Genomic DNA, 121,896 nt, shown 5'->3' on the forward strand with positions numbered 1-121,896 from the left:
TTCATTTTATCTACACCAAAATTTTATGTAAATACACTTTGTTTGTCATCTATTTTACTTCAATTTATTTCTAATATTTTTGGTAGCGCTGTAACGATGATGTCTGATAGTTTAATAGAATAATAGTAAATGAATGTGTTATGTCAATAACTTCAGTCAATGGCATCACGATATTAACACCAGGAGTCCAAATATATATCAAAACTATGTCTGAAGACTTGTTAAGTCAACTGTTGACGCATTGTTTAGAAACAAGAATAATATAGAAAATTTCAGAATTCATTCACTTTCACTCCAAAAAATCATACCAATATTGTCGAATTCAAGGAATAACGACTCTGAATGTGATAAGAATCATCGAGTCAACTAAAACGGTACAAAAGTGTTGAACTGATTTTCTTTTCGCTACCAAAATAATCGCAAAAAATTGAAAATTTCAAAAACAAATTTATTATTGAATTTTTAATACTTTGGAATGGCACTAATTCATTGTCATCTTTTCATAGAATTATTCTTATAAATTCCGTTTGGTGTTTTAATTTATTTAAGCCATTATATCGGAGTCTTGTTGCAGTCGACAAAGTTTTCTCGAACTGAGCCTTTGAAGCAGTAAAACATTTGTTGTATATAAAAAGTGACTTGATAGCTGCAATAGTTAAGGTGACAGAACGGTCTTCCTCAACTTCATAACTTTTGCCCCCATTCGAGTCCAGTATCCAGTCGTGTGTTAACTCAAGCTCGCGAATCAAAAGTGAGTTTCACTATTTGTTTGTTCTTCGGGTCCTCGTGCCCAATAACGGGTGCCATATCCCCAAATTTAATGCAGTAGCAGTAGCGACCCACAGGGGTCAACTGTGAGGCGGTTTCGATTTAGTGTATTGGTAAGCCCAGGGGCAGTCCCACATAACCCGGTACAACTTGTCACTTCAGGGCAAGTCTCCGCGAACAGGTATACAGGTAATACATTTCACAGCCTAGTTTTAGGCTAGAAGAAAAAATCTTCCTCGATAGCCGCTGATTCGAATAATACTAATACATGACTTAGGCAACAGTGTAAGATGCAGCAAAGAGCAATAACACCTGTTTAAAATTAAGTAAGCAAACCATGTAAGACGTAGTGTCTTCAAGAACAGTCTCTAAGTTGACCACTAGTCAATCTTAATACCTTAATGCTCAGGACCGTGGTTCAGAATCAACTTTAATCTAAACTATCGTACTTTCTCTTGCTGTGATAGTTTTAAATTGTCTGGCCACAATCTTTTTTAATATTCATCGACATCAGTCAGTTGACTTTGGATTTAGCATACTGTTATTCTTCGCCAATGATGTTTTACTATTTTTTGGGTATGCTGCATTGCGACAATACTTTTCTATACTGTATGAAGTTATACAATTTTAATGTACAAACAATCCGGAGCAAATATCTCATATAACCGCCTTACGTAGACCTCTGACTGCCCCTACAAGAAACCGTAAAAGAACCACACGGAACAACTCCGACCAGAGGAAGAAAATACCATAAATACGACAGACGTCGGTTTATCTCGCTGTAGGAAATTGCTCTGAAAGTTACTGGCTCCACTTAATTACCTACCGCATTTAACTTCAGCAATTTGTAACAATTAAAAAGTTTGAGAGACAAAGTTTACACATGTTAATCGTGGGAGAGCGAGCTGCGGGAAGGGTGGGGGTGGTAGCGCGGGGGTAAGGAGGGACCACTCCCCTCGCGCCCCGCCGTCGCTTAATTGCGATTTAGGCCGCCACTAAATCAAGATACGTGGGCGGGTGTTTAACGGCTGCGATGTTCCTCCAGCGAGGATCTTATTATGATCTGATAGAAGACAGGCTGCGGTATCTGCGAAAATAGCTTCACTAACGCGACGTTTATTAGAAAACTTGCGGCACCGAAAAGCCGCGAGGCCGTGGCAGATTGCCTGAACACTGAAGAGTTTCCTGCACGCCCTGTTGAGGATATAATTATTGCGAGACTGGCGGAGAACGATGCTGAAACTGGCGATGAAACAATATTGTTTTTATTTGAGCTCTGTTAAGCTCCATAAACAAATTCTATATGTTAGGTTTAAGCATTAATAAATAGTAGTTACAACAACTATTTAAACTAAGAATAATGTGTGGTTCATTGATGTATACGCATTCAAGATAATGCATGTCTACCGCCTTCTAATATGTCACCCGTGACATTTTATGAACGGTTATGTTAAAAGCAAGAACTGACAGATTTTGTCTTTCACTCGATTCGAAATTTTATAAAACATCCTAGATTATATTTGTTTTTTTCTACTTTTGTGTTTAATTTTGAAGAATTTTGTTGTTATGGCACTATTTCTGTAGCATTAAAGGTAAATATCAACTTCATTCAACAAAAATTCAACCCCATTCAGAACAGAACCAAAGAGTATAACATATATATCGCAAGCAAGAATTGTTACATATATCTTTATGATTCTGCTTTATATTATATTTTGTATATTTATAATTTTTTTGTATTCATTTGTATTCTCTAGACTTTTTTATTTCGTGGCAAAAGATTGTTCTGAACCAAATTTATCTAAAATTCTCATTCTTTTTTAAAACGATTAATTATCCTGAGCAAGGCAATTTAATTAGAAAAAATAATAATTAGGAGTTGCTTGCTCTGATGGGTGAATAAAATTAATAAGATTGCAAAAGGCAAAAATGAAAAATTTTGCATGGCTACTTATAATATGGACAGTGTCCAATTACATTCACATAAAAACATAATATATCAAAAAGCAAGTTTTGTAATTTTAAATTCAAATATATAATTCTCATATTCAGTAAATATTAAAATTTAAATTTAAATTTATATGTTAATTAGAAAATAGATCAGTTGTTTTATACAAATGTTAAGTAGTACTTAAATAAAATATTTTATTAAAATAATATTTTTTAATTTCCACCTGTAATAAATATTTCTGCTTAGCGCATTCCCATATGTTGTGACGTAGAAGAAACGTTAACCTGTCAATATTTTGTCAACTGTCTTCGTCGACTTTTCTTCATATTATGAGATTTAAATGAAAAAAACATTTTTGAAAGTTTTTGAAATAATTTTTGTACAAACCTTGTCCTAATAATACTGAAGATAACAAAAAAATTACTATCTAATTTGACGCAGTGGTTCTGATATAGATTTTTCCATTGCGAATTAATTTAAAATTTTCATTTTAACATAATACAACTTAACATAATAAAACTTTTAGATAAGATTCAACTTCTTCCATCAAAACAACTTCTTCAACAGTCACAGGATGAGTAACAGCTCCCCTTACCGATTAATCTTTGCTTGCAAAATATGCTTCAACTTTGCCAATCTTCTGAGAAACTTCTTTCCCTGAAACATTTAATTTGAGTTCTGCAAATAACCAATAATTGAAACCACAATCTAATCATCGTTTTCATCATGTGACACTAAAAGACTGAGTCTTGAAGACTATTTCACTGACATTCGAATAGCTATATTTCGTGAGTAGTTAACAAAGCAAACATTTTCACTCTTCAGTTTCACTCTGATCTAAAAAGTCGTTAAAAAGTTAATTGTTATTTTAAGGAAGAGGTTAAATGAAGACATTTCATTATTTCTAACAAACTTATTCAAAAAGGTTTGGAAAACATACTGCGTGTGGAAAACATATCACAACAGTATCTAAAAAATAAAATGGTTATCATACCTTTATGTATTATGAATAAGAAATATTTTATAAAAAAAACATTTTGATTAGTTTTAATATGACCAAAATATAATTCCACCGGCATTTGTTAATTAACTATTTAATTCTTTAAATTTGCACTTCCATAAAGGCTTCAATAGGAAAGCCGGCGATATCGGGAAAGAAACAACGAACGAAATCGAATTAGACCCGTGTTCCGGCATCTCGAACTTTTTCCGAATTCGATCAGCGGCCCGAAAGGGCATAATCCTAACCGAATTTCGCGCACAAATTCGCTGTTTTCCACTGACAATTGGAAATAAAGCCACCCTTTGTTCGCGACTCACTCGCTCTCGAATAGACCGTATTTACATAGGAGATATGATATCAATGGGGAAGTGTTATACGTACAAAGCCGTAGTTACAGCAACAATTCGGATCACGTGCCCGCCCAATCAGGCGACAAAGAGACGAATTTGCACGTGATCTGCTTCTCGGTGGTTGTAGGCGAGGGGTCCTCGCCACCGACGTTCACGACAACTGGCTACGAAATCAGGAGACTTGACAACGTAGCATCAGTTGTTTTATCTTGCTTGCTCTATTCTTGCTTCTTTCTGAATATATAGCTATAAGTGATAGGATAGTTTCTAATTAAAATAAGTTTATAGCGTAGACCACATGCAATAATTTAGTAAGGCATAGTCATAGTACAAGTATTATATTCTATAAATTAGAAGGCTTAGAGAAAATTTTGCTTTCAATTTTAAGGAAAACGGAGACAACTGGAGGCGTGAATTTGGTAAAGCTAAAGCCTATATTGCGGAAGAATTTCTAAGCCTAAAATTTTTATGTAATATACGCTACAAAGAAGATACAAGATACAAGATATACAAGATATTTAAACAAATATTTTATTTTATATTTTTAACTGTTGGACTGTGAGCCTATTAAACATTATTAGACGAAGTTATTTAATTTTAAGCAACTCTTAGAAAACTATCGCGCAGGATACAGACTCAAAATAAACAAACTAGTCGGTCTTGCAGTGCAATGAAGTGTATTTAACAGAAAAATACAACAGTGAACGTTATAATTATAGAGACTAAATGAGGACCGATGGGTTCTCTTAGATGTATACCTAGTTTTTAAATTATTGTAAAACCAAATCGTAAAAGCAAACGTCTAATAAAAGTGTATTGATTGATCAGTTAAAATCTAGACATTGCTCTGATGAGAAATCTTATGCAAAATTTAAGTTAGTAGTTTTGTTGTTATTTTAGTAAGCATATCACATTAGACAAAAACGTAAAGTATAATATAACATTTAATTTAATTTAAAAAAATCCGTAAACATTTAGAATAAATAAGTTTCAATTATATTTACATATTATACATTAATGTACAGATTTTCGTCAATATCATAGCAATTAAATTAAACATAATTAGTAAGACAGTAAGATTTCATTTTTAAGTAATAATTACTGGTGGTTCTTTACGCATAAATTAGTCTTATATTCCAGTATCACATTTAGTTTGTAAAAAAAGGAATAATTCTATAATAATCCCAAATATTTTTATCATATATATATATATATATATATATATATATATATATATATATATATATATATACATATATATATTAAGTACTACTATATATATATATATATATATATATATATATATATATATATATATCATCCCATAAGACATCCGGCCTTACCCACCCTGGTTACTGACTGGTATCATTTTCCTTGTAGAATTTTTGGTAATTTTGTCTAATATTTGGGTCTTAAAAATATTATATTTGTCTTATACAATGTAAAATAGGGAGACGTATACACAACGTTTTAACTATCCTCACGGCATTAACAGCGACATTTTCACCTCGCAACGTATTTACAAAATAAATCAGTATAAAAAGTTATTTGCTCCCGTATATTTTCCGCCAATTTTCGCTAATTCTGATGACGTTGTGACGAGGTTTTTCTCTATTTTTCAGCCGGTGATTGTAATTTCTCACAGTCGAGCGGCTCTAACGCCGAGGCCCCATATTGCATTATCATTATTTCCACTTGGAATTTATCCAATTTTTCCGGGACCGCGGAAAATCGCCCGTAAACCTTGTTTAAAGCGGATGTTTTATTTTTCCTCATCTCCTTTTTTCCTTTCGTCCTTGTCTTCCGTCAGTTATCATTCACTTGGTTCCTAATGAAAGTTAATATAACTATTGGTAATATACAAAAAGAAATTGATTTTAAGAGTTTTTTAATAGATGTAAATATTTTGACATTATAACAATAAGTGAAAATCAGTGAGAGTCATATATGGTAAATATTGCGAGCGTATGGAATTTCCCTTTCACATGTGGTATTGGAGCACATGTTACAAAATTATTAATACTTCGCTCAAACATAAGTTGTAATCAATGGAGACCCCAGAATATGATTTGGCTGCCTTTGAACATCTAATTTTTTAAGTTTAATTTTTAAAATCACTATTTCTAAAAGCTCATAAATACATTCCCACATATTTTCATTTACAGTATATGACAATTGTATACTTACAAAGGTATTAGATAACTTCCAGTAGCAGTTTTACTTACTACAAACAAGAATATTAGTCACAAAATGTTGTCTTGTTACTTCGCTTTCTAATTTTTCATAGCCTTTTGTATAACTTTTACTCCATTTGGACAGTTGTCACAGGCTGATACCTTTAGCTACTGGCCATCATTTTCAATAGATCTATATACCAGCCATTGTAGCATTCGATGAGTTTTTTGTTTTTATCCAGTTATTATTTTATTTTGTTTGGTATCCAGCTCTGTTTTCCTTGGCTCCGTCGCCCATTTTGAACCTAACTTGTGCCTACTGAGAAGCTCTTTCTTACTTGAAAACATACTACTTTCTTCTATCTTTACTGTATCAACTCTCCAACTGTCAATCACTTTAAAAGTTTCCAAAGCTATTTTGTAAACTTTTTTTTTAGCTTTTGCTGTCCAATTTTAATAACATTTGCTTTTTCTAGTAGTTATACTGCGTAATGCTTATCATATTTTAATTCGACAGGAACTGAAAACACATAAAAAGATTAATCATAACAAACAGTGTTATGATACACTTTTTATAATTTATATCTAACATTTTTAAGAGCTCATGTTTTTATTATGTTATTGCTAATTATTTATTAATTAGCAATAATTATTTATTGCTAATTTACTTAAAAATTATCAGCTATACATTGTAATAGGTGTGGTTCTCAATGAAAAAGATTTCTTATTGATTTAATTAATTATTTAAATTATATCACGTATCATTACAAAATTAATACTATTCGTAAAGAATAGAGGTCTGTCTATTTTATATGATGTGTTAAAAAATGTATTGAATAGAAACTGTAAATAAAATAATAAGAATGGAGAATCATAACAAGCAGTGTTATGATACACGATTTATGTATTATACCTAATAGCTAATACATGCATATATTTTAAAGTAAATCAGTATTTTTAATAATACTTTCTTTAAAAATTATCAAACCGTAGCTATAAATTATATTAGATATGGTCTCCAATAAAAAAGGATATAGGGGTTTTATATGTATTAACAAAATTTATTAAACAGAAACTAAAAATACATGAATGAAAAGAGAATCATAACAAGCTATATTATGATAGACTTTTCATGTAGTTTGTCTATTATTCTAAGACCTATTATTTTTGTGTTGTGTACTTTCTCTTGTTTTGCAACAAATATATTAATTAATTCAGTTTTCTTCTAAAGTGTAAGGTGTAAATTATTTTATATATGGTACTCAATCAAAAAGGATATCTAATAGAGACATTGCATTGACTATTACAATTTTATCTCCTATGATTAGAACATTACTACCACGTGGAAATAATAGAGGTATCTTTTATATGATGTGTTGATTGTGACCAAATTTATTCGATAGAATACATGAAGAAAAAATTTATGTTGTGATACACTTTTTATATATTATATCTAATATATAGTAATAGTAATAGTAGTTAGAAGTATAGTAATAGGATTAGAATTAAAAGCCGATAATAATTCTTAATAATACTTTAGTAAATATAAGGATAAAGAATCATGGGTTATATTCTTATGAAAGCTGAAATATGATAACAAATTTTTAGTTTTTAGCAGGTGCATCAACTTTTTATCCGCATTATTTTAATCAATGAGCGTTTGTATTGAAAATACCTCTGATAACATATCTTATTATGAAAGGTTTTGAGTATATACCGTCTCTAAAGGGCATGTACTTCAATTCAATAGACCCCAACCCCAGTGATACCTTATCACAATATTTTATCTCATTGACAATCGGAGACAAACCGAAACCAAATCCTTAAAAACGCCCCTCTCGACTGAGCCGTCGTCAGGATCACGAAACTACTCCGCCCCCTCGTCTTTTCGTACGTCCGTCGATCCCTCCACCCCACATTCAAATCAAATTCAATTAATCGAAATAATTAAATCGATTTATTTTAGTCGCATCCACCTTTTTCAACGAAGCGCCTCCACCGATTCGCAAATAGTTCGCGTCCCCCGGGGTGGTCCGACAAACCTGATCTAATTTTTCGTCGGGACGGTTATAAAAGCGCGAACGGGCACCCCTCCGCCCTAATCCTCGTCCCGCAACAGTTTAATTTTAAAGTTTTAATTTGGCGGATCGCAAATTGCTTTTTTAATTTGTTGATTTTGGCGCCGGTATTTGTGTTTATTCTGTTCTTCATCGGTTTTGGTTTTTGTGCGTGTAGAGCGGTGCGATCCTGCGGCGGATTCTGTTTGCCGTGCTGGGCGGTGGCGGGAAGGGTCCGTTTAACGAAGATTAATGGGATAATGAGACTCGTTTTGTGAATGTTTTCGATTAAAATCGGTCTATCGGTCGTGTCTAGTCGTTCTGGGTGTCTTGTAAAAGCGCCAGGTACATATAGAGATTATAGTTTTAAAATATCAACTGCCGCCTTTTTACCAAACAATTAGAGAAGTACAAAATCTCATCACATCTCAGAAGACATCCGGACTTACCCAGCCTGCTTACTGGCGTGACAGCAAATCGCAACATACATTTACGACCATGGCACAGCAGATATTACTTTTGATGAAAAGCTACCCAGGATTTTTTAAATCCTTAAATTTCAATCCCTGAAATATCCGGTCTTACCCAACCTGGTTACTAGCGTAACTGAGATGATTTTCCTTGTAGGCTTTTACACTCTTTTCATAAGACCAATCACAGTTATAAACAATCACAAACATACATTTACAATCATGCTACAGCAGTTTTTTATTGCTTAAAAATTATAAGGAATTCCTTCGGTAATATCTGAAAATTGGGCCAGATGTGATTTTAAATTTGAGACATTTTGAATAACGCGTTTTCGATGAAAACATGAACAAATTCACTGGTGTCGATAGAATAGTCCATCACATCATATTGCACCGGCAATATGGTGTACATTTTCAAAAAAATTTGAAAAGTATTGGTTATTTGATTCTATACATCTTGACCATCTGTCATTCAATTTATGGATGCCAACCCCAACTGCCCCTAACCCCAACCTGTTGAAACGTAATTATATTATATATATATATATATATATATATATATATATATATATATATATATATATATATATATATATATATACTTTAAAGTCTCCTTTTACCAACTAAGGGTTTATCTGGACTAGACCCACAGTTTAACGTAGGCTTTGAACCACGGTCTTCGGCATTAATCCTACTAACTGGCGAGTGACTAACTTAGAAATCATCTCAGAAGACATCCGGACTTACCCAGCCTGCTTACTGGCGTGACAGCAAATCGCAACATAAATTTACGACCCTGGCTCAGCAGATATTACTTTTAATGAAAAGCTACCCAGGATTTTTAAATCCTTAAATTTCAATCCCAGAAATATCCGGTCTTACCCAGCCTGGTTACTAGCATAACTGAGATGATTTTTCTTGTCGGATTTTACACTCTTTTCATAAGACCAGTCACAGTTATAAACAATCACGAATATACATTTACAATCATGCTACAGCAGTTTTTTATTGCTTAAAAATTATAAGGAATTCCTTCTATAATATCTGAAAATTGGGCCAGATGTGATTTTAAATTTGAGACGACATTTTGAATAACGCGTTTTCGATGAAAACATGAACAAATTCACTGGTGTCGATAGAATAGTTCATCACATCACATTCTTCATGAATGGACTTGATTGCTAATTAAATGTCACTTGAAAGAAATTTAAGTAAATGAAAGTAACTTGCACATATAGCGTCTATCATATTTGGTACCGAATCGCAGTTTCTTCTTATAGCCAGGCCTATTTTTTATTTATTCATTATTTTTTAATCATTAATAGTCATTGCCCACTAAATGACATTTTGTTTTTGCAGTGACTTAAAACTAGGTACTTATCTAGGGAGGCCTATTGCCTTTACTTATGTCACTTTCTCAAGCGAAATTAATGTTAACAGTACTTTCAACTGTTACCACCATTTCACACAGTAAACTTAATCACGCAAGACCACCCAATTTGGTTCTCTTGAGCCTGACTAATTTAGTGTTGTTTAAGACCTGCAGAACTTCATGGGAGTATAGGAGTGAAGTCTTTCCTCATGTTGCGAATCTTTTAGTATCTGCTCGTACAGCTTAATTCAGTTGTCCTTCCAAATGTTTGGTATTTTAATTCGACTTCAGTTTTTTTTTTGATATGGCTTTTTGACACCCGGTGAATAGCTTGTACGAAGTCCAAGAATATTGCAGGGCTATAATTCCTTTCTTGGAATGCCTTGTCAAACTGGAAATCTGATATTTCTATAAATGGGTTAATATGTTTTAATAGCAGTTTTTAAATAATTTTGATATCGCAGATAACAACAAATTAGACCTCAAAAGATATAAATTGATCTCCCGGTTTGTTAGAGTTTTTAAGCATAATTATCCACCCTATATCGTACGAGATATTGTTATAAACATCACCACAAACATACATTTCTCGCAATCCGAGCCTGCATCGCAAGTCGTCGGGCCGCGATCCTTCGCACAACCAGCGGCAGGGTGACAAAAGCGAAACGACTTTGCCCAAATTGCCATTTTCTCCTCTCGCGTCGTTCCAGAAATGACCCGGCCCTCGCGTCCCAGTCAAAAGAAAAGGAAAGGCGCCGTCGCCGTAAATTTTGAAATATAAAGTCAGAGGGCCCCATCGGACCACTTTTACGTTATTAGGGAGGCAGTAAAGGAGGTGGCGGTGAGAGGGGCGGGGGAGACCCGGAAGATTGCCGCGGCGAACACGGGGCGTAACACGGACGGAATCAGCGACGAAACAACCGCCAGAGAGAGATAAGTATTAATCATCGGATGGCTCCATCTCTGTTCGCGAGATACGGACGTGAGACGCGGTACCTTGAAAGCGCCATAAAAGCTAACAATGTATCGGTGAACGCTCTTCTAACATATAATATAGCGAATAATGCGGCTTGACAGCTTGATAATTGGCAGATGCACCGGCAATATGGTGTACATTTTCAAAAAAAATTGAAAAGTATCGGTTGATTCTATACATCTTGCCCATCTTTCATTCAATTTATGGATGCCAACCCCAACTGCCCCTAACCTCAACCTGTTGAAACGTAATTATGTAGTATCTAATATATTTCTAACTATATATATATATATATATATATATATATATATATATATATATATATATATATATATATATATATATATATATATATATATACTTTAAAGTCTCCTTTTACCAACTAAGGGTTTATTTGGACTAGACCCACAGTTTAACGTGGGCTCTGAATCACGGTCTTCGGCATTAATCCTACCAAATGGCGAGTGACAAACTTAAAAATCATCTCAGAAGACGTCCGGACTTACCCAGCCTGCTTACTGGCGTGACTGCAAATCGCAACATACATTTACGACCATGGCTCAGCAGGATCCGAACCCGCGACTATCGCAACGGTAGCTGGATCATCCTGTTGCCTTTACCAATGCACCAACCAAGCCGGCAATTATATTTATTTATATTATTGAAAATTGTTCACTTTTAAGTTTACGAAAACTGTCATTTTTTTTTCTTTTTTTATAGTTTAGGGGTCTAAAATATTAGACCATAATAACTGCTTTTTGTACAACAGACTTGAGACAACATAAAATATTGCATTGTATTGAATGTTTGGTGAATCCAGACCAATGTAAGAAAGGTACTAAGCAACAAAAAAACACTTGTCTAGTCAAAAGGATGTCCCATCTGCTCGTTGTCGAATCTTTCGAATAATAAAGGTAGGTAATTTAGATGTTCTTCCAAATTTTTGGTATTTTAATTCGAGTGCTGTTTTTTTGATATGGCTTTTTGACACCCGGTAAAAAGTTTGTAAGAAGTACAAGAATATCGCAGAGCTATATTTCCTTTCTTCGAGTGCATTTTCAACAACCGCTGTTATTGACATAATGGTTTAATATGTTTTAACAGCAGTTTCTCAAATAATTTTAATATCGCAGGTAACAACAAAATAGGCCTCCTTGATCTGCCGATTTGTCAGGTTTTTTAAGCATAATTATTCGAGCAACTCCGGCCATAGTAAAACCTGTTGGTTTTCCGGGAAGGAAAGAGACCAGAGACCAGGATCAATTCGTTCGAACGAAAGAAAATTAGCGCGAGATCTTATTAGACGGTCAATTCGGCGTCGACAATGGCGGAGGCGGCCGTTAGGGAATTCGGTCGCGAGATCGGGAAAAGAAGTCGATCGGACGGGGACCGAAACTCAATTAACAATCAGGGACAATTGTGCGGAGACAAAGCGGGCGAGCGAGGAGCCGGTCGCCGGCACAAAAGCGGCAAAAACCCGACGACGCGATAACATTGTGAGGCGGCGGCGTGGTGGCGCTGTTATCGGGCCGATTCGTTCATTTCCGGTTGCCGAGCGCTGCGGCGACACTGATAACTAGATATCGCGCGTATTTCGCCACTTTATCTGCAGAAAGAATAAGAAAACGACGCAGAATGGACCATTATGTTAGGTATAGTAAATCCTATTATGCCGGAGAGCGTTATCTCGCGCGGCAAGCCCGTATACTTCATTGATATCGTGCGCACGTGCGCTCTCCGAATAAATCGGCGACGAGGAGGACGGCGTGGGGGCAGCGTCGTGGAAATTAGTACCGGTTCCTTCGGGGAGCGAATTAGGTTCGAATATTGAATCGTAACTTTATCCAAAGAAGCTAGTACAATCTATTTTTTTATCGTTATCGATTATTTGATATTCTTATGGCGAGTACAGACATGAACGAATCGAATGGTTCGGGTACTGCACGAGACCATGCGCGAACATTCGGGGAATATTCGACGAACAGCTCCCCATTCCCCAATACTGTCTGGTGATCGAAATCAACTTGTGGCGCGTTCGGTTCCTCTCGGAAAGTCTAGGTCCCCAAAAATCTTTTTTTTTTGTTGTTACTAATCGTTTCCGACTGACCTACAATTTGTGTTTATGATAACTTAAATCTAGGTATATAACTAAGAGGACACATCGGCCCTATCTCAGTCTCTGTTGAAATAATGTTTATACATGTCACTACTGTATTTTTTATTAAATGCAACTCCTTACACAATCCTACACAAGATCAGATGGCTTGATTGTTTTGAGTCTGCGTCCTGTTCTGGTGGTATCCAAAAGCTGCAATACTTCAATATTCTTATGAGAATGGAATCTTTCCTCATGCCCCCTTGCAATTCTCTTGATTTCTTGACTGACTGACGTGAGTATCTGAAGGTCTCGATGTAGGTAGTCAGTCCTGTAGTATTTGGGTGCGGCCACAATACATCTCAGTACTTTGTTCAGAAAAATGTATATTTTGTTTATGTTACTCCTTGCAGAACATCCCCATAATTGAACTCGGTATGTCCATATAGGTTTCAGTATTTGCTTATATAATAGCAATTTATTATGTACTGATAATTCTGATTTTCTTCCAATTACCCAATACACTTTCCTATATTTCCATTCCAGTTATTTTCATTTCTTCTATATATGTTCCTTCCAGCGATGTTTTGCACCAAGATTCATTCCGAGATGTTTAGCGTTGTTGCTATATGGAATGATAGTATTATTTAATGTTATAGGTGCTTGTATGGTCTGATTGTAAGTGAACTGCACATGCACAGATTTACTTTCGTTAATTTTTATTTTCCAAGCTTGTGTCCAATTATTTATATTGTCACTGGCCTGTTGTAATTTTCGTGTGGCTTCTTCGCTATTGGCTCCGACAGCTATAATGGCAGTATCATCAGCAAATGTAGCCATCGTAATATTCTCGATTTGTGGTATATCACAAGTGTAGAGTAGATAAAGCACGGGCCCAGTACACTTCTTTATGGTACACCTGCTTTAGCGTCTTTTACTGTAGAGTAAACTTCTTTTTGTTTAACTCTAAACATTCTGGCTGTAATGAACGATTTTAGTAGTTCGGTGTGTTGTTTTGGTTTTCTGTAGCTTAGGAGCAAGGCCCTCATGTCAAACCTTATCGAAGGTTTGTGCTCCATCTAAGAATATAGCTGAGCATACTTTTTTTACTTTCGTAAACTTTTTCAATAACACCTGTTATTCTGTGGACCTGGTCAATTGTTGAATGCTTGTTAATAAACCCAAACTGGTGTGTTGGTATTAGGTTTTCTCTATCTAAGATCGGTTTTATTCTTTTCAACAGGAGTTTTGAAAATCTTAGATATTACTGGCAGCAGTGATATATGTCTATAGACTTTTTTTTCGTTTAGTGACTTCCCTGGTTTTGGGATTATCACAATTTCCGCCAAATCCTCCAAATGCCTGGGACATGTTTTAATCTAAATGCTGTATTGATCAAGTTTGGTGGATTTTATTACTTTTTCTTAGGTTTATTACCCTTTATTGGTAGTTTTTGCAGTAATTCTCCTATTACTAAATCATAGCCTGGTGATTTACGGGGATTAATGTCAGTTTTAATAACTTTGGTTAGTTCTTTCAGCGTGATTAATTGAGTCATAGAATTTTCAGCTTCTATGTCCGGAAAATTATATTCAATATTACTTTCGATTGGTTTGAAAGTTTTTTCTAGATATTCAGCAAATGCTTCTTCTTTTTGGCGATTGTTACATGCCCAATTCCCACATAGGTCTCTTATAGGTGAACTGTGTAGATAGACATGAGCGCTTTAGATATTTCGTGGCTTCCCAGAGAGAATAATCAGTTTCTCTATCATATGTTAAATTTCTCAGATTATCATTTATGGACTTGTTTTTAATTTCCAGTATTTCCTTTTTCAGTATTTGGGTTATATTTCGTTCACTTGTTTTAGATAATTCATTCCTTTAATTGTACTCTTAATTTCTGGAATATTATTACAAGTAGCTTATAGATAGTCTATATGTGCAGTTAAAACATAACGATTATTGTCTAATTCTCTAAAAAGAGGATTAAAAATTATTGAACATAACCTAGCTTTTGAACAAACTAATGGAGGTAAATGATTTGACGTTTGTCGACGGCGATTGTTTATAATTTGACGTACGTCAAGCATAGTAGGAAGATCAATTCGCCAGGAAATACTCACATGGAGCAAATAATTTATTCATAATTTCGCGTCTTCAATCAATATTCTTCTTATGGGCGCGAGGTCGTAGGGGAGGCGCAGTGAGACGCCCGAGGCCGTTCGGCAAAATGCCGGCTTAAATTTCCATCATCGCCGACAATTTCCACCGTAACCGCGTTACGTCACGGTCGGTCGCCCTCTAATCGTTCTCGCCGAAACAATTTCGACGCAACGTTCCATTCGCACCTCTTACATTCGTAACTAACTTCCGACGACCAAATAATAACGATAATTTTAATTATACGGGCCGTGGGGAATGTTATCCGCCCTTTTTTAGAAGATTTTTTACGTAACAAAATAATTTACTACAAATAACTGTCAAACTATGTCAATCCGGTGACATTTCAAACACTGAACTATCATTATTTTTTAACCATCAAATAAAAGAGAATTTATCAATTTTTTGTCCATTTTATGATTTATTTATACAGAAATTTATTATTTATTTGTTATTTTTTTATTTATTATTTATTATTAATGTTTAGACATAATGTATATTTTCTATAATAAATTTAATCGAAATTATAGTTTTAAATAATTGAATTGTCATTCGTTAGTAATAGTGTATATGCAACGTACAATACATTTTTCTTCAAATAAAAGAAAGTTTATTAATTTTACCTTGTCCTTTTAATAATTTATATATAGAAAAATATATTTGTTAATGTTTGTACATTATGTATATTTTCAAATAATTAATACATTCGAAATTTGAGTGTCAAATAATTGAATTATCATTAGTTTGTATTAGTGTATATGCAACGCACAATACAGTATATTATTATATCTAGGTATAGACTATGAGAGAACTATTTCACGTAATGTCATGTTATGTTGATTCTGAAAAAAAACCTATGGGCCAAATAGATGACGCCATTTGCAAGTGACTCTACTAAATACTCGTTAAAAAGTTCGATAGTGCTAGTGTCAAGCATCAAAATTGGTGCAATGCTTCAAAAGTAGAGCACACTCTATTTCTTATTCCAGCTATTGCAGAATTCTCTCAACTGAATCAAGTTAATTCCAATTTTATTAAACAATACTAATTCCTAATACCATTCGTCTGATTGAAATCATAATCACATTATCTAAGAGTAATTTTTAGGTTTTTATTTGACGTCCCTAAAATAACATATTTTCTGTTGTCAGGGTGACCGTTACTATTTACCAAATATTTGGAAACATAATTAAAAACAAGGAAATATTTCATTAAACTTCACATAAACAATACCAAACATAATTAATTATTTGGAAACACTATTTACATTATGCTTATACTTGTTAACATTCAAATATATTTATAGAATGACAAATAAAACTAGATTCATATATTACCACCTAGTATTACAACAACCTGCAATACATTATTTTCATATCTAATAATATTCAAATACTTATAGTTGTCACAGTGACAAATAAAGTTAGATTCCTATATTACTACCTAGTATTACAATAACCAGGAATACATTATTTTTATACCTGATAATATTCAAATATATTTAGTTGTCAGAGTGACAAATAAAGTTAAATTCCTATATTACCGATTACGATATTATTATACGTGTTAATATTATAACATATTTATCGTTATCACACTGACAACTAAAGTTAGATTTCTACATTACCGATTTGTATCACAATGAGATTAATTACAATCGTTCTTACGGCAATTTAGGCCGCGATTTAAAAAGGAGGCACTAAAAGCCCCTTGTCTCTCGTCGGACAAATACGAACAAACCCCGACATCTACGAGATAATTCCTTTCTTGTCGCCGCTCATCATTATTCAGCTCCTTAGTTAAGGGCTCTTTCACGGCGCTCGCTATTTAAAGTTTTTAAATCAGATCTCATAAAGATGGGTATTTTTTCGCAAGAAAGAGGCGCAAGATTGGCAGCCGAATTAGCCGGTATTGAAAGCCGAGCGGTTACAGCGACAACTTCATAAAAGTGTCGCTTATCGCACTTTTCTTAAGGAAAATATTTGGCTTAATTGTTAATTTCGCGACAGCGGTAGTCAACATGTTATTTTTTTTGGACTTGATTTCGATAAAAAAAAAAGAAATTTCTTATAAAATTATATATATATAGTCAATTCAAAATAGCAGTGACACGAGTGTCAATATATGTCTGTTTAAAGTTGTAAATTCGTTCTACAGTCAGACAATATTATCCTTGTCATTTTATTATATTTAAAAAGAGATAGAAGTTCGAACATGTAACGGAATGAGTCTGCAAAAGTTGTCCGTTTGCCAAACTTCCGAAAATTCTTCAAAATATTATAATTATGGGTTATAAACCGGCAAACGTTGTTTTAATAAATTTGAAATCGCAGCGGTTTTTAATGAAAATATATTTTTTGCGCCTTGCAGCTGCACTGTATATTAGTACAGACACGGTCACTAAAATATCACAAAAAATAAAAACAATATAACTTTAAATTCGCCAATTCGCTTGGTGTTTCAGAGATCAAATATACGAAATTTATAAAACAGTAAGTAGTTTTTTCAATCGAAACATAATTTAATACAATTAGTTTTATTTTCATAATTATTTTCAAACTTCAATAAATTGTTTAAATATATTTTTTTTAACAAAAAAGACAATTAAAATGTCTAAATTTCTTTATAACTACGAATTTCACGAAAAATAATTACATCAAAAAGAAATAACTATGCTAAAATACAACTACAGGCCACAAACTGACATGTTATCTTAAAATCCTTAGAGATGAGAAAGAAATTTTGTCTGTGTATTACCTTTAACTATAACATTTAGGCCAATTGAGTAAAAAAACTCACAAAAATACCTGATATGTAAAAGAAAATATAACTTTCCATCAAAATAGTAATTAATACTTGCCTACGAAACCCAAAAATAACCTTAAAATATCGAAAACCCTATTTGGCTTCGTTCTAGCAAACTTCCCAATTATCAATGGAAAACTTTTGAGGACCGCCGACAAGACCGATTTTAAAATTCTCTGCCGTGAATAGCGGCATTTTTCTCCGAGCACAAAACTTTTTTGTTAATTTTCCTTCTAATTTTCTCGACGGTTACTTATTCGCCTAATCGAATTGGCGCGGAAAAACTTTGTAGGCGTCGCTATGCCCGCGTCTTCTCGAAAAAGTACCATTTGCATTCGTCGGCCGGTCGAGAAGGCGCTTGTTAACGTTTGTTGTTGGCTAAAATATGCTGGGGATGTGCAAAGAATGTCGGAATATTAAAATTAATCAAGACATTTTCAGCAGGACTCGTAAATGTATTTATATTAAAAAAAAACACCGAAGAAAAGCAACAAGTAAAAAATTTTCAATTTCAAATCAAACAATATGTCAAAATTGACAGTAGTGGACATTTAATGTCAACAACTAATGTCACTGTAATTCACATCAATTGTCACAACACACAAATTTTACTTTATTTCAAACATTTACACAATAAAATAATATTAACCACATAAATTTATTAATAATAATTTAAAAACAATTTAATAATCTACATTAGAAAACAAAATTCAACGAAAACCTTCCGGCATTTAATAAAAATATTGGAAAATTATTTGTCAGTCATCATACCATTACCTTACATAAAATTTTATAATATTATTACGCCTAAAATAAAGTATATTGATGTATTATATCCACGACCAATTTACCACAATCCAATAAAGGTATAATATAAATATAATATAAACAATAATCTAATTTTAGTGATGGAGAAATCGATATGGTAGGGTGTAATTTTAACGATACACAGACAGATCGTGATGACAAGTCAACACCGGTATTACTCACTGGTTGCCGAGTATTTATTTTGAAAATATACCTTTGTAATGAAAAGAAAGCATCTGAAAAGATGTGCGGTGAATTACGTACATAGCGAGAAAAATAAATATCGGATAATACGGTTTGGATTGTCATTCTTGCAAAACTTCAGAGGCGGTCACGGCTAAGTTGATGTAACTAGGAAATGTTTTTCGGGTATATAATAAAATTATCACAGTAAATTACCTCAGGTTTATTACGGCTTTTTGTGTAATTATTATTATTGATTCTACATTTTATTGCTGCGTCATAATCGAATAACAACTCGAAATTGCCGGTATTTAAAAGTAATAATTAAATTATGAAACAAGCGCGAATAGCGGCGAAAGACCCGCCACCAAAAACAGAAATTTAATTTATTTGACAAAGAATTACTTGAAAGGATTCTTAAAATGGAAACTACGTCTCAAAGCATTCGGAAAAGATCGCTTGAATTAACCCATGTTTTAAGATAGGGCTTTAATTAACCACAGGGGTCTTGTTTTAGTACAGGTCTGGCATTAGTTACAATTATTTTCTCTAATAATTCAGGTCTTAAAGACAGATATATAAAAAGTAGTAACAAACAAATCGACAAACTACTTTTGATAATCTCGTGACATTTTCTAATTCAAATTATACACCACCTAACGATGCGATTATAATTTCAATCCTAAGTACTACCCTGTGTCATTTATTATAACTAATTAAACGTTTCCAATTGAAAGAAAGCATTCGCCTTTCATCTACAATTACCACGTTAGGCAATATGAAAAGGCGGCTCATTCACCATAATAAGCAATTTCAACGCATATAACATCAAAAATGGAACGGTTTCCATTTCCTTGTCGTTATAAATATACCAAAATCGAGGTTGGGTATAGTTTACCAATATAAATTATTTTGTTTTGCAGTACTCCGAATTATTATTCATATAAATCATAATTATGTATTAATATATAGAATGGTGAAGGTGCATGTAATTACAACAATTTAATTAACAGAATAAAATCTATTAACCTAAATTTAAAAACGAATTTCTCGCTCGGTTTCAAAATAAACTTCATTTACTACATATTATTTTTATACTTTACTTATTTTAATGGTTAAAAAATCATCAAAAATAGCGAGGAGCTTACCAAAATTATTTTCTACGATATAATAATAATTCCCTTTAATATGACAGGTCAATTGAAAAGTCCCGGCCCTACCATAGCAAAACACTTTTTTTGGCAAAATTATTTTTTTTTATTCAACATAATTCCCTTCAAGGGTGATACACTGATTACAGCGACTCCTCAACTTTTCGATACAATTTTTGTGGTAAGATTTGTCCTTTGCTTCTTCATTCGACGAAAAGTTCTTTCGAGAAAACATTCTTTTGAGATCTGAGAACGGGAAATAGTCGCTGGGGGCCAGATCTAGAAAATACGGTGGATGAAGAAGCAATTCGAAGCCCAATTCATGGATTCTTGACACGGTGCATTGCCTTGGTGAAGCAGCACTTTCTTTTTCTTCAAATGCGTTTTCGACGATTTCGTCCTTCAAACGGTCCAATTAACGGTATGTAATAATCGCTGTTGATTGTCCGTCCTTTTTCAATGTAGTCAATGAAAATTATTCCATGCGCATCCCAAAATACAGACGCCATAACTTTGCCAGCCAACTGTTGCATTTTCCCACGCTTTGGAGCGGGTTCAACGTGTGCAGTCCACTCAGATGACTTGATTGGACTTCGGTGTGAAATGATGGAGCCATGTTTCATCCATTGTCACATATCGACGTAAAAACTCGGGTTTATTACGCTTGATCATCTTCAAACACTGTTCCGAATTATCAACTCGTAGTTGTTTTTTGTCAAAAGTGAGCTCGCGCGGCACCCACTTTACACAGAGCTTTCTCATACCCAAATATTCGTGACTATGATGTTCAAAACACGTTCAGTTGATATCTTTAGAATGTCTGCTATTTCATTCTGTTCCATTTTACGGTCATTCAAAATCATTTTGTGGATTTTTTTAATGTTTTCGTCAGTAACAACTTATTTTGGACGTCCACTGCATTCACCGTCTTCGGTGCTCATTTCACCACGTCTAAACTTAGCATACCAATCCTTGATGGTTGATTCTCCTGGGCAGTCTCCGGAAACTCGGCATCAAGCAAAGTTTTTGCTTTAACTGAATTTTTTCCTTTCAAAAAGCAACATTTTATCAACACGCGAAATTCCTTTTTATCCATTTTTCACAATAACAAAAGTTACTTCACTCAAAATGCTATAATTCACAAACTAATGACCCGAGAGCTGTCTAATTTATACACGCATCTTTTGAGGGTTAGGGCTAACTAAAAAACATATGGATGCGACCGCCACGACCCTTCAGGTTACCACGCATTCACGAACAACAAGTTCAAAGGTAATGACTACAAATTAACAATTATATTTAAATTGGCATTGGGAGTTATAAAAAAACAGTTATACATAAAAATGGTGAAGATGATCAATAAAATAACATAGTATATTCAATATAATAACTATATTTCCATTAATACAAAATTTAACAAAAAACCACTCGTCAGATGCCCTATATATACAAATCACCTGTCATCAACTCTCCAAGGAGGAACCTCCATATAAAAATATAAATTGACTTATTGTTACGCCAGAGTTACCTTGGATCCAGCTTTGAAATCATCTAAATTGCCTCCTTGAAATTTAGCATAGCTGCACGGAAACTATTTCAGTACAGTAGTCAGGTAACGAGAATATTACTTACATCTGTTCATATTTCCTCCTCTCACTTTTGGTCAACGAAGGCCTGGTTTTAGATAAGGCATCCAGTAGCAACGTCTGAGTAATCTGTGTAATACTAAGATCTAGGTCTTGCTAATAAAACAGATTAAATTTAAAAAGAAAGAAGGAAGAAAGTGAAACGGTCTTACATCATCCGTAAGTTTCATTGATGCCAACTGGGCACTGTACAAGAGTGACTGGAGGTCAGCTCCGGAGAAATCTTCCGTTTTCTCGGCAATTTCCTCCAAATTAACATCGTCACCGAAATCTAATTTCCTCGACAGAATCCTCAGGATATCCAATCGATCATTCTATGTAACAATTGAGATGATATTAATAAATCATGGCATATAGGACATATATTTTGAAAATGATAAAAAGTCGCTAATTTTTTTATCTCGAATAAAGGTGCAACTTTCAAATTATACATATTTTGGGGTGAAAGAAACAAAAATCCATATTATTTATTGCTGTAGAATTTGTCATTTTTTAAAATATATAACAAAAACAGATATCCATTCGTTCAAAAATTCACTTTTCATTCTGTAACTTAAAAAGCAAAATTTTTATTAAAATTATTTAAATACAATTAGATTCTGCGGAAAATTCTTTATCAACCCTTTCATTTTCGTTAACTTGTAATTATTTTAACGGAAATTACACCAAAAAAATTGAAAACGAAGAAAAATCGCCAATTTTCAGGACTACTTATATGGAAAGTGCCACAAATTTGTATCTTTTTCCGATAACTCATAGCCTGGGGAAGCAACACTTCAGTTCTCACAAAAACGCCTTGAATAAAATAAATTGTATCAATTTTTCTTCGATTAATGCATGAAATAAAATTACAAACTAAAAACTCATCTCACCATACATCCCACAATTATTATTAAAGTAATACAAAGTTTGTTATAGCTAGCAAACAAGATGCCATCTTTTCACTAATTCTCGGTCAGTTAGTTAAATAACTGGACTTGAGTTACGTTGTAACGTCAGCTATAAAACAAAAGACAAACAAATCGACCGACCCAAGCAAACAAAACCATGCCTCTTACAAACCGAGCTGGTACAGGTGATGATTGTTGGATTGATTTTAGCAACTCTATAAATTCTGGACAAGGTATCCATCTGAAGATATTAGAAGTTTTAGAATGTGGGCAAAAATGTATTATTTCCATTATATAATTATTTTGTTACTTAACAATGATTATGACGATTAGTGGTTCAACTTACGGTATCGGGCATCTGGCACAATATTTGTTTATCCAGTCGACCTGGTCTCAACAGTGCAGGATCCAAAAGATCGGGCCTTGAAGTCGCAGCTAAAACGCACACACCTGTCAACGATTCAACCCCGTCCAGTTGCGTTAAAAACTGATTCACCACACGATCGGTTACACCAGTATTGTCATGACCACGCCTAAAATATTAAGATCAAAATACCGACTATAACAACATTACAGTTAACAGTACCTTGGTGCTAAACTATCGAACTCATCGAAAAAAAGCACGCAAGGTTTGGCACGTTGAGCTCTGAAATCAAAAATGGCAGAAAAACCATCATACATCATACCACAATGTCCCAGTACTTATCAAACACATCTCTAACTGCTTGTTCGCTAGCTCCAATATATTTACTGAGCAGTTCTGGACCTTTAATTGATATCAGCCTCAAGTTACACTGTTTAGCTGCGGCCCCAGCCAAGAGAGTCTTCCCAGTACCCGGACAACCATAAAGAAGCAACCCTGACTGAAGCCTTAGCGGGGCTTTCGAAAATATGTTAGAATACTACAAATATAATCACAGAGCTGATGCATGTAATCAATATAACAATATCAACCTTCACGGGCCACAAGAAACTCTCGATCATAATTGTCTTCACGTCACTTAAACCACCAATATCGTCAAACGTTTTCGAGCCAGGCGAGTGAAATTTGACATTCTGTAAAGCCAAAGAACAAGTTTTCTTCAACGCTCGTTCACAGCAATTCTGATCGATCACCGGATGTTTTTTCGAACTACCCTCTAAAAATATTAACCAATAAACACTTTTCAAGCATTGTACAAACTAAAATAAACCTTTATACGCCTCAAATAGAGCTTTATCATAAAAATCTTTAATGTCCTGAACCACAAAGCCATCTGTTTTCATCAAGAGCTCGTTGTAATCCAAATTATTTGTGTCAGACTGGTTAAAAAAATATTTAAGCAACAGTAATCTATCAGTCTACGAATACAAGGATGTTAAGATACCCGTCGATGCTGATATACGAAATATGTACCTTAGTTAGGTCATTTAAACCGAATATATTTTTAAATAAATGATTGCCTCTTGATCTATATATGTATCGGTTTAGTTTAGAAAGGGATTCTACACTTGCCAACACAGCTATCTTATTTGTTTCGGTATATGTCCATAATAAATTACATAACATCTCACTAACTCTAAAACAATAAATATATTAGATATAAATATCGTTATCAAGGCTTGGTAAAACCTTCATATATAACATTATAATAAATTACCTATTTATATAGACCGTGTTTGGGGTTTCTTCTCCCTCACACCTTTCGCACAAAACGTGTAAATCATCGAGAACTAAAACTGATGGCTGACAAAGAACCAACTTGGAAAAACAGTCCATAAAGATTTTATGTAATGAATCTACGGTCTTGCCTTTGATTGCTTTACATTCAATTGTTTCAACATAAAGGAAATATGGGTACTCCTTGAAAGCTACACTGATATAATTCAAAAATTGAGTTTTTCCCATTCCATTCCTTCCTGTACATAAGATTGAATAAACAAGACATTGTATTTCGAAACGGACACTGGGGTTAAGCCACAAAACAAATGATTCTTTATTAAATAGCTTTATCTGTGTCCATCTAGTTTAGGAATTTTGACTAACTTTTAACTAGATCTTAAAGTAACACTTCTAAATAGTATACAATATTATACATCCATGGTACTGATTGCTAATAGTAACAGTACATAAAACATACTTAAAGGTAATTTAAATTTCTGAAAACGTGATGCCTTCGGATTTTGTCAGTTGGTATCATATGAGGTAATAAGAAAGATAACTCTTGATTGTTTAATTGTTGATTTGTTGAAAACAAAAGACATATAACACAAATTCTGAGAACCTGCATTAATTTTTGTAGCTTAACCCTCGTCATAGCTTACCAGTGATGATAGTATGTTCAGACTGAAAGTACCCTCGTCTCCACAACACCGACAATACATTATCAGCCAGTTGCTGAACGACTTCAAGTTCCTCACAAAATCTTTGTTTTATATTGTCTGATTTCCTGTCATCGAATAGTCTTACATTTTCAATATTAAATGAGAATGTACAGTTTCTCAAATCATTTCCATCAATGACACAACATGACGGCATGCTTGGGGGGAATGTTAAAGAACAATAAAAATCATCTCCAATTCTTATAGGAAAATCTGCATTAAGAATTTGGGCTTTGCCTTTGCTCTCTGATAACACCAATTTTAAATTCTCCAATGTGTCTTTCGAATGTTTTCCTGGACAGTGCTGCACACAAATCTCAGAAGGCTGTGCCAATTCATTGCTAATACTTTTTAAACATACCCTAACTCCATTATCACATTGAAAATATTTTAATATAGAGTTGTGCACATAAACATTATTTGATAAATTATTTAAATATAATGGAGATCTATTCTCAATAATATCATCTAAAAAACATAGTTCAACATACAGTTCTTTGGTATTGTAGGTATTCTGTAACATTATAAGTTTGAAGAAAAAATGATCATTGAACTGTGTTATATAATCATTATGCAAACTATCTTTAAAAATAAAAACTTTAAATGGTTGCGTATGTTTTAGATTAACGGGCAGTTCTGAAATTGGTATCAACCTGTAAATTAATTCAAAGTTTGTGTTTTTTAATTTTAATTCCTGTGGACAGTGACTGCTTGTTAAACTAGAATTAGCATTCAAAAATGATACAAAGTTTTTCATATAGTCCGAGTTAACATATAATTCTAAAACAATTACCAAATATTAGTTACAGCTTTTGTGTATCATTGTCACTACCTTTCTTTTTCATGTTTGTATCTGGAGGTTTAATAACTACTTCAGTTAAAAAATCTAATGTTCCTGGATATATTGGCTGTACACTTTCTAGAATAGTTTACTTTAAAAATAGTAAAACGATCTAATACAGATTCTTACCAACATAAACCACTATCGAGATATTATTACCAATCCAGATAACAATTTTTTGACCAACATTGACGATCCTAACTAGATCAAGCAGATGGGATTGAACATTTGACGCTAACAATTCCAAAACTTCATAATCAGTCTTATTAGATGGTTGTATATTAATGGAATTAACTACAGGGAGTTGTTCTATCTCAGACACATTGACTAAATCATTTTCTTTAATACTCAGCACTTTAGCATACAGAGAGTTAATTCCTATACAGTCCGAATCAACGATATTTCTCACAATATTAGCAGAAAAATAAGCTGTTTCATTGTCATTATAACTCAGTCTTAAGCAAGTCTATAAGGAGGTAAATCAACAAGCACTAAATATAAAAATAAATTTTATGCAACTTACCCCTGTATTCAATTGCGTATGTTCCGTAGAAAGATAAAGAAAACATGATTTATGATGCACATACTTGACTCGTAAAACACTATCAAACATAATTACAGTAAATTGTTGCAAAATGTTTAATAAAAATATAAATAAAACTTATTAAGGTTATATGTCCATTATATGGGGTTAGAATATTATGCTGGCTTGCCACGTTTAATTTCTTTTTTTAATATTCTTCAAAATATTCAAATTAATAATAAGATATACCCTTAAGATTAGTTTTAAAAATTATAATCTAGCTATAGAATGAAAAGAGTTGTTAAAATATTTTATATGAATTAAAAGTTTTTGTACTAGGTAGTTCGAAGTTATTATTTTTCTACCTAAAGATTATATTTTATGGTACATCTGACAACGTGAACTTGCAAATATTGAACTGTCAAGAAACATCTGTTGATATATTTTTATTTTGTTGCCACCAGAGGGTCAAGGATTTTACCCCCCTTACTCTATACAGCCAATCACATGAAGCAAAATGCAAATAGACCAATGGAAATATTTGAAAACAACTGAAATCTAAACGGTCGCCCAGGAGCGATTAGTTTGTCATAAGGATTTTGTGTTGAGAATTTTTATTCCGTTTTTACATAATATCACTTTTATTACCGATTTTACTAATTTTTTTGGTAAGTAGATTTAAGTATTTTCTACCTAATTGTGATTATTGGTGCTTCAGTTCATATTTTAATTCATAAACTAAACGGTTTACTATTCGCCACCATTTTAAAATCCTTTTTTGTAGTATGTTTAAGTTTTTTATTCAGCTCGTCGATTCTTTTTATTAATGTTGTTTGAAACGTGAATGTACTAATGATAATCTAATGAGTATTATATGTTGATGTTCTATCTATGTTCAAAGATACCGTTAAAAAAGGCGCTAAAAGTTAAGGTGTGTTGTGTCATATTTCTTTATCGTTAATTTAGTGCGTCAGTTACTTATTTGGTACAGATTTATTATGTTTTTAAAGTATGAGGATATATCTTAAAGACTTTTTCTCAACTTTTGATACATTAAAACACGTGGTGTATTAATTTTTGACCATTGTAAGTTAAAAAGGTTATGCTCCTTTAAGGTAAGACACTAATTTTTGTATATGACTTAATAAATAAATAGGTTAATTATTTCATAGTTTACTATTAAAACTAATTCTTTCCTCTTTCCAGAAACATACTAACTTTGATAATAATTATGGCACCGAATAAAACTTTAAGATCATTAGATGTAGTGAACAAAGTTTCTACTAGAAGCAGAACACTGTGTTTTCAAGACAATGTTAATAAAGGGCTTGACAGAATTGATAAAATTATTAGAGGCAAACGAAAGGCTGACTGTTCTCCATCGAAGGAAAAAGCTATCAAGAGGACAGCTTTAGGTGATTTAACAAATAATACAACAAATAAAGTTAGTGACAAGGTAACTAATGTTGATAGGGATGTTTATATTGTGTATTGTGTTTTTTAATCTCAGGGCACAAAAGCAAAAAAAGTGACTGTGCAATCAAGAGTATTACCCTCAGTGAAGACTGTACAAAAGATTAGACAAAATGAGAACCTAGCCCCACCTCCTGCCCCAGGAGGCAATAAAATATTGACCAGGGCATCCATGAAAAACACAGTTCATTGCCCGACACATACTGCTGTAAAACCAAAAGAAGCACAGAAAGAAAACCACTTGGGCATTGGTGCAACTACCAAGAAAAGACTGAGCAATGAATTTGAAAAGACAGAAGAATCTCTGTATAGTTCAGCATTAGAAGAAATGTAAGTACTAGTGCAACCAAGTATATTCCAGCACAGCTTGCATATCTACTAGAGTTTCAATAATACAAGCCTTATTATAGTAATGAGTCTCCAAACTTCAGTACGAAGAAACGCACTACCAGATCTTCAAAAAATGCTGATATTTCAATGCCTAGTTTATCTTTCGTAGCTGAACAGTTAGAATCTAAACTTCATCTTGGTAATCACGAGGTTCCCGAAGGGGTATTGGATTATGACAAGGAAAACTGGAATGATATTTACCAAGTGTCTCATTATGCCATGGATATATTTAATTATTACAAAGAAAAAGAGGTTGGTTGAAACAATAGATTGGGGAAAAAAATAATTTTATATATTTTTTTTTTTCGTATTTTTCAAAATGCATTGATTCAGTTACTTTTAATATATTCATGGTATGTGCTGTTTGGTTGAAGAACCATAGTTCCGTCACAGTATAACCTCTCAGGTCTTCCAGAAAATTGAAGCAGAGTTTCACAAGTTTTTAGTTTGTTTTTTTTTGTCCGCAGGTCACGCCCTTTTTCTGTCAGTCAGGAGGCAAGGTCTGGGCCTGCCTCAATCAACATTAATTGCCTACAGTGACAGTAATGATCTGGCAAGATTTGAGCAATTCCTTTCCAACCCCACCAGGCGTTTAGCACTTTAATTGGTGTCAGCACAGGCTTTGCAACCTTTTGTAGAGCTTCTCTGAATTCTGTTCACAATCTTTTCGGCACATTAACTTCATACATAATCCGTTTTTTGATCGTTTGTTTCAAAAGTGACTCGATTTAGTTTAAAAGCGAGTCATAAATGGAAACTGTTCACTAAATTTTTCACTGTTCTTTCAACTTCTTTCAATATCCAATCTTTTATAAAAGGTTCAGAGCCGTTTTATGACTGGTGTTTAGTTGTGAAAGAAGATGAAATATATCGGCCTACTTCGATATGTTAAAAACTAAACATTATCCAATTTTTGGATGTGCTTGTGCAGTATTTGGTCCCTTTTCAGCAGTAAAAATCATAACGAAATTTTCACTTAAACCTTTATATTTAGGCCATTCTACGAATGTTTGCCTTTCGAAAGCGTTATAGTATGGTTTCACTGAATTTGTGTCAGTGCAAGTTTGAAACCATCTATTCGAAAAAAAAATAGAAACAAGATTATTTTTTCCCCAAATTTATAGTATGATGTTTTTTGCTGCTAGATTAATGATTCGTTTCAGAAACAATTTCCAATCGGTAACTACATGGACCGCCAGGTATGCCTTACCAAATGGATGAGGTCGTTGCTGATCGACTGGATGGTGGAGATCCAGGAGAGTTTCGAGCTCAACCACGAAACCTTATACTTAGGAGTTAAACTAGTTGATATGTATTTAGATAGGGTAACGGTTTCCAAGGAGACATTGCAGCTGGTAGGGGCGGCCGCAATGTTTGTAGCTAGCAAATTCGATGAGAGAGTACCTCCCATGATAGACGATTTCCTGTACATATGCGACGGCGCGTATAACAGGAAAGAAATGATCAGGATGGAAAGTAATCTCTTAAAGGTTATTGGTTTCAATTTAGGCATTCCAATTAGCTACAGGTTCTTGAGAAGATACGCCAGAGTAAGTACCGTGCGTTCGTGCTTAGTCGCCGCCGCTCTAACGCGAGTTTTTCTGTTTCCGTAGTGTGCCAAAGTAACAATGCCAGTTCTGACTCTCGCCAGGTTCATCCTAGAGTTCTCCCTGATGGATTACGAAACCATCGCCTTGCGGGACTCATTAATGGCATCGGCTGCTTTGTACCTGGCGCTGAAGATGAAGAAGGTCAGTGACTGGACGCCCACCTTGGAGTTTTACACTGGTAAATCGTCGAATCTCCGAAACCCCCGATTGAATTAACACGATGTCGTTTTGCAGGATACAAAAAGGAGGAATTGAGGGACACGGTCCTGTTACTGAACGCCGGAATCAGCAGACCTCCTCGATCCCAGATAATGACCGTGCGGAATAAATATTCCCACAAGATATTCTTCGAGGTGGCCAAGACGCCCCTCGTATCCGACAACGACCTCTTCTAAAACGTTCTGTTCTAATAATTATTATTATTATTAAACTCGACCTTTTACCTTTATTTATAATTCAATTGATCGCCGTCGGACCTAATTGTTTTTCTTTATTTATATTTTATTTCAAAGTTCAGTTGAGTTTGTGATCGTGCGGAATGATGTCGGGCACCTCGACGTGCCGCGTTTATATTTTTAAGTTTTATTAAAAATATATACTGGTCGAAGTGGAACGAGGCACATCTTCGCCGTTTCGTATCCTACTTGGGGCTAGTTCGTGGAGACTAATCCGAGACCATTTTTTTTTCTCAGGAGCTTAGTTATTAATTAAAGGTTCTACTAACAAATTTCAGCCTTAGGACAAAGAAGCCAGACATGTACATTTACGTATACGTTTTTTTTTTAATGTGTATACATACGGATAAAATACCAAAAAAAAAAGAAAAAGTTTTAACACAAAGTGCATTTCTCAATGCAAAAATAGACTCGGCTGATAACTAGAAAAAGTACAACTCCATATAGATATATAGTCTTCGTATTTACTGTTAAGTGGTTGCATGATAACTTTTAATCATAATATTATTCGTAAATTAGATTTTTTGTCAGTGCAAAGGTATTCAGTATATAAAAAAAAACCCGGTGAACATATTCCGCTTTTATTCGCATACGCCACCGCGTCGAATCGAGTCACCCGCGGACCAGAGATTACCGTCGATAATTGTTTTTATTTTGTTTTGTTTTATTTTTAGCTAATATATACTGATACTGGCGTGATATTTACTGTTATAACACTTTGTGTTAATAAATTGTATCCCAATATAGTGTTGTTTTAATGACGCAACTCTCCCGACGATTATAAAAGAAACAAAGTAACTGTCGTTGTTTTTTGTTCTGATCAGCTATTGTTTTATATTACAATATCTTTTTAAAAAACAACATTTTTGGATTTTGACCGATATATAAATAGAAGATAATCCTTAACGAACCAGGGACAGATTTTTTAATCATAATATACTTGTATAAACAAACCGATCAAAGAAAAATATTTCTACCGAATTTAAGTGAGTTGACAGCAAATGAAATCATTGGCGGACTTTGGTATCATGATTTCTAAAAAATATAAGATGTTAACATCAAACAGTTCCTAGTTAATAAACTTAAATCGACACCTACAACTTCGTCAAATCGGAGTTTGAGGTCAATGATGAAAACGCCGTAATAAATAAAAGCCAAGAATAACGGAATATTGCAGCTGTTGGAAAACTATTCATCCACAGTTGTTAAAGAAATAACTCGCAGAAGACAAATATCTCACTTGCATTGTAACAGTGGCCTATACAGCTGTCGTGACTCTGACATTCGAACAATGAATAATCCGCTCATATACAAGGAATCAACCCTAAAAAAAATCTAAAATAAAGTTCAGGTATTACCCTCCTAGGTGAAGACTTGAGAAAAATACCTCTGCATTTTCATGATTTAGGTTTTATAGAAACATCTATATTGAAGAGAAAAAATTTCCAGCAGCAATAAAAAATCAGAGGGGGGAATAGCAATGGGTGTTGAAAACATATATTGAACAGAGTATTATTGAATCATTGAACAAGACAGTCAAAGTTTAGTTAGATTCCATTCATTTATTACATATATATGACGATTTTTTCAGTTTTTGACATTCCTCCCTGTGAAAGAAAAAATAAGAATAGGTCGACCCTTTTCCGCCTGTTTTAGGTCAGAATCTAAAGCAAATAAGATATAGTCTATCGAATAAAATAAGCAATGCACACCAATGGCTGTTTTATTAGGACTATAAAATATTAATCAAAATTCTTCGAAATGTTAATGATGTTTTTTTGTTTTAATTTTTATTTTCTACTTCTAAGACCTCCTTTTATCCCCCAAGAAAAACTAAGATACGGTCGATCCCCTTACTCCAAAACTAATAAATAAATGAATGCAACAAGGACAAGTTACAATCCCAACAAGGAAAATAAAATTTCGTTAAAATCAATCCTGGGATGCACCTCATTGGAGGTTAAACAGAGAAATACACGAATCTGAACAAATAAATCCACAAGCTGAATTAATTTTAAGTAACACGTAACCATATTTGCAACATTTTTCTTTATCCCCACGAAACAATATCCAAAGAAAAACGGTTACTATCATCTGTCGGATATCCTAAGAGATATGTGATTTAATTAAGCAAACAAATAATGACCCAAAACAATAAATAATAGCAACGATTAGATATCTCTTAATTTGGCTAGTGTCCCTAGACCTGAAAAATTATCGGCCCATGCTTTTTTGAAAATGTAGTTTGGACAGTATTATTTTTAAGAAATAAATTCCCAATAATTAATATACAATTTTTCAATAGACCAGGAGTCTAACATTCAATAAAAAAAGAATGGATTACATCTGAGCTAAAGAATGAAAGAATTAACTCTTCCAAAAAAAAATCTGAGAAGATACTATTTAATCATTCACAAAAACATAAATAGGTCTTTGGTGGTATTGCATAAGCCGACTAAATCACAAATGCAATTCAACAAGAACTTATTTGAGTACTTAAAAAAAAGAATTTATTTATTTTTATGATTTATCTTCAGAGAAATATGTGTATTAATGTTTGGACATGATCTATATTTTCAAACAATCAATATAATGAATTGAAATAATGAAAATAATTTGTCATTCGTTTGTTTTAGTATATATGCAACGCACAATACAGAACATTGTTATTATAGTCCTTCCAATAAAACAGCCAATGTACGTCATCAACACCCAACGTATTGTCAAATTCATTTTATAAAAACGTAATATCCCTTTTAAAGTACAAACATTTTTCTTTCTCATTTTACTAATTAGCATTACTTTAATAAGAGGCAGAATGAAGTCTGATACGTCCGAACATGAAACCAAATCTATAAAATTCGATTTGTGTTGGTGCTATTGTGCAGACACCGTTGTCACATGTCAATGTAATAAAACTCTAACCTACAAACTATTGTGGCTGTTTAATCAACTGTAGTCTAAGTCCTTGGATAAATATGCATCAAATGTATTATAATGTTAAAATAAATTATATTTTATAACCTTATTTTTGTTTAATTAATTTTTATACATTAGTACTTTATTGTCAAAATAAACGAAATCTTAAATTTGGTGCGGCAACGTTGCATTATAAATTTTGATGACGTGCATTGCCTGTTTTATCAGAAACATACTTGACATTCCATTAATTAATTCCAAGAAGACGTTTCATGACCTACTTTGATCGCCATTTGTCTGAAACTTATTTATTTTCCATTAAGTAATGTCACCGGGTTAATAAGGAAAACATTCTGGCATTATAAATCTAAATTTGAATAAATAATTATATTACGTCACTTCTACAAAAATATAAACAATGCCAGTTAGTAAACATTTAACTAATAAGATTTTATATAATTTATCTTTGGTCCTATGTAAAACTAAATCTAGATATCAGTGCTGTTGGCATTTTGTTTCCGCCTGTTGATCCTTGTACACCTCAGGCATTCGTTCGATTCCGTCCAACATTTGATGTGGTAACAGGCGGAACACTTGGAGCACCTGGACACCACCTTCATCTGCCACGGGAATATGATTTCGCCGTCCTTGCAGACCTCGCAAATATATCCCCTGGCTATGCAGAGCTGCGACAAGAGTCGGTCGATGAATGAAAGGTCGGGACCGGGCCACCAAAACTTACCTTGCACTCCGACGTGTGCCTGCAGCAAATATCCACCAGAAACTTGAGCTTGTTCTTCATCTCTCCGTTTTTTATCTTGACCAGGTCGTCCATGGAATATTCGTCGGGCTTCGCTAAGAAATACGAGGGCAGAGCCGGTTCTAATCTCTCCTGCACCCTGAAATCAAACGACGGTGATTTTCCGATCGAACATCCTTCGGGAAATAAACGTACGTCTCGGCAAACCGGCAGGTGAATATGTATTCCTTCAGGTAAATCAGGCCCAGTCGGTATTTCCTGACGAATTCCAGATTACCGCATAGTTTTTTGGCGTTTTTGTTCAGGTCGAATATCCGGAACAGCGGATCGTAGTACATTTGTTCCAGCAGTTTATACGAAAAAGTCGAAACTTGGTATCTGAAAAGCGGTCGTGACATTCCCGACTAAAGAACCCGTAAGAACTTACTCTTTAAAATCCCATTTGTACAAAACACGGGCGGGCAAATAGGCCACTTGATTTTTATGGCACCCAGTGCAAAAATATTTGCCCAAATAGTTACAGTATCGATATTTGGAGGCGTATTTTTCGGCGACCTTCATTCCACACCCGGCGCATCTATAATTCTGCTTCTCCATCAGTGTTTTTCTCCTTAACACCAGTAAAAAAAAATTAATCTTTTTGTAGTTTCCCACTTGTTGACACAATTTTTCTGACATAAATAAGATTACATGTTTTGAATTCCTTATTCTATTGTTAAAAACAATGTTGTTATTGTGTGAATACTATTTACGTTTAAAAGCTGTATTACTCCACAATGGTTTGTTAAGACTTGTTACAACATTCTAAAACGATGGGATGCAGAATATTTTAAAAATTGCGTTTCTTGCATTGCATTTCGATTTCTTCCCCCTAATCTTGGTATGGCAAATGACGAACAAGGTGAACGCTTTCACCTAGATATAAAACAACAGAAGAGCGTTATCAAGGAAGATGGAATGCTAAAATGTTTGCAGCTTACTGCTGATTTGTAATGAAAGAGGATTCTACTGTTCACAAGAGGAAGAATAATATTTCGCCATTTTCTTTCCTTTAAGAGGAGCGGCCTGTTAATTTAAAAGAATATCTAGTTGCTGAAGGTATCGCCGATAATTTAAATGATCCCAAAGTATCATTAATGCAAGTGAATCAGGATTTGAAACAAGCCCTTCCTCTGCCTTACTTACTAGGAATATTTAAAGCACTGTATTATCACATTTAATTGTATATTAACATACATGAGGTTATTAGACAAATCAATTTGAACCATTGATTTCGACAACCAGTGAATAGTTTCATTCTAAAGTTGAAAGAAATAAATACAAATCTTTGAAGTATTTTGGTATCTGTATTTCGACAATTGAAAGATTGTTCTACAAAAAACATCTCCCACTATTAAGCCCATCATTTGCGACAGTAAATGAATCTCCAGGCAATCAGAAGAAGCGTACGAAAATAAGAAAAAGGAAAAATAATCAGATGAAGAAAACTCAGATTCTACAAGAAAGGTGAAACAAAACTATAACACCTGTGTCAATGATATCAATATCTACTAAACGAGTTAATGAGTCCATAATTTTAACATAATTATGAAGCTTATAGTACTTAGAAAGTTATAAAATATTTTAGTGATATAAAGTTGTGATAATTCAATTTATTATTTTATTTACTAGTTTGCTATTTGTGCAATAACTGGTCTATTCTTGAAACAAGTAACATATAGTTTTTAACCAAAAAATGCAATACCTATTAAGGAAAGTGAATGTATATCTAGTACTTACGCAGGTGTTGGATGTATGGTCAAAACAATTTGTGGCCTGGGTGGTGCCCAATCTTTAGTACCCCTCAAAAGTGTGGTGGACTTGTCTGCCGTTTTCTGATCCAAAGGCCAACATTTGGGCAATGGCAACAAGGCCTGAGGAGCCTCCTCCTCTGACACCAACCAATCCAAATCAGACGCCCTGTAAACACAGCACCCTATGATTAAAATCTATATTGAATAGATTGAACCTATGCAATACTTTGGCAAATGTTTCTCATTAAATTTGCTGATCAGTGTTAGTGCAACACCTTCTGCGCTAAGGACGTCAGAAGCACCATCTGGAACTCCCCTCGGTTTTTTCACTATATCTGCATCAGAATATAATGATGCCAGAGACATTGACAATCCTATAAAACAGTGATTAACAAAAATATAGTCACCAAAAATATATAGAGTTATATTAAAACCTTGACTGTCGCCTAAACTATTGGTGGCTTGATCTATTTCAATATCATCGACATCTTCAGAACTACTTAGGTCAGGTGACTCTTCTGATGGTGTTGAACTAGGACTGACTGTAGCTTGATGATATCCTATTATAAGTACAAATATTTGCAATAAATGGTTTTTACTCACTATCAGTTTTGATATCACTAATTGTGTCTGATGACCACTGACTTGTTTTGCTGTCCACATGCCTCTGTCGTCGTCTGAATCGTATTCTCTGTTTTAAATCCATTACCTCAGGATCACTGTCATCCAACAGCTCTTCATTAACCAGCTTCAGGTCCCTGTTACATTTCAATTGTTCCATGGCAGATATTATGGCTTCAGATATGCTGAAATGGGCATTTTCACGATCCAATTCTGCATTGCTCCTTGCTAATTTACTAGATGTAAGAAAAGATGTGAGAGTTTGGCCTTTCATGGGTTTAGGAAAATACCCTGTTGACATTGGTAGAATACTCATACCTCCATCTTCAATAAATCTTTTTGGGCAATGTCTGCTGTAGTCCTTTTCACCTAGAATAGAGAATAAGTTAGAAATTTTAAATTGATTAATTTGTTAACATACCCTCAGTTGGAAGAAAACTATCCACAACAGATAATGGACTATGTGATAAAAAGTTTTTAGATTTATCACTCTCTTTATCTGATGAAGTTGTGCCATATTTACAACTAGATATGGGTGCATGTTCAATAATATCACTATTATTTATCACAATCCTTTTTACCTCCCTTTCGCAATCATTTGTTTTTCTTATGCATTTTCTAAGAGTGTTTCTGTTAAATGTCGCTGTTTGTAATGCATTATAATCCACTTTTAATAAGCTGGGAGATATTTTTTTACTATGTATAGGAGTATTGGGAGTAGTTTTGCTAATAAAGTTAATTTTGGTAGCAATAACTTTCATTGCACTATCAATTTGCAAATCAGGTAAACTGGACCATGGTTTCAATTTTCCAAGTACTACTTTATCTTGAATTGAACTGGAATTTTTATCAGCCATATTTCGCAGATGACTTATAGACTTTCCACAGAATTTCAAATGATTGTCAGGAAATGAAAAACATCTTCTGTGTGATTTAACAAACTCTTTTGTGCTGGCATTTTTTAAAAATAAACAAGGATTGATTTCAGACAGCAATGTTGCTTGATTCCTCTCTACTGCTTTGAGACAAATTAATGTAGCATCTGCATATTCCTTTTGGCATAGAAATGCCCATGGTTCATAGCAAGACTGGACATGTAGATTATCTAACAATAACCATGATAATTTTGTAGATAATGTGTGAGATTCTAAGCTACGATATAACCATATTGATGCTTTGTCCTTTATTAAAGCCGGAATATGTGGATCATATTCGCAGTCTACATTAAAATAACATTTTGAAGGTTCAGGTTGTAACCATTCTAGACCTTGAATAAAATTGAAATATATACCATCCTAAAAAACATATTAACATTAATTAACCAAAATACAGTTATACACATATTAAGGAAGCTAAGATGCATATTGGTATAAAATATACTTTTGTATTGACCTGCGAAATATTCTTGCATCCATGACTAAATATTTTTTCTAAGCATAAGTATAATCTGTTCAGACCTCCATAAATTGACCACACATTTGCGACTTGTGTTACCAACAAACTCTCCACAGTGCATTTTAAATTTTGAAGATACTGCTGATATATAGCAGTGTCAGCCATCTCTTACACCAGCTTAAATAACTTTACTGTAATATATTTAAAATCAACTAATAAGTCATCATGAAATTAAGTGACAAAATTATAAACATTTCGTCGCAAATTGAAAGAACAAAACATATCCACCTTCTTGTCACAGTTATTTAATTTTTGACATCAAAATAAAGCAATTTTCATTGGACAATGAATCATATACGTTGTATTCGCAGAAAAACGCCCACATGTGTTCATAACTGTCAATAATAGAGGTTAAAAATATTTACAAACGTCAAAATTAGTAAGATTATGTTTATGGAGTATTTATTTTACAAAAATGGAATCTCGAGGTGAAACTTCCGAGTTACAACAATTGGTTTCAAGTGATGCGGAAAATGACGATAGCACTATACATGAGGATCCCACCGATCCGACTGAAAGTAAAGTAATGTCTCCAATCAGAAGCAGTAAAATAGTAAACAAGTTTCGTATTAGCCTTATCATTGTGATCCTTAACGATTTTGTTGCAGTTCTCTTCCTCTGGAAATACAAGTCGCAGTTCTGTGACAAAATCTTTAGGTAAGGGTAATATAGGGCCAACAATTGGAGGTTCAAAGATATCTTTTATTAACGAAAGAAACCCAACTAGAGAACCTGTAAAGCCTAGCACAGCGAGACCTAGAAATGCTCATAAGGGTAGGTTTGGCTAAGTACTCACCCTAATTATGGCTCTAGTATATTAGAGTGCTTTTTACACATTTTAATTTCTTTATTTTGTAAATAGAAGTTTTATTTTATTTTTGCATTGCATGTGCGTAGAAACTTCTAAACCACCAGATATCTGCCATCATTCTTTTATCTCTCAAGTACCTGACGTTCGCCATATGGAAAGGGCCCTCTTAGGCCTTCTTGCAGACTTTCATTCAGGCAAATTAAGAGCTTTCGGTGGTGGTTGCACTATGGAACAAATGACCAATATAAGAGAACAACAGGAGAAGCTAGCAAAACTGCACTTTGATTTAGCCGGTGCTGCCACAATACCATCTTTAACAGATGATACTCTTAAAAATTCACAGAACACCATGAGCCAGCTGATACAAAGACTTGAACAACTGAGTGTTTCTATAGAAGGTCTACATAGTAACTCAACAAAATAAAAAGATTGTGATAATTGTTAGCAGTTTATTGTTTTAAATATATGTCATATAAATAGAATGAACATATGAGAATAAACTTATGATGTAAATATCAAGAATTAACTAGTTTTCTTTATGTCCTTTTGTTATTAGCTGCATTAGGAGTAGGATTAGATGTTCGTTTTTCTAAAAATGATAAAATTAATACATAGCTTCGTTACTCCATTACGTTTCACTCACTTATTTTATTCTCTGCTGCATCGCTAGCTGAAACAAATGTACGCTGTAATTTGTTCTTCTTATTTTCCCTATATTTTTTTGCAACATCTTTGGATAATTCTGCTATTTTAAACATAACGGGAGCCGGATATCTAGAACGATTATTTGAAAAAAATCTTTATAGTACATAGTAGTACTTTCTATAGTAGATACATACATGCAACCCATGAATTCAATATTTGTAAATGTCCGACCTAATGACACAAGATATTCTTCAGAAAATCGTCCTTTGTGTTCTTCCATAAAGGCCTTCCTCAATTCCCAATGTTCCTCGGGTTCCGTTTCATCACGATACTCGTCGACATCCCAATCGGTTTCATACTTGTGTGTCATAATTCAACAATGATTTAAGAAGAATCCAAACAAATACTATATGTAACAGTATCACAAAATATACAGACTTTCAATGCTTTGTCTACTATAAACGACAGTAAACGTCGGTGAACTATATCCTTAGACCTAGGGTTAAAATCACAATATTTCTTGTTTGAATTTTGTTGTTTGACTATGAATCATATAATCGAAATATATCGATTATTTAAAATTACATCATATATCAACCCAGACATTTTTACTATGTGAAATTCATATCCATATTGTCATAATGAAAAATAAAATTATTGAGTACATTTAAAAATGTATAAGTAGAAAATGAAACAAAAAATTAATAACTCGGTATAATCTTTTAAGACAACAAAAACTTAATGGATTAATCTGTTAATTACGACAGTAAATGTTTCCGCGAAATAATTTATAAAATGACCATAGAGTAAAATTACTAGTACCCTATGAAAATCACCGAATATATCTACAAATACTAAAATTTAATCCAGTTATTATTCAATTATCTTTTTTTTTAAATAATTATATAGATCATGACCAACACTAATTCAGGAATAAATTAAATCCATTAAGACCCAATATCGACATTATGACAAAATCCAAACATTATTAGTAGTGATGGGGACTATCGACTGAAATTGACTATCAACTGTTCACTAATTAACTACTTTTTACTATAGTCGTACTTTTAGTTACTATTTTTCGTTCTACTAGTTTCATTCGACTGATTTTTAACTTCCTTGCTCTGTCGTTCTAGCCGCGACAAAAAAGTACCCATTATATGCTTACATAGATTTATATGTAATATATGTAGTATTATAATTTTTATGTTAGTTTGCTTGTAAATAACAATATATTTTATATCAATATTATAGCATTTTGGTACAATATGTTTCAAGATTGATAAATAGTAAAATATTTTGACAGTTTTTATGGCAATAATAGGTATTATTTGGATTACTCTCTCGATTTTCATTAAAAAATACTTCTATTCAATAATAAATAAAGCATTTATATTATTTATTCAGATCATTTTTATTATGTCATGGAACAGTTTTTTTTTCTAAGATTAGGAATACGTTTAACTTTTATATAGTATTTATGGTTATTCTACATCTTTAGTTTTTAGATTTGGTTTAAGTTCTATTGCCTATTTTTATTATAGTATATTATATAAAAATAACAATTAACACATTAAAATTAAATAAAACATTTGTGGGGTATTATTCCATTCCATAGAAAAATTTCATTCCTTTTTACAGACCACAGAACATTTACTTTCGTTTAAAATTAAGTTTTAAATTGCATTTTATGTATTATTATTATAATAGTATTCAGTAATTATTTTTTCCTTCTCTTTTTTAAAGTTAGTTTGTGAAGGAATTTATACATCTCTGTTTCGCTTATACTAACGTTAGAAAATATGAGCACATATAAAATTAACTAGTCCAATCAATTATCTCTGTCCTTTCCTCTCTCACAATTTAGACAGTAAAGGATTCGTACATCTTCGTCTGACATCACAATTCCATATAAACAGTGGAACCGTCAAAATAATAATTACTATTTTTTGGCTATAGACTGTTTTTCGTTTATCAATTGTTTCGACTTTTTTCAGTAGATAGTTCCCAACGCTAAATTTTACTTTTATTTGTTAAGGTATGGTTAATTATTGAATGCCTGAATTCATTGCCATAAAATTTATTGTATAAAGAGTTGCCTGTATTTACGATATTATAATTTGAAACAGAAGACGAAACTAATGTTGTGTTTTACAAGGGAATAAAAAAACTAAAATTAGACGAGGAAACTTTATTCAAGAATACTACCGTCGTCGATTAATTTTTGTTTATCTATCAGTCCTAAATACACGCAACAAGCCAATGCAGCGCCCTGTTCTGCAAATCTTTTATTTTTCTCCCTAAAAAAAAATGTTATTATTACATTTCCTCGCATATTTAGGGTTACTACCAGTAGGTTGAGCTATATTTCTTGTCTTCCATAGTAACTATGGCTCTGAACAATTTGTCTTCGTTGATAATTTTGTATGTGGGAAGCTTAATTTTATTCTTTCCGCAGTAGGCCATTAATTTACTTTTAGGTAGGTCCGGATCAGTTTGGAAGTTGACTCTGATAAAGGCACAATTTAAACATTGAACATCTGAGTCTTCATCACGGTCCAGTCTTGGTTTCTTTGCACATTTGTCAAACATGTCAGGCGTCACCTCCCTTCTGCCCAAAATACCTTTGGATTGATATTCCAGTTGTTTTTTTCTACAATAATCTGACAGATCCCATATTGCACTAAAATAGAGTTTTCGATATTTCATCACATCGCATGTTAAGTTTTGCCAAGCACACTGTGACTTACCATATTTGTTCTAATGTTTGGCATTCCAAAAATCTTTTTCCTCTGGGTGTTTCTTGTAATTCCTTTAACATATTTTGTACACAATACTTTGTATTACTTGGTGAATTGTCATAGTCAACTGCTAATTTCAAATAATCTATTATAACATCATCTAATTCTCTTAGTCCTTGTTTACTAAAAATAGAACAATTTGCTTCAGCTGCTCTAGCAACCATTATGCTGCTTGCACCACATTCATCCCTGAACTTCAATATATCTGTATATCTATCAATTTCTCTAGATCCACCACTAAAACAAGGTTTATATTCAAGAAATATAGTGTTAAATAAATGCTAGTATGCATACTTGGCAATTACTGGGATATCCAGTGCTTGAGCAATTGCTTTTATTGTACTATTCCTATTTAAATGTTGAGGCCTTTCTGATTTGGTCCTACCATGAACTGCTATTGCTGAAATACCTGTACTAGCCAAGTCTTTCACTAAAGTCAATGTATCCTCCACACTTTCAAAAACTCTAATTTTACAGGTTATTGGTATACTAACGTTTTGTACCAACAAAGAGAGGATAGCCTTGGCCTTTTCCGGTTGACTTAAAAGGGCAGCTCCCATGCCTCCTTTTAAAGAAAATTCTTTTGGACAACCCATATTTATATCAATACCAGCAACATCATTTTCACTACAACAACATATTTATAGAAAAATTAACATAAGATAATAAAAAATACATTAATTTAGCTACTCTTAAAGCTCTCTGCGCATCACAAGTCCCTATTTGTACAACAACTTTACACTTTTCAGCTTGACATGTACGGAAAACTACAGTCCCATCTGATTTATCAATAAAATCTACAGTACCAAGAACATCTAGAAAAATATAATTTATATACATACACGAATAAAAACACTTATAAAGTACCATTAATTCTTCTAACGGATTTGAGCAACTTCCAGTCAATTAGCTCTTCAGAATAAACAATATCAGCCCCATATTTCAATGCCAACAGTCTTGTCGGTAAAGTACCTACCCTTACCATAGGAGCTAAAATGATTTTGTTTTCATAGTTTAGTTTAGTGCTTATTTTAGTCATTATAATAAATTAAAAGAATTAAAAATATATATATTAACAAAACATTACAGGATTAGAGGAAAAGTCATCCTAACAAATTCTTCTTTAAATTTTTTAGAATATGATATTTAGTTATGAGATGACTGCATATAAACTGAGAAAGAGGAGCAAGTTGTCAAATTTAAATAAGGTTAATATTTGAAAACTATAATTTTATTTAAAACAAACAATTATTTACCATGGTATGGTATATTTTTTTGATATAGATTTTCTATAATCCGAAAATCAATAGGATTTTATTGTGAGTGAAATATTTTTCCTAAGTATCCTGTAATACAAAAATAAAAATATTTTTCAGATACAAAAATAATTAATTAAATTTAGAATGGTTGTATTGGAAGCTCTTGCGAATATTTTGAGATAAGGATTTTAAAAGAAAAATGGCGAGATACTCAACGGCATTGTCCTACGTTATTTTAACTGTTATGGGGATATATTCATTATTAAGTTTAGCTAATTACAAGTTGTATTTTGCCAGATTATCATTTGGCATAATTACATTGACTTCTTTAATAGGAGTGTGGCGGTGGGGTGAGTAACTTATGAATAATAATAAATTCTGAAAAAAATATGAAGGCGCCAAGTTCTCATTTCTATTTTGGTTGTCATTGCATGTCATTTTATATCACTTGTTTTTGCCAAGAGAAACAATTTTTATTTCAGGACATCCAATATATGGTTATAAAATCAATAAGATTTATGCAGCTGTAAAAAAAGTGGAGGATATGCTGGTGCTGGCCTGCATTGTCACTTCCATATGGATGAAGTATCAGTTTCCACTTTTATTAGCATTAATTCATGTTTTAGTTGCATTTTTACCATTAGTTATTCCTCATATTTATAGTGTAAAGAAGAATAAAATAGTAGACTATTGTATAGGAGCTAATATACTTTCGTTAATTTGTGTATCTCTGTTAAAAGGGAATTGGTTTGGTATATCAACTGCGTGGTCTTATACGTATACACACTATAGCATAAAACGGGACTTCTTTTTACATCTGCCATTGGATGCCCCAGCGATGGATATATTAAATTATTCAATGTGTTTTTTCACTCTATTTGCTTTAGAGGCTGTGTTAGATCCATTAATGTAACGAGGATCATTGTATTTGGAGGGTTTCGTTTTGTTTGTCACTGAATTTGAAAGGTTATTTTTTAATTTATTTTATTTAATATTTCTCTAATTGGTTTGGTAGTGTTAACGCTATTAAATTGACAGCTTGGTTTCTGTGTATCACCTGCACTGATGCAAGTGTCAGGATTTAAAATATGCATCGAACTATGGGGACTGAAAGACTGGACTAAGATATATTTTTAGTATATGACATTATTTATGGTTATGAATACCGTTATCGGGGAGGCCATGATTTTGTATATTTGACTGAGACGAGTTTGTGACTCAGGTCACCTGATTAACGCACTGCAGGTGGTTGGTAAATTGGAACTTCTGATCCGCAGGGCATGTTGATACCATTTGAGTCCTTTTAGAACGTTTTCCCAAAGTTCATCTTCGACAGTGCCATCGCATTTAAACAAATAACTTTCGCCAGCAGTATTTAAGGATCTCAGGAAATGTTCACAGCATTTATTTTTGAAATACAGGTCGAATCGCCACATTTTTCGTTCACGATTACAATGATTCAAGTGCTGGGAATATTTGGGATAAATACAAATCTAAATATTCTAAACGAATTTTGATAAACCGAATATAGACATAAATAAATATATAAATATATGTATACATTTACCGAATTTTTTGTTTTCGTGCTTACTGGATGTGCATATCAGTCTTACTGTTATTCTACTTATCGTCTATTTTTATAGAAAATATATAAAGATATATGTCTATTTTATGTATGTTGTTTAATAATTTTAATAAATTGTATATGGCATTCATCGACGGTGTTTTATTCGTCGCCACCTGAGGATCCGCCTGACCCACCGCCAGTAATCATCGACTGGATGCTCTTCGTTATGTTCTCGTCTAGGGATGCCAACGACACCACGGAGAAGAATGCCATCAGCACGTTGAATATGTCCTGCGGGATCATGGAACACTGGCCCTCGGAACGTTTAAAGAAATAGTAACTGAAACAATGAAAAAGTACAGTTATTTAATGTAAGAATTTTTAAATATCTTATGATATAGAGTTTTTCAAAATAATTATATAAGATTACGCCGTATTTTTGAAAATAAAAATATATATTTGATAAAAATAAATTATACCAAGAAGCAATTTACATACTTATTCATTACTAGCGACCCGCCCCGGCTTCGCACGGGTGCAATGCTGATACTAAATTAAATACACTACAGAAAAAATATGAACGTTGTATATAAGAATATAGCGGCCCGCTCCGACTTTGCACGGGCATAAAATATATATGCCTATGTCACTCAATGAAGACATGATTAAAATCGATCCAGTATTTTTGGTTCATTCATTACTGCCCTTGGCCTGCACGCATTAAATTTGGAGTAAAACAGTTCCTCTTCCCCTATACTTACTATGAAGATTTCCTGCTATCTTTGGAATATCTAAATTCATACAATTTTTATTACATTACACATTTTTAAACGCAAATTTTAAATTTGTAATATCTCCGAAAATATTTGTTTAATTTACATGCTGTAAGGAACCATATTGATCTATATTAATTGCACACTGTATTTAAGGTACTTAATTCGATAAGGATTAATGCCGTATTGCTTAAAATAGCTTCGTAAATAAGCCATTTTCTCACGTAAAAAGTAAACAATAAAAATGGTTAATGTGGGTTATCCCTAAAAGATAAACATATACCATCGCGGACTTTTTTGTAGACCTTTTTATGGTGTGCAATACTGTAGTACATTAATTTGATCTAACTCGTAGGGTTAGGCACCGTTTTTGCTAATTGCTAAATAAGCCTAAAAAAATAGGTTAATTTACGACATCACGTTAGAAACCTCTAAAATTAGCAATGTTGCCTTAGTATATTATGCATGTATTATACATATAAACCTTCCTCTTGAATCACTCTATCTATTGAAAAAAACCGCATCAAAATCCGTTGCGTAGTTTTAAAGATTTAAGCGCACATAGGGATGCTGGGAGAGAAAAGGCGACTTTGTTTTATACTATGTAGTGATAGCGAATCAAGTTGCATATCTACCAGGGGGTAACATTAAACAAGCATTTAAATTGGGACTAGAAAATATATTTCAAAGTTTTAAGTGCAGTCTATATATAAAAAAGCAGAGGTGGTTTGACAATTCGGCTTGTAGCCTTCAACGCCTACTAATCCTTTCTTTCAAACTCAGTGTTATAGTTATTTGATCATTTTAAAAATATAAAGCTCTAATTCTTATTGATAGTTAAGGATAAAGTGCGATTATTATTTTTTGTTTTTCTTCTAATTTATTGTCAAATAAATTTTCATTTTTAACGTCGCTGTGTTTAAAACGTGGATTGCTTTTTAACGCATTAAATATTAATACTAATAAAAAAAAGAATTTAACGAAAGGGGACGTATAATGAGGTCTATAGTGATAAAATATTTAACTAAATATTGACAAGTTTGTCAGTCAAATACCACATGAGAGATTTTCTCGCATCCTCCATACCGTCCAGACTTTTTTCCGTGTGATTTTTTGTTTTTCTTCTGATTTATTGTAATATAAATGTTCATTTTTAGCGTCGCTGGGTTTAAAACGTAGGTAGATTTTTAAAGTATCTAATGTTTACCTTAGAAAGAACACCAGACCGGCTACAACAGCGATCGGATTCTTGGACAATGCCCCAACAGCGAAAACACTAATGGTGTTGCTGAAGATCGCCAGGTCGGTTAGGTCTTGTCTTTTATACTCCGTGAAAATAAACATGGCAGCGGCCAGGAACCCTAAGAATCAAATCGATCAACGCCTGATGTCATGATACTTAGCGCAAAATCACTTACCAAGTCCAGCGTGCAGATATCCGACTTCAGGTGGACCCATCTCCGTTTTCTTCCATAGTTCCGCCGCGTAACACGGCATCATCATAACAATTTGACAATAATCCAACAGATCTCGTAGGGGGTAAAAGGAATCCTCATCAACTGCAACAGAAAACTGATAAATCGCGTCGTAACGCGTGAAATACCGCCATACAAAACTCCGTGAATCCCGCAAGCCCGTTGGCTATCATAAACAAGTACCCTAACGACTGAAAGTGATCAAACTCGTTGTTCACTACCGACGTGTGATAATAAAACAATGATGCGGCGCTGCACACTGTCAAAAGGGTATAAGATACGGCGGCAACTATCGTAGAAAGCTTTGGATCACATTGGATTCTCTTCATGAGTTCCGCCATAGTAACAGACAAAAACGAACACTGGAAATTTGGATATTCGAGATTACGGCCAGAATGTTTAGATTTTTTTGTTTTGACTTTGACAATTGTTAAGGTGCGATAATATTTTTTGACTTCTACATTGTCTTGGTGTATGTTTAGTTGCCTGACCTCACAATATGAAATACGATTTTTTCAGGAAACTTTACTTAAATATAGATTTTTGGAGTCAATTCTTTTTGCGCTTGCTAGATTTTTGCATCAATATTTTTAAAGAGTGTACAATTTTACTTCAAAGTAATAAACGTATAATAATTCCATTTTTAAATAATTACTTGAAATAATGAAACAAATAAAGGATAAAACAATATAACTTAAAAAGGGATATCTCGACAATCAATTTTGCTTTATAAGCTTGAGGTTTAAGTAAAAAAGGCGAAAAAAAATTATAAAACTATATATAAAATAATAGTTTTATATCGAATATAAACAAGTCAGTGATACTACAGATTTTACCAGTTTCAGTGTCAAAACAAAGAATCTCGATTGTTTGTAAAAGGCACCGTCGCAAAATGAGCCGGAAACTCCAGAAGCTTACCGAACGTAGGCTGGGCTTTGAATGTGCAGCGTTGCCAGTTATGGAAAATTATACCTATATTTTTTAAAAATATAACAATAAAATGTCTAATAAAACATCTGTGATTTTAAAATAATATTGAAAATAGAGAATATATTCGTATACTTGAAGAGTATAATATATATTGTGAAATTCACATATTAACCTAAAATCTCACTTGAAACTCATATTCAAATTTAAAAAAGTTTACTGTCTGTTATATTACGTTTATATATTATGCCTAAGTTGTCTTTGGAAAAAAGTTGTCTTTGGTGTTGTCTAAGGAAAAAAGAAAATAAAACAACATATAAGGTAACAAATGTTAATTTATTTATCAATATATCAAAACATCCATTTTTCTTAAAAATTACTCATTAATACTTGTATATCTTGCACGACATTAAAAAATATTATACGCTGTTTCCTCATCGAATTCGATTTCGATCGATTCTTTCAGTTGAAAACGTTATGAATTAAGCCTAATAGGTCAATTGAAAATTGTCGACCTGACACATAGATGGCGTTGCTAGAATTAAATCCATATGTTTTTTAGTTGTCCCTAACCCTCAAGAGATGCGTGTATAAATTTGACAGCTGTCGGATCATTAGTTTGTGAATTATAGCATCTTGAGTGAAGCAACTTTTGTTATTGGGAAAAAATGGATAAAAGGGAATTTCGCGTGTTGAAGCAAACACTTGACTTGATGTCGAGTTTCCGGACACTGCCCCAGGAAAATCAACCATCAAAGATTGGTATGCTAAGTTTAGACGTGGTGAAATGAGCACCGAAGACGGTGAACGCAGTGGATGCCCAAAAGAGGTAACAACCGAACGAACACATTTAAAAAATCCACAAAATGATTTTAAAATACCGTAAATTGAAACTGAATGAAATAGCAGACACCCTAAAGATATCAACTGAATGTGTACATCATATTATTCACGAATATTGGGGTATCAGAAAGCTATGTGGAAAAGCAGCAGTGTTTAAAGAAAGAGCATTGTTTAAAGATGATCAGGTAAATTAAACCCGAGCTTTTGCGTCGATATGTGACAATGGAAAAAACATGGCTCCATCATTTCACTCTGAAGTCCAATCGACAGTCATCCGAGTGGACTGCACACGATGAACCCGCTCCAAAGCGTGGGAAAACGAAACAGTCGGCTGGCAAGGTTATGGCATCTGTATTTTGGGATGCGCATGGAATAATTTTCAGTGACTACCTTGAAAAAGGAAGGACCATCAACAGCGACTATTATATAGCCTTATTGGGCCGTTTGAAGGACGGAATCACCGAACAACGGCCGCATTTGAAGAAATAGAAGGTGCTGCTTCACCAAGACAATGCACCGTGTCACAAGTCAGTGAAAACTATGGCAATAATCTATGAATTGGGCTTCGAATTGCTCAAAAGAATACTCGCTGGAAAGAAAAAAATTCATCGAATGAAAAGGTGATCGCCGAAACTGAGGCCTATTTTGAAGCAAAGGACAAATTGTACTACAAAAATGGTATCGGGGACTTTTCAATTGACCTGTTAGGTCTAGAATATTCACGTATACTTTCATGGCTATATTGTTATAACATTTTATATTGTCCTTCATTTATTATGATTAATATAAAGTCTTCTTTCTTTAACGTAAAGTAGGTACGCAGGAACTAAGTTTGTGAATTATATAACACACATTCTGTATTTTTGACCTCATTTACTCATGTTTATAAGAGGCAATAGTGGTAGGAGTTTATAACACTAACCTATAAACTATTGTGGCTGTATAATTAACTGCAGTTTTTGGGTGTACTAGAATGTTAAAATAAATTATATTTGACAACATTTTTATTCAATTATTTGATATAGATTAAAATTTTGTTGGAATTTAACAGTTTTCATTTGCTCTAACAAAGTCGTTGGAACGTCGCGTCTGATCTTAAACAAATTTCGATGTCATGAATGCAAAACGACCGGCCATAATGCGTTGCGTCCCCCTGGAGGCGTCGTGCACTCGACAGAATGTGTATCTTTTCAATAAAACGGGTATCAGGGCCTTTGAAATGTAAATAGTCATTGTCCGCCGTGACATAGAGATATCAACACGCTCATAACAGAATAATGGAGAGCCTGGGTCTCGTTCCCCCTCTCGGAAACGGGCGACGTTCATTGGACGCGCCGACAAGGGGGCTTATGCCAATGAAATTATGTTTAGATGACTGGTACAGATTAGCTTATCATCGTCGGGCCGTTCTTTTTCTCAGGATACAGGAAACAGAATATAATTTCGGTTAAGGACATGCGCATTTTCATTTATATGAACTAATAGTCTCAGGGAACCAGCGCTCTTCTGACAAGCTCTGCGCAAACTTTGCTCTGTAACTGTTGTTGAACATTTTAGTCCATTTTTCTTTGTATATCGCTCTGCGATGAAGAAATTTAGCTCCATGAAGTTAAAAAAGGCTTTAAGCATATACATGTTACAAGGTAGTAATATGAAAAGTTAATTAAGGAAAAGTATCATTAATTTTTTATTACATACTTTAAATTAAATGCTGCCATTCAAAAGTGTTAACAAAATAATAAGTCATAATCTATTAGAAAAGTTTATTGCAAATCTGAAAAAAAAGGAGTGAAAAGAGCCACATTTATATACAAATTGTATTGAAATATTTTTAGAAAATGTCCATAAACCACATTTGCATAAAGACTTGATACCATAGTACCTACCATAGTAAAACACATTTTTTTGGCAAAATTAATTTTTTTTTATCCAACATAATTCCCTTCAAAGGTGACTATAGCGACCCTCTAACTTTTCGATACCATTTTTGTAGTATATTTGTCCTTTGCTTCAAAATAGGCCTCAGTTTCGGCGATCACCTCTTCATTCGACGAAAATTTCTTCCCAGCGAGCATTCTTATGAGATCTGAGAACAGGAAATAGTCGCTGGCGGCCAGATCTGGAGAATACGGTGGATGAGGAAGTAATTCGAAGCCCAATTCATGGATTTTTGCCATCGTTTTCACTTGTGACACGGTACATTGCCTTGGTGAAGTTCCAATGTTTCAATATTTGTTTGTTTCAATTTTCTTGAATTTTTTCAAATTTCTTGAGTGCCAAGTTATATGAATATACCAGAAAGTTGGTGAGTTCGTGATGGATGACAAAAGGGGTGGTCGAAATAGCGACTATAGATAGACAATATTGAATAAAACAAAGTAATTTTTGCAAGAACAAAACTCAAATAAATAAATGTTAACATATAATAGCTTAATAAAAAAGTAAACAAACTATTTCAATAATAACTATACTTTAATAACAATTAATCAATAATTAATAACTAGCTTTACTACAGAGACTTTATGAGATGAAATATCAGCTATTCTAGTATGAGGTGTGAAATATTCCTGAATTTGGTGAAGCAGCACTTTCTTTTTCTGCAAATGCGGCCGTTTTCCGGCTATTTCGTCCTTCAAACGGTCCAATAACGCTATGTAATATTTGCTGTTGATGGTCCTTCCTTCCAAGGTAGTTAATGAAAATTATTCCATGCGCATCTCAAAATACAGACGCCATAACCTTGCCAGCTAACTGTTGCGTTTTCCCACGCTTTGGAGCGGGTTCATCGTGTGCAGTCCACTCGAAGGACTATCGTTTGGACTTTAGAGTGAAAAGAAGGAGCCATGTTTCATCATCACCATCATCGAGTTTATTACGCTTGATCATCTTCAAACACTGCTCCAAATCATCAACTCGTTGTTTTTGATCAAAAGTGAGCTCGCGCGGTACCCATTTTGTACAGAACTGTCTCATACTCACATATTCGTGAATGATATGATGTACATGTTCAATTCAAATCTTTAGAGTGTCTACTATTTCATTCAATTTCAATTTACAGTCATAGATCATTTTGTGGATTTCATGTTTTCGTCGGTAACAACCTCTTTTGGGCGTCCACTGCGTTCACCGTCTTCGGTGCTTATTTCACCACACTAAACTTAGCATACTAATCCTTGATAGTTAATTTTCCCGGGGCAATGTCCGGAAACTCGGCATCAAGCCAAGTTTTTGCTTCAACTGTATTTTTTCCCCTAGTGATTGAGTGTTAGGGCTAACTAAAAAACATGTGGGTTTAATTCGAGTAGCGCCATTTATGTGTGAGTCCGAGGACGTTTCAATTGGCCTGTTATTTTGGATGATTCCTTCAGAATTATTAATAAAATATATTTAGAAAAATATTAAATTGTTGAATACATTTGTCATAGTTATTTTTATGAACAACTTTATACTTTTACGGACGCCAATTTCATAATGGATGTAATTTTGATTATAACAATAATATTTTGTCTCAGGTACAATGTCGCCTTAGAAAACTTTGATGCCGCCGAAAAAAAAACGCAACCTTTTTTTACTATACATCATAAAACCACTCTTTTTTAATGAAATTTCAGGATTTTACGAATCATTGTACCCATATTTTAGACATTTTCTTCGGTTAAAAGTTCTTCTTCAAAGATAAATAATAATCATATCGGAACTTTTATTGCACCTCAAGATTGAGGGCGAAGTTCCCGGACATAACGGTTGTTATACGATAACCCGAATTAGAGATAATAAAATGTAACAGTATACGAGAAATTTCCGTTTTTTAAGACATTTTTTAGTGCGCTTTTATTGGTCATAAAACAATTCCTGATATTCTTCGCTAATTTTTCAAAAATATTTCATGATAGTTGAATTATAAGAGCTTCTTCCAAAGTTATTTATGAAAAACATGTTTTAATAATTAAGTATTTACCATTGTCATTGGAACATTCTATTTTTTAACTTTCTGTTGAGATTTTTGGATGTTTTTATTAAGATTATGTTGTTTTTTTATTTATCTTTGTCATGTTACAGTATTTTGCTCTGTTCACGTATGAAATTACTAAAGAATAAACTGCCATTGGCTTTTTTAATTAATTCTTTAGCGTAATTTTAATCGTGATATTTTTCTTGATTGTTGAATTATTAAAGAGTTTTTTAGAAAGATATTTTTGAAAAACATATCTTCTGATAATTTAAGCAGATACCATTGCCTTAAGTAGTTAACATTTTCTGATAGGAATGATGGTCGAAATCCGACCATTATTTATTAAGTTCCCATAATAAAGTAAAGCGAATAATTTTAAAATGATATGTTACTAAAACTTACTACTAGTGAACCTATTGCTACCTCACTGAATATTATAACAAAGTATCATAAGTAAGGTTATTTGTAAGTAGTATAGTAGTAGTAAGTAGTTTTTTCTATCGAAACATAATTTAATACAATTATTTCAAAGAAAATTGTTAGTCTGGAAAGTATCCACAAAGATCCAAAAGATATACAGCTATTTGAGAGATGTAAAACATCCGTTCCACGAAGGGGTTTAATGGAACTTCCAGAAAGTGCTTTTAAAAGAATACAATTTTTAAAAACATATAACAAAATCAAGGAAGAATTATGTAAATTTATAAAAAGAGCCATGAATATTTGATGATAATAAATATAGTATAAAGACAACAAAAGTTCGTGGAAAAAGGTAAACGATGAACTATCAATTAGGTTTTTTATTCATTGCAGACATATAGTCCTTCATGCTGGAAATAGGAATGGTTTTATTCCTGTTGTAGAATTAGTGTTTCTCTAAGTCCAAGGGTGACTACCACGAAGAAATTAACCGTAAGTTGTCTTTACAGTAGTTTGAAAATCAGCTTTTAAAGAACTTGGAGGAACCATCAGTTATTGTTATGTACAATGCACCATATCTACCATACACTGATGGAGAAAATCCTAACAAGTTTATCGGTAAAGGTTCAATTAAGGAATGGCTTCAAGTATATAAAATAAGTTTCGAGGAAATCATGTTAAAGAATGAACTATTTCATATTATTACTCTGTAAATAGGAATGAAATATTTAATTGCATTTTATGTAATTTACTTTTTTAGAATACATAGTATATCAGATTACTGAATGATATATTAACTGTTTTGCAGATATGACAAATGTATTAATGATAATGCAGTGATTAAATGTAGTTTTGTCAAGAAAGATGTATACAGATTGTCACAGGATAAACTAAAGAGAAATATAGTAATATCATAATGACTTTACAAGGATACATTGTATCGAAAGAAACAAGAACTAAGCGTAAAACATAAATATGCTCTCTAATGAAAGTAAAATACATTACTCAGATATAGAATTGTTAATTAAGTGGATTAGGCTTTCGGGGGATACCACTACATGCAAAAACGCGTCTAGAACCCTACCAATTCTAATGTGGAAAAAAGCTCTATGTATATATATAATAAAACAACTCTAACCTTTAAATTATTGTGGCTGTATAATTAATTGTAGGTTTTAAGTTCTTCGATAATATATGTATTAGATGTATTATAATGTTAAAATAAATTATATTTAACAGAATACTTGTTCAATTATTTTATTTATATTAAAATTTTGTGATATGTCAGAGCCTAAATGTACTAAAACCCAGATAGCTGCGGGAACATTGCGACGTTTCCCGTGTCACTGTTATTTTATATTAAAATAGAGAATATATGAATAAAATTATGTACTTGGGCGTGACAAAATTAACAGCTTTCTGAATATTTTATGATTCAGTGCTGCCAATTTCTAAGACAGGGTGATGAGAGTGGAAACAAGTAAAGGTGCGTATATAATTAATATATGATAACTGTGGGAAATGTTACTGTAGAGTGTGTAGATTTATGTGTACGTATATATGTGTAATTGTTCGGAATATACATGAGCATTTGGCTAACATGGGACAGGAGAAAAAGCTCTTTTGCAGATATGGCAAGTGCATTAAGGAGAATGCAGTAATTAAATTTAGTTTTATCAAGAAAGATGTATATATGTATTAACAGAACAAACTAAGGAGAAATACAGTGATATCAAAATGTCTTTACAAGCAGGCGCTGTATGGTATACAAGCAGAAATAAGAATCAATATTAAAATAATTGTTAAAGAATAATAACGATGTGTGATATGATGTGTTGAATAACTATAGTTCCAGAATGCTGTACCATCAACTATATTGACCAGAAATCAAAATGATCAATAAGTATTTAATAAGATATTGTTTAAAGATATATTGTTATGTTAGTTGAGATCTATGATATTCAAAGTATACAAATAGAAATGAGAATGAATATTAAAACAATTGTTAAAGGAGACACTGTATCGAGGGATACAAGAACTAATGAAAGTAAAATATATTAGTTGGATATACAATTGTTAATTAGGTGGATTAGGCCTCCAGAGGATACAACTATATAAAAAACGCGTCTAGAGCTCTAACTCACACGGTGTATGAAAAAGAGTTTAATGTAATATCACTACATAGTATAAAACAAAGTCGCCTTTTCTCTCCCTATATCCCTATGTGCGCTTAAATCTTTAAAACTACGCAACGGATTTTGATGCGGTTTTTTTCAATAGATAAAGTGATTCAAGAGGAAGGTTTATATGTATAATACATGCATAATATACTAAGGCAACATTGCTAATTTTAGAGGTTTCTAACGTGATGTCGTAAATTAACCTATTTTTTTAGGCTTATTTAGCAATTAGCAAAAACGCTGCCTAACCCTACGAGTTAGATCAAATTAATGTACTACAGTATTGTACACCATAAAAAGGTCTACAAAAAAGTCCGCGATGGTATATGTTTATCTTTTAGGGATAACCCACATTAACCATTTTTATTGTTTACTTTTTACGTGAGAAAATGGCTTATTTACGAAGCTATTTTAAGCAATACGGCATTAATCCTTATCGAATTAAGTACCTTAAATACAGTGTGCAATTAATATAGATCAATATGGTTCCTTACAGCATGTAAATTAAACAAATATTTTCGGAGATATTACAAATTTAAAATTTGCGTTTAAAAATGTGTAATGTAATAAAAATTGTATGAATTTAGATATTTCAAAGATAGCAGGAAATCTTCATAGTAAGTATAGGGGAAGAGGAATTGTTTTACTCCAAATTTAATGCGTGCAGGCCAAGGGCAGTAATGAATGAACCAAAAATACTGGATCGATTTTAATCATGTCTTCATTGAGTGACATAGGCATATATATTTTATGCCCGTGCAAAGTCGGAGCGGGCCGCTATGTTTTTATATACAACGTTCATATTTTTTCTGTAGTGTATTTAATTTAGTATCAGCATTGCACCCGTGCGAAGCCGGGGCGGGTCGCTAGTATTGTAAATATAATCAAACACAACCCTAACCTACAAACTATTATAACTGTGTACTTAATTGTAATTTTAAGTTCTTCGATAATATATGCATTAGATTTACTATAATGTTAGAATAAATTATATTTGATAACATTATTTTTGTTTAATTATCTTATTTAGATTAGAATTTTGTTGTATGTCAAAGCCACGTCACATCCTAACTAAAACTGTTGATACGGCAATATTTGACGCCCCAAATATAGATGACGTATGTACAAAACTTCTTTTCGATATACTATATATATTTAGTCAAAGATTTATGTTTTTAAGATCAAAATATTTTCACTGTTTGGAAGTTTGGCCGTCTTATACACCTATTTATACCATTGTGTAGCAGAGTATTTATTGTAGATACATTTATCTCGATTTTATTTGCTCGAACGCTGATTCTTTTTCGAGTGATCCCTCTTAAAACGTCGGACAGGGCGCAAAAAAAACAACATTCTGACAGAAGGCGATTCACGTCGAGAAATCCGAACGGTATCCGTTTCCCGAATCCATTATACGCGTATCCCCTTTATTATGTTTATCTTCGATCTTAAATCCTCTAATCCGATGTATAATTACGAGTCTCGACGATGACGGTGGCGCGGTGAGCATCTGTCCCCCGGTTTCACGTCCTACCTTGTCGCCCCACAATCATTCGACGGCAGGGACGCCGCCCGGTTTCCCATTGGCCGGGCTCGGTCACGCCCAGATTTCGGGTATCCGATTGTGGAAAAATTATACCCGACAGTCAGTCAGTCCCTGGTTGTGTCGTGTCGTGTATCGACGTATATTTGGTGTGTTTGCTGCTGACGTTACGTGTTCTTTCCTAAGTTACCAGTGAAGATGAATATGCACGAGCCATCACTGTTAGGCATGATACATCCACAGTTCGACAACTTGGCTGTGTATGAACAGCCGAAACCGAGGTTTATCTTCAAGATGCCTCGCGTAGTACCCGACCAGAAATCGAAGTTCGAGTCGGATGAGTTATTCCGTCGACTGAGTAGAGAAAGCGAGGTAAGTTAATTTTCCAGCTTTTTTCGTTGTTCTGACATCATGCCTGTTGACAATATCGAATTTTCCTGATGAACAAAACAGGAATCAACAACGTACTTGGTTTAGATATGTGTTGAATAACTATAGTTTTAGAATGCTGTACCATCAACTAAACTGGTCACAAATCAAGATAATCAAAGATTATTGTTTAAAAAGATGTATGTTTTTTGAGTTCTGTGACATTCAATGTGTACAAACAGAAATGAGCATCAATATTAAAACAATTGTTAAAGAATAAAATCACCTGCTGATTTTAAATTAATTTTCTGAAATATAAATCAATATCTTACATCTTACAGGCATTATTTTTTCATTGATAAATTCGTGTTATAGTTTACTATGGTTTTCGTGATTTAACTATGTACTATATAACTCTAGTATTAAATGATACAACAGCATCAAATAGAGAAACCCTGAATATTGAATCTTTTTTATTATTCAGAGTTAATTGTTAGTAAGATAATTTATATGAATTATTATTGTCCAGTTTTGGCAAGGGTATAGATCATTTAGTAGTTTTTTACGATAAGATTATTGTTGGAATTTTCTTCGTAAAGGTAGATAGGTGTCCTTTTATTATATCTCCATTTGATGATTTGATTCTTTTTCTAATTCTATAAAATTGGCAGATACAAATGTACCAGTAGGATTATCTGTTGAAGGATGAATCAGTTTAAATTTAATTGATCATTTTTATTTTATATTTATAGATTATTTATTGTTGGTAGTCGTTTTTGTCTTCTAAAATATCTGCAAAATTGGTCACTTGCTAGTCTGTAAGCTTACTGCTGAAGACCGTGGTTCGAAGGCCACATTAAGTAGGTAGTAGATAGTCCAGATAACTCTATTTTTTATAATGTTAATATTAGTCTTATAGACTAATCATTAACATTTTCTGATTGCTCTATCTCTATGACTGATTTCTAGGTTGAGGTTATACTGCAGGTCAATTGTCAATGTCCTTTTTATTATACCTCCATTTTAATGTTAACAAAAGCGCTGAAATATCACCGGTCGGCTCAATTTTTTTTCTAATTCTATAAAATTGGCAGATACAGATCCAATAAATCACCGATTTTACCAGTATCAGTAGAATTATCTGTTGAAGGATGATACAACCGCTTTCCTAAATTTCTGGTCTTAGTTCGTTGTCTTTGGTTGCTATTGGTCTGGAACCTAGTCTATAGAATTAAAAGTATTTTCCAAGAATACATTTTTCTTCTAAGTAGTTGAGTATTGTTAAACTTTCTCATTTATTGTTGTTATATTTTGATGAACACCGAACTTCTCCAAGTTTTATTTGTTACTTCGTTCGAACATATTCTTCCTGAGATATTATAACTTATTTCTACCTTGGTATAGCGCTAGTCTTTCCTCATGAGTTATAGATGTTTTAGATGTTTTCTTTTTAAAAAAATAATAATTTTACCATTGCTAGATGTTCTATTTTTTGCTCCATTGTAAAGTTAGAGTAGCTATTCTATTCAAATGGCTACCATTCGCAAACTGGACCACGTTAAGGTTTGAGAGTCAATTTGCGATGAGTTCTGAGTTTCATCATCGGTCATAGGCATCTTTAGCTCACCACCTATCCTATATAGTTTTTTGGTTTGAAACGCTTGGATAGCTTCAGTAACTTCATTTTGCTTCTTTACATGTTCTTTTCATACAATCTAATGGATATTTGTTGAAAGGTAATTTTTTGAGTGAAAAACATGCCAAACAGTATTTCTTAACAAGTTTCTGTACTCGTTTTCTGTTAAGCACGTAAATAATGAACGCACAACGTTATAACAGCTTTTCGCAATAGTAAAAAAATATGTATATTCAGTTTGCGAAGGTCGACCATCGGATTTTCCGATTTTACGTCGATTTTCGTTTTAATTTTTCTTTAGTATGCGCGATCACCGACTTACCTATTTTTACTGCATGGCATGATGTATTTATTGATATTATTTAGAGAAACACGACAGTGCACGGTGTTTATTGTTAATAGAATTGTATTAGCAGTCGCTGCGCCACGTGTTGCATGCTAACTAGTTCGGTATATACTTAAAAAAATACATTTTATTATAGTACTAGGTATCGGATGATTGCGTATATTTTTTTCTATTCACGTACCGTTGCTATCGCATCATCAGCCATCAATGAGTATTTAATCAGACTATTGTTTAAAAATGTATTGTTATGTTTGATGATATCTATGATATTCAAAGTATACCAGCAGACAAGAGAATCAACAGAAACAATTGTTAATGAATAAAATCACCTCCTAATTTTAAATGAATATTCTAAAACAAAAATCAATATATTAAACACACCTTTTTCGAACTAAAATAATGAATGATTATTTTTTTATTACTTTTTATTGGCGAATCCATATAATTTACTAGGTTTTTTCTTCGGGTTTAAGATGTTATGTTATATAATTTGTATTAAATGATTTGAGTGAAGACACTGTGAATATGGAATCTTTCCTATCGTATGCCCAAAATTGTTAGCAAGAGAATTTATTTTAATCATAATTGTTCAGTTTTCTTATATATATTTTAAAGTCTCCTTTTACCAATGAGGGTTTATCTGGACTGGACCTACAGTACGTGGGCTCCGAACCACGGTTCTCGGCATTAAACCTACCGACTGGCGAGTGACCAACTTAGAAATCATCCTAGGAGACATCCGGTTTTACCCAGCCTGGTTACTGGCGTGGCCGGGAGCATTTTCCTTGTCGGATTTTACACTCTTGTCTAGGACAATCACAAACATAAATTTTACGACCATGCCTCAGCAGGATTCGAACCCGCCACTATCGTAACTATGTGATACTTTGTATTTTCACCAATAGATACCACTGATCTAACAATTAGTGTTTTACTTCAGATGTGTGACTATTCAGATGTGTGAGTAACAATTCAAGACTGTTCGGTTCGTCCTATTCCAATCATAACTTAAGCAATATTTGCGGTTAAAGATTGAATTTGCTCTAATTTTTCAGGATTTTCGATGGCCAGAGTAGTCTACGGTTTTTCTTAGAGATTTTTCATATTTTATCAGCATTTTTGATCTAAGAAGTGACCGAGATTATGTCGATTTTATCGATTATGTCGGTTTTTAGCAAATAGTTTTCAATGATAAGATGGTCTATAGTCCAGATATTCGACAATTATTACTTAATTTTTTTTCTAACAATATTTTATGATAAAAAAAACCAGTTAAACCGAAACATAATAATTACAACTATTTCGGGACGACCGAATCTTATCGGTGCCGAAGAACAATAAAATCAACAACATTTACTACATACGGGCCAGATCTGAGTTCGATTAAATGAAAAATCTCGGGTATGTCCGGTTAGTCATGGTTGGACTTTTTTGTTAGATTCTTGGTAGAGGTTTCTTTCGGTTTTCCACTGAATCCGCTAGGAACGTTTACTGTTTAGACCGTCAAGGTCGCCGTTAACTTGTTGAATTAAACAATCTTGTCGATGTTGTATCGGTATTCAACGCAGAATGCGAGTTTAGTTCAGTAAGTTGTGTTAGTTTGATTTAATTATGTAAAAATTAATTAGTTATTAAGCTCAGCTAAGTCAGCTGTTTGTCTTTAGATACAGACATAAAGAACTAAAGCAGATAGAAAGAAAATTATTCAGAATTAAGCCAGAAAAATGTGTCAATCATCGATAAAATAACGTTGTTAAAATATTCAGACCTGGTTGTGTGAGTTTCGCATCTAGATCAACAAATATTTTCTAGGTTATTCTTTATGTAAACAGAGGTCAGTCTGGAATAATAAAAAGTAAATAAAGTAAAAATATCTGAATAATATATTTTTTAAATAAATTTTGCTTTATATTTGTTGAGTATTTTGCTATTACTATTGCTATATAGTACTAGCATCAATATATAAGCAAGAAAGGTATGAGATAAGTACATCACTATGTAACACGGGGGCTGAAAAGTCCCGGGCCTAACACCTAAAGGGCGCTAGTTTTATTGCATTCACCGCTTTTTCAGTTAGTACCACCATTCAAAAGAAAATTGATAAAATTTTATGATATTCTACTAATAAGTTTGTGAGTTATTGTGCTAAGAGTGACACTACCGCTGCATCGTCAGCATATTTGCAACAGTAGTGTTTCTTGAGGTCGGTTCAGTGTTCAGATATCTATTAACAGTACCATATTGAAAGACACCTACCAAAAATAAAATCACTATCATTTAGAGGCCACGTCTCTGCTATTGATTGATGCTTTGTTAGTGGTACCACAAAAATTCTTTTTTCACCACAATTATCGACCTAATCCCTAATCCTAATTGTTTTTCGACAGGTCCGATATACCGGTCACAGAGACAGACCCCAAGAGGAGAGAGTGAAGAGATTCCTGGCCGCGTGTCAGGAAGGTCACACGGAAATCGCCTTTTCAGCCACCGGTACCAACCTGCAGCTCGTTTTCGACCCGCCGAGCACGGGATACATCTCCGATAATCAGTGCGATTTCCAAAAGGAGCAAGGCAAAGTAAGTACGCCCCTGAGTCCCCCGTCCGCCTTTCAAAATGGCGAACAACGACGCCTGCTCTCGCCGGCCAATCCCGAGCGTCGGATCGGTATTGATCGTCGCGACGCCATGTTGTTTCGATCGCCGCGGCGTCCCCGCGTTGTACAATGCGTTTGACGCGACTATAAGGTTTCGACTTGATCTACCCGCCGCACAGTGCGACGTGGTATACGGTATAAGGACAAAATTCGATATTTTAAAATTAAAAACACCAATTTTAATCCACTAAACGGTTTTAAATAATTTCATGCATGAACTAACGATATACTGAAGGATATTTAGGTTTTTTACTTAATATACAGGGTGTTAATGGTCTAATGTTCGCTGGAGGGCGCAGCAGTTGAAGGGACGCGACCCATCATAAAACAATTTCTTGGTGTTTTGTTTTTTATAAAAGTTCAAAAAATCTGTATTTCCCAAGAGTTTTCAAGGAAAAAATATATATCTTTCCAATTACAAGTCCAAAAAAATGTCTTAAGTATGTAATAAGTAAGGTTAGATGTCAATATATTCGTTAACTAGTGATATTGAATAAGATATTGTAGAATGAACCTGATTACTTCCCTATACCATGTGTGAAGACGATATACTGAAGGATATTTAGGATTTTTTACTTAATATACAGGGTGTTAATGGTCTAATGTTAGAGGGCGCAGTAGCTGAAGGGACGCGACCCATCATAAAACAATTTCTTGGTGTTTTGTTTTTTATAGAAGTTCAAAAAAATCTGTATTTCCATAGAGTTTTCAAGGAAAATATATATATCTTTCCAATTACAAGTCCAAAAAAATGTCTTAAGTACGTAATAAGTAAGGTTTGATGTCAATATATTCGTTAACTAGTGATATTGAATAAGATATTGTAGAATGAACTTGATTACTTCCCTATACCACGTGTGAAGCAAACTGTAGCTCCTCTAGAGTTTTGTCCGCTAACTCAGCTGCGCTTCTTCGTTTTGTTTTAATTGAGTCCTTTTCAAAAAGAACCCTAAAGATGATGTTTCTTGTAAATTACTAAAAGTCACCTGCGAGAACGACATATTTTCTCATATTTAGTATCCATTCTTAACCCAAAAACCTTAATACAATTCAGTATTTTATCTCTCAAACGTTTTCATGCTTCTTCAACATTAAGAAGCGACAATATTTTTTCGTATACCGACTGTTTTCGATGACCTTTTAGAGTTTCTAACCAAATGTCTATTAAATCTTTATTTTTTAACGTAACATCGTCCACTACAAATAAAACTCTGTTAATAGCAACACACATCAATTCAAATTTTTTTGGAAATAGTTATTAGTTTATTTGAAAAATCTTGGATGTGACGCAAATGGATTTTTTTAAAAACTGGAACAAAATTTAAAATACTGAAAGATTCATACAAAATTTGGCTAGATATTTCTAAACTGTAAAAAACTTAACGGAACTTCGCACGGGTGCAATGCTGATACTAAATTAAATACACTACAGAAAAAATATGAACGTTGTATATAAAAACATAGCGGCCCGCTCCGACTTTGCACGGGCATAAAATATATATGCCTATGTCACTCAATGAAAACATGATTAAAATCGATCCAGTATTTTTGGTTCATTCATTACTGCCCTTGGCCTGCACGCATTAAATTTGGAGTAAAACAATTCCTCTTCCCCTATAATTACTATGAAGATTTCCTGCTATCTTTGGAATATCTAAATTCATACAATTCTTATTACATTACACATTTTTAAACGCAAATTTTAAATTTGTAATATCTCCGAAAATATTTGTTTAATTTACATGCTGTAAGGAACCATATTGATCTATATTAATTGCACACTGTATTTAAGGTACTTAATTCGATAAGGATTAATGCCGTATTGCTTAAAATAGCTTCGTAAATAAGCCATTTTCTCACGTAAAAAGTAAACAATAAAAATGGTTAATGTGGGTTATCCCTAAAAGATAAACATATACCATCGCGGACTTTTTTGTAGACCTTTTTATGGTGTACAATACTGTAGTACATTAATTTGATCTAACTCGTAGGGTTAGGCAGCGTTTTTGCTAATTGCTAAATAAGCCTAAAAAAATAGGTGAATTTACGACATCACGTTAGAAACCTCTAAAATTAGCAATGTTGCCTTAGTATATTATGCATGTATTATACATATAAACCTTCCTCTTGAATCACTCTATCTATTGAAAAAAACCGCATCAAAATCCGTTGCGTAGTTTTAAAGATTTAAGCGCACATATGGATATAGGGACAGAAAAGGCGACTTTGTTTTATACTATGTAGTGACAATAAAAAGTCATTTCTATATTATACAAAAGCGTGGCCAACCAAGATAAAGGGATGTTATTTAGTGACAAAATAGTCTACCCAACAATTCAATAAAAATACTAAAATTTAAAAGTTAGAAATGTAGTTTTTAGTTAATTTTGTCCATGGTACATCACACTGTGCGCCGTTGAATAGTATTGTTCGGACGCGAAACAACAAACATTAACAATTTCGGTCACAATGCGAGACGATAAAAGTTTTAATGCTCTTCTCCGACAATGTCGTACCTCAAATTTATAGACCATCGGTTTGCTGGTGACATATATGATGTTTTCGCTGTCATAAGCTGGGACCCAGCGTATTGTTTGCGATGTTTTAATAGCTTCGGCATTAATCACCAACCAAGCCCAACAGTAACATTGCTGCAATCTTCGAAAATGAGAAAACCGTCTTTGCATCTTTATGTTTCACGGTGAATTTAGTTTTGGTACAATTTTCTTAAAGTCTTAAAAAAATATTGTATTGGACCTATAATTTAGTTTTGTATTTTATTAATCCACTTTGAAAAAGGAGGAGGTTCTATGTAAGGCAGTATATATACACTTTTAAATGTATGTTCACCGATTTCTCGGTTAATTGTGGGCCGATTTTCAAAAATCTTTTTTTATTCGAAATAGTACACTTTAAAATCGAAAGTCGTTCAGTGTAAAAGCGATTCAGTTTGCTTTTTAGGTACAAACTGTAGCATATAAGACCTCCTAGCAATATCGTAAAAAACTGCTTCTATGGTGTAGTGGTTAAAACAATTAGCTCCCGAACGGAGGTCGCGGCAGGTTCGATTCCCTGTGGGGACTATAGCTTTTTGTTGTTGTTTGGTGAGAACATTTGTCAAATCATCTAGGTTAGGTTTTTTCAATCTTTTTTTCCGTCCAGAACACTCTTTGTCTTCGGTGTCAGAATCACCAAATTTTAAGAGGCCGAAACTATTAATTACGTGTGGAAATCGATGGAGCATGTTTGCCATAAACTTCACACGGCATTCGGTGACCTTCAGCCGCCTTTCTCTTAAAGTTAAAGCAAAAAATTTAAACTTCCCGCAAAAGCGATTTATCCGATATGGATTCAGACATTTTCAACGCACTGAAAACATTTTTTGTTCACACTTCAACGAAATGACACCTACTGAAGCCTGTCAATGAAGCTTCCACATGAAAGTATCCTGAAGTAACATCGTGTGTTGTAAATTCTTTAATAATAATTCCTTTCTCCCTCAAAATGACTTCACAATCTTCGTGTGACGTAAAATTTAACAAGCACTTTTAACTATGTATAACGGTCGTTAAAAATAAACCCAAATTTAGTTTCTGTTTTTTTGTATGTCGCAATTGTTCGAGAATTTCAACCGAATTCCCATCCATTTACCAAGACGAATGACTCCATCGTCCATATCGTTTCGAAAACGGCGATTCGTTCCAGTTAAAAGTATTAATCTCAACTAGGTTAACGCTGCCCCGAGAACGACCATCTACTGTCATAAATCATCCGTCTGTTAGATGCGGAAGATGCCGATGGGTCTAACCAAGCGGAAGAGGGACCCTATATTTCGTGTAATCCTATTTTGCCAATTTTTCGCTCTATATAAGAGCTTATGAAAAATGTAAACAGTCTGAGGATGCCACACAGGGCGTTGCTCCGCCCATTGTTCATCAATGTTTGAAGTGTATACTTGGAGATCTATTCTTTGTTGACGTTAAGCTTTATTGATATGAAATAAGAGACGTAGAGGTTTAATTTTTTTAAATAATTGGTTTTTGTTTCCATTTAGATGGGCACAGAGTTGAAACGGTTGGTTAAAAATATTGATGAGACTTTTCATGAGGGTTTCTTTCTATATAAGCTTCTAAATCATCATTTTTGTCTTTTTGTGCTGATCTGTATATCTTTGCTGATCTTTGCTTTTTGTCTAACATGATCTCAATGAACACCCCAATGGAAAGCACGAAACATATCAAAAACCTGAAAGTGTTGAGGTGTTTTAATTACTCGACCACAAAACACTAGGAGGTTAAAAAAGTAAAAACAAACAGTTGAGCCGTTGGAAATATTATTGATTGAATAATTAAGGACAGTAAATATATTGTTGTGTACACTTTAACAAATTATCACGTGATAAAAGACAGTTTTGATATGAATAGAGATAGAAAAGCGTCTGATGCGATATAGCAAGGCATAAAAAAGATTATATTGGTTGTATGCAAAGCCGCCTATTGACGAAAACCATCTACCGAGTTCCAATTAGCTCGTACGCCGATGACCAACGGCAAATATCGCCAATTAAACCGAGCGTGAACAAACAAAAACAAACAAAAGCGACAAGGCGCCCATTATATCAATTAGGGCGAGAACAAAAGAAGGCGTTTTATTGTCGTCCACCCCCACGGTGTCTGGATCACGCGCTACTTAACGCGGGCGTTGACGATTTCTTCTGTTTTCTGACGTCAATTAACGTGACGCAGCAGTCCGTGTCATCCAGGAGGCTTTGTTTCGTCGCTGACGAACACGGCGATTTCCTGCCAATTCTATCTGGAGTACAGTTCGGTCATCAAACGTTTTGTCATTAGGATGAATTTTTATCCACGGTTTTTTTAATATTAAAAATTATATAGGCTTAATATAATCTTAATATACACGTTAATTTATTAGTATTGTGCTGTCGTACTTACACCAATACGCAAGCCAGACGAGTACCAAATAGATACCAAATTTATTTACCAAATTCAAATGAAATCGAAGAATTTTTTTAGAAGTCTTAGTTTACTAGTGCGTTTTATATCTTAGTGCTGCCCCATATTTGCATAACTAGGCTTTGTAATTGACTGATGAACCAGTCCATTTGATCTCAGGCTAAAGTTGATAAATTTTTATCAAATGTGATGTTACTTGCATTTTACTATATTTTATGAAGTTGGACACACGTTAAAACTCGTCGAACAATTCCGTATATTGGTTGAATGTGAGAAATCCTTGTGGCCTCCAGATTTGTATCTATTTACAAGATCACTTGAACTATCAACCATTAATGCCTTGAATGTTAGACCTCGATGGCCACACTTTGTCGAAGGACTTGTAGTGAGGTCCAGTAATAGCACACCCATAAGGTTTTTGTCATCAAAAATGTGGTTAACTGGATGCTTGATCTTGATTTCAGAGAATCTGTTTGAGCATTATAGATGTAGAAAAAAGGACACGTTTTCTTAATAACGTATCGAAAGTCAACTTTTTGACCAAAAGATAAAGAACGCAGACTGGATCATTCAAGTTCATCAAATTTTGCAGTAGATATCTAGATTCATGCTATAATGTTCAATAAGTTCACTGAAAAGAAACAAATTTCTGTAAACGCAAATTTGAAGAAAGCCGATATAAAATTAGATGTTTGAGTACTCGAAATACCCTCCTAAGCCGCGTATTAAACAGATACCAATATGTATGCGATAAACACTAGTAATTAGCAGCGTCATATGTGCACCCCATAAGACCAAATAGGCTTTATGATTGAGTGATTATGAACCATTTGATCTCAGGCCTAAAGTTGGTAGCTTTTTGTTAATTGTGATGTTATGTTACTTGCATTTTACTAGGTGTTATTGTAAATGAAAAAGTTAACTCCATCCAATGGTCTTCAGCAATACGCTGCAGCATACCAATTAGTGATTTTTGCTTATGTAATGTAATTGAAAATATCAACTGGAATATCAACCTTTAATGCCTTGAATATTAGACCACGATGTCACACTTTGTCGAAAGATCCAGTGTGAGGTCCAATAAAATCACTCCCATAAGGTTTTTGTCATGAAAAATGCGGTTAACTGGATGCTTGATCTTGATTTCAGAGAATCTGTTTGAGCACCATAGATGTAGAAAAAAGGATACGTTTTCTTAATAATGCATCGAAAACCAACTTTTTGCCCAAAAGACAAAGAACGCAGACTGGATCATTAAAACAAATTTTGCGGTAGATATTTAGATTCATGCTATAATGTTCAATAAGTTCACTGAAAGGAAACAAATTATATAAAGTGGAATAACATTAGATGTTTTGAGTACTCGAAATACCTTCCTAAGACGCGTACCAATATGTATGCGCTAAACACTAGTAATTATCAGCGCCATATGTGCACCCCATAAGTCCAAATAGGCTTTATGATTGAGTGATGATGAACCAGTCCATTTGATCTCAGGCCTAAAGTTGATAGCTTTTTGTTAAATGTAATGTTATGTTACTTGCATTTTACTAGGTGTTATTCTAAATGAAAAAGTTAACTCCATCCAATGATCTTCAACAATACGCTTCAGCATTCCAATTGGCGATATTTGCTTAAGTAATGTAATTGAAAATATCAACTGGAATATCAACCTTTAATGCCTTGAATATTAGACCACGATGTCAGACTTCTGAGATACCTTCCGTCGTTTATCTTGAGGCATCAGAAGAGGCTGAAGTCAGAGGAAAATAAATCTGCCATACAAAGTTGGATATTGAAACAATTTATTCTGTAATTCGCCGAGTCTGACAATGTGCAACGCAGCTGGTGCATTATCTTGTTGATAATTAGGTATTTCTTCTGCAAGCAGTGTAATTTTCACGAATATTTGCATCCATTTAATCAATTCTAAGCAATAATCATTTGGAAATGTCTTTATGAATACACTTAGTCTATAGAAACAACAATAAAGTTTTTTCTAATCATTTTAACACAATTTCATCATCTTCATGACAACATACCCTTTGATATCGACGCCATTTACCCATTCCCGACGTAGGACATAACATAAAATAACCAATAAACTAGACGAACATAAAAACGAATTAATAGAGTCGTCGGTTCCCGTTTCTTTTAATCTGGAGTAGCGTAAGAAATGTCCGATACGAGCGAGCACGTTCTCTTAACGTATCGACTGTTCGAAACGTCAAAACAAGACAATCGAGACAGATGCTCTCCCGTTGCTGTCTCGATATATAGCCGGGATTAGACCGACACGATTACGAGCGGATTCTTGCAGACGTTTCCGAACAGGACTGTCGCATACTTTCAGTTAGGAAATCACCTAAACATCATAAAAATGGCGGCGCGTCAAACTAAAATAAGAATGTCGCTTGTCCCAGTCGAAAGGACGGATTCCTCGATGCCGTTAGGAAGAATTAAACGTTTGATTATCTCAATCTTTCGAGCTCGCTTGAGGTTTTAAATGATAGTTCTTGATTGCTTTATACGGTTCAATTTTTATATTTCGGGAATAGGAAAAAGAACAAATAGTTAAGCTGCGAATATATTTTTATTTATTTTCAGTACTCGCCACGATGATCGATACACTTATTCATATGCTTAAACCAATTTTCAAAGCATTTATTCCATTCTGAATGAGGTATCTTCAAAACATGATTGTTGAATGCTTCAATAGCTTTTTCGGGCGATGAAAATCGTTGACGACGCAGTTTATTTTTCACGAATGGGAACAAAAAGGAGTCATTGGGTGCCAAATCAGGGCTGTACGGTGGATGACTCATCAATTCGATGTTTTGAGTGTTTAAATAGTCTCTTGTTTGAGTCGATGTGTGAGGGCTCGAATTGTCATGATGAAGAACAGTCCGGCGTCTCTTGTTTGTTTTCCTTATTTCACCGAAGACTTCTGGCAAACAAATGGTTGTGTACCAATCAGAATTTTCTGTTCTACGATCCTCTAGAGGCACTGTTGCAATATGGCCAGTTATCCCGAAGAAACAGGCCACCATTTTCTTTGAAGTGCTTCGTGCGCGAACAACTTTTGTTGGATTTGGTTCATCTTGGAACACCCATACATTCGACTGCTGCTTACTTACGATTCATCGCTAAATATTATTACGTATTAATTTAACAAACAACAAAATAGTAATAAAAATAAGTAACAAAAATGTCAATCTTTACGATGGAACCGTCAGATGGACTCACATGACAACAGTGTTACCAATTCCCGAAATATAAATAATGACCCCCGTAACAGGTTCTTTATTATTCGTGTTCTAATTTTTTACTATGCTGAATAGTGAATTTGAATTTTCTGCTATTTTAAATAGATCATCTATATAAAAAAATATAATATAAATCAATCGCAACAGCAGTTTTTGAAGGCAGCAGATTGTCTCTCTGTTGACTTTCGGTTATCTAAGATGATCAGATCAAATCCAAAAAGCCACTGCGATAGGTTACGGTACAATTAACATCCTTGTATATCAGACTATATGGTACCTGCCGCTTTATATATGGTTTGCAAGTATGGCCTCGATTCCTCAAAAAACTATTTTTTACATGCATTTTATTCCTGTATAAATTGTGAGAAAGGACGGAGATAATTGTTTGAAGCAGTTAATTTTAAATGTGCTTTATTTTCCAAAAACACTACTTTTGGAAGGGAGACGAAGATGTATATATTCATTCCCGTACTAACTTTGAAAAAGAAAAGGAAAAAAAACTAAATACTGTTAGCTTAGAATGAATAATTTAATTTTAAAGGAAGTAGGATTACTTTTATATCTCACTGTTCGGTGGATCTGTAAAAGTGAATGGAATAATAATCCCACACATGTTTTATCGTATTTTAATATGTTAATTGCTATTTTTAAATAACATACTATAATAAATATAGTCAATATAATATATCTTACACAAAACCTAAAAACAAAAGAGGTAGAATAACCCTAAATACTAAATAAAAATTAAAAATATACCCAGTCATCGAAAAAAACTAATCCATGATATTATTAAAAATGATCGCACAATAACTACTAGAGCTTTTTTTAAATAAAATAAATGCTTTATTTATTATAGAACCAAAATATGTTTTCATCAATATTCAAAAATATAATATACACGCTGAGCTTTTCTCCTGTGATGAGATTTCTTCATTGCAGGTATAGCAGAATATTTTATATTTATATTATATAATTTTTTATATTTTAGATTATTTTAGAATATTTTAAATGTTTTCAAATAGCGACTAAAAACAGTCGACTGAAACAGTCACTAGTAGAAAGTAGTAAAATCGATGGAACCAAAAATAGCGACTGAAACCGTCGATAGTAAAAAGTAGTCAATTACTTAAAAAGTCGATAATCAATTTCAGTCGAAAGTTCTCAATATAAAATCAGTTTCATTCAAATATTTCACTGACTAAACAGCATTATGACTGATTTTATTGTTTTTCGTTTTTAATATAATATAATACTTGATTCACAACAGCGTTTATATAATTACTCAGCCTGATTTATAGAGAGAAATTACGAAACCATTAATTTTTAAGGCATGTGTTCTTGACTGAGATAAATTCCTCGTTCATATGCTTCACACATTTTTTATCAATGTCAAATCTCAACCCTTCTGAATAGGGTAACTATTAGCGACATTGGGCCATCGCCTGGTAATACAATGGATCAGATGGGCTTAATAGTACTGATATTTGTCAGACAACGTTATAAAAATGACCCTCTTCTCTATTGGAAGTAACGCGACCCTTTTTGTCATTCTCCTTTCGTCTTGTATTTTATGAAGAACATTATTAATCTTTTAATAATCTTGATATACATAAAATAATAATAAAGTTAAATAGCTCGGAATCCATCTTGACGGTAGATTAAATTGGAAACATCACGTTAGACAAAAAGCAAAATATATTAGAACCAAAATAAAACAACTATACTGGTTAGTCGGCCAATAAAGTCAGTTTGGACCTATGGGATGCAGATATGGGGGTGCACTAAGAATTCAATTCAACTAGTCATCCAACACTGTCATAACAAGGTTCTTCGGTTGATTACTAATGCCTATCGCTACATAATCAACGAAGAACTGCATGATGATCTGGAAATCAAATGGATTTGCGAAGTTATCCAAGATTTCGCCTTGAATCACAAAAGAAGATTACTAAATCATACTAACATGGAAGCAATACAACTGCTGGACAGCGCGCAGAATGTCAGGAGATTGAAGCGAACCAAACGATAAGAACTTATATAAAGTGTATACCTTTAGTGCAAACTACAGCTATAAGTTATAATTTTATAACTGAGGAATACATATTGATGTATTTTCTTGCACTCGTCTTGCTTGTGAATTAGTCCAAGTACAAATGAAATGTAGTAATAAAACAATTTATAATTAAAATTGTACTAAGCATATATAATAAAGATGTTTTATTTGGATATTCGAAAGCTTTGTGCAAAGTGGGTGCCGCGCGAGCTCGCTTTTGACCAAAAACGACGACGAGTTGATGATTCGGAGCAGTGTTTGAAGATGATCAAGCGTAATAAACCCCAGTTTTTGCGTCGATATGTGACAATGGATGAAACATGGTTCCATTATTTCACTCCGAACTCCAATCGACAGTCATCCGAGAGGAATGCACGCGATGAACCCGCTCCAAAACGTGGGAAAAGGCAACGGTCGGCTGGCAAGGTTATGTCGTCTGTATTTTGGGATGCGCATGGAATAATTTTCATTGACTACTTTGAGAAAGGAAGGGCCATCAACAGCGACTATTACATAGCGTTATTGGACCGTTTGAAGGACGAAATCGCCGAAAAACCCCCGCATTTGAAGAAAAAGAAAGTGCTGGTTCATCAAGACAATGTACTGTGTCACAAGTCAGTGAAAACGATGGCAAAAATCTATGAATTGGGCTTCGAGTTGCTTCCTCATCCACCGTATTCTCTAGATCCGCCCCCCAGCAATTATTTCTTGTTCTCAGATCTCAAATGAATGCCCGCTATAATCAGTGTATCACCCTTGAAGGGAATTGTGTTGAAAAAAAAATAATTTTGCCAAAAAAAAATGTGTTTTACTATGGTAGGTTGGGAAATTTTCAATTGACCTGCTATTCTTTATTCTTGTACTCTATCTTGTCAGCTTAACATTTACAAGTGTATGTGTGTTTGTAGATGTGTTATGGTATTATTTAGAGCAGGCTCCCGTCTGGCATATCGTATATCAAAGACTCTCTTACGTTATAAAAACCTTTCCATAAAACTGGCTATTGTTAGATCTAACCACTAATTATTTACGAAATCTCCACCATATGATCTCCAGAGATGGATCCAGAAGCGTTATGACACTTGGAGCGTTTATTACGGTCGCTGTCGTCGCCCATTGTCCTATCCGTGAACGATACAGCGTTACTTGATGTATTTTAAGGGTTATTAAAAGAGGCGTCGACGTATATTGACGAGTTTATTTACGGAAATTTTCCTGTTTGCTTATGGAGTTACGTACGGACCTGTGCGTATATAACGAGTCGGAAAATTGAGGCGCCTACTCCGCCATAAAACGTTTTACAGTTATTTACAAAGGCATAGGGTATGGCAGCGATACAATAAACACAGTTTTATGATCCAGGTTTTGTACCCTTTGATTTCCTCCGCCTATAAAGACTTCTTTCGTTTGACTGGTGTCGGTTTTGACTCGTTAAACTCGCACAAACTGTCCAGAGTTGGTTTTCTATTCCGAATTGGCAAGAAAATAACTTCGTTTTCGTAGTGTACAATAAACTTAGTTTTTTTTATATATAAAGATTTTTTTTAATTTACATTTTACATTGGACTAGTGAATTTAGTATAATCTTAATTTATAAAATTAAATTATAACTGTTCTGTTGTATACAGTATGTTCAGTTCGTTATACAAGGTCGTTTTTTGGTTCGCTTAAATGTTTTAATTTACTGTGTGTTGTCTAGTAGCTGTATTGCCTCTACGTCGTTGTAAGCTTTCTTCATGCTTTAAAGTGCGCTTTTTGGTTAGTGACGTGGCGCTAGCGTCGGGTTACTAGTTGGGTACTATGCAACCACATATTTGCATCGCATTCCCAAGTCCAAACAAACTTTGTAATTGACAGATAAACCAATCTCTTTGAATTTCAAGGTACAGTTGAGAGTATCTTTCTACTAAACAGTATAGCCCGTTGATTTTGAGACTGCTCTGCTCTGGTTTTTGTCTAATGTAATATAATAACTTATGTGTAAACTATATCATTCTAACTCATGCTCTATAGCCTGTATATGTCTAAGAATCAGATCGGATGGTTATCATTCACTCTTATCTCACAATTGACATTGCACACAATGTCTTGCGAAGATGTCTGTATAGCATAGACTAGAACACGCAAAAGTACTTTAGAATATATAAAGAATGAAGGGAAATCAGTTCTTTGCCTCTAATAGAATTATATAATAACTATATACGAGCTCGTTTCACAAATTTTATTGAACCCGGAGAAAGAGAACTGTGATAAAAACATTATCGGAACTTTTAAAATAAAACTAACATTTGTTTAGTCTTCATTTGGGTTCTAAATCCCTTAAACGAGCAAATAGTCGAATAAAGCTAGATCAGGTGAATAAGGTGGCAGTGGATTGAAACGAATCAATGTTTTTAGGAGATGTAAGGGGTCTCTAAGGGCTAATAATTATATTTTTTGCCTGTACATCAGTTAGACCATTTGATACGTATGAAATTATTATGTATTCTTCCTTTTCAAACATTCATGTATCTTGAATTGAAAGAAGCTTAGCTTAATATTGTTACAAGCTGCTTTGTTTAACTTTAATGGTGATCTAACTTATGTTTTTAGAGTGACAAAACCTTAGAAATTCAATTCAAATTTGTGTAAATTAAGTTTCAAGGATATTTTCTTAAATCCGATTTTATTTTACAACCAATTTAATTTCCTAGCTTTGCAATCCAGTTCTTTTTCTTTTTGACCATCCCAAGACACTTCATGTCTAGGTCCAGTTATTTATACTGCTACTCGACTGGTTGCTTCTTTGCTGTTATCTCTAACAGCAAGTCCTGCAGTGTCATCAGCAAATGTAGCATGGTAATATTTTCATCTCTGTTATACCACATGTGTAAAGTAGTTAAGAATTGGTCCAAATGCACTTCTCTGTAGTATACCTGCATAAGCTTATTTTATTGTAGAACAGGCTTGGTAAGGATAACAAGTTGCTTGGGTTACATCTAAGAATCTTCGTAGGCTTTCTCAGTAACTTCTTTGATTCAATGTACTTGGTCAACAGCGAATACTTACCACAAATTTTTATTGATTGCCCAATTGATCAATTTTCACCTAGATCTGTTATAAGTGGACATAATTGTAAACATAATTGTTTTAAATATTTGGTAGCTTTCAGAGTGAATAGTCTGTTTCCCCGTCATTTGTTAAACACTTGAATGTAATTAGTGTTCTTAATCAATTAAGAATGATTTATACGGTTTATTTCTAGTTTATTAGCTAGTTGATGATTAATTAAAGCCGTATGTTCGACGATATATTTGTTTCGTGGATGATCATTTTAATGAGGGACAAATTAGCGTCACAGAGGGTTCAAAGGAAACCAGAAAAAGTCCCGAGGCAACGGCTCTCGCCCATATGGCGTCTCACACGGATATTCTCGATCAAGATGGCACGCGATCCCGTGTCGGACATTATGTTTTCGGTCAAAATAACCTTTTGTTTAAAATCACCCATTCTTCTATTATAAAGCTGATTTTTTTTAAATAAACGAACTTGTCCTGCAGCTATCCGAATAGTCGTTAAAACAGGAATTGCTTTGAGATACCAGAAACCCAATAACAGTTGAACTCGGTATCGATAACGTTGCTATTCGATACTCGTTCAAATATCCTGATACAGGGTAGAGTTTCGTATATTTTTATTGCATGAAATCGAGTAGATTAACGTACGGTGTGATATCAGGAAGATGATTTGATTATATTCGAAACAGTGACCAAGAAAATCAATTGAAGCGGTTCTAAAACAGTTAAATCAAGATATTGGAAAATAATCTTTGATTAGTATTATTGTTTCTCATCCGAAATGTCTATTGTCATTAATAAATTAAATTATTAATGAGTTTCGTATATTTTTATTGTATGAAATCGAATATATTAATTATTCGAACGAGAAAATCAAGAAAATCAATTCAAATGACTCAATGAAAAGTTAAATCAAGATATTTTATAGTAATCTTTGATTAATATCATTATTTTTCATCCAATACCAGTATTTTCATAAAAAAATTGGTGTACTAATGAGTAATTTTTAATCTTTCTGAACGCTAATCAGTTTTGAACAGCCTTGATAAAGAAGGTGGTTAGTTTTCACCGTAGTATCATACGTATTCGATGTGATATTATTTAATTATAAACAAGCGACTTGTATCGTACAAAGGAAACGGAAACCACTTCGAAAATATTATATTCCGAGGGAATAGCTGACCACAACTCTGATATCCAATAGCCTTGTTTCATGGCGTGTTTTTTTATTTTATTCTTTTCGTTACCGTATAGACAGACCTCTCGTTATTGTTCGAACAGTTGCAGATTGTTCAAATGGGCGAAGAAAACAGCACCAAATGGCGTCCAAACCGCAACGGAATTGTAACAGCTTTTTTTTTCGGTGAAAAAAGGCAGTTTTTTCCTACAATTCCATCAGTGCTTTTTATTATTATCATTAGCAGTTCAACAATCTGCAGTATTTGTTATGATACTAATACGTACTTGACATATAGAAAATCATTTCATTAACTGGGGTCTTGTGTAAAATATCTTAATGTAAATCTTATTTTGTCTTCATAGTCTACAAAGTCTACATGTGTTAAACGTTTTAGTTTACGCACTGCACCGATACCTTGCGCATTTAGCTGATTATCGAGCTCATTGGGTTACACTAACACTCCTTTGTACTTAGTACTCTAAATTATATTTCTTATGGATTCTAAAGTGATATCGCGCTGTATGAATTCATTAGAGACCTAGTACGGGGTATCGACAATGGCACGCAACACGTGGTAGTTGGATTTCATATGATCATATTAATTCGTACGGCAATACATTGTTTCAATAAAAATTACAATTTAAATTTGCGCCTGATACAATGGATCAGATGGGCTTAATAGTACTGATATTTGTCAGACAACGTTATAAAAGTGACCCTCTTCTCTATTGGAAGTAACGCGACCCTTTTTGTCATTCTCCTTTCGTCTTGTATTTTATGAAGAACATCATTGATTTTTTAATAATCTTGATATACATAAAATAATAATAAAGTTAAATAGCTCGGAATCCATCTTGACGGTAGATTAAATTGGAAACATCACGTTAGACAAAAAGCAAAATATATTAGAACCAAAATAAAACAACTATACTGGTTAGTCGGCCAATAAAGCCAATTTGGAAAAAAGGCAGTTAGTTTTTTCCTACAATTCCATCAGTGCTTTTTATTATTACCATTAGCAGTTCAACAATCTGCAGTATTTGTTATGATACTAATACATACTTGACATATAGAAAATCATTTTATTAACTGGGGTCTTGTGTAAAATATCTTAATATAAATCTTATTTTGCCTCCATAGTCTACAAAATCTACATGTGTTCATTAATCAAACCGGATGGTGTTAAACGTTTTGGTTTACTCACTGCACCGATACCTTGCGCATTTAGCTGATTATCAAGCTCATTGGGGTACACTGACACTCCTTTGTACTTAGTACTCTAAATTATATTTCTTATGGGTTCTAAAGTGATATCGCGCTGTATGAATTCATTAGAGACCTAGTACGGGGTATCGACAATGGCACGCAACACGTGGTAGTTGGATTTCATATGATCATATGATTCGTACGGCAATACATTGTTTCAATAAAAATTACAACTTAAATTTGCGCCCGATGAAACTATATATTTGATATACTTTAAGACCCAATTGTTTTTGTTTTCCAAGAATATGGTTCGTCCAAGTTAGTTTCCTCTACCTGGGGTAGTTGGCAATTATTTTATATAACCCTCATCCTTCTTTGTCCAAATCAACTTTTTTTGCAGAACTAACTTTTATTTCGGGTAAAGTAAATACGTTTGTCATAAAGCGTGTTTTTTTTAAATTTCGGATACTCTATTAATTGAATAATTATCTAACCTGGCGGTTATTTTACGGATTGTTTAAAAACGATTTGATCCCGTAAAACTGGGCCTGGGAGTACCCGTAACCCTTCGCGCAAGATAGCAACAAAAAAATCGGACCCGACAAAAACCAACATGTCCGAGGAATTAACACGCCTTTGCTCATTGTCTAGGCCCGTTTAACTCTCGGTTATAAATGTCCCGGGGATTAAAATATTACCGGCTTGTCATGGAGCGGCACCCTTATTAACAAAAAGGTCATTTTTTTAAAAGCAGCCCTTTCGTACGATATTAATGACTGGTCCTGAAGGAAGTCTGGCTGTCCATTTGTTACGCTTTTGTTTTGCGTCCTTTCATGGACCGTTCCTGTTTGTTCTCGGGCGTCATTTTTTTGTTTCGTTCATGACTATCGAGTCATTTGAATGATAATAATACTAATGGGATTAATAGTTTCGGCCGTTGTGACTTTGTATGTTTAATAGTGTTAATTGTCATTAAATATTGTCGAGATAATGACTAAAAATGTCACAAAAAGAATTAATGTCGAAATCAATTTTCCTAGAGAACTGTTAATGAAGAAATGTGAATATATGTTGTGATATTCTCTTATTCACTATCTGTGCTCATCATCAATGATTTCTTCCGGGTAAAATTACTTTTTACGATTTATAAGGATCATATTAAACCAAAAATATATGATTAAGCTATGATATTATCCAATACACTTTTAAAATAAAATTTTTCGTAATTTTAAACCTATAAAAGTTAATTTTGTTTAAAGAATATATACAATCTAATTTTTAATATTAGGTATCAAAAATATTTATTATTTCTCTTTAGTTTTAATTTTATGCTTAATTTTAATCAATCTAATTTCTTTAAAATAGTGTTAAATCATAGAGAATTACTTATCAATTTGTTTTATTAACATACATTTTAAATTAGATATATCTAGTACAATTTTAATTTACAAATTAATTTATTAAGTAAGGCGAGTACTGGATTAATACATCAGTATTTCCCAAATTAGCTGGCTTGGTGGCGCAGTGGTAAAGGCAACAGGGCGATCCTCCTACTGTTGCGATAGCCGCGGGTTCGAATCCTGCTGGGGCATGGTCGTAAATTTATGTTTCTGATTGTTTAAAACTTGTGATTCTCCTATGCAAGAGTGTAAAATCCGACAAGGAAAATGATCCCAGTCACGCCAGTAACCAGGCTGGGTAAGACCAGGTGGTCTTCTGAGATGATTTCTAAGTTGGTCACCAGTCGGTAGGCTTAATGCCGAGGATTGTGGTCGGAGCCCACGTTAAATAGTAGGTTCAGTCCAGATAAACCCATAGTTGGTAAAAGGAGATTTTAAAATATGTAAAAAAAGTATTTTAAAAATGAAACTAAGCTATTTAAGCTAAAATTAAGAATACACTTACACACTAAACAAATTCGTTTGGTTCGCTTCAATCTTCTGATTTCTTGCGTGTTGTTCAGTAGCTGTATTGTTTCCACGTCACTGTGATTTAACAACCTTATTTCATGTTTTAAGACGAAATCTTGGATCACTTCGTATATCCATTTGATTTCGAGTTCATCGGGTAGTTGGATTTCTAGTCGGTTTGATGTTTTAGTGCAACCCCATATTAGCAGCCCATACCTTCAAATGAGCTTTATATTATAAGTAACTGATAATTATGGAGATAATTTATTTTAAAATTATTTTAATGTGAATAAAATTTCTACAAACCTGAAAAATATAGTGTCATTATATAAAATAATATATATATTTTTAAAAATTTTTTTTAAATATTAATATAATATTATATCAAATAATATATATTAAATAATATTATATTAATATAATATTAACAATATTTTGTTGGAAAACAGTCTCAGCCATGCACATTAAGGGTAATCGATTCGTCACCATGTTTTTTGTTACTATCTTTAAATGGTTTGCGGTTGAAAGTTTCAATCAAGTTTTTTTTTCGATAAAACCGTATTTCAATCTCGTAAAAAGAAAGTTAAAGTCCTTTACGCTTGCTTTTGGGTTTTATGTGGCACTTTAGATTATAAATATCACTTCAGTCATTGAATAACAGGTCAATTGAAAAGTCCCGGCCTACCATAGTAAAACACATTTTTTTGGCAAAATTAGTTTGTTTTATTCAACATAATTCCCTTCAAGGGTGATACACTGATTATAGTGACTCTCCAACTTTCCGATACCATTTTTGTAGTACGATTTGTCCTTTGCTTCAAAATAGGCCTCAGTTTCGGCGATCATTTCTTCATTCGACGAAAATTTCTTCCCAGCGAGCATTCTTTTGAGATCTGAGAACAGGGAATAGGTGGATGAGGAAGCAATTCGAAGCCCAATTCATGGATTTTTGACATTGCATTGTCGTGGTGAAGCAGCACTTTCTTTTTCTTCAATGAAGCCGTTTTTCGGCGATTTCGTCATTCAAACGGCCCGATATCAATGAAAATTATTCCATGCGCATTACAAAATACAGACGCCATAACCTTGCCAGCTGACTGTTGCGTTTTCCCACGCTTTGGAGCGGGTTCATCGTGTTCAGTCCACTCGGAAGACTGTCGATTGGACTTCGGAGTGAAATCAACAAAATGTGAGCTCGCGCGACACCCACTTTGCACAGAGCTTTCTCATACCCGAATATTCGTGAATTATATGATGTATACGTTCAGTTGATATCTTTAGAGTGTCTGCTATTTCATTCAGTTTCAATTTACGGTTATTCAAAATATTCATTTTATTTTTGCGTCACTCAAAATGCTACAATTCACAAACTAATGATCCGACAGCTGTCAAATTTATACGCGCATCTTTTGAAGGTTAGGGTTAACCAAAAAACATATGATTTTAATTCTAGTAGTGCTATCTATGTGTCAGACCGGGGACCTTTCAATTGACCTGTTATCAATAGTGTTTTGATTGATTATCAATAATACCCTAGAAATAGTAATTTTGCCTCTTATATTTACCAACCTTCACTCTTCACTAGCTTTGACGATTTAAGGTTCTTACCGAACACCAAAGCACCGGACCGTCAAAAACCATCATCATTCCAAAGCGATTTAAAGCGAATCGGGAGCATGAATCGGCGAATTCGATTTCCGGCTCCGATTGATTTTTTCGTTTTTTTTTTTCGTACCCGACCTCCCTGATTGTCGGGGTGCGAAGGGGAGAGGTCTCGTCGAGGCCAATAATTCAATTATTCGACGGTCTACGCCTTCGCTACGGGGACCCCCGACAGGGGGCGCTCTTCGCTAACAACGTCGGACGCCTTGGTAGGCAAAACCGATCGGCATGGGGTCCCGTAACCCTTTGGGTGAGTTGTAACTTTATTTAGTAACAAGTTTTCGTACGAGGGATGGCTTAAGGTTACAATTCATAGTTTTTTGTTAATTTTTATAATGTAAAACTTTAGATTAGTTTGAATAGTCTTCGCGATCAGTTTTTTAAATCGTTTTGTTCCGATTTTGCGATTTGTTTGCTACGTGATCATTGTGAGTCTAATTTATTTAAAATATGTTGCATTACTTTTTAATATGGACCTGTATGTTTCATGTGAACGTTGGTAAATTAATAGGTTTTTTAACGCCATCTGTCTGAGTATAAATGTATCAGCATGATGTCCCCCAGTACCTTTCGACAGTATTTGTTATTATTCGATCTGTCAATATTAATGTTATTCAGGCTAAATACATTGTTAACAGGCAAGTTCCCAGTCTGATTTCAATGGCTATAGATTTTTGGTTTTACGATAATAAATTGTATAGATAATGAGCATATTAAAAATCAATATTTTTCTTTATTCTTGGGTTTCCGAAGTGGTTGTGTCGGTGAGGTTTTTAGTAATAAACATCAAAATTTTTTTGTCACTGAAATTGGGATGTTCTGGTCGGATTTTCATCAGAATTTTCCTTAGGATTTTAAGATAATTTTAAAGGGATTCGTTAAAAGCGCATGGCTTATAGGATAGTCTATAGGATAAACTTTAGCATTATTAGCATTTGGTTGAACACACCAGTCTTCCCATAGAAATTAACTATTTTAGTTCAAAAGATTTTTATCTCTCCAACTGTTGTTGAGTAGTTGTAGTACTTTTTTTATGTTGTTTTGGTGACTATTGATACCTTTAAATCTTTGTGGATATTCAGATTTTTAACATACCACAGGGCGTTGATAATGATGCGAAGAATTTGTTTTTGGTAAGTTTGGATTATGATCTTCAAGATTTGCTTTTAACTTATAATAGCAGTTTATTATGCAGTGTTAAATCGCATTGAAGTTGTCTGCAAATATATTTCAATCAAGGACCTGTTTTAATTAAAATTATCATGAGAAATTGTTATTGACTTGGTAGATTTGAAGGATTTTGAGTTTGATTCCGGTGGAACTCCAGCCCAAATAATATGTTTCTCAAATAATTTTTATATCGCAGGCAGCAGCGAAATAGGCCTGCAAGATCCAACTTGTGGCAACTCTTTCAATAACCCAGATGAAATATCATCAGTTCCAGGAGCCTTTTTAGGATTTAAGTTTTTGTCAGTTTCTGTGGCAACTTCCTTCCATGGAGAAATCAGATTTACAGCTACATTGGGCTGTAATTCTATATTATTTGGTTGGAATATGTCAGATAAGTGTTATTATAGACCGAAAGGTCGAAATAGGCCTGTAAAATCCAACTTGTTCTGTTGGTCTGTCGGGTTTTTTAAGCATATTTATTCGAGAAAGCTTAAGACATTCCGGAACATGCTTCAGTCTCAAACATGCATTGAACATATATGTCAACGTGATTATTGCTTCTCGTGGCAACTCTTTCAATAACCCAGATGAAATATTATCAGTTCCAGGAGCCTTCTTAGGATTTAAGTTTTTGTCAGTTTCTGTGGCAACTTCCTTCCATGGAGAAATCAGATTTACAGCTACATTGGGCTGTAATTCTATATTATTTGGTTGGAATATGTTAGATAAGTGTTGTTACAGACCGAAGGGCCGAAATAGGCCTGTAAGATCCAACTTGTTCTATCAGGTTTGTCAGGTTTTTTAAGCATATTTATTCGAGAAAGCTTAAGACATTCCGGAACATGCTTCAGTCTCAAACATGCATTGAACATATATGTCAACGTGATTATTGCTTCTCGTGGCAACTCTTTCAATAACCTAGATGAAATATCATCAAATCCAGGAGCGTTTTTAGGATTTAAGTTGTTGTCAGTTTCTGTGGCAACTTCCTTCCATGGAAAAATCAGATTTACAGCTACATTGGGCTGATGAACGGGATCTATATCTGTAGTAGATTCTCTATTATTTGGTTGGAATATGTTAGATAAATGTTCTGCGAATAATTCACCTTTTTCATCGTTGCGTTCAACCCAATCATTTCGATCATTTTCAAGTCATTTTCAATGCTCGGTGAAAATATTGTCCTGAAGTATCTTCATTTTAATACCATTTGAGGACAAGTTGTCAAAATATTGCGCTAAAGGTGCAAATTTGATGTTCTCTCGATGGAAAGTTTTTTTCATATAAAAAGTGACCCCAAGGGGCGAAGAAAACGAGGTCGGTCGGATGACAGACCGTTGGTTATTTTCACCCTTCCGAGGCCTGCCCACCTTTTGCAACATACGGCCTATTCGGGCATTCTTATGCAAAAGAGCACGTTTGCGATGAATCGCCATGGGTGTGGCCGGCTTATATCGGTCTCTGATGCCGGCACAATAGCGATTGTTTTCGATCTGACCAATGGCCTACTTTTCGATGTCGCTTTCGGGTACAACGAGCGAAACAACAAAAGCCGAACGCTTCGTCCTCGTTGTTGTTGTTATTGTTACGTTCTTTTGAACAAAACTTACTCGAGAAAGTCGTATTTTTTAAGATAATTTGTTTTTTCTTAGTTACCAAAACGCATAATCAAGTATTAATTAGGTTAAGGATGTATTCTAGTCTACTGATTGATGAAACTGATATTTTTTATATTTTCAAAGCTTATGAGAGCTTCTTTAGATTGTTCTCTTAAGAGGAATTTTTATAATCCAAATTATTTTCGAAGATGTAACTGTTTTAGTGACGCGATATCAAAAAACGAAAATTTAAGTGACGGTTGGCATTATAATTTAAGTTCTACTGAACCGATATAGTTCAAATTTGATGTGAGCCTTCTCTATGTATTCTTTTATCGTGTCAAGAGTCAAACAATTTTTTGTCGCCAAATTACGGCTGTTTGAAAAACTATTTACTATTACATTGACATTTCTAAACGTTTAGTTTTTTCTTAAATAGTAGAAATCGAAATTTTATTATAATTTTACTGTGATTATTTTGAAAAATACTCCTAAATGTATATTCTTAAAGAGTTGAAGAAAGGAGATCGATTATTTTTAAATTTCTGACTAAAACACTTCCTTAATACACTTTTCAGTTAACGTGCTCTTTTCTCTCATTCTCTTAGTTTTTCTTTCGATCAAAAATCGATATAAGCCCAACAGCAGAATTGAAAATAATAACAATAGGAACAATTATGTCATCACAGATTGTAAAAGACGTCCGATTTACTATAATAAGCACCTGTTGCAAGTTCGGCCACACAAAAAGAAGGCCCAGACTAATTTATGTCTTAGAGCACGGTCAGAGATCGTCAGTTGTTTAGCGAGAACAAACATCAATTAACTTTAGGCTTTAGGTAAAACGTTTCTTTCTTTCGAAAAGTAGGTAAGGCGTTGTTGTTTTGCACATAACACAAAAATTATGAATGAAACTTCGGTAAATTGTTACAAATCGTGTTCGGTCATTTTTTAAAATACTGTTTATAGCCACCAACTAATGTTTTTTTTTTTTTGGATAATTTTATTTTTATAATATATCTTAATGGTTCGCAGTTATTTTTGACATTTCTTGTTTAAAGGGATATTCTTATATAGAAATATCAAACAATCGATTTATTTTCTCATATTTTCAAAGTTTTTTAATAAATATGTCCCTAAGGGGCTTTTTACAGACAATTTAAGTTGCTGCGTCACTTAAACAACTATATCTCCGACAATAATTAAAATTTTGAAAAACTATTCACATTTCTAGATTAGAATACAGCGTTCCCTGCTAACTTTATCGCAATGACCATTTTTAAATATCGAAACTACAACTGGACTGATACTCCAAATGATTTTCAGTACATTTCTTGGTCATAAACATTGAACATTCATAGTAGCGAAATTATATTTACATATCTATAAACCAACAGCAGATATAATAAGATATATGTGGTAAAACGTAAGCCATCATGCACCCTCTCAATCCTGACGCAATAAAGAACAAATTTTCACCGAAAATGTAACAATTAGACCAGGGTTGTCCGCCCCGCCGCCTGTATAAACATCCCTAATGACAAACGGAAGTGACCGGTCCGAACGTTTCCAAAGACCAATTTGCGCAATAAAGATGGCCTTTGTCGTTCGACGCTGAAAGTACGTGATAATAGCTCGATTTAGAGGCTTGGGACGCGGTTGAAAGCGAGCCTAACAACCTGGTACCTTCCTGGTCCAATTCAATGATGTTTAGTCACGGTATCATAGCAACCGGGCTTTTATTTACGACCTAAATTGATTTAGTTATACGGGGGAATATGAATGGCATCGCCCATTTGACGAGATACTTAATTATAAAGGTTGGATCATTTGTCCTTAGTTTCTATCTATGATTAGTCTAATCAGTGTTTATGGCAATTGCTTGTAATAACTTTATCGGGTTTTAACAGCTTATAAAATTTAAACAACGTTGATAAATAATGATTCGTCCTCTTTTGTATGTGGGATCATCACCAGTCAAAGTTGTACAGATTCACCATTGTTAAACTACTAAATTAATACGCAGGTCACTATTTATATCTCGGCAGTTGGCAACACTGTTGTCATGACGGTTCCATCGTAAAGTTTGACATTTTTGACGATATACGTACTCAGAACATTTTGTCGCACGGCGCTATCTGTTTATTTTATATTTAGTTGAAAGTTGAACATTTTCGTGCGATGATTTGATGATGATGCACACAATTTGACAATCGCTCAAAAAAAGGCTTGTGTCGATTGGTGCAAAGAAATGCTTAAGAAATTCGATCGCGGTCCTTCGAAAGACGTTTATAAAAAGGTGACGAATCACTGATACATTTGTATGAGCCCGAAGGTAAGCAGCAGTATGGGTGTTCCAAGGTCAACCAAATCCAACAAAATTTGTTCGCGCACGAAGCACTTCAAAGAAAATGGTGGTCTATTTCTTCGGGAAATCTGGTCATATCTTGCAACAGTGCCTCTAGAGGATCGTGGAACAGTAAATTCTGATTGGTATACAACCATTTGTTTGCCAGAAGTCTTCGGTGAAATAAGGAAAACAAACAAGAGACGCCGGATTGTTCATCATGACAATGCGAGCTCTCACACATCGGCTCAAACAAGAGACTATTTAAGCAGTCAAAACATCGAATTGATTGGTCATTCGCCGTACAGCCCTGATTTGGCACCCAATGAATTCTTTTTGTTCCCATCCGTGAAGAACAAACTGTGTGGTCAACGATTTTCATCGTCAGAAGAAGCTATTGAAGCGTTAATAAAATCATGTTTTGAGGATACCTCATTCGGAATGAAATAAATGTTTTGAAAATTCGTTTAAGCGTATGCAAAAGTGTATCGATTATCGTGGCGAGTACTTTGAAAAACAATAAAAATATATTCGTAGCTTAACTATTGGTTTTTTGCCTATTCCCGAAATATAGTGACCCTCGTAGGTGTTTTCCCGGTTAATAGGTGACATTCGTTACTTTTGTTATGTGGTTACACTTGAAGCTTATCAAATACTTTTAGATACGTATGATGATTCTGCTCCTTCATATTTCAATTGGTATCAACAATTTAAAAATAAAATAAAAATGATGTAAATGATACATAATTCATAATACATAATATATTAATATATTACAGAGATAAAATAGTTTAGTTTCTCTAAAATAAAATTAAATAACATTACAGAGAACTTAGATTAAATAGAATATTCTAAATCGATTTTACGTAGATAATTGAAAAGTTTATTGATGTTGTTTGTAGTAAAGAGAGCTGCGACATTTCTGGGTATGTCATATCTATCTCAACGATGGATCTTAGAGCTTCACATGACACGTGACTGGGGACCCAGACTATTGATACTCTTCTCTTCTATCCAATAATAATACGGTAGATGTTGCAACTTCATTTGCCCGAATAGAACTCAGCGAGTCAGTAAAAATCAACCAATCGCTGGACTCTGGAATCTCCAGTACAATCTGTAGGCCCTTCCAGAATTTTGCGTATTACCCTTACGAAGGGGTCGTGCTAATCTTCTCTGTATCTTTATCATTTGTGCTAATCTTCTCTAAAGAGATGAGTTTGATGTCGAACTGCCTGAATGACCAAAAAATTTCGAAGACAATTAATTTTCAGGCTTATTTTTAACCCTACTCAAACCCTTAAAGAACTTTCAGATAGCACAGCAGTAGATGAATTTCGAAAAATCGAAACGGCGACACTGCTAAGACAAGATGATAATGAATCATCAGTGTAGATCTTTTTGAAGATCATACTCTTTTGAAGACTTATGGTGATGCTGCTCCGTCATATTACAATTGTCGGTTTTGGACTCAACGATTTAAAAGTGGTTATTTTGATGTCAAGGACATACAAGTGCTTGGAGGATATATAAAATTGCAGATAATGATTTTTCGGGTTTAATCTAAATCCAGCTCTTAAATAACTTTCAGATAGCACAGTAGTAGATAAATTTCGAATCCCAACGGCGACATTGCTAAAACGAATACTGTATCATTAAGTATCGTACTTATGAAAACTAAAACGATATGGGAAAATTGTTAAACGTCAATGATATTGATGAAATACACGTTGGTAATTACCGAGACCTGTTGTTTTTAAGATTTACGATGACCCTGACAATGAATATTCCGTAGGTCACCTCTTTGATATCAAATAACTTTGTCGTCTTTTTAATTTCCTTTACATTACCGGGTGCAACGACAAGAACCGTCCGATATTGTTACCAGTTGTAAATCCCTTCAACAACACATACACACACAATAAATAAACACGTTCGGTTCGATCGGTTTTATTTTTCATAATGTCACTTCTTAAGCGTGCTAGGTATCAGATTCGATGTATATGTTAAGTGGGACCGTCGAAAACAATTACAACGAGTAATATTAATGCGAAATCGTGAACGGAATGGTGATTCATGCCGTTAATTTTGATCGTTTATTATATTGCGCTTGAAATTTCATACCCAAAAAAAAACACGATGTGGTCGGCTTAGTATTAAACTGATTCGATTTTATTTCAATGAAGACGGAGTATAATTAATAATCATTTAATCCTTTTCGCGACGTCACGTTGTAAATCAGAGTTCGATGATGATCAAGCATGGTTTTTTGGTGCAGTATTTAAAATACTGACAGATGCGATGACCGACGTTTTTCTCTATATTCTCCCGCGATGGCTAGAGTGGAAACAAGCGCTTGATACTTAACTAATTCATTTAAAACAATATCATCAACGTACCACTGTGTATGCGCGTATGACTCACCAGTACTGGTGACGTTAGGTGCGATTAGATGACATGACGGTGTCCAGAACAGGTTTCTCATTAATTTTAATCGTCGTTATATTCGAATGCAACAACGTTCAATGCGAAGAAAGACGAACGTAGGTCGGAGACGGAAAATATTCATCAAAACGTCACCGTACGCATAAAATCTGACAGCTCGGGGAGTAATTGTAGCGATCCTGACAAGGGGACGGATGACTTTCGGATAAATCGCAACTGTTGATGTATTAATAATGGTCATCGAGGACTTGGGACCCTTTTGGGGTTCGACACGATGTCGGTATTTTTGAGAAAATACAGGTAGATGAGAGATATTGATGTAGGAATGTCAGAAAACAGGATATGACGAAATTCTTTGTGATTTTTGATAGTAAAATGATTTCGAAGAAAGAGCGATATCAAATATATGCTATAATAGTAGTTCCCAAGAAAGTCAAGGCCATACAGTTCATCATCGTGCACCGGTATTATACATCTTAAATAATGTTAATTTAAAGCATTATAACCTTTTGAAAATAAAAACTCATGTTCTTTGTAAATTGTTAGTAAAAACACCATATTTATATAGAGATTATATTGATATGATATTATATATATTATATGCTTAGGTCAAGCCCATACAGAATATTTACTAATTTTAATATTTATTTTTGCTACTGTTTTTGATGGACAATCTTAATATTCTTAGTATAAACAAAATTGATGCTGTTTAAATATTTACACTTGATTAGTACTTGATGTTGGCTCATATTTTCTATCTCCTCTTTTTTTTTTTTGGTTACTGTAGTTTTTATCTCAAAACCTTACATAATATATTCCTCCAAATTACCATTGGATCCACATTACAGTTTGTATTGGTATCTATCGATAATTAAAAAAGTTGTCGAATGAAAATAGTAATTACTAACAGGTCAACTGAAAAGGCCCACGGCCTGGCACATAGATGGCGCTACTGGAATTAAATCCATATATTTTTTAGTTAACCCTAACCCTCAAAAGATGCGAGTATAAATTTGAAAGCTGTCGGATGATTAGTTTGTGAATTATAGCATTTTGTGTAAAGCAACTTTTGTTGTTGTGAAAAAAATGGATAAAAAGGAATTTCGCGTGTTGATAAAATACTTTTTGAAGGGAAAAAATACAGTTGAAGCAAAAACTAGGCTTGATGCCGAGTTTTCGGACACTGCCCCAGGAAAATCAAGCATCAAGGAAATGGTATGCTAAGTTTAGACGTGGTGAAATGAGCACCGAAGACGGTGAACGCAGTGGACGCCCAAAAGAGGTTGCTACCGTCGAAAACATTAAAAAAAATCCACAAAATAGTCTCAAACGACCGTAAATTGAAATTTAACGACAGCAGACACTCTAAAGATATCAACTGGACGTGTACGTCATATCATTCACGAATATTTATACATTATAAAACTTAACCTAACATTCCGTACCTATCTTTGTTCTTCCATATCTTAAAACTAATGTATGTTACAATTCTAAGAATAACACAACAATTTCATTACTATAGTTATAAACTTGTTAATGCAAATAAAAATGTTATTTATTTGTACTCGACCAACGGCTAATTTTTTTTTTGGCCGATTATACTCTATCAGTCCCTGCAATTTAGCGTATTTTTTGGACTAGACCCTGCTTTAGATAAATTATATTTTTATGTACTGTATTATTTGTACTTTAACTGATGTGAATGTACATTTTAAAACTGTGAACAGACCCTATATAGTCCAGGAGGCTGATGGGTCTATACTAAATCAATAAATACAAAATGTTTTTGACTATACATTTATAATAACGTAATTTTCTTGTTTTTTCAGGTGAATATAAAATCCTGCTTCATCATGAACGGAGTCTGCGTGAGATGGCGCGGTTGGATAGATCTGGAACGACTAGATGGCGTCGGCTGCATCGAGTTCGACGAGGAGGCAGCCCTCCGGGAAGATGCCATCCTACGCGAGCAAATGGAACGATACACTCAAAGGCTGCGAGAATACGAAGACAACAAATCGAGATATCGGTTGGATAGACCGGAACAGGATGAGGTACGTCTACACGCTGCAGGACCTAGCAGCGCAAGCATGTCAATGCCGCGACCTTATATTAGAGTGTACTCAAATTCCTGCGTCTAGCTCTGTATAATCAGAGAGACGGCAAGAGATACCAAAAGAATGTTAAGTGATATCTGTACATTGGAAATTTTTATGTAATTTTGTTATATATATATATACACACGAAAATCAATTCTTCTCAAGTACCTTTCTCCATTTGTAGTCAACAATTATTTAGCTTGAACGTCTCTTGTTACACCGTTAACCACACATTTTTAGCTTATTTCAATATCATTATGTTTGTTTTTGTTTAAGATAACTTATTTCAGAGTGGTGTATATAAATCAAAGGTATATTTGTTTGTTTTTTTGTCTTATCTTTGTTTGTATTATATAGAAAGACGCAATATGATTGTAAATATAGTTTAATTAAACTGAATATAGAGAAAATGCTTTCGTTTTTTATTTTATTTAGGTTAAGTTGCTTTGTCTCCTTGTTTTTCTCGTTTTCGCTTTTTAAGTTATTGTTTTGTGTATGATTGCTTTTTACTTTATGATTTTTTTTGAATATTAAAATGTTATCTATAAATTTCAACCTTTAAATATTACCAGATAACCCGGCGAAGTTCATGTCGCTTACCTACATCTTACAAATTCTTTGTAAATAATATATAGTTGTATATCCGAGCCCAACCGAAATAACTCAGAGTTAGAGTCATAAATTTAAATGACATATGTACAAAATAACGTTGATCGGACTATATAAAATTTTTAGTCATAAAATAATCCGAAAGTATCCATAACAAAAATGCCAATCCTATGTGATACTTTATGAAATTATTGGGGACAGTGCTGTTTGATATGGGAAAAGAAGAAGAAAGAAGTGTTAATCGAAAAATCTATCCTACTGATCGAAAATTGGATGGTATTTATGGCGTTGAATGCTTAGATGTACGTCAGTTCAATATTAACAATGAAGTCGTTGAAAAAGTTGATAAAACTCTTAAACATACTAAGGTAGACGGACATATTTCATCAGGAATCTTCGCTAAGCAATTAGACATCGATTAAAAAATAGTTTTGAATCATACACATAAGATTGGGTACCAAAAAAAGATCTTCACACAGGTTGCTCAGGTTTCACATGAGTTGAGAATGGAAAATGTAATGTCAGTCGCTGTCGAAACTAAAAATAACTGATCAATCTTTGATGAAACTTCACAAATAGTCGCAAAAAGCCCGCATTGATGCTAAGGAAGTTGAAGTTAGCTAGAAGTATGAAGGAATTGTTCAACAAAAGCTGTTCGATTCTGACTAAACTACTAGCAACAACTTATCAGAGAGACAAAAGGCAGAGAGATACTTTTTTTTGAGTATTTTTGTCATAAATAATCATGTTATTAATTTAAAATGTTATTTTGATAAACGCTCTGCAAAAGGCCTATGGAAGAGCATATTACTAGTTATCTATATGTCTGCTGATGACATAAAAAGTCGATTTAAGTGAACAAAAGGAAACCCTTCATTCTAAGGAAGACAGTGCATGTGATTTGGAATTATGATCGATGGAAAGAATGTTGTGGTCAATGTAAAGCTGTCACAATTACCATAGACTTGTACATTTATTATTTCTCTAAATTAAAGAAGTAAGATAAAAATTACCAGCAAATGACCCTTGCCGATATCAGAACTCGAAAGAAGAAACGGAAATATTGAATACCGATACAAAAATTTCGAATAATTTAAGGTTATATTGTTGACAGATGTTCACACTTACGGTATGATCTTTCAAGTCAGATAATTTTGCATTATTTTCTGTACCTGATGACGTCTTCTTTTCTTCCTTCTTCATTATTCTCGCTTAATTGACGGGTCGTTCAAAAATAATCGATTCATTTTTTCTCTCGTCGCCTGTTCGTCGTCGCACTTGCCGAGGATTTGAAATTAGTGCGGGATCACGACCGGCAGATTGTCTTTCGATCCCCCTGAAAAACAATCGACGACGCCTCCCTCGCCCCAGAAAGGGGAAGTCTGATCCCTGCTAATGAATTCTAAACAATATGTCGGGCTCGGAGGCCCCGTAGCGTTATTTTAAGTGGATTTAAGGCTTTGCCCGGGCTTTAGAGCTTTCTTAAAAGCTTAGAATTAAAATGAGATTGATACATATGAATATTGATGAAACTGCAAACTCTCAAAAAACTTTTAGACTGATCGAGATTTTAAAACCACACTAAAGTTACTACGGATTTTTATCAACAACAATTTGTTGCAAAACAGATTAGCAACAAGAGTGAGTAGTATAGCAGATAGAAAGTGGTCTTTTTGTATAACAACGCTCGAACAAATGCTGAAGTTTGAAGATTAAATACATAGTTGCAGCTCTAATAACAAGTTCTGCCTCATACATTGTACTCACCAGACATAGTGTTTTCTGATTACCAGTTCAGATTAATGCAGCATGCCTTGTTTTGCGTATCGTTTTGAAATACTGAAGAAAATATATTTATAAGTGAAATGGTGCCAAACCAACATCGTTCTTTCGACGCGCTATCGGTTTGTTGCTAAAAAGCTGGGAAAACTTGTAGAAATTATGGAAAATATTTTGAATAAATGCCTTTATAATATGAGAGAGGGACCAGAAAATATATAAGCACTTAATATATTGACCTAAATTGGTAAGAAATAAGCAAAATTATAAATAAATGAAGACTAGTTAAAAAATAAGTAAAAAAGGATTAAAAAATAAAAAGCACATAGTTTAACTAATGTTATATGATGGATAAACTATAAAATTTAAGAAAAGAGAAAAAATACAATGATAGGTCACTAAATAAAAAAACTCTCTTTTTACTAGTAAAACGTATCAAAAGTTGATGCCAGAAAAGTCAAAATAAACGGATATGACGATAACTTTCTTATAGCTTTAGCAGAAAGTGTATTTGTATTTTTGATATATTTATAAGTGCAATGGTGCCAAACGAACATCGACATTCTTTTGACAGGGTATCGATATGCTGCTAAAACATATGGAAAAAAACTTGTAGAAATGATGGAAAATATTTTGAATAAATGTCTTACATTTTCAAAGTTTTCACATATTTTTTATCTAAAATATATTTGTGTATAATGTTATTACTGAGCTGATGTGACGGAAAATCGCAAGTGGTTCAGTGCAAAAGCCATTCAGCTTGCTTTTTAAGCGCTAACTACAGCATGAGACCTCGTAGAAATATCGTAGAAAATTGGTAAAAATTGGCGTTTTTTGATGAAAATTTTATTTTGTTTTTATATTTTTTTTCGTTATGATAGAAAAATTATATCGGCCATAATGCTGACCGCGATTCGCTATGCAACTTTCGGCTTCTTTTAAGCCATTTTTCATGACCTCCTGCAAAATCTCAGGCTGAATTTCGTGACGAATATTGTCTTTAAGATGTTGAATCGTTTGAGGCTTATTCACATAAACTTTTGATTTTAAAAAACCCCATAAGAAAAAGTCTGGTGCTGTTAAATCCGGAGATCTGGCTGGTCATGCTAAATCGTTACTTTGCGAAATCTGTTTTCGTGGAAAAACGTCATTCATTAATTGAATTGTTGAACGAGCTGTGCTTTGGTCCCATCTTGCTGAAATCACATGTCCTCTAGTCCTTGCTCTTCTATTTCAGGCGCAAGAAAATTTCAAATCATGTCTTGGTACCTTTCAGCAGTAACACTAACAGCAACACCTTGGTCATTTTCAAAAAAATAGAGACCAATGATGTTTCATGAATTAATTGAGGATTCTGTGTTCCCCAAAACCGACTGTTCTATTTATTGACGTGGTCATTGAGAAGAAAATAGGCTTCATCGGCCATTATCAATTTAGACGAAAAATTTTCAATTTCAATTGTATTACCGTACTCAACTCGTTGAATATGGTCTCTCGGTAGCAATTTTTGGACTAATTGAATGTTGTACGGGAAGATTTTAAAATCAGATTTCAAAATTTACATTAAACTGCGTGCAAAAATGTGTAATTGGGAACCACGTCTCCGAATTGATGCTTCTGGAGACTCTGCAACACTATCGCGCACCAGAGCCGCATTTTCAGCGTTACGAGGACATGTGTTGTCTAACAGAACGAGTCTTGTCTGCTGTTGTACCGTACTGTCGAAAATTCGCATGTAAATGATAAATTGTGGTTTTGTGAGGCACTGGACGATTAGGATATTTTTGACGCAATTTCGGCTGAGTGGCAATAATGGAACGATTTTTATCAACAAATATTGTCACTAGTTCTGCTCGTTCTTGTGGCATATGTTTGTCCATAAAATGTTTGGACGTCTACACAACACAGTGGTTAAAATGAAACTGAGCTAAACGTCACAAAATGGTAGCGGGTCTTTTGCACCATCTGTTACCTAGTTTTAAGATACTGTGCAGAAAAATTGTAAGTTAATTGACAACGACTAATAATATTTAATAACAATAATATGGGTATAATACAAGATAAATACGTCAATAGAAAAGATGCAAGGATACGAATGAACCGAACAATAAAATAAAACGTAATAAGAATAAAATAATTGAACAAAGCACAACTCAATATTGAAGATTACTGTCCGAGAGGATTTTACAATTTGGGGTGGCCGAACTCCCTCCGGCACCCCTTTCGGCATGGCAGCGATGCTGGGGGGTCGATAATAGCATTCCGAAGGGTTGCGATTCAATAAAACCGTTTAATTGAAATCAAAATATCTCTGTGACGGTAATAAAGCAAAACTCCCCATCGCTCTAAACTCGACGGATACGTTGGTCTTTTGTAGTGGAGGGCGAGGAATGAGAAAATTGGATTTTTTGAATGTTTGTCTGATGTTCGAATAAAGGGATCTCCAGTTTATGATAGTTCACATACTACATCCGTAAAATAATTGCTCTGTAAAATATGTTGTTTCCTCTTGAGCTTGGTAATCAGTTTCAAGCCCAAGTATTTTGCTGTGTTCGTTCAAGGAATTACACAAGAAGCTATTATCACATCTTAATTCCTATGACACAAGCAAATATTGTAGTCTATGTACATATGGAATACAATTATGGGGATGCTCTGTGGAAACTAATATAAATAACAGGTCAATTGAAAAGTCCCCGCCCTGAAATATAGATGGCGCTACTAGAATTAAATCCATAAGTTTTTTATATAGTTAACCCTAACCCTCAAAGGAATTTCGCGTGTTGGTAAAGTATTGTTTTTTGAAAGGAAAAAATACAGTTGAAACATAAACTTGGCTTAATGCCGAGTTTGCGGACACTGCCCCAGGAAAATCAACCATCAAGGATTGGTATGCTAGGTTTAGATGTGGAGAAATGAGCACCGAAGACGGTGAACGCCGTGGATGCCCAAAGAAAGTTGTTACCGACGAAAACATTAAAAAATCCAGAAAATGATTTTGTCTGACCCTAAATTGAAATTGAATGAAATGGCAAACACCCTAAAATTATCAACTGAACGTGTATATCGCATCATTCACGAATATTTGGATACGAGAAAGCTCTGTGCAAAGTGGGTGCCTTTTCACCAAAAACAACGACGAGTTGATGATTTCGAGCAGTGTTTGAAGATGATTAAGCGTAATAAACCCGAGTTTTTGCGTCGATATGTGAAGTCTAGTCGATAGTCATCCGAGTCGACCTCACACGATGAACCCGCTCCAAAGCGTGGGGAAACGCAACAGTCGGCTGGCAAGTTTATGGCGTCTGTAATTTGGGATGCGCATTTCCCTGACTACCTTGAAAAAGCAAGGACTATCAACAGCGACTATTACATAGCATTATTGGACCGTTTGAAGGACGAAATCGCCGAAAAACGACCGCATTTGAAGAAAAAGAAAGTGCTGCTTCACCAAGACAATGCGCCGTGTCAAAAATCCATGAATTGGGCTTCGATTTGCTTCCTCATCATGAGTATTCTCCGAAACGAAAGGTGATCGCCGAAATTGATTAGTTGTCATATATATATATATATATATATATATATATATATATATATATATATATATATATATATATATATATATATATATATATATATATATATATATATATATATATATATATATATATATATATATATATATATATACTATATATTCTTATTCTACTTAAAATATAAGGCGTTAATTTATTTTAAACCGAACTATCCGTTATAAGAGGAATCGAACCGATAACTCCAAATTAAACGTTTTATTACTGCAAATTGATAGTTAAGAAGCCCTTAAAACATTTTTAAGCGACACGTTCTTTTCCCTTTTATCGAGCCGGTGAAGTGTAAAACGTCGTAATTACAACGCCCGTCTCTATTTCCTCGAAACAGGAGGAAAATGCAGCGAACGTTGCGCCATCTATTCCCACGATAAGGATCGAGAAGCCGTGACCGAGCGAAAGAACGTTTTGTGTCGTTAAAGAGCGTCCATTTGAGCGATAAAGCGAAACTTAAATCTTTTAATAACACCTAGGCTCGTTTCGTGAAGTTCTTGCACAATATTCGGGGCACAGGTGTATGCGATTTGAATGAGTATCATCATCGGGGTCAGGTAGGGTCCGATGGTCAGATTACCGCCGGTGTTTCCTTGCGATGTTTGCAAATAGGGCAGGTAGTGATAGTGTTTTTTGCTTCTCGATGCCTAATTTTGGAATCAAGTTACTAAACTGGAGAATACTCGGGTTGTTTTTGGTCAATAAAACGCTTAAAGGTCTCATTTGATCCTGGGAATATATTTTCTAGGCGTGAACATTGTTAAAATATTTTTAAGGTATTGTTCTGACCACTTCTCAGTTGCATTCTTTACAATTTACTAATTCTTTCACTTATAGCATAGATGTATACAAAAATGCGATATTATATTAAAAAAAACATCAGAATCTCTGAAAAAATATGAAGCTGAATTCATTGGTAAGGTTGTTTTGCAATAAATATTATTAGTTTACTATAGGAATGAAGAATTTAGTGAAAAATATCTTTAAGATCTTAAATATATCTGATTTCATGTTAAAATCGATGAATTTTGTGAATGTTCAATATTTGCAGGCTATTTAATATACACCTATGCTCAGCATAGAGTGGTATATAGAGCGGTTTTACTACCTACAGTAAGTAGCTAGAGGAAATTTGAAAAACGGGACAAACATTTTTACCTGTCAGATAGAAGATAAAATTCCCCAAATATATGTATTTTGGGGCGACAGAAACGAAAATCCATGTTAAATTGATGTAGAATTTGTATTTTTTAAGATATATGATATTAACAGAAATCAGCTAATTTTTTGAATATAAACTTCTCATTGTATAACTCCAAAAATTAAAGTTATAATTATACCACTTAATAATTATTATACCACTAACCGAATCAGCGTAAAATTCTATATAGTCCGTGTAATTTTCATTAACCTGTGATTATTTGGATGGCCAACACAGAACATTATTTAAAAATTTTTAAAAATCGCAAATTTTTACGACTATATATATGGAAAAAGGGCCAAAATATATAACTTCTCCAAGAAAGATAAACATCTCAAAATATATATATTTTAGAGAGATAAAACTAAAAATCTATACAAAATTGCTTTAAATTTGATCATTTTTAAGATATATTAAGATACAGTCATTTTTTAAAATTATATATTTTTATTTTATTACTTAAAAATTCAAGGTTTCAGATTAATTATTATACAACCATTCGATTCAGCGTAAAATTCTTTATAGTCTGTACAGTTTCCATTAGCGCATAATAATTTCAATAGAAATTATAGCAAAATACTTGAAAATATTGGAAAATCGTAAATTTTCACGATATATATGGAAAATGTGGTAAAAAAATAAAACTCATATAAAGATAAAACTATCGTAATACGTGTATTTTGACGCGAAAATAACGAAAATCTACTTTAAAATACCGTACAACTTATACTTTCTAAGATATGTGAGATAAATAGAAATCTCTTTATTTTCTAAAAATACATTTCTCATTGTATAACTCAAAAAATAAAAGTTATGTAATAATTATTATACCACTAACCGAATCAACGTAAAATTCTATATAGTCCATGTTATTTTCATTAACCTGTGATTATTTGAATGGCCAACACAGAACAATATTTGAAAATGATAAAAAATCGCAAATTTTCACGACTATGTGTATGGAAAAAGTGCCAAAATATTTAACTTCTCCAAGAAAGATAAACATCTCAAAATATATATATTTTAGGGAGTTAAAACTAAAAATCTATACAAAATTGCTTTAAAATTGATCATTTTTAAGATACATTAAGTTTTTCATTTTTTAAAATTATATATTTTTATTTTATTACTTAAAAATTCAAAGTTTCATATTAATTATTATACTACCATTCCATTCAGCGTAAAATTATTTATAGTCTGTATAGTTTTCATTAGTGCATAATAATTTTAATAGATATTATAGCAAAATACTTGAAAATAGTGGAAAATTTCCATTTTTCTCGACGATATATATGGAAAAAGGCGTAATTTTTTAAACATTATTGTACAATTTATAATTTCTAGTATGCGTGAGATAAACAGAAATCTCTTTATTTTTTGAAAAAACACTTTTCATTGTGTAACTTAAAAACTAATGGTTCCGTTAAAAATATTTATCCATCATTCGAATCAGCATAAAATTATTTATAACGCCTGCAACTTTCATTAAAATGCCATTATTTGAATAGAAGTGAAATGAAAAATTGAAAATGACGAAAAATCGCTAATTTTAACGACTATACATATGGAAAAAGTGTTAAGGGAAGTCAACCTCGGATAAAACTAAAATTGCTAAAATATACGTATTTCGGTGCGAAAGAAATTAAAATTCGTCTTAAATTACTGTAGAATTCGTAATTTAAGGATTGGTATTCTAAGTTTAGACGTGGTGAAACGAGCACCGAAGACGCCCAAAAGAGGTTGTTACCGACGAAAAAATTTAAAAAATGATTTCGAATGACCGTAAATTGAAATTGAATCAAATAGCAGACACTCCAAAGATATCAACTGAACGTGTACATCACATCATTCAGGAATATTTGGGTATAAGAAAGCTCTGTGCAAAGTGGGTGCCGCGTGAGCTTACTTTTTACCAAAAACAACGACGAGTTGATGATTCGAAGCAGTATTGGAACATGATCAATCGATATGTGACAATGGATGAAGCATGGCTCCATCATTTCACTCTGAATTCCAATCTACAGTCATTCGATTGGACTGCACACGAAGAACACGCTCCAAAGCGTGGGAAAACGCATCAGTCGACTGGCAAAGTTATGGCGTCTGTCTTTTGGGTTGCGCATGGAATATATTTTCATTGACTACCTTGAAAATGGAAGGATCATCAACAGCGACCATTACATAGCGTTGTTGGACCGTTTGAAGGACGAAATCGCCGAAAAACGGCCGCCTTTGAAGAAAAGGAAAATGTTGCTCACCAAGACAATGCACCGTGTCACAAGTCAGTGAAAACAATGGCAAAAATCGATAAATTGGGCTTCGAATGGCTTCCTCATCCACCGTATTCTCCAGATCTGACCCCCAGCGACTCTTTCCTGTTCTCCTGTAAATTTTATTGAATTGAATAATATAGTCATCACGATATGTAGTAAATACAAAACGGAGGAACATATCCTTTGAGTATATCATGACCCCCCGTTGCTAACGAGATCCTACATCTAAATTAACACATTCGAACGTTCTATTAGTCATAAATATTCGGAAAATGTCTAAATATTGTCGAGCCTCTGCAATATCAATAGCCGGTACCAATCAAGGGTCGGCCCTCTGCCAATAAATCATCTGTCGGGCGGCGATATTGATGCCACTCGGCGAAACGATCCGACGTCCCGTGCAAATCGGACAAAGGACTCTAGCATCGGTCAGTTTGCGATCACAATGGCATTATTGGGAGCGATTTGAATTCGGCACAGGAGTTAAGTAGGATGAAAGGGAGCCAGCGGATTGTTCAATACGCTACGGAACACTTTTGTGCTTTTTTTCCTGGGTTCTGGGTAAGGTATGGGCGGATGTGAATGGCCCAGTTTTACGAATCTATCAATTCGAGGGTCAGAAATATGCCTTTTTATTACGCGCCTTGTCATTGGGAAGGTAAATATATTGTTTGCTTGGATTTATTGATTATAATTCATCCGTGAAGGAGTGTAAGCGAAACTGATTAGTTGTATAACTCGTAAAAATATGTTTTTCTCGGGAAATATTAATTTATTACATAAAAACAAATTGTTTTCAAGGTTCCAACGATAGCACGGCTCTGCAAAAATCATTTCTAAAACTGTTTTGGTTTTGTGACGTGATTTTTATGTTTCGGGTTGTACTGAATCCGAATATCACTTCCTTTTCTTAAACGACTTCGGAAAAGGAAGAGGTTCGATGTTCGGCTGTATATATTTTTTAATGTATATTCACCAATTTCTCCGTCCATTATGGACGTTTTTTTTATCGAGGGAAAACCTCAAATTTCAAATGCACATGGCACGTGCAATGTTTTCATATATTTTTTATCTAAAATAATCAGATATTGGTATAGAATGTAATTGCTGAACTGATGTGACGAAACATTGGATGTAGTTCAGTGTAAAAGTCAGTGAGTTTGCTTTTTAAACAATAACCACATCGTATGAGACGTTGTAGGCAACTGTTTCTATAGTGTAGTGGTTAGAACGTTGAACAGGACTGTAGCTATTTTGTTATAATTTCATTGGAACATTTGTCAAATCACAATTACTATTTTCCTCAATCAGGCTGTACTTTTACTTGGCTATCCGTTACAAGACTTAATAAAATAACTACGTAATTTATTGAGTAAATATCTAACACTAAAAAGTGAAAAATAAAATATTTTGTCACTCACTAAAAAGTAAAAACTTACATTTTTAATACAAAAAAAAAGTTTTAACGTTATCTAGTACACGTATTTTTTATTCCACAAAATACACACATTTATCTATTTACAATATTATTTTAACTACTACCAACTGATCAGTTTGAAGTCGGTGCCGAGCCTAAATTATACAAAAATAATAACGTAATTTTGTGACATATACACAAAATGAAATCACGAAAATAGAACAAAAAAACTTAGAAGCGCATCTACTATGTTAAAATTGGTTCTAAGTTACGCTAGGAAGTCCCGTGCGAGGGCGCTTACGCATGCGCTGTATGACAGTAAGTTACGGCGGGAAATTTAAAAATGTTTAGCGGGAATTTTAAAATTTTGAGCGGGAAATTAAAAAAAATCTTTTAATTTTACTGAGAAAATAAAAAAATAAATATATTTAAATATATTTTATTGATATATTACAATTACATTAATTTTCCTTGACCATAAAGACATTGATATAATCACAGAGATATCTCCACTACCCAAAACACGTAATCTACTGATATTATCTTCTCTCTAATATTAAAAACAAATATTAAAATAAGATAATATAAGTTTCTGACGACCAAAATTAGAGGTTATTACTCTGCCACTGCATCAATCTGAAACGAAACTGATGGAACAGGCTGAGTTATCTGTAAATGTTAAGTTTCTTATTGTATACTTACTTCTGGGTCTTGTTGGAAGTCTGTAGAAGAATCGCCTATATATCTATGAGTCTTAAATAACTTATGTGATTTAATATTGCCATTGGGGGCATATGTTCCTTGTCTTGTAGTAATAGTAAAGAATATCAATAAATATTGCTTAATTATTTCAATGCAATAAATCATGATGATTTAACAAAATACTCACTATTTAAATTACTAGTAGGAATTACATCTTGTTTCAGCCATGGCTTTCCACATTTTGGTCTATAGTTTTCATCTTTAAAATGATTACAAACTTTCCTGGACCTACATAGGAGATCATAAGAGATCCCCTTAAGGGTTTCTTTTTATAACACTAATAAATTAAAATACACAGAATAATCTAAAGTAATTGTCAAATATATATAAAAACACATACCGAAAAACTTGACGTAAAAAAACAATACAAATTATATTACCTAAAAATGACTCTTAACTGCTTAGGTTATAATTATTATTACCGAGGCCGAATCATTTAGATTTGGCCGCGTAACGGGGATTCCGAAAAGCTTAAAGGTGGGACCCGATTTTTCTATATAACCTTCACTTCTAAATTTCTTTATTCTATGATCACAAACAAAACAAATCTGTCTAATCTGTTGCTCGGTACCGACTTCAAACTGATCAGTTGGTGGTAGTTAAATAATATTGTAAATAGATGAAAAGGTTTAGGTAGGTATTAAGCTAAATGGTGTGTGTATATAGTAGAATATATAATAGGTGTAGTAGATAAGTTACATAAGGTTTTTGTTTATTTTTATTCAGTTATTATAACGGTTATTATATACCAATTTTATTTTAAAACGTTTTTTTATATATTAAAAATGTGAGTTTGATTATTTTTTACTTTTTAGTGAGTTCCTTAATTATTTTTTGAAGTCGGTTCAATTTTTGTTAAAAAATATTTTATTTAGAATGCTACATTTCTCAACGATTAACAAATGACAAACTTGGAGAATGTTGCCTTACATGTCGTTGCATGTTGCATTACAATTTTTTACGCTAGCTAGTCGTAAAAAATGCAGTTGCTTGATTTTCAGCCTGATCTGCTCTGCTTTGTGTCTAATATGATCAGAAAAGACAGGAGACTGACATCGTCTGAACTGGTTGAAGTTTTTGTATTTAGTCGTTATATACTCAACTTAGACAGTGTTCAAAATAAACCAGTACTTCACAATCGTGTTTAAATGACTCTGTCACCGCGTGGACCCATTTCAACTTAATAACACTGTAGGAAAAAGCTCTAAGCTTATTACCGGAACACAAATATGCTCTCTCGGGCGCAATATTGCGACAAAACATTCGACTAAGCCGCGGGCGGTCATCGTAAACATAGCCCCGGGTCGTTGTTTAGCGAATTTCGCACATCGGCACCTTTGAAACGTCAACCGGCGACATCGTGCCGTGAGGTGCGTCATTCAAAATCATCACGCTGGGGGACCGGACCCCCTAGATCTCCCGCCGGGCGCGGAATCAAGGTGGCGGGGCTCCGAGCGACGTCAATTAAAACATTTTTTTTTTCGTCGGCCCGATGAGAATTCTCATCGCATGAGATCGCGAGAGCGGTCCGAGGATCGACAACAGGTGTCGTTGCGCGACGCTATTCCCAACTTGTATCTCGACGACGGTTAATCGGATTAGAGTAAGTATATTGATGCGCCCCCTATCCGCCCTCGGGGTCCGAGAAAAGGGGGAATATCTGCGTGGGAGAGGCAGGGTGTGTAAACAGATTTACGGAAATTAGAGCGAGGATTTACGGGACGGGGACCGGTGGCTGGAAGATGCCGATGTCGATGCTAGTTCAACGGTTCGACGCCCAAGGACAGGGAGATTCGGAAAGACTTCTCAATACCGTCAGAATTAACAGGTCAATTGAAAAGTCCCCGGCCTACCATAGTAAAACACATTTTTTGGCAAAACTAGTTTTTTTTTATTCAACATAATTCCATTCAAAGGTGATACACTGATTATAGCGACCTCTTCTTTCGATGAAAATTTCTTCCCAGTGAGCATTCTTTTGAGATCTGAGAACAGGAAATAGTCGCTGGAGGCCATATCTGGAGAATACGGTGAATGAGGAAGTAATTCGAAGCCAAATTCATGGATTTTTGCCATCGTTTTCACTGACTTGTGACATGGTGCATCGTCTTGGTGAAGCAGTACTTTCTTTTCGTCAAATGCGGCCGATTTTTGGCGATTTCGTCCTTCAAACGGTCCAATACCGCCATGTAATAGTCGCTGATGATCCTTCCTTTTCAAGGTAGTCAATGAAAATTATTCCATGCGCATCTTAAAATACAGGCGCCATAACCTTGCCAGCCGACTGTTGCGTTTTCCCACACTTTGGAGAGGGTTCATCGTGTACAGTCCACTCAGATGACTATCAGTTGGACTTCGGAGTGAAATGATGGAGCCATGTTTCATCCGTTGTCACATATCGACGTAAAAACTCGGGTTTATTACGCCTGATCATCTTCAAATACTGCTCCGAATCATCAACTTGTCGTTGTTTTTGGTCAAAAGTGAGCTCGCGGGGCGCCCACTTTGCACAGAGCTTTCTCATACCCAAATATTCATGAATGATATGATGTACACGTTCAGTTGATATCCGTAAAGTGTCTGCTATTTCATTCAATTTCAATTTATGCTCATTCAAAATCATTTTGTGGATTTTTTAAATATTTTCGTCGGTAACCTCTTTTGGGCGTCCACTGCGTTCACCGTCTTCGGTGCTCTTTTTACCATTACTTAATAAACTTAGCATCCCAATGCTTGATGGTCGATTTTCCGGGGGATTGTATGACTGTATATTTTCCCTTCAAAAAGCAATATTTTATCAACACGCGAAATTCCTTTTTATCCATTTTTTTCAATTTTTTTTCCAATAAGAAAAGTTGCTTATTCAAAATGCTATAACTCACTAACTAATAATCCAACATCTGTCAAATTTATACACGCATCTTTTGAATGTTAAGGCTAATTAAAAAACATATGGATTTAATTCTAGTAACGCCATCCATGTGTCAGGCCGGAGACTTTTCTTGTTAATCTAACCTAACTGATAAATTCGATGTTTTTGACATTTCTTTGCTTAAAATAACGGTTTTCCATTAAGTAATTTGGACTTATGCTATTTAGAATTAAGGATTCAATAAATTAGAAGTAATCACCAGACCCTTACGGTCGAAAGGTACAACATTCATTATTCAAATCTCCGAGCAATCTCCCGACTCCATTTTCTTTGTCTGCCCTAGCAGGATCTCGTCTCTCGTCCGTAATTTTACGAAATCGACCGTCGAAAGGGGAGATGGGTGCGGGAGCAGCATCCGTGGCGAAGTTTCCTAATAAAAAGGCCGGGAGGTCGCCCTCTAATTTGCGAGGGTCGCGCCCTTCGAATACCACCCTCTGCGCTCGTTATAGAAACAACGGCGCGAGGGCTCTTTGTCGCAGGAGAGCGGCGTACGCTCGCCCTTTCTGCACCGTCTTCAAATAACGTCTGTTTATTTTTCTTCTCCGTATTCGTTTTTGATATCAACATTTCATTAAGGGAGTTTTTAGTATTTATGTAAGGCAGCAACATATTGCTGAATGTTTTTTGTATTAATTACTGTACAGTCTCACATTACATAAAATACTAGTCTTTACGTTGATAACAGCGTGTTCTTTTCTAGTCCACTTTTAGACCGAAGCAAATGAGAAGCGCATTTTCATTTATTTGAATTAATAATCTGAGTGAAGAAGCGCTCTCGTGGTTAACTCCGAGCAAGCGCATATACATTGTTTTGTAACTGTTGTTTTAAATTTTGCTCTAATATATTTTTCTTTATGTATCGTTCCACAACGGAGAAATTTAACCCTATGAGATTAAAAAATAATCAAACATGCTACAATAGTAAAGGAAATGCCCACACCACATTATTGCTACTATTTTTCGTGGACAAACCCCAATAATGAATTGACTACTGAACTGATTATCTTTTAATTGACCTATTGTACATTTACTAACCTAAAACGAATGGATGGTTAATAACAACAAAATGTGTATGAAAGTTATAATTACCTTTAATATTACTTCTAGTACGATTGTATATTATTTATGTCATACACTTTGCAACGTTTTTATTAAAAAAAAAAAAAGAATAATTGTCTTCTTTGCTTCTTGTTATCATTTTGAAATCTGCAGCTATATCGGGGTGAAATGTTGGCAAGTGTTGTCTTCTATTTGTTGTCCAAAATGATTTGGGCAAGCAATTTTTGCAACTCTTCTGGCAAGATCTGCGTCTGTGTCTCTGTCTTCCAGAAAACTGATTATATTTCAACAGTGCCTCTAGAGGATCGTAGAACAGTAAATTCTGATTGGCACACAACCATTTGTTTGCCAGATGTCTTCGGTGAAATAAGGAAAACAAACAAAAGACACCGAATTGTTCTTCATCATGACAATGCGAGCTCTCACACATCGGCTCAAACAAGAGACTTTTTGAGCACTCAAAACATCGAATTGATGGATCATCAGCCGTACAGCTCTGATTTGGCACCCCTTGACATCTTTTTGTTCCCATCAGGGAAGAATAAACCGCGTGGTCAACTATTTTCATCGCCTTAAGAAGCTATTGAAGCTATAAACCTTACCAATGTACTTAAATAATAACACTATTCACAACAGGCATCATATTGAATTTCTGTGGGGAATGTAAATATTTCATCACCAATTACTACAAAGATATTATGAAATCCACCATTAAACACTAATATTGCCTTTTATAATATTCAAAGAGCTAAATTATTTGTATTTTGATAACATTTAACATTTTGAATTCATTTCATATAATTTTCAAATGGATGTAAATCGGGACTTTGTAGTGGTCAATACAGAAATTTTATCTCGTGTAAAACATTTTTTTTTTTGGTTAATATTCTATGATCAAGGAACTATCCCAAATCACAATGTTGTTAAATTTAAAAGTTGAATATATACAACTTTTGAAAAACAGAGACAAGATTAGATTCAAAATCAAAACTTGACCTAAGATCATTGAGGTTGGTTTATCACTCTATTATAAAGCTTAGTTAGATTTATGGGGTGCAAATATGGGGTTGTACTAGAATATTACACCGACTAGTTATTCCAACGCTGCCAATACAAAGTTTTTCTATTAATTGCTTGCTTGCTAACCAACTAATAACTATACTAAAACTTCGAAATCAAATGGATCTACGAATACGAGATTTTGCTTGGAAACATGAATTAAGATTACTAAATCAGAGCAACGTGGAAGCAATACAGTTACTGATCAATGCGCAGGAGATCAGAAGATTGAAGCAAACGAAATAACAATAACTTGTATAGTGTATGAGTGTTATCCGTAACCTTTCTTTTAAGTAGTCTAATTTAATTTTAATTTAGGGAATAAATACCGATGTACGACAGAACAACAGTAATAAGTTAATTTGTATATTAAGATTGTATTAGGCATATCTAATGTAAGATATAACTAAAACAACTTTAACAACAGAAAAAAACGAGCAGGCTTAGAAAAACTCTCGTAAATCCTTATGTACGGTTCCCGATGTAATCTGACTAATCTTCTGCTGACGCTATTCGTTTGTTTTTTCAACATTCGTTTTTTCTTTCTCGGTTATCTTTCGAAAATCCGTCGGCGCTTTTGTGCCGATCGCCGAGACGACCCTCTTATTGTTCCAGATAAAAAAGAAATTTTACACGGCTCTGAAGACCGATGGTCTGTTTGATGCCGTAAAAACAAGTTAATAGTTTCGATTTTGTTCGGGCGTGACAGGTAGAAGATTCGCCATTGTTTTCTAGGGATCGGGTGAATTATGAGATTGACTGGGGTTGGGTTTTGGGGAATAACCAAATTCGATTCAATTGGACTTTTTTTAATTTACCTAAAATGTTTTTTTTTGGGTTTTAGGTAGAATAGACTTCATTTGTATAGAAATTTTATTTTATTTAATCACTTTTATTTGAAGAAATGTTTAATAATACTTTCTGGAAGTACATAGAAATATTTTTTTATTACTCTTAGTGGTTCCACAATATATTATATAACAATATATAATAACAAGTATTTCTTATGTTATATATATAACTAGAGTAATTCAGCGTGTTTGTGTGAAGTACTTCTAAAGAGTGTCAGTGCCAATGTACTTACTTATCAGCTAAATATGCATAGATTGTTCGACATCCTCAGCTAGAAAAAAAACACTATATACATAAAAAACATCACTTTAACGTGCATAGACTAAAACGTTTAACAGCATCTGCATATATATATATATATATATATATATATATATATATATGCACGTTAAAGTGATGTTTTTTATAATCAGATCAGATGGTGTTAAACGTTTTAGTCTATGCACTTCGGTATCACGTCGCATATTTAGCTGATTAGCGAGTACATTGGCACTGACACTCTTTAGAAGTACTTCACACAAACACGCTGAATTACTCTAGTTATGGGTTCTAAAGGAATATTGCGTTGTATCTCTTTATTTGAAACATAATATCCAGTATCAACAATTAACGCGCAACACTTTATTTTGGAACCGTTGAATGATGGATATATTAGATTTGCTAGCGCTATCCCATAGTTGGACTCGTACAGCAATAGCTGGTTATCTAATGATAACTTGGATTTGCGCCCGATGAGCCAATACATTTGATATAACTTGATAAGTCCAAGATGTCTAAGACGTATACCAAGATATTTAACATCCTCTGCCTGGGGGAGTTGACAATGATTGATATTCACTGGTGGACATGTACTTCTATGCAGGGTAAAAGTTATATGGATGGATTTTGTTTCATTGATTTTAATGCGCCATGCCAACCATAGTTGTATTAACTACAGGTGAGTATATAGGTTCATTGGTGCAGTAACTGGATCTTCATGAGATGCTAAGATTATTGTGTCGTCTGCGTGTGTTGCCAGAATAGTTATTTTTGTGGTGGGTAGATCGGCTATATATAGAAGATATAGTTGCGGAACTCCTGAAGATATAGAAGAAGTGAAGAAGTATGTTCATCGCCTTGTTTTACAGTAAAATGTCTATCAGTGAGATACGATTTTAGTAACTGATAGTCCGGATGAGGGAGAAGTTTCTTTAATTGAACCTACAACCCCGCATGCCATACTTTGTTAAAAGCCTGAGATATGTCTAGGAAAGCAGACGAACAATAGCTTTTGGCATTTAGATCCATGTTTATTTTGTTTACAAGTCTATGCACTTGTTCTATAGTTCCATGCTTATTGCGAAACCCAAACTAGTATTCTGGAATACTTTTTCTTTTTTCTATTATATAGTTCAGCTTCTTTATGTATAATTTCTCAAAAACGTTCGAGTTTGTCGCTAATAATCTTGTAGGCTGGTAGGAGGTGATATCTTCTGGTATTTTTCCTGGTTTGAGAATCATTAATATTTTAGCTACTTTCCAGATGACAGGAAAGTAATTAATTCGTAGTAAATATAAATGTTAATAGTTTTATAACCTTTTCTGATAGTTTTTGTAAAATTTTACTGGTAATTAAATCATAACAAGGAGCTTTTTTTTAAATTTGATTTTAATGAAATGTAATATAGTTTCAGTTGTGTGTTTCATGTATTTAAAAAGTAGTATTCTACTTTCTGTTCTGTGTTTCCACGATTTTGAATTAATATCTTTACATGTAATAAATAAGAAGGCCTTGGAAAGCGTACTTTTAATTTTATACTTTCGTTACAATTTCCTCGAAGACATTATTCTCTATGGTCGCAATTGCCGAATACCGAGAAGCCGAAGATTTAAATGATAAAAAAACAACGTTTCGATCTAATCCCGCCGTCGATACCATCTTTTCTAAAGAAATCCATGATGCGTAGCGACGGCAACAAAAAAGGCGCCTTTAAGAAGACGGCCTTTGAGAATATATCAAGCGACTAACTCGTAAATAACAGTCGATACGCTGATCCATGTGTACGTGAAGCGGATTTACTCGTAATCTTTGATTTTCGCTGAGTAATCGCATCAATGCCGGAAATGATTCTGTTAAAGTGATGTTTTTTATGTATATAGTGTTTTTTTTCTAGCTGAGGATGTCGAACAATCTTCACGGGCATCACGGGCACCATGGAGCAGTATCTAGTCGCTGTCACGGACAAACAAGGTATATCTTTTATAAATTTAAATACTTTAGTATCTTAGTAATCGCAGATCAACTGGAATTTTTACGAAAAAAAAGTATGGCCCGAAAAAGTTTTCTTTTCTGTCCAAGAGTTATCGTTGTTGAAATATTTGTTTATTTTTTATTTATTTATATATTATGGCCATAAGCCTCCTGGACTAATTAGGCCTGTATACATATATAAAATATACCACACATTTACATCAGTTAAAGTATACAATGTTAATACAAGTATAGAATACACAACAATATAAATGCACAGTCGAAATATAAAGTCTAGAGTTAAATATGTAGGATAAAGAGTACATATTGCAAGATGACAAGTAAAATATGTAAAAGCATACAGATGCATGAATATACGAATGCTACAGTATAATGGTCGCACATCCCATGACAGTGATAAAGATACAAGATACAAAAAATGTACTAACATGCATGATATTACATAGATGCACACTAGTTATTATTTTTCTAGTAGAAGTCCTGTTACGGTTAAAATATTAATCAGTTTGTCCAGGTTCTCCAGCCTAAGGCAATGGTCCATCGTCCATCCCAGGTTGACCAACCATCTCTGTGAGTTGTATCTTGGGTATTCAGTTAGTATGTGTTTAATAAACAGTGAGGAACCACATTCGACGCACAGTGATTGACTTCTTCCTTTAATGAAAAACTCATGAGTCAGTTTGCAGTGTATATTAATAATTTTATATTGCGTCTGCTGATGTTAGTGGTGCTAAGGCCTTGATAATACTCTTTTTTCACCTCCCAAAGCTTGTTGTTTTCTGTTAGATCTCATCTGAGTTGGTCTAGATCTCTAAAGGTCCTAGTAAAATAGTAGTAGGATAATCCCTTTTTTGGCTAATTAATCCGCTCTTCCATTTGCAATGATCCCAGAGTGAGAAAGGAGACACATGAACATGATGGTTTTGCCGCTTCTTTCGCGGGTGTAGAGGTAGATATAGTTGGAGACACTTTGAGGAGCTCATTGAATCAGAGGCGATAACTAATTGTTTGTCTTGCACATCTTGTACTGAGATTAGGGCCCTATATACGGCAAACAGTTTGGCCATTAATACACTCGATGAAACGGTGAGCCTGAAGTATCCTTCCTTTATCACTTAATTGATATCTGTAGACGCTGTCTAATAACCAGTAATACTATTTAATATTGTTTTTATATACAATGTAGACTTATGTACTTACGTCATCCAAATTTGTGACGTCAAAACGTCGCAATGTTGCAGCATCAACTCTGAGTTTTAGTTCAGTATGGCTTTGATATACTACAAAATTCTAATCAAAAAAAAATTGAACAGAAATGTTATTAAATATAATTTATTTTCACATTATAGCGCATCTAAAAACTACAGTTAATTATACAGCCACAATAGTTTATAATATCGAGTTATAACCCCTTATCAACATTGCTTTCAAGAATTTTGCGTACATCTGACAACCGGACGACTTTAACAGACTCATTCGTTTACGCGTTCCAACTAATCAGGCAGCATTATGTCTCTTTTAACTAGAATAAAATGAGAAGGAAAATATTACGAATTTACAAATTGCGACAGATAATACATTAAGCATCGAGATGACGTATATACAAAAAAACTGTGAATAGGCTATATTTATCTCGCAATCGTTTCGCTTGTTTATAGATGCAAATACAAAGTATAAAAAATCAAATCGATAAAAATCCAGTTAATTGTTTTCGGATTTGTAAAGAATTTTGAAAAATTTCATACAATAATTGAACATAAACATTAGTTTCAGAAGCCAGTCCATTCTAAATCCCCCAAAATTAATTAACGGTTTTACTAAATTAAATTAAAACTTCTTGGTAATATTCAACGACACCTCGCGATGATTTATTTACAAAATAACACCCATATTTCCCATCAAACGGGAACTGTTCAATATCTGTCGTCGTTATAAAAAGAACGATTCTCCCACTTTCAGAAATCATCGACAGCGAAATCAGAGTGTCAATTTAGATGTTGATATTTCCCCGTGATAATAGAAAAATGGCCTTTTGTCGGCTACTATAATGTAACTACGTAAACTAAAAAGTTCTTTATGCCGTACAGACAACTTTAAACATATCAGTTTCGAACGCAACCGACCAGTCCAACTGCGAACGGCCGTAAGTTGATCTACGACCGACTACTAAGCTGGTCGATCGGATGGGACTTAGAAAAAATTGTTTTGACCCATTGTACGAGTGTCACTACTTAGAAAGCGTACAGTAGCTCCGACGGGGGGTGATTACACCAGGAAATCGGGTGATTTTACCTGCGCCGTGTTGACAAGGGTCCTCCGGGTGTTGTCCTCTCACTGGGACGTCGATTACACGACAAATAAGTCGAGGCTGACGGTGTACAGGTAGTAATGATCGAGACAGTTGCGAATTAAAACGTTCCTAACGTACGATAACCATCGGCGTTTGAATATCAATCCATAACACTTGATAAAGAACACACCAAGTGAAGATGCTAGTCTAGAAATTTTTTGATACGATGGAGGAATGTATATAGAAAGCTGAACCAAATTTTAAGCAAATCGGTTCAATAGAACTTGAGATTTCATCATATGTCAGTCGTCTCGAACAAAATAGTCTCGTATAAAATCCGAAGTTTTCTTTCGGATGTATATAACAGGTCAATTGAAAATTCCCCAGCCTGACACATAGATGGCGCTACTAGAATTAAATCCATATGCTTTTTTAGTTAACCCTAACCCTCCAAAAATGCGTGTATAAATTTGACAGCTTTCGAATCATTAGTTTGTGAATTATAACATTTTGAGTGAAGCAACTTTTTATTGTGATAAAAAATGGATAAAAAGGAATTTCGCGGATTAATAAAATATTGCTTTTTGAAGGGAAAAAATACACTTGAAGCAAAAACTTGGCTTGATGCCAAGTTTCCGGACACTGCCCCAGGAAAATCAACCATCAAGGATTGGTATGCTAAGGTTAGACGTGGTGAAGACGGTGAACGCAGTAGATGCTCAGAAGAGTTACTGAGGAAAACATTTAAAAAATCGACAAAATTATTTTGAATGACCGTAAATTGAAATTTAATGAAATAGAAGACACTTTAAAGATATCAACTGAACATGTACATCATATGATTCGCGAATATTTGGGTATGAAAAAGCTCTGTGCAAAGTGGGTGACGCGCGAGCTCACTTTTGACCAAAAACAACGACGAGTTAATGATTCGGAGCAGTGTTTGAGGATAATCAAGCATAATAAACCCAAGTTATTTCGTCGATATGTGACAATGGATGAAACATGGCTCCATCATCAAACAAGTCCAATCGACAGTCATTCGAGTGGACTGCACACGATGAATCCGCTCCAAAGCGTGGGAAAACGCAACAGTCGGCTGGCAAGGTTATGGCGTCTATATTCTGGGATGCGCATGGAATAATTTTCATTGGCTACCTTGAGAAAGAAAGGATCATCAACAGCGACTATTACATAGCGTTATTTGACTGTTTGAAGGACGAAATCGCTGAAAAAAGGCCGCATTTGAAGAGTAGCTGAATGTAACCTTTTGGATTCTTTACTACAATCCTGATTCCAAGCAGTAAATTACCCATTGTAAGATAGAATAACAAAACTCACAAAAACAAAAAATATTTATCACAAAACGTCTCAAAAAATTTTTAAAAAAATCGAAAATCTATCAGTTATCAAGGTCGAATGGTTCCTTCTTTTGGGGTCCTGAGACTAATTAGTTTCCATCATTCGACACAGAAGATTTGTTGGCAATGTTCCCCTTTACAAACAAACAGTCACTACATCGAGCTCCGCAAATATTTACACAGTCGTCAGAGGTGTAAATATGGAAATAATTCTGAAAACTACGACCAAGAACACGTGGCGTCCCAAATGACCTGCAACTAAGTCTTTTTTGATTAACTCCCAGTCCTTGTTGTTATTAGTATGTTGAGAATGGAAAAAGGTTTTGAATAATATTTGATGCTGTGTTTATAATGTGTAATACATAACAATTGGTCATATTACAAATCAAAACTAGCTGAAATAGTATTATATGCAATAAATTAAGGCCTTTTTAAGTAAAACCGGTTTTAATTTACTCGAAGATAATGATTTACTGTGGTGTCAAACAAGATATAAGTACGTATGGGTGTGTGGAATATTTGAAATCGGTGTTAGCAACAATTCGTAGGTGATATATAAAATTTATTGAAGTCGAAACTCAGCTGAACACAGAATAGCAATTGGTTAGTAGCTCTGCACAATTTTGATATAGTAAGGAAGATGGTTTAGTTCTTAGTAAACAGTATCTATTGCACAGAGTTAAATGAACAGCATATTGATGATTGTTACCATTAACATCTGATTTGAGATCTAACATAAAAACATGCTATAACAACAATAATGTCAGGAATCACATTAATTACCTGAATTACGTACCATACAGTTTCATTCAGATTTTGGGTTGAGTTACATACGTACAATTATAATTCCTTATTTACCATAAGATGCTCTTTGTTTCGTTATTTTAATAACTAACAATTATTATAGTTCATTGTATTGGTTTTAATAGTAAAAATAATTACTAATGCTCAGAACATACTTGACTTTTATTATGAAAGAGTTCAAACTGTAGAATTAGATCCTCACCAGCTAGATTAATATTTCACGAATATCTACGTTTGAAAAAACATATTACTAGTTAATTTAAATCCTAGATTTTGACTAATTTATTAAAAAAATACGTATTTTACGTATGTTAAATGTTGGGCATTATTGAATTATTAGATATCACTTTTACCAAAGATTTTTTTTTATTAGTCTTCGTGAGTCCACAATCTGCCCTATTGGCAATAAGTATTTCTTCTGTTTATATTATATATACATGGCATGTAGAAAATCACTTCATTAAGCAATCTTCTGTATAAAATATTATTTTAATTAATTAGTCTTATTCTAATGCTTATTCTAAACTCTACATATGTCCAGTAATCAGATCAGGTGGTGTTAAACGTTTTAGTCTACGCACTTCACTATCACGTCGCATATTTAGCTGATTAGCGAGTACATTGGGATGCACTGACACTCTTTCGAAGTACTTCACACAAACACGTTGAATTACACTCGTTATAGGTTCTAGAGGAATATCGCGTTGTATCACTTTATTTGAAATATAGTACGGAGCATCAACAATGGCACGCAACACCTTATTTTGGAACCGTTGAATGATGGATATATTAGATTTGCTAGCGGTACCCCATAGTTGAATTCCATATGTCCAAATGGGCTTGAGTATAGACTCATACAGCAATACCTTGTTATCTAATGATAACTTGGATTTGCGCCCAATGAGCCAATACATCTGATATAATTTTAGTCCTAGTTGTTTCCGTTTAGAGAGTATGTGCTTCTTCCAGTTTTAACAAAGATGACGATAGAAATATAAAGATTTGTTTAGACACCAATCGCCATTATATTAGAAAAACAGAAGCGATATATAATACATTGTTCTAGAGGATTAGAGATTAGCGAATACTCAAATTCATTGCACCATACTCACCACATTTATTGATGTGTGACTCGTGCTTGATTTTCTGTTATTTAAAAAGACATTTATTGAGAAAAATTGTACAAGATATCAAAATATTTCATTTCCCATATTTCCACTCATTGATCCATTTCAGCACTTCTTTAGTATTTTGAAACAATGTACCAATAACGGTACATTCCTCATAACTCTTGTAACTTACGGCCTAACAATGTCAAGCAATATGTTTATGTCATTGATAATTGTTGATCCACTATGTCATGTTTATTTGATTGAAATTACATTTTTAATCAATTTGTGAGGAAGCCATTTCATCCTTTTTGGATTTTTGTCGTCGCATATAAACATCTGGAGAAATTGATTCATATAATACTAATTTATCTGAAAATTCTTTATGAGTTTGAGCTGGTTTTTCATCCAATTAGTCTTGAAATTCATTGTCTTCGAACTATTCAGTGCTCTAGGCCATCCTTTGTTATTCACACCGATATCACCGCTTTTTTTATTTTTACATATTTTAAAGTCTCCTTTTACCAACTATGAGTTTATCTGGACTGGACCTACTATTTAACGTGAGCTCCGAACCACGGTCCTCGGCATTAAGCCTACCGACTGGCGAGTGACCAACTTCAAAATCATCTCAGAAGACATCCGGTCATACCCAGCCTGGTTACTGGCGTGATTGGGATCATTTTCCATGTCAGATTTTACACTCTTGCCTAGGACAATCACAAACATAAATTTACGACCATGCCCCAGCAGTCGGTTCATAAGGTATATTTCGTATTAAATTATATAGTACTTTTTATTTTATATCTAATTGAATTCTTCGAAATAATTATTTGAGTTTATATTTCTTCACGGTATGTTATATTGATTAAAAGTATTTTGTTGTAAATTAAAACTTAATTACGTATTACAGGGCCCACTATCCCTGTCCCCTGCCCTTCCCTAATAGCCGGTCTGAAACAATAAAACGCTAGTTTTGATATATTGTTTATCGGGCCGTTTCAGACAAATGTAACACTGTCCCTTTTATGGTCCGACGAAAAAAAAAAGGGTCCAAGGGTTCCACCCATTTGCATAGGGTGATTCGACTTGCCCTTTCGACGCTATCAAACCCTTCTATATTAACTTGTAAACAGATGTTGCAAATTGTTACGATTTTACGGTATAGTTTTTTCCTTCGGTGTGACACTAAACGACTGCCTTATTAATAGAATAAATCATCGCGATTGAGTCAGGTTTAGTGACAGTTTAGTGTCGCGTTAGGAGGAAGGAATAACGTCCGCGCTGGAGTCTTGAGAAAGTTGTTTTAATGGTGTTTTGTTGTTTGTTTCAGAGGAGAGAGGCGTATGACTTAAGGAGCCGATCACTGTTGAAGATGGAGATGTGAGATCAAAGCCGTAACGATTTTGTTCTTGAAAAAAAAATGTTTGATGTATGATGGTGTAGATAAGTACGTGTATTTGTTTGTAAATTTATTCCCTTATTATTTATTCTGTATATGTTATGGTTATGTTAAATAAACGAATTTTGCAATTTAGTTTTTTTTTACTGTGGATTCATGGGATTCCTCGAAAAGCATTGGGTTTGATTTATGGGTCAATTTGGGCGATTTTTTAAAGAAAAAGTGTTGCAGATATATACTTATAACAGGTCAATTGAAAAATCCCCGGCCTGACACATAGATGGCGCTACTAAAATTAAATCCATTTGTTTTTTAGTTAGCGTGTTAATAAAATATTGCTTTGTGAAGTAAAAAAATACAGTTGAAGCTGTTTTGTGTCGATATGTGACAATGGATGAAGCATAGCTCCATTATTTCACTCCGAAGTCCAATTGACAGTCATCCGAGTAGACTACACACGATGAATCCGCTCCAAAGCGTGGGAAAACGCGACAGTAGCCTGGAAAGTTTATGGCGTCTGTATTTTGGGATGCGCATGGAATAATTTTCATTGACTACCTTGAAAAGGAAGGATCATCAGCGACTATTACATGGCGGTATTGGACCGTTTGAAGGACGAAATCGCCGAAAAACGACCGCATTTGAAGAAAAAGAAAGTGTTGCTTCACCAAGACAATGTACCGTGTCACAAGTCAGTGAAAACGATGGCAAAAATACATGAATTGGGCTTCGAATCGCTTCCTCATCCACCGTATTCTCCAGATCTGGCCGGCAGCGACTATTTCCTGTTCTCAGATGTCAAAAGAATGCTCGCTGGGAAGAAATTTTCGTCAAACGAAGAGGTGATCGCCGAAACTGAGGCCTATTTTGAAGCAAAGAATAAATCGTACTACAAAAATGTTATGAATATCCTTGAAGAGAATTATATTGAATAAAAAAATAATTTTGCCAAAAAATGTGTTTTACTATGGTAGGCCGGGGACTTTTCAATTGACCTGTTATGTTCAAATAAACCAAAAATATTTACAATGTTTAAGTAAATTATCGTAGCTAATATTTCCAATCCATCTGTATGGTTCTGGAATTGGGAAGCTCTTATAATTCAATGTCTTCCAAAAATTATGCTTATGTTAAAATCTACATTTTTCTCCACGAAAATTGTATTAGAAATGAAGTTATTCGATTTAGGTGGCCCAATGAGTGCTCAATTGAGTAACAAATCCAGAGACGCAGAGTATGATGGTACAATGAACATGTCTATGTGTGTCTAATGAAAGGTCTCTCTTCACAGATTTCCGTTGTGAAATAGAACCTTTTATTTTTTTTAATTCTAAAAAACATTTAGATCAAGATCAGCGATCGCAAGAAGAGAATACTGATATTGCTCTAGATTAGAATGGTTATAGCCGATTGTCAACATGAAAATATTTGTCCTATAAATCCTGTGATTACCACAGCATTGTATTGGTTGAGAAGTAGATGCTGTTCTTCGGCTACGGTCTGATCATCATCATATATATGTAGATACATCTACATAAGTTAGAAGAAAAGCATCATAGAAAAATTATATATAATTCGTTGATATAATCAGTTTGAATCGAAAATCAAAATAATCATCAAACTTTGGATGAAAACATTTCTGGTGGAAGAACGTATATAAATTGAAGTTAAATTGTTTACTTGTAGACATAAATGTTCAGTATTTAATCACATCTTTCAAAAAGGCTCGAAGAAAAAAGAATTTGACTGAAATGAAGGTGTACTAATTGAAATATATGCATTTTTGTTGAGAGAATCCTTTGGGAACATTATATACATGATATATTTAGGTGTCCGAAATTCATTTGTTTTTATGCAGTCGTTTTATGTTGAAAATTTTTGAAAAATTCACTAATATATCCATTTTAAAAGTGATGAAAGTCATAAATAATTCTCATAGCTAAAGCAAATACCCAATTTCAAAAAATTATTAAATTGTCAAAGAAAAGGGTTTTCTTAAACCTACATGAATACATATAGATCTGAACTACTTTTATGTTGTTTGAGCTTACTATACCTGACCACTATAAATGGTTATATGATCACAAATCTTAAAAAGGTCTAGATGAAAAATGCCAAAAAATCAATGCACGAAACTATTAAACAATCTAACATAACTGTTATTTTCTATATTTGTGATATTTATCAACATAAAAACAGTTTTTCCTTTAGTATTATTATTTTTTTACAGAGTATTTACTTTATTACAGATGCTTAATCAATGAAGCTCAAAATTACATTTTCGACAATCATTACTTTTATTGCATTACTTACGTTGCGTCCGCGTACTCACCAGACATAGCGCCTTCTGATTACCACTTGTTCAAATCGATGAAGCATAGTTTGACTGATACACGGTTTCGAAATACTGAAAAAGTTCGAAAATGGACCGATGATTATATAGTTGACAAACAGACAATGTTCTTTTGACACGGTTTCGCTATATTGACAGAAAGATGGAAAAAAGTTGGAAATATTTTGATTAATATACATTGTAGCAAAATTATTTATATTATTTTAATTTAGTTTTTGAAGTACTATTTCGAGTTTCTTTATATAAAAATAATGATGCTCAGAAATCATTTGCCGTTTTTGAAGAAATTTATATATAATCAATTTTCGTGTTTCACCGTTCCTTTGATATACCAATTGTTCTCCAGAGGCCGCTGAGCGTTACACCGAGTAAAGAGTAACGAATTTTCGAGTTTATCGGTCAAAAAATCGGGTAAATTATCCACGGTTAGTGGGTCCGAATCACAACCCTTCTGTGTGAAATGATATCGTTCGGTGTCGAGCACAATAGCCGCCCATGTCACGCCTTTTCTTCGAAATCGGTGAAATTGCCCACCATGTGTCCCAAACGCCAGTAAATTACGACATTCCCGATAAAATCCCAATGGAATCAAAGAGTTATGACGTTTGAGGATAATACGGAACACGTGTCGTTATTTTTCGATAGATTTCGCAATCTCCGTTATATATAGACCATTACATTCCTGTTACATATTTGGTCATATGTGGAGATACTTTTAAACTTTTAAAATATGAAAATCTATCAATAAAAAAATATAAATATCTTATTTTAACGAAACCAAAATTTACGTGGTTTTTATTTTATTTTATATTGACATAAATAGAGAAATTTAGTTCAAGATCACTTACCCTTAGTTATTAAAAGTTTCGACATCGACATACCCAAACATACAACAGAAATTATTATTTACATTTTTTATTTTTCGTTACACTCATTTTATGTGTCTATTAATCAGTTCGTATGGTAGTTTGCGTCTAAGCCTACGTACTAGACTGTCATCGCGGACATTTAACTGTTTTGCAAGTGCATTGGGATGCACTAATAGTCTTTAAGAGTATTTCACACTAACACTTCGAGTCACACTCGTTATAGGTTCTATGTTAAGGGAATATCGCGCTGAATCAGTTTGTTGGAGACGTAATATGGGGCATCGACGATGGCAGTTCAATACCATAGGTTCAAATGGGCCTAAATATTACTGACTTATATAGAAAAACCTCGATATCTAATGATAAGTTAGATTTACGCCCTATCAGCCAATATATTTGGTTTAGTTTAAGTCCAAGCTGTTTGCGTTTTGTCACTATATGTTTCTTCCATGTCATACGTCGATCAAAATGCATTCCCATATTTTCAACGTTGTCTGCTTGGGGAAGTTCATGATTACTCAATTATACTGAGGTACAAGTTCTTCTACAAAGGAGGAATATCACATGGGTAGATTTGATTGTCTCATTTGCTTTGATACGCCATGTTTTCAACCACAATTCGACATTGTTAAGATGAAGTTGAAGGTTTCTTGATATTGATTCTCGTGAGATGATAAAACCGCTGTGTCGTCAGCATATATTGC

General features: G+C 33.8%; 8 protein-coding genes and 1 non-coding gene across 17 annotated transcripts; 3 read left to right on the top strand and 6 right to left on the bottom strand.

Annotated features, from left to right (window-relative positions):
• Window positions 1–21,701: 21,701 nt before the first annotated feature.
• Pex1 (peroxisomal biogenesis factor 1) lies at window positions 21,702–26,767 on the bottom strand. 3 transcript variants are annotated; one of them, XM_076413142.1, is made up of 15 exons: window positions 26,586–26,767; window positions 26,192–26,528; window positions 26,054–26,140; window positions 25,165–26,001; window positions 24,501–24,759; window positions 24,257–24,419; window positions 24,054–24,201; window positions 23,815–23,999; window positions 23,563–23,762; window positions 23,447–23,506; window positions 23,207–23,393; window positions 23,033–23,101; window positions 22,123–22,284; window positions 21,957–22,066; window positions 21,702–21,904 (listed from the first exon to the last, which is right to left on the bottom strand). In XM_076413142.1, the coding sequence occupies exons 1-15, from the start codon at window positions 26,673–26,675 to the stop codon at window positions 21,838–21,840; spliced, it is 2,961 nt and encodes a 986-aa protein (XP_076269257.1). In that variant the 5' UTR covers window positions 26,676–26,767; the 3' UTR covers window positions 21,702–21,837. The 3 variants fall into 3 exon arrangements, with proteins under 3 accessions (XP_076269257.1, XP_076269258.1, XP_076269259.1); XM_076413143.1 differs by lacking the exon at window positions 23,033–23,101; XM_076413144.1 differs by lacking the exon at window positions 23,033–23,101 and having other exon boundaries at window positions 26,192–26,296; window positions 26,586–26,747.
• A 354-nt stretch (window positions 26,768–27,121) lies between these two features.
• Window positions 27,122–31,257, top strand: CycB3 (Cyclin B3). Of its 2 annotated transcripts, none has more exons than XM_076415346.1 (7): window positions 27,122–27,253; window positions 27,792–28,041; window positions 28,096–28,388; window positions 28,469–28,700; window positions 29,612–29,998; window positions 30,062–30,236; window positions 30,293–31,257. In XM_076415346.1, exons 2-7 carry the CDS (start codon window positions 27,817–27,819, stop codon window positions 30,451–30,453), a joined length of 1,473 nt encoding a protein of 490 aa, XP_076271461.1. In that variant the 5' UTR covers window positions 27,122–27,253; window positions 27,792–27,816; the 3' UTR covers window positions 30,454–31,257. The 2 variants fall into 2 exon arrangements, with proteins under 2 accessions (XP_076271461.1, XP_076271462.1); XM_076415347.1 differs by lacking the exon at window positions 27,122–27,253 and adding an exon at window positions 27,561–27,700.
• Window positions 31,258–33,800: 2,543 nt separating this feature from the next.
• Window positions 33,801–38,419, bottom strand: Rubicon (run domain Beclin-1-interacting and cysteine-rich domain-containing protein rubicon). 5 transcript variants are annotated; one of them, XM_076413150.1, is made up of 12 exons: window positions 38,290–38,419; window positions 37,999–38,192; window positions 37,028–37,901; window positions 36,897–36,975; window positions 36,589–36,842; window positions 36,420–36,527; window positions 36,212–36,359; window positions 35,972–36,151; window positions 34,620–34,802; window positions 34,388–34,570; window positions 34,175–34,331; window positions 33,801–34,118 (listed from the first exon to the last, which is right to left on the bottom strand). In XM_076413150.1, exons 2-12 carry the CDS (start codon window positions 38,164–38,166, stop codon window positions 33,921–33,923), a joined length of 2,532 nt encoding a protein of 843 aa, XP_076269265.1. In that variant the 5' UTR covers window positions 38,167–38,192; window positions 38,290–38,419; the 3' UTR covers window positions 33,801–33,920. The 5 variants fall into 5 exon arrangements, with proteins under 5 accessions (XP_076269265.1, XP_076269264.1, XP_076269263.1 ...); XM_076413149.1 differs by having other exon boundaries at window positions 36,420–36,533; window positions 37,999–38,388; XM_076413148.1 differs by having other exon boundaries at window positions 36,420–36,545; window positions 36,631–36,975; window positions 37,999–38,388.
• LOC143201939 (uncharacterized) lies at window positions 38,401–39,394 on the top strand. 2 transcript variants are annotated; one of them, XM_076413152.1, is made up of 3 exons: window positions 38,401–38,614; window positions 38,670–38,835; window positions 39,007–39,394. In XM_076413152.1, exons 1-3 carry the CDS (start codon window positions 38,477–38,479, stop codon window positions 39,294–39,296), a joined length of 594 nt encoding a protein of 197 aa, XP_076269267.1. In that variant the 5' UTR covers window positions 38,401–38,476; the 3' UTR covers window positions 39,297–39,394. The 2 variants fall into 2 exon arrangements, with proteins under 2 accessions (XP_076269267.1, XP_076269266.1); XM_076413151.1 differs by having other exon boundaries at window positions 38,404–38,614; window positions 38,959–39,394.
• Window positions 39,308–40,064, bottom strand: LOC143201940 (uncharacterized). The gene is made up of 3 exons (XM_076413153.1): window positions 39,712–40,064; window positions 39,516–39,646; window positions 39,308–39,461 (listed from the first exon to the last, which is right to left on the bottom strand). Exons 1-3 carry the CDS (start codon window positions 39,885–39,887, stop codon window positions 39,409–39,411), a joined length of 360 nt encoding a protein of 119 aa, XP_076269268.1. The 5' UTR covers window positions 39,888–40,064; the 3' UTR covers window positions 39,308–39,408.
• Window positions 40,065–41,693: 1,629 nt separating this feature from the next.
• Window positions 41,694–43,428, bottom strand: Dus2 (Dihydrouridine synthase 2). Its single transcript, XM_076415251.1, has 6 exons — window positions 43,186–43,428; window positions 42,995–43,133; window positions 42,613–42,945; window positions 42,268–42,555; window positions 41,868–42,200; window positions 41,694–41,817 (listed from the first exon to the last, which is right to left on the bottom strand). The coding sequence occupies exons 1-6, from the start codon at window positions 43,355–43,357 to the stop codon at window positions 41,709–41,711; spliced, it is 1,374 nt and encodes a 457-aa protein (XP_076271366.1). The 5' UTR covers window positions 43,358–43,428; the 3' UTR covers window positions 41,694–41,708.
• Window positions 43,429–45,240: 1,812 nt separating this feature from the next.
• On the bottom strand, window positions 45,241–47,828 carry LOC143203116 (uncharacterized). Its single transcript, XM_076415252.1, has 4 exons — window positions 47,529–47,828; window positions 47,336–47,476; window positions 47,125–47,278; window positions 45,241–45,484 (listed from the first exon to the last, which is right to left on the bottom strand). Exons 1-4 carry the CDS (start codon window positions 47,731–47,733, stop codon window positions 45,304–45,306), a joined length of 681 nt encoding a protein of 226 aa, XP_076271367.1. The 5' UTR covers window positions 47,734–47,828; the 3' UTR covers window positions 45,241–45,303.
• Window positions 47,829–57,350: 9,522 nt separating this feature from the next.
• Window positions 57,351–118,102, top strand: LOC143201951 (protein big brother). Its single transcript, XM_076413185.1, has 5 exons — window positions 57,351–57,629; window positions 61,996–62,184; window positions 90,957–91,181; window positions 110,907–110,983; window positions 117,902–118,102. Exons 1-5 carry the CDS (start codon window positions 57,456–57,458, stop codon window positions 117,921–117,923), a joined length of 687 nt encoding a protein of 228 aa, XP_076269300.1. The 5' UTR covers window positions 57,351–57,455; the 3' UTR covers window positions 117,924–118,102.
• On the bottom strand, window positions 87,795–87,899 carry LOC143203282 (U6 spliceosomal RNA). The gene has a single exon (XR_013007306.1). It is a non-coding gene; the product is annotated as a U6 spliceosomal RNA (small nuclear RNA).
• Window positions 118,103–121,896: the final 3,794 nt, after the last annotated feature.

The sequence above is a fragment of the Rhynchophorus ferrugineus genome, unplaced genomic scaffold (genome assembly GCF_030347505.1).
Source record: "Rhynchophorus ferrugineus isolate W39M unplaced genomic scaffold, kcgeb_rfMv2 rfM9, whole genome shotgun sequence".
NCBI lineage: Eukaryota > Metazoa > Arthropoda > Insecta > Coleoptera > Curculionidae > Rhynchophorus > Rhynchophorus ferrugineus.

What these genes read in the sequence shown, in the direction of transcription:
- Pex1 (XM_076413142.1), bottom strand. Translation starts at nt 26,675, where the DNA reads ATGTTTGATAGTGTTTTACGAGTCAAGTATGTGCATCATAAATCATGT. An exon ending in TCTATTTGAGGCGTATAAAG is followed by an intron (nt 24,000 to 24,053) that starts GTTTATTTTAGT and finishes TAATATTTTTAG; the next exon opens with AGGGTAGTTCGAAAAAACAT. An exon ending in AGGAGGAAATATGAACAGAT is followed by an intron (nt 21,905 to 21,956) that starts GTAAGTAATATT and finishes GTTTCCGTGCAG; the next exon opens with CTATGCTAAATTTCAAGGAG.
- CycB3 (XM_076415346.1), top strand. Translation starts at nt 27,817, where the DNA reads ATGGCACCGAATAAAACTTTAAGATCATTAGATGTAGTGAACAAAGTT. An exon ending in AGTTCAGCATTAGAAGAAAT is followed by an intron (nt 28,389 to 28,468) that starts GTAAGTACTAGT and finishes GCCTTATTATAG; the next exon opens with TAATGAGTCTCCAAACTTCA. An exon ending in ATTATTACAAAGAAAAAGAG is followed by an intron (nt 28,701 to 29,611) that starts GTTGGTTGAAAC and finishes GATTCGTTTCAG; the next exon opens with AAACAATTTCCAATCGGTAA.
- Rubicon (XM_076413146.1), bottom strand. Translation starts at nt 38,166, where the DNA reads ATGGCTGACACTGCTATATATCAGCAGTATCTTCAAAATTTAAAATGC. An exon ending in TAGTTTTCTTCCAACTGAGG is followed by an intron (nt 36,976 to 37,027) that starts GTATGTTAACAA and finishes TCTCTATTCTAG; the next exon opens with GTGAAAAGGACTACAGCAGA. An exon ending in ACCATACATCCAACACCTGC is followed by an intron (nt 34,803 to 35,971) that starts GTAAGTACTAGA and finishes ACTGGTGTTAAG; the next exon opens with GAGAAAAACACTGATGGAGA.
- LOC143201939 (XM_076413151.1), top strand. Translation starts at nt 38,477, where the DNA reads ATGGAATCTCGAGGTGAAACTTCCGAGTTACAACAATTGGTTTCAAGT. An exon ending in CAATCAGAAGCAGTAAAATA is followed by an intron (nt 38,615 to 38,669) that starts GTAAACAAGTTT and finishes ATTTTGTTGCAG; the next exon opens with TTCTCTTCCTCTGGAAATAC. An exon ending in ACCTAGAAATGCTCATAAGG is followed by an intron (nt 38,836 to 38,958) that starts GTAGGTTTGGCT and finishes GCATGTGCGTAG; the next exon opens with AAACTTCTAAACCACCAGAT.
- LOC143201940 (XM_076413153.1), bottom strand. Translation starts at nt 39,887, where the DNA reads ATGACACACAAGTATGAAACCGATTGGGATGTCGACGAGTATCGTGAT. An exon ending in ATTGAATTCATGGGTTGCAT is followed by an intron (nt 39,647 to 39,711) that starts GTATGTATCTAC and finishes TAATCGTTCTAG; the next exon opens with ATATCCGGCTCCCGTTATGT. An exon ending in TGCAGCAGAGAATAAAATAA is followed by an intron (nt 39,462 to 39,515) that starts GTGAGTGAAACG and finishes TATCATTTTTAG; the next exon opens with AAAAACGAACATCTAATCCT.
- Dus2 (XM_076415251.1), bottom strand. Translation starts at nt 43,357, where the DNA reads ATGACTAAAATAAGCACTAAACTAAACTATGAAAACAAAATCATTTTA. An exon ending in ATCCGTTAGAAGAATTAATG is followed by an intron (nt 43,134 to 43,185) that starts GTACTTTATAAG and finishes ATATTTTTCTAG; the next exon opens with ATGTTCTTGGTACTGTAGAT. An exon ending in TTAAGAGTAGCTAAATTAAT is followed by an intron (nt 42,946 to 42,994) that starts GTATTTTTTATT and finishes ATGTTGTTGTAG; the next exon opens with TGAAAATGATGTTGCTGGTA.
- LOC143203116 (XM_076415252.1), bottom strand. Translation starts at nt 47,733, where the DNA reads ATGGCGGAACTCATGAAGAGAATCCAATGTGATCCAAAGCTTTCTACG. An exon ending in TGCGGGATTCACGGAGTTTT is followed by an intron (nt 47,477 to 47,528) that starts GTATGGCGGTAT and finishes TTTCTGTTGCAG; the next exon opens with TTGATGAGGATTCCTTTTAC. An exon ending in GGTCTGGTGTTCTTTCTAAG is followed by an intron (nt 45,485 to 47,124) that starts GTAAACATTAGA and finishes TCATTGTTTCAG; the next exon opens with TTACTATTTCTTTAAACGTT.
- LOC143201951 (XM_076413185.1), top strand. Translation starts at nt 57,456, where the DNA reads ATGAATATGCACGAGCCATCACTGTTAGGCATGATACATCCACAGTTC. An exon ending in GACTGAGTAGAGAAAGCGAG is followed by an intron (nt 57,630 to 61,995) that starts GTAAGTTAATTT and finishes GTTTTTCGACAG; the next exon opens with GTCCGATATACCGGTCACAG. An exon ending in TCCAAAAGGAGCAAGGCAAA is followed by an intron (nt 62,185 to 90,956) that starts GTAAGTACGCCC and finishes TTGTTTTTTCAG; the next exon opens with GTGAATATAAAATCCTGCTT.